The following is a 144179-nucleotide window of genomic DNA, read 5'->3' as shown; positions in this document are numbered from 1 at the left end:
ATTATAGTTATTTTGCCATCATTGGCCCCTGAGCGAAAGGAACGAAAAAAACCAGAACGATGGGAAATAAAGGGTAGTCAGATTTAAATTATTAATATATAAAAGGGAACAAAGGTTCGAATAATAAAGAAAGACGGTCACAAAGAGATAATACGTATAATAATATGCTGCAAAAATGTACGTTCCAATATACTCCAAATAATAAAAAAGAATTAACTGCAATGAACAAGCCAAACAAATAGGACATGGAAAACCACAAATAAGGACTTAAGTTTCCCTTCAACAGCAGACGATTAAAGCTCGTAGCAATTTCGGCACGGTTAGCGTCAGGATCGTTAGCTTCAAGTGAGCCACTAGATTTAAATATAATTCTACTAGGGAATAGTGTACTAAAGACAGGAAGACAAGAAAGGATTGATACAATGAGACGTTGAACAGTGTATTAATATATATTGTTACACGAGACAAGATCACAATTTAACGAAAATATACGGAAAATTCCGGAAGAATTATGTACGACAAATATTAATTATGTGAACAATAGTAAGGATATGGAAAATATTTAGCTTTATATAAGTGTGCTTGCTTGCGCGCGCGTGTATGTGTGTGTGTGGGCGACTTGTCCGAGCAAGTAACTACTTTTCTCCCGGCGCAATTTTCCTGCACACAGTCCCTGATGCGTCAGCCAGAAATACGAGTATGCCTCCGCTCGAGGAAAATATGAGCTAGCTTGTTTATACATTCGGTTATAAACTGAACTATCCCAGGGCATAAAACAGACTAGGTTACCTCATACCCTGCTAGAGCAGATTATTACACGCGCGCACACACACACACACACACACACACACACACACACACACACACACACACACACACACACACACACACACACATACATACACAGAAATTAGTCTTATAATAGTTTTTTTCAGTTGAGAGATTTGGCTAAATTAGCTTAAATATCAATTTTTTTTTAATTCACGCAGATATTGAATTATTGATTATATTTCTAACGCAGATGATTAAAATTTAAAAAAAAAATACACGATTTTAATTGCTTAAATGCCATGACAAGCTAATCAAGTGCATATACTACAGTGATGCATAAATTAACAAAACTTACTGGGGTGTTCATTAAAGATTTCCCCTGACCCACTTCCCAAGGACTGGGATAAACGAAACTTAGCATAATTATTAGTCCTTCTCTACATAGCCACCACTAATGGTGACACATTTCTTTCATTGCTTTATGCAGCTGTAATGACCTCATCTGCAGAAGTCGGTAGGTTGTGCCTGGAACCAAGACTTTACCGCGGAATTAAGTTCACCTTCATCCGAAAAGTGCTTCCCCTTCAAAAAATACTTCATGGTTGAAAAGAGGTGGAAGTCACATGAGGCGAGATCGGGAGAGCCAGGAGGATGAGGAAAGATTTCATAGCCGCTGGAATGTGCTTTCATCTGGGCAACATGCGCATTCTGAACTGGGGCATTGTTTTGGAGGAAGCGGACTCCTTTGATCAGTATGCCATGCCTCTCTGCTTTGATGGCGTTCTGCAATTTCTGCCGTAGAGAAGCATAATTGTGGTGCCTTTGCTAGAAAATCCATCCTCACTACTCCGCGCTGGTCCCAAAACACTGTGAGCATCACCTTGCCTGCTGAGGGTTGAACACGAGCCTTCTTTGGAGGTGGTGAATTATAATGTTTCCATTACTTCGACTGGACTTTAGTCTCAGGGTCATAGTGATGGATCCACGTTTCATCCCGTGTGATAAGTTTGCAGAAAAGGTCCTCCCTCGTTTTCTTGCCAAAAGAGGTTGGGAGCAATTGACTCGTTCCTGCTTCTGAAAAGGTGTTAGCATCCGGAGAATCCATCGTGTAAACAACTTCCGCATGTGCAAATGGTTATGAATGATTTTTTTCCACGGACCCTACACTTATCTTCACTTCTTGGGCTAGTTTCTGAATAGTTATGTAGTGATCCTCCCAAAAGGTGACTTCCACTTTATGAATGGTGTCGTCATCAATGGCGGAATGTTGTCGCCCAGGAATAGGAACAGTTTCCACCGATGTCCGACCACATTTGAACTGGCAATGCCAGTGCTTAACTTCGTCGTATGATGGTGCATCATCACTAGAAACTTCTTTCATCTCATCTAAAGTCTCTTTTGGTGTACGACCTTTCAAGTATAATAACCTGATCACTGAACTACATTAGTCCACTTCAGCAGCCGTAAAAGACAAATAAATACTAGTGGAAAGCTACAATTTACAATGTGACATGTAGAGACATGTATGATTATACCTGTACAAGTTTCGATTCCTTCAATAACCGGAAGGAGGTCAGGAGAAATCTTTAATGAACACCTCTCGTATATCTCATCACTGGTTACAACATTAAACTGCTCTGATATATTCTCAAGATATAATGTATGATCTGTCAAATTCTGGAGAATAAAGCCTGCAGGATACGTTTGATACTACATTAAATAGTCAATCTTGGTGTATACTGCAATATCATATCCTATCAAAATTGCTGTGATCTCAGTATTAATCACTCGTACTCCATCCAGCGAGATTCCAGAGGCAAGTATACTGTCATTGACATTATGATTCAAGTAATGTTAAAGTTTTGTGTTGCTACACGACTTGATCTCGACTAATGCCATTACTTTTCCACTGATTCAATGAGTATATAACTGATAGATGACATCGCCCTGACGTTTGCTTTGGCTGTGATTGTTCGGAAGATCGGTCAACGTATACTGAGTTTGTTTATATGTGAGCGTGTGTGTCTGTGTGGGTGTTTGTGTATGTGTGTATGTAGTAAAAAGATTTGCATGAACATAACAGAGAACACTTTAACTCATCTCAATCGAGTTCAACAAAAGAACTCAACAAATTAGGTGTAATACGTGATTATAAAAGTGCTCTGTAATGAAAACATTAAACAGAAAGAAAATTTAGTACATCATTTGTTTGTATTAGAAATAAAAATTCTAGAGCAATTTACGTAATGGCAAGAATATTAAGACACATCAATGAACATCTAAAAGAAGTTTTTATGAAATAATGAAGTACTTAGACTTACTGGTTCATGAAATGGAGGATTTGGAGATTGAATTTACTTATGTTTAAAATTACTTATACCTAAAGTTGTATCAGTTTGTGATGGTACAGAACTAAATTGCATAATAAATATATATAATAAAAATTGTATAGCATATATACTTTTATCTGGTATAGTATATAGTAAATATATTTAAATTGTGTTGCTTAATTCTTTTACTTGGTTCATTCTTTTGACTGTGGCCATATTGGAGCACCACTTTAAAGTCGAAGAAATCGACCCCAAAACGACCTATTCTTTGTAAGCCTCGTACTTATTCAATCGCTTTCTTTGGTCGAACCGCTAAGTTACGGGGACATAAACATACCAGCATCGATTGTCAAGCGGTGGCTGGGGCACAAACACACACACACACACACAATATATATATATATAATTAAATCAAAGCAAAGTTACAAAATCCTCTTAGAGGGATGTCGGCATCCAAGTTCCCTGGTTTTATCCAGTGTATCAGAGAAAAACTAAAGATATTAGTTTCACATTACTGGATATGGGTATATTACCATTTTTGTATGAGAAAACGAAAACGGAGAAATTGATATATAGACATTAATTATTAGAACATATTCAATTCCGAACAATATCAGCTCCATTGCACCTACAGTTCTTTCCATGCCCAACCAATTCAATTTAAGAAATTAAATTAGATTAAACTAAAATAAGTTCCCATACTGAATATCGTTAATTGGGCGTTTCGTCAGGGGAAGAATTTGATATAAAGGCGTTACATTCCAATGAGCTGTTTGATTCTTGTTACACTCAGATATGTTCGTTTTAGCAACCGTTATTTCTATATACGTATATGCAAATTTGTTTATGCATTTGTTCGCGTGTGCATGTGATGTGTTGAGAAACGAAAGTATCCGTTAGTTTGCTTAAACAATATTTCAATACGATTGCTTTACCTATTAATTAAAGCGGTATTCCTAATTTACATTATAAATTATGATAAATCGAAATGTCAGTAAAGTATTTAATCACTTTAAAAATATGTTATAATTCACCCAATTATAATCTCTACTAATTACAGCTAAATAATAAATTATCATTATTATTTTTTTTTCTTAAACTGTAGTTACGCATATGTTACGTGCGTGCGTTTGTTAATGTGTTGGAAGTTACTGGACGATGAGGAATCAAAACTGCTTACTATTTAGCAAAGTTAAATATTCTTTTCTACACTAGGCACAAGGCCCGAAATTTAGGGGTAGAGATCCAGTCGATTACATCGACTCCAGTACGCAACTGGTACTTAATTTACCAACCCCGAAAGGATGAAAGGCAAAGACGACCTCGGCGGAATTTGAATTGAGAACGTAAAGACAGACGAAATACCGCTAAGCATATCGCCCGGTGTCCTAATGTTTCTGCCAGCTCGCCGCCTAACATATATGTACACAATATATTTATTTATAATAGTGAGAATAGATAGCAACGATTATAATTGAAGAAAGCATTAACGTTAACAAATCAAAATTAAGAAAAATTAAAACCATTCGTAAATTAATACGTAGTATCTTTAGTCTAAAATTACCTGTTACTTTATAAATAATAATCCCAGATTCCTGAGGTACGTACTTAAATTAACGTCCTAACAACCTTTATATAATACAGTTACTCGTAAATAAAACCTTATATTTATATTTACCATTTATTTTATGTTCTAATAAGATATCTACTAAGAATTATCTAATCTTTTTAGTTACAATTTGTAATACATTAATACTAAAATACCACCTAATTTATAGTCCTAGTATTCTTTACATCATATTCAGTTTAATGGTAGATTTTGAAAACATATTTACAGGTGTGAACACATAATAGCCCGCCCTCTTGTTAAGGAGTCTCCGTCTAGAATTTAGGATTTTTGAATAATTCTTCCACACAAAGAAACCAATAGGCATTTCCTATTTTGTAGGCACCGGCCTTGCTTATTATTTCCCACTCTAGAATAAACAATTTTTTTGTCCTATAAGTCCCAAATAAATTTATTAAGGCTATTAGATGACTTGTTTTTATTATTAAAGGTGTAATTGCGATTAGCGATGCGTTTTTTGATAAAGTTTTCAGTTGCACCGATGTAAAAGAAATTCTTACCTTCAGATTTCACTCTACATCTATATGCTACATTTCTTTGCTTACAATAATTATAAAACAAACAGTTATTTATAACTTTGCAACCACAATCTATGTTTTCCTTCCTATTCATATTACTGTTTTGATTTACACCATTTTGATTTACACCATTTTTCAGTATGGTGGTTATTTACTACTTTACTACTGTTCTTCAGGTTCGGATGGGATTTAATAGGAATTGTTTCCCCTTGTACATTAGAAGAATTAATTATGCATTCATTACTAACATTACTTCTTAGGTATTAATATTGTCGCATTTAATCTTATCCTTACTGTTACAAAATTTTATAATATCCTCTCGTTAAGGGAAGGATGGGCTTCCTTCAGTTTCGATCTACCAAACCCACTCACAAGGCTTTGGTTGGCCTGAGACTATAGTAAAGACACGTGCCCAAGATGCCACGCAGTGGAACTGAACCCGGAACGATGTGGTTGAGAGGAAAGCTTTTTACCACACAACCACGCATATTTTAAAATAGTAAACTATCTATAAATCGTAAATATATATATATACAAATTGTATCGTTAAGATATGTATGTATATACGTGTGTGAGTGTATGTGTAAAATAAATAAATAGTAAATACAATTTATTCTGTGTTTATATATATATATAACCTGATATATACATATTTATATACACACACAGATAGCTAGATATAAATATGTATATATCAAGTTATGTGAATATGTATACACACACACACACACACACACACATATATATATATATATATATATATATATATATATATATATATATATATGTGTGTGTGTGTTGTGTGTGTGTGTATATATGTGTGTGTGTGTTATATATATATATATATATATATATGATGGAGATGTACTTGTATGGCAAGTGTATTGATCTGAGACCGTGAGTTGAGACTTATACGATTGCAGCATGAAGACGCGGGTATCCATACCGCAATCCAAACACAAAAAGACTGTTAATTTCACTGAAAAATTTATTGTTTGTAATACTGTGTCAAAATTTTCGTCGCCCGAAACACAGATCTGGTATCTGACAATGTTGTGTGACAAAAATTTTGACACTTTTTACAAATAGAAAATGTTTAAGTGGAGTTAACAGCCTTTGTGTGTTTCTGAATGGCTAACATGTGTCTGCCTCGCTGCAAGGAAGATATATATATATATATATATATATATATATATATATATATATATATATATATATATATATATATATAATATATATCCAAAGTTCACTTATGCTATTTATTCCGGCTACCGCTTATTGTTCCCATCTTTCACAAGAAACGAACACATGTATTAACACTCCCCTTAAAATCTAAGAATATTGCAAATCATATCTATAATATCCTATGGGTGGGAATACAGCAACAAAGAGTTTAATGATATCTATTTAACTGCGCATATGAGTGTGTGTACACAGAACCACAACTGTGGCTACACAAGTAAATCTAGGTGTGTACTCAAGCATATAATTTTTTTCTTTATTGTATATTTTATTTCTCTTGTTCTTTTTATTTTTCTTTGATTTACTACTAAAAAGAATGTAGACAAGCGTCTGCAACATCGCAACTGAATCTGTCCCTAGCCATTCGTGCCCAACGGTTTAAAACTACCGTCACTAACAACATGTTGTATTAAAACCGAGCAAAACAGGGTCTATTTAACGAGATACCCCTTATAGCATCACCTGACGAGACTACTCTGTACCGAGGGATGCATCGCGTTCTATTTTACAGTATCTCACCCGCGAGAGATAGATGCAGGATGGGTCGAAACGATCATTATGTGTAATAATGTTTCTCGTATATTCCATTTTCTGTCTCTATCTCATTTATTATATATATATAAATTGAAAATAAAATCTACGTTAGATTTTATCTCAGGTAGCTAGCATGCAATCAACCGGTAAAGGTAAAATTAATCATTTTATAAATTGGTATATAAAAATATATATCAGAAGCGAATACGTACGATTACGAGTCCAACTGCTTGCTAGAAGGAGACGCTAATGTCTGAAAACTGCCTAACATATCACCATAAAAAAATAACACGCGTCGTACTCGTGCAAATAAACGAAACAGATTCATGAAACAGTTCAATTACATATCAATTGATTTCAAGATTAAGGGGCAATCCCTTTTTCTATCATCAGTGTAATACAACCAGGTCAATGCACATAAACACGAAGAAGCTCCGCACCGTAAATACGTTGTTCGTACTTATATACAGAGTAAAAATTCAAAAATCTGATATCGTTTATTTCGACTATGTGTTAATAACCGTATAATTCAGCATTGAAATAAAACCAAGAAGAAGTTCCAGACACCCAGCTGAGTACTTGACAGACACTGACTTTGCTGACGACATCGCTCTTATCAGTGATTCTCTCTCCAATGCCCAGTCTCTTTTACAATCTCTTGAACAAGCCTCAAACTGTGTAGGTCTTTACCTCAATGAGGCCAAAACTGAATACATAAACAAGTGCCTGTCCATCAGTGATTGCATTATCCACACTCTCAACAGTGCACCTTTAAATATGGTTTCTGATTATAAATATCTTGGGTCATACATATCATCATCTGGAAAAGACTTTCTAACTAGAAAGGGTATGGCATGGTCAGCCTGTAATGACATGCATAAGATCTGGTCATCAAATCTAAGTAGAGACTTCAAACTTGAAATATTCAAAGCCACAGTCGAACCAATCCTACTATATGGCTCAGAAACCTGGACGTTATCAAAGAAGCTTGAGAGGCGGTTGGATGGAACCTACACTCGCCTCCTTATGAGAGCTCAAAATCTCTCGTGGAGGCGCCATCCAACTAAAATGCAATATATGGGAATTACCACCTGTGTCATCTCTTGTGAAAGGTAGGAGAGTCCAGTTTGCTGGACATTGTTGTAGAGCTGAAAAAGAAGTAATTTCTACTCTTCTCCTCTGGAGGCCATCTACTCGCAACACCAGAGGGCGCACACTCTCCTACCCTGATGTAATCTCCAGGGATACAGGCATCCAGCAACAGGACCTCCGTAATGCTATGATGGACCGTGAATTCTGGCGCAACATAGTAAATTCCATTGTCTCGACCACGGTCGAACAATGATGATGATAATTCAGCATTGAATAATTTTGGTTTGGGTGAAATGATATATTAAAAATATGTATTTTCTTATTAAAAAAATTGAAAATAAAATCTATGTTAGATTTTATCAGGTAGCTAGCATGCAATCAACTGGTTACGGTAAAATTAATCATTTTATAAATTGATATATAAAATATATATATATCAGGAGCTAACACGTACGAATACGAGACCGACTGCTTGCTAGGAGACGCTAATGTGTGAAAACTACCTACAATTATATGTGTGTGTGTGTGTGTGTATGTATATATATATATGTATATATACACATATACGTGTATGTGTGTTACAATATACATAGCTTAAATTCTGCATTATTTAGAAGGAACTTTTGCCTTTTGCATAAGTGGAAACATGTAAGTAACTTATTTATTATTAAATATATAATATTAATTATTTACATGTTTTTAAGTTACGAAACAATTTGTTGTGATATTAGAATTTTCTTATTCCTTAAATCCTTAAAAATGTTTTAGCCCGAAGGCCGCGGCCATGCTGGGGCATAAAATTTCATCAAACTATTTCTGTCATTTATGAATCTACCTTTTGTACTACCTGCATGATTAATGAAATTAGAGTTGATTGTATAGGGATGGTGCACTTTTTGTCATCATGAATGCATCTAATAGAAAATTAGAATTATTTAAGAAACGATTTTATAAATTTTTCAAGAGACATGAACTTTCCGTATCTATTGAAAAAGATAGTAACTCAGTTAACTTTTTCTATGCTAATTTCAATCTAACCGGTTAGCACGAACCTTTTCATAAATTAAATACAAATTTAAGCTACATTACTTTCCTAAGTAATCATCCAAGATCAATTATAAACGCATTAGTCTCCAACATTGGGAAAAGACAAACATATCTGTCATCTAATGAAGACATATTCATGAAACACGTAGATTTTTATAACATGGCTCTAGCTAAGACTGGATATAAAGATAAAATACCATCGACCAAACGATATAAATAGATATGTTAGAATTAATTATAAGGGAAAAACTAAAACTGAAAAGTTTGGTAATTCAATGAAAGCTAAAACTAGTAGTGAAAATAAACGTAGAATTAATAATTCTTCTATTAATAAACTGCTGGGTGATAATGATAATATCCAAGATATTAATTCATCTCAACTTAATCTTAGATCCCCGAACGACCGAAGGAAAATAACCCATACTAATTCCCTTATTATCAATTCTTCTAATAAATATACACATAGACTTGTAAATGAATATTGTGACCGCAAAGTCAAAAATAATTGTAGATATAAACATTCATGTAAGAAAGATAACATAGTCTACCAATGTATAGTAGAATCCCAGGAAAAAAATATTATTATATAGGCTCTACCGAAAATAGGATTAAACTCAGCGTGTCTAACCATCTACAGAGTTTTAAGAATGGACAAAACATTAATTCCAGCGGATTAAGTAAGTTCATACGGGATTTAAAGGATACTAACATTGAATTTAAAATTAGATGGGACATCATTTGTTCTGCAAGTTCTTATAGAATCTCAAACAGGAGATGTGACTTTTGTACCGAAGAGTATTTTATAATTCTTACTTTAAAAAAATATTTACTTAACTCGCGAAAAGAAAAAAGTATTTCTTGTATTCCCTAAGTTTAATTTTAAAATGTTTAATTACATTATAGGATAACATAACTAAAAATATATAATATTAATAATAAATTGAAGTTAATACGCGCCCTTATATTTGAAGAATTTTTCTGAACTCTTGGGTGTCATTAACTCTGCTATCGTTATTCTCTTTCTCCTGTGTATTTACACGTAACTAAATAATAATAATTATAACACTTTTATTTCGCAATATTTTTGGCTCCATACCCTTACATTATTTACTATAATTTAACATTTATTACTATAATTACTTAATATCATTAACCATATATATTTAATAATCATTTGCCTATGTAACAAACTAAAATTAATATGTGTCCATTTATTGGATTTTTTTCGGAACCCTTTGGAGCTATTATATCAACTCAAGTAATTCTCTTCTTTCCATATATTTATATATAAATAAGTAACATTGACTATACAACTTATAATAAACGATATCGCAGCTTGCATTACCTTACATCAATAACTGTACTTTAACATATTCTTATAAACTAATTTGAAAATTATATAGTGTATATAAATGTATGATTATACGTACAATGTATGTACGTATGTGAAAGAAAGTTTATATCTGTGCACTTACGTACACAGCTATGAATACGCATGTGTATATATGTGTGGGTACGTATATACTTATGTATAGTTATGTTTACGCATGTATGTATGTGTGCATGTATGCATGCATGTATATATGAGTATGTATGTATGTATATGTGTGTATGTATGCATATATATGTATATATATATATATGTGTGTGTGTGTGTGTGTGTGTGTGTATGCGTGTCTTGTATGCATGTATGTATGTACGTACTATGTATGTATTATGTATGTATGGATTTGAATAACCGTTATGACTAGATACATTCCCCCTGGAGACACTATTGTGTATCTACACTAATTTAAAATCTCTTCAACCAATGAGTTCTGATTGATTCATTTTGGATCTGTATGTTTCTTTACATACGTAAATGACTATGAATGTATATGCATTTACACATTCTTTCATATATATATATATAATATATATATATATATATATATATATATATATATATATATATATATATATATATATATATATATATATATATATATAATATATATATATATCATAAGTAAAAAGGATTAATCAATCCAGGCAGATATCAATAGACCACTCGGTGTTAAACGAATTTGGTTAACTATAACAAACAATCAGATACCAGGAAATTCAGAGTTTAAGATAACAAGAATAAGAATGGAGAAAATCATATCTTTAATCGGTGATTACACTATACACTACCGATGTATGTATGTATGTATGTATGTATGTATGTATGTATGTATGTATGTATGTATGTATGTATGTATGTATGCATTATGTATGTACGTACGTACGTATGTATGTATGTATGTATGTATGTATGTATGTATGTATGTATGTATGTATGTATGTATGTATGTATGTATGTAAAGGGCGGAGGAACTCTTGAGAGTCAACGGCCATCCAATAAATGCCTTAAGGCTGTATCATGCGTAGGGACATAGAAATAATCGGACTGAATACCCGATCGCGCGGTTAAACCACTGGGAGTGAAGGACTCCTAGACTTTGTTAAGGCATCCCTCTAGGAGAAGGTGACTCAGGTAACTGGGATAACTCCGACGTAAAACCTGCGGCTTAGTGGTTACTGATGATGTTGACTTATTCTTCTTTTCGGATTATGGCTGCTGTTGCTTAGTGAGTGGGATTGACTCAGTGCACAGCCTTTCCTCACTTAAAAAAAAATCTTCTTGCACAGACATTGCACGATAACAACATTGGTTAAGCTTCGTGCAATGGCCATACTCGATAACGAGGGGGCAGCCACCATGTATGTATGTATTGTATAGTAAATACATATATTAGCCATGCAATTCAATTTTGTACTAGATTTAGATTAAGATGTAAATGGTGAGAAATGGTTATTTTTTTAAGAAGCGGGGTGGTACAGGAGGGGAAGAAGAATTCATTCTTATTTAAAATAATAATGCATGTACTTTAAACATAAGTAAATCTAGTCTGAAATCGAAGCTATATGTAATTTTAGAAAGAAAAATAAAACACAATGAATTAATTCATCGTTAGCAAAAGCGAAGTAATTAAGATTTAGTATCCGATACCGATACAATTTAAAATAGACCGAAAGATTTTTACAACGGCATCCTATCGATATTACCCTAGATATTCTGATACGAAAATAGAAACGCAAAAATAGCCTCATTGGGCTCCAAACATTCTATTGATATGAGTAACAACAATGATTAGCTCAGAGGAACAGTAACTGTTGCGTTTCGATTAAGCCCACTACCCACGGCTCGAACTTATTGACATATACAAACTAGCCAATGAAAGTATCACTGCAGAGTTGACCAAACTCCTAAAAGTGACAAGCAAATCCTCTACCCACCTCCTGTCACACCCAAGTCTAAAATAGTACTTAAAAATAATAACTTGTGATACTTGTCAGAATGCATTTTATGATAGTTTTGCTCCTTAACAACGGACCTTGAACTAAATAATAGTTTTTAAATTTTGGCACAAAACTAGCAATTTTTGTGGATGGAGATTAGTTGATTACATCGACCCAAGTATTCGACTAGTATTTATGTCATCAACTCCGAAATTATAAAAGGAAAAGTCGACCTCGATGGAATTCGAACTCAGTACATAAAGAGCAAGAAGAAGTACTACAAAGCATTTGCCCCAGTCACTAACGATTCTGCCAGTTCGCTGCCTTAAATAAAGATTGCAAATTTTAGTACAATGCTAGCAATTTTAGGGAAGTCGATTACGTCGATCCCATTGTTCAACAGGTACTTATTTTATAGACTCCGACATGGATTGAAGAGTAAAGTCTACTTCGGTAGAATTTTAACTCAACCATGAGGTAAATAATCCTTTTCTTTATAAGGACATATCCTGAAATTTGGAGGGGAGAAGGTAGCAAGTTGGTTACATTGACCTCGGTGCTTGACAAGTACTTATTTCGTCGACCCCGAAAGGACGAATGGCAAAAATCGATCTGTCAGAATTTGAACTCAATACGTACAGACCGACGAAATGCTGCTAAGCATTTAGTGGATGTTTGGCTTTTGTTTCTGGCAAGTCGAGCAACCACATAGCTCCCTATTAAACTCTACTGTGGTTCTCAAATGGTTATATCGAATAATATAGTACAGCTTACAACATGTTTGGGAGGAAAGAAAACAAAAAGGTGGAATCGTTAGAGCTGGAATGACGTTGAAAGTAGATCTACTCGATCGGGGCCGACTAGATCCAAAACAACAGCAACAACAACATCTGACATATACTAAAACAAACGGAATAGAAGTGTTGGGGAGTACAATGTGCCCGGTTTCTGACATTAAATTCTACAATAAATTCGTGCATGCTGAAATATTCAAGAAAAATTTGGCAAGGCGGAACAAAACTGCTTTCGGGATTGTAAAATGTTGAAATGTGTGTATGTGTGTATTTGTGTGTGTGTGTGTGTGTGTGTGTGTGTGTGTGTGTGTGTGTGTGTGTGTGTGTTGTGTGTGTGTTTGTGTGTGTGTGTGTGTGTGTGTGTGTGTGTGTGTGTGTGTGCGCGCGTGCGTGCGTGTGCGCGTGCGTGCGTGTGCGCGTGCGTGCGTGTGTGTGTGTGTGCGCGCGTGCGTGCGTGTGCGCGTGCGTGCGTGTGCGCGTGCGTGCGTGTGCGCGTGCGTGCGTGTGCGCGTGCGTGCGTGTGCGCGTGCGTGCGTGTGTGTGTGTGTGTAGAAAAGGGCTCATCAGATAGTCACATACTCTTCCTTTGCTTTTCGAGATCCCAGGCTTGATCTACTGACTACACCATTCTCTCAGAAGCCCTGTGCACAGCATGAATTTTATTAGCAGAGTCACAGTATATCTGGAACAAAACACATGTATTGAGTTTAAGTACCTAATCTTTAACGAACCATGGGTGGAGCTCAACGTAGTTACTCAGCTTGTCAGAAATAACAGTCAAAACTTCCTCAATTTACACCCTCCTAATTTTTTAGATAATGCATTCTTGACCGTGTTGTCTGGAAAAAATATAAGACGGTCACGACTGGAATGCCTTTCGTCTTAAGTCTGTTCGATTAGGGCTGATAAGGGATTAAACACCAATAACAAATATTAGGTTTTCCCAATTGGAGTTATTTCAAATCCTCTATATCTTTTCTGTCTGACAATACCCACTAACATTATTTAGTCAATAAGTTATTGTACACTCGTAATTGCCTGTATGTACACGTTTATCGAAATATCATTATACTTCATCAATAAAATGATGAATGAAATCCCAGTCGAAGTAATCGGCTATATACATTCCCTTGTCTTATGATCAATGAAACGAAATCAATATTAATTGTGTGTTTATTTTTTATATTTTTTATGGAAGGTGAACGTGATGGGATATGTACCAGAAGCATGCAGGAAAAGAGCGTAACAAATATATTGTTTCGATCCAATCTTTTACTGTTGCAATCTATAGCTTGGCTGACAATAATGAACTAATTTAACAATAGAATTTACTAATATGATAGCTTCTTTATAGTCCAAGCTTTTGAGATTGATTTGGGACTAGTTGAAGCATCGGATAATTGCGTTTATCTGCAGATTTACGTATCTATTTACTAACTGATACACAACACGAATACCGGATATGTAAATGCGTTTTTGTTACGCTTAAATTATTCAATTTATAGCGAGTTTTTATGTAATTTTGTGTAATTATATTTACTTATTAGCTTAATCACATACATCATTGAAGCTGAATTATTTTCAGCATTCCATGATATGAGTTTTTGAGACTTAGGTTATCCTAATTCTGTGACTTTAAAAGAATACTCTGTTCACTTACTCTTGATTCAACCACCATGCTTTCACTGTCGTTAACTTACGTTTTGTACCATAGCCAAAACCTTGTGTTTGCTTTTCTATCTACTTATGTCTAGAATATTAGTTTTACAAGCCTTGCAATCACCAAATGTTTACAATTGTTTCAACTTGCAAAATATATTTTTTAATGAAGACGATATGCTGTTTTGAATGAGTGACAAAACAATATCTCAGTTGAGCTTGTGCCTAAGAAAATATGTACATACATACACGCGTGCGCGCACACACATACACACATGCATAATTGTATATATTTCTTAACCTGCTTATTTAACCGTTTCCACCTGCCCTCTAATCACCCTTTTTCTTCTTCTCCCAGTTATTTTTACTCTTTCAGTCTCACCTTTTATTTTTCTTCTGTTCTCTTCCGTTAAAGGACTAGCGTCCGAAATGTCAAGACACTTTCCTTTAACCGTGAAGCTGATGCAATATTTACCACTATTTCTCCCTCTTGTTCTGTCTTGTTTTATGTTGTTTTGTGTCCATTGCTTTCATAATTCATACATACATATATACATAAATACATACATGCATGCATACATACATACATACATACATACATACATACATACATACATACATACATACATACGTACGTACGTATGTGGTGTGCGTGCACGCGTGTGCACGTAGGGCCTCTTTTAGTTAAGATCAATCGCGCATCTGCACATGTACATACAGGTTTAAGTAAGATTTCCAGACGAAGACTAGCAGTTGCTTGTGAATAAAAGTCATCCCACGATGTCTACCCAAGGGAAAGGCGGCCAATCAGCATCGATTCGGTTTGGCTCCAGTGTCATTGAAGGCATTACTGAGAGAACGTATGGTGTCTCAAGCGGTCATCTAAGAGTTCAACTAATCTACCATATGTTTATCAGTTTGAAGAGATGAAAAGCAAAGTTGGCCTCAGTGGAATTTAAGTCATAGCAGAGAGAGTTGAATCAAATGCCGCAAGACTTTTCATCTCCAGCAATTAGAGAAAACAAATGAGTGCAGTGTCGAAGGTATTTGGAGGTTGAATCCTTGTTTATCGTATACGTAGTTCAAGATATATTAGTGTTCTCTCCTTTTTTCTCTACTTGTTTCTTTCTGAGTTTCTTTCTGTGGAAGAGCGTAGGCTCGAAACGTTAAAGACTTTTTTCCATTCTCGAGCGTTATATTAATACATGAATCCTCCCTATATATATATATATATAGAGAGAGAGAGAGAGAGAGAGAGAGAAGGAAGGAAAGAAAGAAAGAAAGAGAGAGAGAGAGAGAGAGAGAGAGAAGGAAAGAAAGAAAGAAAGAAAGAAAGAAAGAAAGAAAGAAAGAAAGAAAGAAAGAAAGAAAGAAAGAAAGAAAGAAAGAAAGAAAGAAAGAGAAAGAGGAAGAGAGAGATCTATATATATTATACTTAATTTATGCACAATGTCGGTGGGCAAGTACTGCAGTATTTGTCCTAAGATAACATCTCCTATGGATCTGCTGTGTAAAAAGAAAAAATAACAAGTAGCAGGCTGGATTTTTAATTAGCTGGGCAGCATCAGTAAATTTTTACAGAGTGTACTGGTTGCATTTCATTGTGGTAATGAGAATAGAGAGTGTCATCCTCCACAAGGCTAAAGGGGCTCTCTTGATACAAGAGTAATTCTGTTCATTCAGGGTGTGTTAGCAAGAGAGGATTGTTAGAAGAGGAAGCCTTAACAGCGGTGAGTTGGTGAGAGGTTCGGGCATGTGATCAGGGGCAGAGTGATTGAAGAGTGACAACGCTTCGGGGAGTAATAAAACACCAAGTTACATGTTTGCTGGAGTGAGAGAAATCGATTGGTAATAGAGATGAGCGATTGTTAGGGTGTGGCGGATGCGAAAATGGTTTACACAATTTCGTGTGAACTGGTTATTTTATTTACTTTTTAATCAGAACTTGTCAATTTTCTGACAGCTATATTCGCCGTAAATTTCTTTCACTTTAGGAAATTTTTCCGTGTTTATTTTCCCTTTGTCGTATTTTCACCTCATGCATTTTGCTGTTAGGGATTTTTGTCGTGATGAAAAGCAACATCGACCAAAATATTCATGTTCGAATCTGCTAAAACGTAGTAAGAATGAATAGATATGTTATGGTTAGGATTCTCACTATTCTGCATGCACCACATAAATTATTATCTGTTTAACAGACATCAGCATTCATAAGTAAATAATTTTTTGACGATTTCTATAAAATAAGACCTAGTTCTCTTGTTGGTTGATCGGTCTATTTTTAACAAAGAAGACACACAATAATATTGATAAACCACAGTGTCTCAAAGTCCTCTTACACTGTTGAATAGCATCTATTATGAACACACTTCGTCTAAAGGGAGCAGGTGTTCTCTGTTGAGGAAAAACAACAGAAATCAGATATTCACGCTTGAATCTGCTAAAATATATTGAGAATGAACAGATACAACAAAGTTATCTTGTTCAAATTTATTTTTCAGTTCGTAGTCGGCTTTTTAGAAACAATGTGTCTTGTTTTTCAAATTAAAAAAGAAACTTGTAATTATTATAACGTGGAATTATAAACTAAAATATTGTTACCTCCGCCAAGTAAGGAGGTTATGTTTTCATTGGCGTTGGTTTGTCCGTCTATCCGTCTATGTGCAAAATAACTCAAAAAGTTGTGAACGGTATTTGATGAAACTTGCAAGAAAAGTTGGTAATGATACAAGGAACGGGATGATGAAATTTTGGTAGTGATCCGGGAATTTTTATGGATTCTTGAAGGATTTTTCATTTGTTATATTTACTTTAAATGAAGTATTACAATGTTACGTTCTTTGATTATCTCCCTTGAAAACACGTTCCTCGTTTCCCTTCAACTAATCGCGTGAAAGCGTTACAATTACGCTCCCTCTATCTCACGTCAGGGACAATTCTCTCGCCCTCTTTTTCTCTCTCTTTTCTTTCACCCTCTGTTTCTGTAATCACGTGAAAGCGTTACCGACGGGCTAAGTAACGTGATGACAAGCAGAATTATTATAAGATGTAAAAGTAGACATTTATAAATTTCTTAATGCAAATCCTGAGAACAACAGAAAGGAACTGATAGAAAAATTTAGGCTAGGGTTCGAATGTTGGCCAAGAATCTAGGAAGTTATTCGTTACAGCCCCATTAAATCTAGGGTTCCCAAACGGTTTGAAGTGGGGAAAAAAACTTATAAGAAATTCAGTAGATTCAGATGAACTCAGATGAATATAATAGTATTTTTTTTTAATCTGAAAGGGTCCAATAAGTTAACAGTGGGATCAATAAATTTTAAATAACTCACCTGGATTTAAAAAATTTTATTTACTGTAAATATGTTTTTCAGTTTTTAACTCCAATCTTTAGGTTTCTCTGAGCTAAACCCCCAACGAAAATCAAAATTGGAGACATATGGGCCATAACCACATTGACCCTTACATAAATCCAGTCTTGATAATGCAAAATAAACTCAAAGGAAAGAGCATCAGCGATATGATGATGAACACTAGTAAAAAAAAAAATAAGCAATTTTATTTTTCGTAATTTAGTGAAAAACGACAGTTTACATAAGAAGGTGGTAAGTGAATGGGGAGAAAAACGGGGACAAAATGGAAACAATAAATTCAAATCAAAACAAAGATACACATTTTTTTCAATCATACACTAATGTTCCCCTCCAAGAAAAATTATGACACCTCAAAACACAGAGAATTAAATACTGGAGTGATGTAATCGACAATTTCTCTCCCCGAACTTGCTGGCCTTGTGCCAAAATTTGAAACCAATACATCTGGTTTGGGTTATGGGATGCGAACAAACTATCCTCATGGAATTGATAAACGGCTCGCTTATAAATTGGGAGAACATTGTGGAATACGTTAGGTACTTAAAAAAGGTCGGAAGCGTACAACCACCGAAATGTCATGGCTATAATATCCAACCTGGAGACCTGGAGACACGTGAACGAATACGTCAATGCATAATAAAGGCAATTTCATTTCATATACGCTGGTCTTCTACAATAAAGGTATTAATATATAACTGTATCACATTAACATTTTTTATATATAAATTTATGGACTTGTCCCCAACCAAAGATTTTAATTTTCAAACCATTATTATTAAACTCATGGTGAACTAGCTAACGCCCTCTCTCGAAAATTGCTTGACTTGTGTTAATATCAGTAAGGCACAGGCATGGGTATTTGCTTCCCAACCATATGGTTCTGAGTTCAGTCCCACTGCGTGGCACCTTGAGCAAGTGCCTTCTACTATAACCTCAAACTGACCAAAGCTTTGTAAGTGGATTTGAGAGAGGGAAACTGAAAGAAGCCCGCCGTATGTGTGTGTGTGTGTGTGTGTGTCTGTGTGTCTGTGTGTGTGTGTGTGGTGTGTGTGTGTGTGTGTGTGTGTGTGTGTGTGTGTGTGTGTTCACCGCTTAACAACTAGTGTTGATGTGTTTACGTCCTGGAAACTTAACGGTTCGGCAAAACAGACCGATAGAATAAGAATTAGGTTTTTAAAAAAAAGAATAAAAGTACTACGGTTGATTCCTTCGGCTAAATGTTCTTGAAGTCGGTGCCCCAGCATGACCGCAGTTTAATGACTGAAATAAGTAAAAGATAAAAATTCACAAAATGTAACTATTTGGGACTTATTTTGGACAATTCTCACTGAATTTGTCTTCAAATTCGGGTGAAAACATTCCCACCCCCACCCCCCACGACCTAATGATCTACTAACTACAATTACAAAAATGAATAGAAATGACAGTTTATTAGAGAGAAATGTTACTCATTATGGATTCAAAAATTCAGTCAACCGCAATTCGACGGCGTTAATAAGGAAATATTGAAAATCAAAAAATCAATTTTTCTGTACTAACTGATCATGACTTTATCACGAAGCGATGAAGTCTCGGATGACAAGACAACAAATCCACTTTCTTATTCTAGAGCATCAAAATGCAAACTGACATCAACAATTTCTAAGTCTTTTTATTAAATAGTTTTATTTCGATATTATACCGCATTCAATAATATATTTTTTTACGTTTATAACAGTCATGGGTAACCTGCGGCTGGCTGGGGTTTCTGAATAGTACGCCTAACGAAAACTAACCTTGAATATTTTTATAAGAGTACGGCCCTCATGATAATGAGTCATGGGATTCATGAGGCACGCTTCTCGAAAAAAAGGTCTCCCATGACTGTTTTGTAAAATAGTAAAACCAACGAATGCAGGGGAATAACTCTTACATTCTTTAATGTGCCATTTCGTTTTCAGAAAAGTTGAAATTGCTGCAAATGAACAGCGAGAATTGAATTATAGAATAATCCAATCTGTGAACTTCAATCCAATGTACTCTTCCACAAAAAATGTACCTTTCTATAGAATTAGCCTTATGCTGATGTAAAAAATCTATATATAGGCGCAGGAGTGGCTGTGTGGTAAGTAGCTTGCTAACCAACCACATGGTTCCGGATTCAGTCCCACTGCGTGGCATCTTGGGCAAGTGTCCTCTGCTATAGCCCCGGGCCAACCAATGCCTTGTGAGTGGATTTGGTAGACGGAAACTGAAAGAAGCCTGTCGTATATATGTATATATATATATATGAGTGTGTGTGTTTGTGTGTCTGTTTGTCCCCCTAGCATTGCTTGACAACCGATGCTGGTGTGTTTACGTCCCCGTCATCTAGCGGTTCGGCAAAAAAGAGACCGATAGAATAAGTACTAGGCTTACAAAGAATAAGTCCCGGAGTCGAGTTGCTCGATTAAAGGCGGTGCTCCAGCATGGCCGCCGTCAAATGACTGAAACAAGTAAAAGAGAAAGAGAAAAGAAAGATATTTTCACAGAAGCATTTTAACACACATACATACATACATACATACATACATACATACATACATACATGCATACATGCATACATACATACATACATACATACATACATACATACATACATACATATTTTGTTTTGTACACCACCTGTCTTCGTCTTTTATTTTTTCGTAAATTCTTATATAGATATATATATATATATATATATATATATATATATATATATATATATATATATAAGTATGCTTGTGTGGATAGATAGATAGATAGATAGATAGATAGATAGATAGATAGATAGATAGATAGATAGATAGATAGATAGATAGATAGATAGATAGATAGATAGATAGATAGATAGATAGATAGATAGATAGATAGATAGATAGATAGATAGATAGATAGATAGATGAGCATTTTATCGACCGGACGAATGGATTTTATGAAACTTCGCTGGCTATAACGTGGTTCTTCGCATTGCTATAACTTTCGAGTGATACCGTCCTCCTAGAATACCAGTCCGTTGCAGTTTTGCCCGTTTACAGCTGTGTGGACTGGAGGAACGTGAAATGAAGTGTTGTGCTGAAGGACACAACGCACAAATGTTGTAAGGACAGAAAACACAATCTTGCAATCCTGACTGCAACACACTAACCACTAGGAAAAAGGCCTTCGCGCACACACACACTCACACATACATTCATACATATCCCTTTGCTATTTTACTTGTTTCAATCATTTGACTGCAGCCATGCTGGAGCACCACCTTAGAGGGTTTTAGTCTTTTGGTTGTCTCCACGTGTATACTCGACCGGTGGTCGGAAATAAGGTAAAGGATGACATTCTTCCACTGCTCTAGGGACCAATTCTGTAGGTTTTTACGCCACTCTAAACACTTTGCAACGTTTCTTTTTGAAAGTAGTGCTTTTCAGATTGCAGCCCTCTCGTGAAATCTGGCTATGAGCAGCTCCCGGCGAACAGTTTTTTGTGGAAACTGGGTTCTCGAGGTGGTCATTAAGCTCTGCAGTAATTTTGGGAGCTGTACTTTTGTGATCTTTTCTAACAAGCTGCGTAAGAGCCCGACGGTCTCTATCTGAAAGTTTTGGTTTCTTCCGCAGTTTTGTTTCGACGAGTAGGTTCTTCTCTCTTTCTTAAAGGCTGTCATTACTTTCGAGACAGTATGTATTGATACACCAAACATTTCAGCTGTTCGTTGTACTAACAGCTGCCGTACAAACACCATCAATTTGACTGCTTTGAAGTTCGATAGATCTGTCATTTTAATGAATTTTAATTACCGTTTTTCTGACGATATCTGAAAAGAAACAGCAATTTTAGCAAATCATATTAAGCAATACTAATAATAAATCAAAAAACATAAAAATAAAACAACAGAAATTGCGTTATGAACATGAACCAGGGGCAGTGATAGAAAATAAAAATACAAGATCTTATGGGAATTCCCCACATAGACTAACCATACTACTGAGGCAAGAAGACTAAACATGATTATGGAGGACAAAATAAACAAACTGTAAACTCATATATTTTGAAATTCCCTATGATAGCTAGCAGAGTCGATACCAAAAAAATTGTAAAGAAATTTAGAAATACCAAGAGAGAGCTGGGGAGACTGTGGAAGACCAAGACAACATTGGTGCACTTGGTACAACACCCAACGTACTACCTAAAAGACTGAAAAAAGTTCGAATCGAAACTCACTTAGTTGATTTGCAGAAAAGTACCATCCTATATTCTACAAAAGCTAAAGAAAGATTCTTAAGATTTAAGGGGACTTGTTATCACCAAACCTCAAGATAAAATGCTTGCTAACTAAATTAGCATACACTAGCGAAGTAGTAGTAGTAGTAGTAGTAGTAGTAGTAGTAGTAGTAGTAGTAGTAGTAGTAGTAGTAGTATTCCTTACTATAAGCGCAAAGCCTGCTACTCGGTGGGGAGAGGTGTTAGTCGATTACATCGATCCCTGTGCCCAACTGGTACCTATTTCATCGACCCTGAAAGAACGAAGGGCTAAGTCGACCTTGGTAAACCTCTGTGAGACACCTGCTAACCATTTCTAGTATTAGTGTTTCATGTATAATTCAGTTGAAATCACTTACCTCATAACGAATCAACGGGAGACCCTCTAGGTCAGTGGTTCTCGCCCGGGGTACATATGGACCCTGAGAGTCCATATAAGATTTTGCGGGGTCCACGCAACAAAAATATAAATTGGATATCTACAACAGTATTTTAAGGGCCCCTGAAAAAATTTAGCATTAAACTAGTATGTATTGCCAAAAACAGCCATGTTTCTTTCTCTAAAAGTTTACAAAGTTCGACCTACACAAGTTAACGTGAGAAAAACAAAATAGGAATTTTGAAAGAAGTTTCTATAAAGCTAGTTTTTAAACACTGAATGGTTATGGGGGTCCACCAGAATAAAATAGTAATCAAAGGGGTTCATAGATATAAAAAAAAATGTTTGAGGACCCCTGCTCTAGGCAAATCTTCAAAATAACACCCTACATGTTAAACAATAAAGGACACTTTGAATAATATGTTGATGAAATTTCAACCATGGGTAATTGACACACATCAAGAAGTATTCTCAAAGTTTCCTCTTCCCATGAGGATTCTAAAACACCCTAATGGGGGCCTTAACTCCCAAATTTTAGTCATTTCTTTTATGATCCAAAACTAAGTCAAAAGTACTGAATGGATCTTTACGAAATTTGGAAATTATATTCTCTGCATAAGGGCCATAACCCCCATGACAATTCATATATTTTTGCTATTGATGAAATTTTAACCATAGATATTAGATACAAATTAAGTAATATTTATAAAATTTTATCTTCTTACAAGTTAGAAAGACCCCTTCATGAGGACTTAACACCCACAAGTTTGTCATTTTATCTAAGCAAAGACGAATACAGTTGTGCTCTTGGAAGCTGTAGGGTCACCCGAGCATAGAAGATGAGCATTATTTGTAATTCAATGGTACAACAGTGTAAGAGTTTGCTTTGGCATACACTTACATTGTGATTTCTGCAATGTGGTGCATAAATTGTCAAGTAAATGAGAGGCATCTTTGCTTCCACTGATTCAGTTGCAAAGTGTTGAGTAAAGTTATTTGATTGCAGACTTCCTTTCAGTCTTTTTATTATCACTGGGTCACACATAGTCCCCACATGGTAACATTGATTTCAAGGCCTTCCCAGATGAGTGACTGGTTATTCAAAGACATTTATAGATTGTATATTTATTCTTCCCAGTTACATATCAGTATAGTGGTCATTTGCAAACTCCAGAGGTGACACTTTCTCCTTAGCCCTCACGTCACACAGTTGTTAATGTTTATTTCAGTTGGGTCATGCCCTTCCAATTGCTATAGATTCGTAATGCATCTTACGGCTGTGCCTGTCACCTGGATGGTGAGGAATACTACATTGGGAGTGGTAACGACTAGGGTACTGTAGCTGACTGCTTATTGTGATCATTCGTCTTTTGGTTTCCTGTAGCTTTGCTCTCTTTTACAAACCCAGTGAACATATACTTCCTATTTCAAAGAAATTCAAACAATAGATATAAGACCCAATTTTAAAAGATTCTCAACAATTCAACTTCTCTGGTTGACATTAAAATGCCCACCCCCAATAGGGGCCTTAACTCTCACATTTTAGAGCAGCTCTATGACTTCCATTTTTCAGGAGAAAAATCCTTTTAACAGGTTCTATAAGACTGGAATTTTGGAATATGCGCATACAAATCAGTAGTATGGGATACATGTGGCACGATTACAATTTTTTTAGGGTGTTTAAAGAGGGAAATAACCCGCATCTGCAATTTTGATGAAATTCGAAACATAGGTATTCCAGTTCATTACAGAAAATATAACAGAACATTCTAATTCTTCAATTGTATGTAACTCGGGCAACGCCGGGTAACTCTGCTAGTGTGTATATATATATATATATATATATATATAATATATATATATATATTATATATATAGTTAATCCAAACAAGAAAACACAAAAAGAAACACAAAAAAACACAACAACGCGAGGACGTGGAACAAATAAAGTATTATTGGACGCTCAGGAAAGAAGGGAAGAAGGAGGGTTTAACGTTTCGAGCGGAGCTCTTCGTCGAAAACATAGGAGAAGGAAAGATCCCGAGAAGGGAAGACAGAGGGAAAAAATCGCCAGCGGTACTCACGAGGTCACATATTGAAAGACCGGAAGTAGAAAGGTGGAAGAATAGGGTGCAGTGGGTAAATTGTCGCTATTTTATATTTTTTATATTTTTATTTCGCTCATGAACGTTATTTGCTTTTGATGTTGTCGACTACACAGTATAGTAGGGGGGCAGTTGGGCACCGTCTGTGAGAAACACAGCACCAAAACGCAATTCACTCTGCTAGAAATTTGGAAACGATATACTGCACTGCTTGGCATTCGCACCTGGAACTGCAATTGGAATATTTCAGAGTGCTTGGGTGTCAATCTGAGGACAGTGCAGAAGATTCGGAAAGAGTTGGATGAATCTAATGGTGAATATGAAGGTACGGCAGCTCGGAAAACTCATTTTGATCGTTCTGATAAAAAAAGAACTCATGAATTTGTTGGTGAGATCCAGGCCTTGATTGACAACGATCCCTCCAAGCTATTCAGGTCCATCGTCAGGGCCATGAGAGTGTCTGAGTTTCTTGTCAGGCAAGTAGTGCATGAAGACATTCGGTATTCCTCGTACAAGATGAGAAAGGGCCAATTTTTATCCCTTTCTCATCTTGTACTAATTATAGTAAAGATATTTAAATGGTCCCAATTTACCTGTTACACCATGTGTATATATATATATATATATATATGAGTGTGTGTGTGTGTGTGTGTGTATACGGTGAAGAAAGACCGCGCTACCAAGCTTTTGAACAAACTCAAGCATACCCTTCAAACCATACTTTGGTTTTTCTCAGACGAGACAAATTTCTGCCAGGATTAGATAGTGAACACATAGAACAACTGTTGGCTTGCCGTGTCCCGAAAACATGTACCGAGAAGGATAAAAATCAAACTTCCACTCAACATCATGTTGTTTGGAGTGATCAAAAGAGATAGCGTCGCTATGCCTCTATTAATATTCCCACGCGGCATCAGATTCAACACAGAGCCCAACACTATGTGTCTGGAGGAGGTAGTGTAGCTCTGCGTCAAGAGGGTGACTGCTGGAGGGTTCTATGTTTGACAACAGGACTCTGCACCATGTCACACAAGCAGGAGAACCCAGTCATGGCTGTCAGACAATTTCTGCGACCACATCACCTCTAGCATCTGCCATCTAACTCTCCAGACTGCAACCGCCTTCATTATTATATGTGAGAAACAGTTGAGCGAGAGACCAACAAAACTCCTTGTAACACCATAGATGAACTGAAAACAAATATTATAGCAACATTCACCAACTTAAACAAGGAGACCGCCCAGAGAAGTTACAGGAGATTCCGAAGTCATCTGGAGGCCGTGGTTGAAGCCAATGGCGATTTTATTAAATAAATTTACTCTTTAGTATTTCAAGATACTTTTATGTAATTTTGGTAAACATATATATATATATATGTATATATATGTAAATATATGTGTGTACATATGCATATATATATATCATTATCTTTTATTAATCTTTTAATACTTTTGATATATATTTAAAATAATATAAATTAATTAATTTTATGTATTGACTTAAGTTTTTCATTGTTTGATTTGCCTAATAGTGGTTTTATCTCTAATTTAATATAATATATATATATATATATATATATATATATATTATATATATATATATATATATATATATATATATATATATATATATATATATATATATACAGGATACGGTGAATAAATTTATACATACATACATACATATATATATTTATACAGGGTGTAACAGGTAAATTGGGACCAGTTAAATATTTTTGTTATAATTAGTATAACTTGGAAAAATCAGACACTGCAAATTTTATATTCATGGCAATTTAGTGTGGAGTATTTAGTACTTGATTCAGTTCAATGTGACCGCCATTTAATCTCTTTACCAGTTCAATCTGTTTATGAATTGATTTCCTTTCTCCTTTTACCGAATGCTCGCTTGATCGAAGCCTTCAGTGAATACACACAGTTCTGAGAAGTTGCGTTGGATATTGCTTCAGCTGCGCTCCATAACAAAAACTCACACGGATTCAAATCTTGCGAGCTAGAAGGACAGATATCTTCAGGGGCAAAGATGGGCAATTCCTTCTTCAAAAATTCTTGCACTCTTTTCGAAGAAAGGGCTGGTGCAGAGTCCTATACAAACATAACCCGACTTGCATAATAATGCTTCGTAATCCAAGGCAACAAAACTTCTAAGATTTTTAGATACTCTGCTGTATCGATTTTAAGAACCGCTTCAATAACACGAGGAGGCGTCAATTTCCCATCACATGCAACAGCTCTAAAGATCATAATGGAAGCTGGATTCTTGCTATTCATAACTGAAGGAACTTGGGAAGGATCGTACGCTTTCACTTGTGAATTTTGACGGTTTGCAACTTCGTCTATCATGACCTTCTTTTCATTCACGAAGATGCAGACGTCTTCGTCACAGTGTTTCAGATGACTAATAAGTTTGGGACTTCTTTCACCTCAAATGACTTTGGAGGATGTTACGGTGTTTCCTCACATACGATTTCATATGGAGGCCTTGTCTCACTGCCCCAGAAACGGTCATTTTACTGATTCCTCGATCTTGAGCCAACTTCACTATCGATTTTGATGGGTTCGACTCAGTCGATCTTTCAAGTCCTGCTAAGAAGTGAGGTGTGCGTTTTCTATCACTAAGAGGCCTGTGAGACTTTCTCTGAACATCCCGAGTTCTCTTCAAATTGAATTACAACACTAAAAACAGTAGATTTGGCATACTTTGTGGTTCTAACAATTTCCCCAGCACTTTTCATTCCAGTTCGACAATTCGGACGTGTTTTTTTCTCTCTTGTAAGTTCCGCTATTTGTTTGTCTAAACTGTGTTTTTTTTTTGGTGGGTGGAGTGGGGAATTTTGTATGTTATCGATTCTAAACCTGCTTATCGTGGTTTCGTTCAATCTCGATAGTGTGAATATGCATGGTCTAGGATCATATTGGAAGCAAATATACTTGCTAAATGATCTCAGGGCGAGATTTGGATGTCGTAGTCACCAGAGAAACCAGGCTGACCGGATCACGAGCTTTTTCGCCACTCTTCGATCTTCAAGCCAGCCTAGAGGAGGCAGAGGAATTGTGCTTTTATTCCGAAAAGGCCTGGATTTAGAAATCATGATAATCTTTGTGGGCCCAGAAGGCAAGCTGGTTGTCCTTAACGCGACACATAGCAGTGGCAACGCCTTCAGACTGGTTGCAGCTTATGCCCCAAACATCACGGGTCAATCCGACTACTTCAGACGCCTAGAGGCTTTCCTCGGGGTGTTATGCACGTTAGTGTTAGTAGGTAACTTTAACACAATCCTAGATGCACGTGTGGGTTGTGTTGGCTCAACTCCAAATAGAAAAGGAATACTTGCCTCACTAACCTGTTCAGTTGCTTTCAACTGGCTGACAGGTTTAGAATAGATCACCCGGATGCACATAGGTTTAGAATTGATCACCCAGATGCACATAGGTTTAGAATTGATCACCCAGATGCACATAGGTTTAGAATGGCTCATCCGGATGCACATAGGATGTGGACATGAACCAACAGCACCGAGTCTTCCAGATCCTATTAGATAGAGCATTCATTAGGTTAGGTGATAAATCTAGCGTTAGTTGTCCACAGTTTCAGATCGACAGCTATACGGATCACAAGTTTGTGATTTGTAAGCTTGATTTAGATAGATTTTGTAGATAGTGCTCGGATTAGAGAATTAGTGAAAACGGCGTTAACAGGAGCCATCATCAATAACAACTGGTGGTACGCCCTAAAAAGAGCCATTAAATTTGAGTCACGTAGATATAGCAACGTTTTAGCATTAGAAAAAATAGAATAGAAAGGGACTTAGCACACTAGAAAAGGCATTAAAATCTGGCAATACTTCTAACATGCTGGCAGCAATATTGGCCCTAGACCAACACCTCAATGCCAAGCACGAAGGTTGTATTGTCAGACCTAAGTTTCGTGCTATGAGACAAGAGGGAATCAACGCTGCGGGATGGGCCCACATAGTAGAGACCCAACGTGGTAATAAAGCCGCCATACAGTCTTTGGTCGACCAAAATGGAGGCACGGTTAACGAACCCGACAAAATATGTAAGGTCCTTCACCAGCACTTCGCTCAGCTGTTCGGGATGAGCGGTGGGCCGAATCGCGGGATAGACTTCTCGGATTTCCTGGTTGGTCTGCTGCGACTCTGAACGCAGCAGGCGGAGTGCTGTGAAGGGCCGATCACAGCTGCGGAGGTAGAAGAGGCCCTACCGGGCTGCACTGGGGGCAAGTCAACCGGGTCTAGATGGTCTGCCCTACGAGTTCTATTGTAATATGCCAGACTTGTTTGGGAGCCTACTGGCAAATATCTACGCCAACTGGCAACAGGATAGAAGCATTTCTAGGTCAGTGAGCCGGGGGATCGTGGTGCTGCTAAGAAAGGACCCAAACAAGGATGACGTTATAGATAACTTTAGATCCATCACTCAGCTTAATGCAGAGCTGAAGATTTTGGCCAAGGTGCTAGATAAGAGGTTGGCGCCTGTCGTCGACAAACTGGGTGGGAAGGCAAAACATGCGATATTCCATCCAGAACAATCCACGACAGCCTCCTCCTCTACGCTACACCATAGACAGGATGGTTAATAATCCTGACATTTAAATTGGTAGTTCGGATGAACGGTCATCTTTCAGAGAAGTTCAGCATCGTACGTCCACCAAGGATGTCCCCTATCCTCCCTTCTGTACGTTCTGGCCCTTGAGCCATTACTGCAGAAAGTGGAGGCCTTGAGAGGCGTCCTGCGTGATCTAGAGTGCGGGATGACAGTAACAGCCTATGCGGACGACACCACCGTATTCGTATCCTGTGACATACACCTGCATCTAGTAGGTGATGCCATTAGGGAGTACGAAGTGGTATCAGGGGCAAAAATAAACCATGATAAGTCGGTTGGCCTGCAGCTCGGAACCTGGACAGACAGGTTGATGCCACCTAACAACATCGTAAGGCGTTGGACAGATGGCCCGCTGAAATTGCTCGGGGTTTGGTTTGGTCCAGACCTCCAAACAGAGAGAAATTGGGATGAGATTACGATCAGAGTGGCCAATCTCACCCAGAAATGGGCCGAGAGGAAACTGTTCCTAAAAGGGAGGGCGGGGGTTTGATAGCATTCATTTAGTTAAATAGCTGGAAGTCTTGGAATATAAAGATACTACTGAAGGAAATCCTTTTAGAGATGTTGCAAATTTTGCCATTAAACTATTGATATTGCCAAACTCAAATGCAGAAGTTGGATGGTTGTTCAGTAGTATGGGTGTAATCAAATCAAAATTGCAAAACAAAATGCCTCTTCCTATGCTTAGATCAATACTGTCTAAAAAATATGGCCTGAAAAGATGTGGCAAATGTTGCAAAAACTTTGATATTCCAAACACATAATTAACAAGATTGGGACCTTGAATGTATACAGAAGTCAAGACCTAGGCACTGCAGCTGAAAGTGATTAAATCAGTGAAATTCAAGAAATTATTTCTCAATGCTGAATATAATTAAAGAAAGTAAATAGAAATTAAGCTTTTTGATGTAATTTGTCTTTAGCATTTTTTTGTCATATTTAGCATTTTTAGTATTTTTTTTTCGTATTTTTCTACTAAAATTTAGCATAAAATTCTGATTTTAAGTTGGCAACAGTGATATGTATGTATGTATGTATGTATGTATGTATGTATGTACGTATGTATGTATGTATGTATGTATGTATGTATGTATGTATGTATGTATGTATGGAATCGATGGACTGATGGACGGATGGAGGGAGGGATGGATAGATGTATCTATCAATCTATTTATCTATCTATCTGGATGGATGTAACTCTCTCTCTCTCTCTCTCCTCTCTCTCTCTCTCTATATATATATGTGTGTGTGTGTGTGTGTGTGTGTGTGTGGTGTGTGTGTGTGTGTGTGTGTGTATGAGAAAGAGAGGAAGGTAAATAAATAGGGACATACATGCATAATACGCACCCATACACACACACACACACACACATATAGGCTAGTAAAAAGCAAAAAGGCTATAATTTTGCATATAATTATTACATACATTTATCTATACACATGCGCGCGCGCACAGGCATATATATATATATATATATATATATACACACACATAGTTAAACATGTAAATCCTTCTAGACACGCCTACATACCAACAGAAACACACCTTACATGCTCACGTTTAATTGGATGGTAATAATTTAAAGCAGTGAGCTTTTTTAATTGATCACCGTTTCGAGTCCGGTTTTGCACACGACGGAAGTTAAATTCTGTCATGTGACTGAAACAATCCATATCTCGAAAAAACAGCGCCACGTTTTGAAGACAAGTATGGATTTAGAAATACCAGGAGGGGTGTTCTCGCACAACTTGTTTCATGTTTCTTGAGGAAAACTACCGCGCTTACTTGACAAAAATGAGAACTTTCTGCAAGTTCATACAGCGACAAGCCTACACTATCCTCTCTTATAAATATGGCACAACGTTGTTCTTCTTCGGCTTCGTCTTAATCGTCGTCTCAGCTTTCCATTTCGGAGAGGCAAGTCGTTATTATTTACACATGAATTGATTCGTATATATTGCTTTGTTTTTGAAATAACGTAAATTGATAATCCGTGTTTCTCTGATATTATAAACACTCCGGTGATTAATGATCTCAATCTGTAATTAATTGATTTAAAAAAGAAAAGAAAAATGTATCGATATTTTGTGTGTGTGTGTGTGTTCGTTGTCCGATTAAAACAAAACAAAAGATTTTTTTCCCCTTTAATCTAATGATAATCTTATCTATTCGGAGGGTGTATATTTTCTGGGTGACAATTTTTGAGATGGGAGAATCGTTAAAACGTCGAAAAAGAAAGAAAGGGGGCGGGTGAGAAAGGAAAAACCCTGAGTTACATGTTCTTTTCATTGCTAGTTCTCTTACAAGCGGGCTCAGTAAACTAGTATTCGGCGGACGTAAAAGAATGTAGATCGCACCCTCTATCTTTCTTTTTTTTTTATAGAATCCCCCATTTTCGAGTACGGAGATCCTGTCTACAAAAAAACCGGCATTTAAATTTTTTTATTTCCCCCGCCCCATACCCCACCCCAAATTCTTCAATTTTCCCTCGTTTCAGAAATTTTTTATTGAAATACGTAAAAAAAAATACGGAGATATAAAAAAAAGATTGGTGGGATCGTATGCAAATATACTAATACACTGCACATATATCTACAAATTGAAACTTGAAATTTCGAAAAATGTGTGTTAATATGTGTGTGTCACTATTTTTCTTTTCACATCATATTCCGATATAATTTACACACTTTGAAAGTATTTGTGAAAAAAAATTCATCGAAACACCCATTTTTCTGATAGTTATGAGAAAAACAAAGTTCATTCGTGTGAATTTTCCAAAGCTCCCCTTTCCCGCCCACAGAAAAAGTTTTTCACAACAAATTCAGATGTAATAGAAATGTACACCATCAGAAATCAGAAGCGTATTTGTTGAAAACTTCATTAAAAATCATCTCTATCCATTTCTCTGGAAGTTATGAGGTTGCAAAGTCGGATGGTGGGGAAGCACATGTTTGGGAATGCCAATAAACTAACGTGACAATCAAAGATTAGGGTCGATGTCATCGTCTATCCCCTCCCCTCAAAACATGGATTAGATTGGAGATAATTGCACTCAAAAAAATTTCTCACTTCGTGCGTGCAGATACATAGGTAGATTGATTGATTGATCGATCGATTGATCGATTGATTGTACATTCCTCTACTTTCATTGCTTTATACATTTCCTTTTTGTTTTGTTTTTTCCTCTATTTTCATATTGTTTGCTTTTGTAAATTAGATACTTTTCCTTTAAGTCATATATACACGAGAATCTCTCTCTCATATCTGTACACACACACCCTACACGCGGTCTTTCGGTATAAGTAGGTGACGTCATTCATCCTCTTTATCAGTCTAGCTTCTTTTATCTTTCATGAGGAAACGTTGCGTGGATGAATAACGTTGTCTTTATAATACCGAAAGATTGTCATGTATATGCGTGTGTTTGTGTGTGAGAGATGACAAAAGTCTACTGATTAATAATATGTATTGCTACAAACGACCCGTCTACTACCCATGACAAAACGTACCCCGATACAAGGATAGTACTTAAAAGATGTGATATTTATTTTTGTACCCTGCTAAACTTACCTTTGCTGCTCCCTCACCTCGTAGCCTCACCCCCTCCTCTCATCTACCTATTGCTTCGCATCCCCTATGCATAATCATGTCATCATTCACTGTCCTCTATCTCTCACCCCCACCACCACCATCGGTTGAGCTGATCGAACTATACACTTTTTCTTCACTTCAGTCTCCTGTGCAGAACATTTCTTTGCTTGTTGAAGTATGATGAAAGCAGATGTTAAAATATGTGTAAATATATGCATTTATGTGTGTGTAGACAGACAGATGATTTTATATCCTCAGGTGTGTGTTTGTGTGTATATATGAACATTTGCATGTGGATAGCCTCTTATCCTTCTAACACATCTATCCATCGCCTCTCTTATCACACTTTTCTCTTATTGCCCACCTGTCTTTATCACTGATGCCTCTTGTGACCCCATTGTTTATATCTAAATCACTTTTTCTCACTCTCACTTCACTAAGTTACCGATGTGACAAAGGGCAGCACTAAACCTCTGGCTTATCATACATTACTTCCAGTATAACCAGGTATACCACCGTGCCATCTCACTCTTCCTTCTCTTATCCTTATCACCCTAGCTTTCTCGCCTTTTGGGTTGAAATACTTGACCCTTTACCGTTCAGATTTCTCTATCAAATGTAATGCTTATTTGTTCACATTGATAAAAATTACCCATGCATTACCTTGTAGCTTTGAGATTTCAATGGTGTGGTTGTTTAATTTTGTAATAATATTGTATTGTAGGGTAGTGTGAGAGATGAGATATGGCCTGTTTGAACATGAAGCAGGTAGAATATTTTGGTCTGGTTATGGCCAGTTTAAATGCTAAAGGGTTAAAGGACCTCATCAGACCTTCTTATATGTCAGTCCCTCTACCTGTGCTCCCCACTGGCTATTTGGTTTCAACATCCACCATACACTCTCAGCAGATGTCTTCTTGCTATATGTCACTCACTCCTATCCTCTTAAGTGCTGGTACTGCAATAAAATGCTCACAGTCAGCTCTGCTAAGCATAGAGTTAAGAATACATTTTAGTTTATCAAACACATAATATATTTCTTTACTGCCCACAAGGGGACAAACGGATTAAGTCGATTACATCGACCCCAGTGCGAAACTGGTACTTTATTTATCGACCCCGAAAGGATGAAAGGCAAAGTTCGACCTCGGCGGAATTTGAACTCTGAGCGTAACGGCAGACGAAATACGGCTACGCATTTCGCCCGGCGTGCAAACGTTTCTGCCAGCTAGTCTTTCTATTGATGGTACAATACACTCTGTGGAGTGGTTGGCTTTAGGAAAAGAATTCCATGATAGAAACCAAACCAGAAATTAAACTTGCACTCTAGAGTTCCTTGACCCATATAGGGGTCAGAAATAGCCCATCTAACCCATGCCAACATGGAAATTACACTTCAAACAGCAGATCAAAACGTGTACATAATTACCTTCGCCAAGGAAGGAGGTTATGTTTCCATTGTCATTGGTTTGTCTGTCTGTGTGCAAAATAACTCAAAAAGTTGTGAACGGTATTTGATGAAACTTGCAGGAAAAGTTGGTAATGACACAAGTAGCAGATAATGAAATTTTGGTAGTGATTTGAAAATTTTTATAGATTCTTGAAGGATTTTTCATTTGTTATATTTACTATACATGAAGTATTACAATGTGACGTTCTTTGATTATCTCCTTTGAAAACACGTTCATTGTTTCCATGTAACCTATGGTGGCGTTGCTGTTTCCAAAGTTGTATTTTCATTTCTCTATTAGTAATTTTATTCGCGTTTCTATGGTCTCTTAAGGGTCGATTGATACTATACTGACCACAGAGTGTTGTAAAGTAGGTAGGTAGGTTTAGTTTCGTAAGTAGACAGATACCTTTTTATCTTTGCCAAGGAATCATCTGACCATCGTCCTTGGTGTATTTCAACGTGGATCTCCTTGATTCCCCTAACCATGAGATCTTAACAACTATGAACCACTCTGGGTTCGACTTACTAGTCCAAAAACCTACTACTGTCTATGGAAGCCTGCTAGATCATGTTTATATGAACTAGGATCAGTGTTCACAAGTCACTGTAACTAACTGTTACTTTACCATCCATAATGTTGTGTGTGTATCACTCAAGCTAGCTTGCTATTGTCATTGATGTATTATAACTGCTTCAGATGATTCCTGTTTTTAAAGGGTTTTTTTCTTTAAATCATATGGCTGTGTTTTTTTTTAATCCCACCAAGGAGGTTATGTTTTTGCCGGCATTAGTTTGGGAAATTGGGCAATTAGGCAATTTTCAGCATGCGTGTATATGGGTGGAAATGAGCAGCTTGGCAGAGTTCTGTGCTCTCCGAGTGCTTTTTTTAATCTATGTTGCCAGCCTCGTCTGGCCCTTGTGCCGGTGGCACATAAAAAGCACCATCCGACCGTGGCTGTTTGCCAGCCCCATCTGGCACCTGTGCCAGTGACACGTAAAAACCACCCACTACACTCACAATGTGGTTGGCATCCAGCCGTAGAAACATTGCCAGATCAAACTGGGCCTGGTGCAGCCTTCTGGCTTCCCAGACCCCAGTTGAACCGTCCAACCCATGCTAGCATGGAAAGTGGACGCTAAATGATGATGATGATGATTATGTACATACAAACGTGGAACAACATTCATTATGGGATTTAGCCTTGGGGAACTTTTTCAAGATTTTGCGTTAAAACCACCTGTTCCAAATAATGTCAACAGACTTTCAGCTACTAATGTTTCAGTTTTATTTGTTTCCTCAGTGGCAAACAACTTATCAGTCAACTGGAGTGAGCTAAAAACTTCTGTCAGTATATAGGAATGAGCAAACAAAACATTTGCTGATTTATGCAGAAGCATATCAGGCTGAATGAAGTTAAAGCAGTTTTTGCATTTGAACTGCTGAGTTTAAAATAATGATGTGTACAACATTTATGTGTTCATGTTTGCACACTTACACCCTATCATCCTTAATCTCAAATACATACTTTCAGCTATCCTGAGTGTCACTGAGAGTGAGAAAAGGAGTGTGATTTAGAGATGAGCACTAGAAGCATGAATTATAAAGGGTAGAGTGCTTAAGATGTAGTGCTTGTAGGATATGAAGATAGGTAAATGAAAGATGAATGTGTGATATAAGGGAAAATGATAGGAGTGTTAGGGAACATCCATTTCACCATACCTGAACAGGTAGATAGGTCTTCTCCTATCAATATGTTGCCAGTCAACATAGTCTTATGTTATCTCCTTCTAGCACACCTTGCATACTTCTCTTTTTTCTCTTAGAATCCTCACTCTTCCTCCTCTATGACTATTATCTTTTCATCACTCATAACCCCTCCCCCTTTCTCCACTCCCAGGGTAGACTTCTTTTTCATCATCCACTTCACTCTGCTCTCTTTTCTAGGACCACACATATATAAGTATATAAGATGCTGCACTGGACCACTCTCACTCCCAGTTACCCTGTACACTCTAGCTTCATCTGGTCATACACATCCAACAATACTACCTACTGGCCCATCTCCAGGGTCAATTTATTACTACACAATCCCTACTCTTTCCTTTATCTCACTACCTATCCTTACAACTCTAGGGCACCTTCCAGCCTTTCTTTCACTCCACTGCTCCTGTTGCATTCACCAGCCACTCCCTCTCTCCACAACCTCTTTATCCAGAAACTTTCTCCTCATTCACACTCTGTTCTTCCCCCTTACTTCTATTATACCCTTCAGCTTCTCTTTTCTTCATTGTTTTCACTTCATTCACCCACTGCTCCCTCACCTTCTGCTTAATTTTTCTTTCATTCTTCCTACAGCTTCTTCACCTTTTCAACACCCATTCCAGCATACTCTCACAACCTTTCCCACATCTCTTTTTCCTTCAATGACCCTCCAGATTCCTTAACACCTTGTTTATTTCTTCCTTTCTTTCTCTCATACTTTTTGCCATATTTGCTCCTAAAATGTAGACTAGCCTTGGATCCCCACCACTACCATTATACAACCCATCTGAACACCTTTCCACTTTGTCTGTCCCTTTCTCACTAACCCCTGATGCTAATCTTGTGTGTGTCTGGGAGACAGAGAGATAGGTTTTTTTTTCTGTTTTAATTTGCTTCTTGACTTCTTCATGTAATGAAGATTACTTTTCTTCTTTTTATCTATTGTTTGTAAAACATTATCATTTTGTTTACATTAAATCTTTTCCTATTGTTTAATGAATGCCTTATCAAGATAATCAACAAATATATGCATCATCATTTCTTTCTATTGCTAACATGGGATGACAAGTTGTCATGACTCAGTTCTTACTTAGAGTTATTACCTTCATAGATGGCGGATCAAACATATTTTCTCACTTTAATCTAAGGATTAGATTACTCATCTATTAAGAGGGTGTATATTTTCTAGATGACAGTTTCAAGCTGGGAGAATTGTTCGAGTGTTGAAAAAGAAAGAAAGAAAAAATAGCCTTAACTCTTTCGATATCAACCCGCCTGAAACCGCCTCTGGCTCTGTAGTACAAATGTCTTGTTTTCATAAGTTTTGAATTAAAATTTTCCACCAAACCTTAATCACAATTTATGTTCCTAATATTAGCTTAATGATAACTAAGTTATTTTACTAAATTCTTTGTTATATCCAAAATTAATTGAAAGAAACACAATATCTCAAAAGAAATAAGGTAACAAAAGGGTTAAGCTACTTGTTCCAATTCTTTTCATTCATAGTTCAGATCCTGCCAAAGTCCTCTTGTCTTGTCTCTGGGCTCAATAAACTAACATGGCAGCCTAAGATTAAGATTGATGCCAAAACTATTGGATTAGATTAGAAACAACATTCTCACACATTTCTCTCTCTGTGTATACAGGTAGATAGATTGATTGAGTTTCATTTTGCTTAGTTTCTATGACTGGAAGCTCTTTCTGTAACCAACCTCTTTACAGTGTGTACTGGATGCAGTTTATTTTCATACCAACATTAGAGGCGTTGTCATGACCTCAACAGCTCTAGACTTAATTGATTCAAGAGTTGAGAATTTTGTGCTTGGCACTTAACAAATTTTGGCCAATGAGTCATTTTGTAATGTCTGCTGATTAAATTGGAAACAGTATATATACTCATGTTTTGGTTTTACCAAATCATCATCATCATTTAGCATCCGCCTTCCATGCTAGCATGGGTTGGACGGTTCAACTGGGGTCTGGGAAGCCAGAAGGCTGCACCAGGCCCAGTCTGATCTGGCAATGTTTCTACGGCTGGATGCCCTTCCTAATGCCAACCACTCCGTGAGTGTAGTGGGTGCTTTTTACATGCCACCGGCACAGGTGCCAGACGAGGCTGGCAAATGGCCAGGCGAGGCTGGCAATGGCCACGATCGGATGGTGCTATTTACGTGCCACCAGCACGGATGCCAGTCAGGGCGGCACTGGCAATGGCCACGATCGGATGGTTCGCTTACGTGCCACCGGCACTGGTATCACAGCTGCAATTTCCATTGATGTTGATCGACTTTGATTTTGGTTCCAATTTCCACTTGCCTCAACAGGTCTTCACAAGTGGAGTTTTGTGTCCCAAGAAGGAAAGGTATGCATAAGTCGACTGGCTACATCCCAGGTAGAGGCCATGTGTTATGGTCTCACTTGTCCTGCCGGGTCTTCTCACACACAGCATACTTCCATAGGTCTCGGTCTCTAGTCATTTCCTTGATGAGACCTAAAGTTCAAAGGTCGTGCTTCACCACCTCGTCCCAAATGTGTATGTATATATATATATATATATATATATATATATATATATATATAAAACATTTACACACACTCACAAACACATAGTGATTGCTCCATCATCATAGATGATTACCATCTTTTTATGTTTCATTGTCATTGGTATTTATGGCTTTTCAGACCTCTCAGATGACTATTCAGTATTGCTGCAGATTTACATGGTTTGAAGCATAGGTGACCGCCAAAAGTTGTAGCTTTCAACTGGTTAGGTTTGCATACATTGTCACTCTTCCATCACCATAAGACTTTCTTCACAGGTCACCAGACTCAAGCGCTCTTTGGCTGAAGGCAATGAGCTCAGCCATTGCCCTGCTATCACCAATGCATCTTTCCTTCTGTTTATCACTGAGCACCCTGGGAACAAACTTTGCATAGATTTTGTACACGTTCAGATCTTCATGAATAATGCTGTATGCAGTTGTCATACCAACTCCAAATTGTATACTTATTGTCTTTCTTGACACATGATAACCTTCATACAGAAAATTTTGAATTTTCTCAACCAGCTCTGATATTCTGACACTCTCTCACCTCCTGTTGAACCTCTTATGCCAGTGCAAAACAGATGCTCAGCCTATACAAATTAACCCATGAACAATCTGGAGCATTTCATAAGTTTAGTATATTCTGCAAACAAGTTAGCTATGACAAGCAATGTTTACTAGAGCGTGTTTAATGTAGAATAAAACTAAGTTAGTATGTCAGCTTATTAGAAGTATAGTAATGATAATAATCTAGGACAGTCAACTAATTCTCCTAAAAAGAAAAAGCTCAAAACTTCTAGAATACACCTCATAAAATCTGCAGTTTCACCTGAGTATTGGTCATTGGCCTATCATTAAGTACAAATCAACAGAAACTCCGAAAGTAGTACTTGTGTTGTACAAGTATATATATATATACCTGCATGTACATATATGTGTTTGTGTGTGGGAGTATTTCTCAACTTCTGTCACTACTACCATTTTTAATGTTCAATGCCATGCTTGCACAGGTAATCAAGTCTTTTATCAATTCAAAATGAACAATTAAATTACACCATCTAGAAAATTACATATAATAGAAAAATTTAAATAACAATAAAATACCAATGATTAAGTAAATTGCAAAAAAAATAATAAAAACGTATATAATTGGTAAAAATCAGGTTAACCTGATGTGATTTTACTACTACTATTAATTTTTTTACTATAATCATTTCTTAAATATAGCCAATTCTACCAATTATATACGTTTTTATTATTTTTTTTGCAATTTACTTAATCATTGGTATTTTATTGTTATTTTAATTTTAATATTTCTATTATATGTAACTTTCTAGATGGTGTAATTTGTTCATTTTGAATTGATAAAAGGTGGTTTTTTTTTCTAATTTTTTATATACATATATACGCACATATATATATACACACACACATATATATATATACACACACACACATATATATATACACACATATATATGTATGTATATTTATGTGTATGTGTCTTTGTGCCTGTGTGAAGTTCTCCCCACCACCATCATTTGACAACTGATGTCGGTATGTTTACATCTCTGTAAATTAGTTGTTTGGCAAAAGAAACCGATAGAATAAAAAGATGGTGCTCCAGCATGACCACAGTCAAATGACTGAAACAAGTAAAAGAATTAAAGAACATATATATATATTACTCATGCTTGAAGATGCTGAAATTGAATCCAGAGAATTGAAGTTAATGAATGTCTCTGATCTATGAACCAAACCCGAATTATTAAGGGTAGATATTCATTAGCCTTTCCCCATTTCTAAGTGGATTTGAACTAAAAGCTTGTTATAGACTTGTAATTACATAAAGTAGGAGTTTTCAACCAAGGGTGCAGTATGCACACACTTGTGGTTATTGAAACCTAAGGCTTGAGATATCAAATTAATACCATTTTCTGAAAATAGATATGACACTATCCTTATGTTTTATGGTTTTGTTTTCATCATCATCATCATCATCCTTTAACGTCCGTTTTCCCTGCTAGCATGGGTTGGACAGTTTGACTGAGGTCTGGGAAGCCAGGAGGCTGCATTAGGCTCCAGTCTGATCTGGCAGTGTTTCTACAGCTGGATGCCCTTCCTAACGCCAACCACTCCGTGAGTGTAGTGGGTGTTTTTTACGTGCCAGGGGAGGCTGGCAACGGCCACGATCGGTTGGTGCTTTTTATGTGCCACTGACACAGAAGCCAGTCAAGGTGGCACTGGCATCGGCCACATACAGATGGTGTTTTTAGGTGCCAGGGTAGGCTGGCAACGGCCACGATTGGTTGGTGCTTTTTATGTGCCACCGGCATGGAAGCCAGTCAAGGCGGCGCTGGCATCGGTCACGTACGGATGGTGCATTGTTTTATGTAAAAGTAAAAGGTAGCTTTTAGTATATTCTGAAGTCATATTGTCACCTAATAAGACTGAAGTTGATTTCAGTAGTCTGAGAAAGGAAGTATTGGAAGATATTTGGCTATCATTAGGATGTCTGGAACCTTAAAAGACCCCTTCTGTAAAAGTTTGATGTGTATGTGTGTGTAGATAGATATAGGAGGATTACCACAGGGGTAGTTTTGTATATCTTGCCAACAGTATTGATGATATAAGGAAACAATAGCAGTAGTAATCGAAGTAGCTGTATTTTGCTCATTCTTCTTTGTCCATCATCTTAAATTACATTTTTTTACTTTCATATGTCCACTCTGTTTTGTTTTGTTTGCTTGAGGCCATACATTCTCCACAGCTTTCATGGGCACCACCAACATGGGAAGTTCTCAGTCTTATCAATAATGGTGCAAAACTGAGTATTACCATTTGGTTGATAATTGAAGAATTAGGGGCCTTCTGTGTCTGTCTCTCATCTGGTTGTACACTCGGTATTCGTATCCTTTTTTTATCTGTCGTTGTTTATTTACAATACATTTTTTCATTTAGTAAGTAATGGTATGCAATGCACACCTGACTTTGATATATATATATATATATAGTCATCATCATACGTCTTTTTTCCATGCCAGGTTCCAATCTGATTTAACATGGTTTCTACAGTTGCATGCCCTTCCTAATGTCATACATGTTTGTGTGTGTGTATGAATGAATGATGACTGTCCACTAATGACTGAGGAAGACCATCTCTGACCATTAAGAACACTCTTTACTCAGACAAATATTGTCTACTTTACACTTGTGGCTCCACTGGTGACTGATGGGCCCAGCTCTGCAGATATCATAGACCAAGCTTCTTCCATTCACTACACTGGCAGTATTTTTAGCAGCTCTCTTAAATTCTGCATAAAAAATGCTTGTTTTTTTTTTTTCTTCTTCTTTTAATTCTTTTGTTACCATATTTCTCTTGTTCCAAGTAATTTCAGAAACAAAGAATTTAGTAAAATAGTTATGTCATTATTAAACTTGTGTTTGGAACATAAATTAACATGAAATTTTAACAGTGGGTTTTAATTTAAAACACTTCAAACAAGAAGTTTGTAGCACAGTACTGGGGGGGCAGTTTCAGGCAGTTTGGCTTCAAAAGGATTAAACACTCTCTCCTCTACGTGTTTACTCCACTGTTGGTCATGACAAGCATTGCTTTCCCATATAACTTCCCATATTTCCTATGCTTTCAACAAGGACTTTGCACAATCCTTAAATAATAGTTTTGGTTTTTGCTGGGGGTGCTTTCCACAAACAAAATCACCATATAGCATCTGCCTAAGGATCCTATATGTTATTGTGTATGGAAGGCGGCGAGCTGGCAGAAACGTTAGCACGCCGGGTGAAATGTGTAGCCGTATTTCATCTGCCGCTATGTTGTGAATTCAAATTCCGCCGAGGTCGACTTTACCTTTCATCCTTTCGGGGTCAATAAATTAAGTACCAGTTACACACTGGGGGCGATGTAATCATCTTAATCCCTTTGTCTGTCTATGTTTAGCCCCTTGTGAGCAATAAAGAAATCATCATCATCATCATCATTTAGCATCTGCTTTCCATGCTAGCATGGGTTGGACGGTTCAACTGGGGTCTGGGAAGCCAGAAGGCTGCACCAGGCCCAGTCTGATCCGGCAATGTTTCTAAGGCTGGATGCCCTTCCTAACGCCAAATATATATGTTATTGTGTATGCATTTATGGATGTTTGTATTTCTGTACATGGTTGTGTATATGTATGTACATGTGTATTTTTCATTTTAAATATTCACCTACAGATGTTAAATAAAAGCAGCAAATGTTCAACTAATTGCTGTAGGGGGGCTTACAAAATATTACAACCATGCCATCTCTGACTAATTTACATAAAAGAATTCAGCTGTATCACACAATTCAACTTTCCATGTGTTGCCCTGAAGCTATGACTTTCTTATCTAAACATTATGAGTTTATCGATTAAACATTTTCTTTAAATGATCATCAGTTATTGTTTATTGACTGTATGTATTTTGTGTATAAAGCAACCTTGTTTGCTCTCCTTGTTAACCTTTCAAATGGCTTCTGTCACATCTTGTCATTCTTCTCTTTAATGGACTTCAGTTTGAAACTGTTCAGTAATATATGTGCATGTCAAATTCCGCTGAGGTCAACTTGGCCTTTCATCCTTTCGGGGTCGATAAATTAAGTACTAGTTGTATACTGGGGTAAATTTAATTGACTAGCTCCCCCCACCTTCCCTAAAAATTTCAGGCCTAGTGTAGAAAAGAATATGTGTGTGTGTTTCTCTATATTTTATTAACATTGCTTGACAACCGATGGTGGTGTGTTTACGTCCCCATAACTTAGCGGTTCGGCAAAAGAGACTGATAGAATAAGTACTAGGCTTACAAAGAATAAGTCCTGGGGTCAATTTGCTCGACTAAAGGTGGTGCTCCAGCATGGCCACAGTCAAATGACTGAAACAAGTAAAAGAGAATATATCTTCCTGATGTTCTTGAGTGCATTTCAAGTAAAAGGATTCGGTAGTTTCATACGTGCTACACATATACACACACACACACGCACACACATCGCATCACTATTTTCCTCTCATTCTGATCTAACAACCCTCCATGTTTGTTTTCATTTGGTCCCCCTTCTGTGTCTCCACTGTCATGTTTTTATTCCCAACGATCACAACATTGATTAAGCTTTGTGCAATGGCCATACTTGATAACGAGGGGGCAGCCACCATATTATGTATATGTATATATATATATTATGTATATGTATATATATATATATTATGTATATTTAATATATATATATATATTATGTATATATATATTATATATATATATATGTATATTATATTATGTATATGTATATATATATTATGTATAGTATATATATATATATGTATATATATATTATTATATATATATATTAGTATATGTATATATATATATATATATATATATGTTATATGTATATATATATATTATTGTATATGTATATATATATATATATGTTATATGTATATATATATATTATGTATATGTATATATATATTATGTATATTTATATATATATATTATGTATATGTATATATTATTATGTATATGTATATATATATTATGTATATGTATATATATATTATGTATATGTATATATATATTATGTATATGTATAATATATATTATGTATATGTATATTTATATATATTATGTATATGTATATATGTATATTTATATATATTATGTATATGTATATATGTATATTTATGTATATATGTATATTTATATATATTATGTATATGTATATATGTATATTTATGTATATATGTATATTTATATATATTATGTATATGTATATATGTATATTTATGTATATATGTATATTTATATATATTATGTATATGTATATATGTATATGTATATTTATATATATTATGTATATGTATATTTATATATATTATGTATATGTATATTTATATATATTATGTATATGTATATTTATATATATTATGTATATGTATATGTATATTTATATATATTATGTATATGTATATGTATATTTATATATATTATGTATATGTATATGTATATTTATATATATTATGTATATGTATATGTATATTTATATATATTATGTATATGTATATGTATATTTATATATATTATGTATATGTATATATGTATATTTATATATATTATGTATATGTATATATGTATATATGTATATTTATATATATTATGTATATGTATATTTATATATATTATGTATATATGTATATGTATATTTATATATATTATGTATATGTATATATGTATATGTATATTTATATATATTATGTATATGTATATATGTATATGTATATTTATATAAATTATGTATATATGTATATGTATATTTATATAAATTATGTATATGTATATATGTATATATATATATATATTATATATATATATATTATATATATGTATATATATATTATGTATATGTATATATATAATGCACACATGTGTATGTGAGTGCCTGCATGCATGCTATTATAAGAGGGAGGGTTTTAAATGTCGAGAATGCATTGCAAAAAAGCTATTCTAAATAAACCCAAAATCAGGATCTTATTTCTGTGAATGAAGAGGCTAATTTGTGCAGATATTTCATGGAGAGTGGATGTCTTCTCTTGCATCAAGCATAGAATGTGATACAGCAGTACAGATTTCTGACACAAGGATTCAGCAGAACATGGTCGTCTGTGTAATCAAAATCCTCAAGGTGCCTCCACTGATTTCTGGTCCTCTTGTCCATTGTTTTGGTCTTCATTATCCAATCAATCACTAACAAAAACAACCAAAGGGTAAATGCCAACCTTGGCAGACTTTAGACCCTAGACTTTACTATGAAATTGTTTGCTAATCTTCCATCATTGAGAACCCTGCAAAACATTCTCTCAAATGATTTCTATACAATGTCACTTACCTGTATAATATTCTAGGCCCTCATTATCACATAGTCTTAGGGAAAAAGTCTAACCTATAGACTGTTGAATTTTGATCCTCAAAGAAACTATCTCCTCTACAAATGACCCAATTGGCAAAATTTTGGTTGCTCTTGTAGACTGAATGCAGTGTTTCTTTAAGCCTCTCCAGAATGTCTCAGTTAAAAACTTTCCCCGATACTAACAGCAGCACTATCCTACCATAGTTTTAACATTTGCTGGTGTTTTTCTTTTCTGCACAGGTTAGCCATCTCTCCAGTTGATAGGGAATTCTTCCTTGTTCCATATCTGAAGGATCAGTTGTAGCATATGTGTTGAGGCCTCAAGGTTGACTTTGATGGTTTCTGCATAGTTGTCATCTGGTTTTTCTGCTTTCTTGTTCTCTAGAGACATAGGTGTCTGGATTTCAACCAAATTTGATGCTTTACAGTTTATAGACAGGTTCACTCAGTCACTTGTGTGTTTTGTATGGTTTACTGGTAATGGTCTGTTGAGCAGTTCTAAAAAGAATTCTGTTCTGTTACAGATCCATTTCAATAGTGAAGTTAACTTCATTGACACAAATAGAGCATTTGTTTCTTTTTAGTTAGGTATCAGCTTCTTCAGGATATCATAAAGTTTTTCAGTGTTGTCATTTGCAGTAGCAGTTTCATCTGCCAAATCTTCAATGCATTTGTTCTTGTCTGCTCAGATACTATCTTTGACTAATAATAAATGCTTTGTTTTTTTTTTCTCATGTTTTTTCAGCCTTAATCTTTCCCGTTGTTTGTGCAAATATCCATTCCATATATTGTCATTTCATCTCTCTGATCACATTGAGATCACAATGATTTTGAAGTTTTTTCCATTCAGGGTACAGGTTTTCCATGTCATGAACTGCTACATGGTTATTATGGTGGTGGCAGCAGGGACACTTGCATGTTTCTGTGATCCTGGGGAGATTCAATCATGCCAGGCAGGTCACTGTGTTGCAGCCAGATTAAAGAATATTCTCTGGGATCCTTGGTTGGCATGGTGTTAGCATCTGCTTTTTGTAAAAATCTACATCAGCTCCAGAATCATCAATAAAAAAAAATATAATAAAGCAAATCTCACAATTCTGGAGATCTGAAGCACTCTGCAAAGAAAGAATGAAATATTACAGCTTAAAATGTAATGATACTATACAACTAATACACTTCATGACACTCATGAGTAAAACTAATGTTGGGTTACTCTTTACTCTTTTACTTATTTCAGTCATTTTGACTGCAGCCATGCTGGAGCACCACCTTTATTCGAGCAAATCGACCCCGGGACTTATTCTTTGTAAGCCCAGTACTTATTCTATCGGTCTCTTTTTGCCGAACTGCTAAGTGATGGGGGTTGTGGAACATTAGAACATAATAGGGGCAAAATTGCACAAGTGACTGCATACTCTCTTCTCACCTAAGCAAATATGAAAAAAAAGTCTTCATAAAGACAATGATAATGGCTGTACCCTGTATTTTCTATTATTTGTTTTTCTCTTTTTGTGACAAGAGTGACCATATGTTATCCATGCAGATGGAGAGGTAAGCAGCGTGATGCACCTTACCCGCAAACCAATATCACAAGTGTCCAACATTTAATTCCAGTTTCTTTCTTTTCTTTCCAGACTGTGATGCAATGGAGCCAAAAGCAGTACATTACTATGTTTAGTTCATTCACAGACAATGTAGCTGGTCATTCATTTAAACACAGGTAAATATCACAAAATCAGCAATCTAACAATTTCTATTTCATTTAGCAATGGAGTTGGGACATATGCAACCTTCCAGGCTATGTTCAGTCCCATGGTGGAAACCTGGATTTCATATAAAAAATGCACATTATTGATTACATATTATATTTATTACCATCAATATTAGCATCATGTCATCATCTTATGTCTGTTTTCCATGCTCATATGAGTTGAACGATTCAACAGGTTCCAACTAGTCCAACGACTACATCTTGCTCCAGTGTTTCAGTTGTTGCTTGGTTTCAATGACTGGGTTCCGTACCCGATACCAACCACTTCACAATGTACTGGATGCTTTTTTGTGACTCTAGCATCAGGGTAGCCTTTTAAGTCACAAGATTAAAAAACCTCAACAACAAAGTGGGAGAATGGGAGAGAGGCTGGTGTCTTAAGGTGAGGTGTTGGCAGAATCGTTAGCACACTGCTTAGTGGCATTTTGTCCATCTTTACATTCTGAGATCAAATGCTGCTGAGGTCGACTTTACCTTTCATCTTTTGGAGTCGATAAAATAAGAACCAGTTGAACACTTGGGCTTATGTAATCAACTCATCCCTTTTCCCCAAAATTGCTGGCCCTGTGCCAAAATTTGAAACCAATATTTATAATTACAGGAGAGTATTGTAGTTCACTTGAAGCATTGTGTATTGTTTGTAAAGAATAAAATGTTTTGAATGACACAACAATGCAGTATAATACAAACAATGGACTATAAGAACTGTTGTAATTTAATCACCCATAGTCTGATATGATATTTCGGAATAAAAATTCCTTCTTCAGATAGCCTTAGGAATTGATGGAGTTGCTGCTATAATCGGTTTTCCAACAGCTCTTTTTTATGGAAGCGTCTCAGCAGTGGTCTCACGAAGCTCCTTCCAGAATTCCTCATAAGAAGTGCATGAGGTCAGCCACGTCTCATTCTCGTGTGTGCTGGCACATCCGTAGCACTGCTTCTAAGTTATGTGTTATATGTGCAGATTCCCTTTTTTTCCCCATTCTCCTTTTTTCTGTTTTTTTTTTGTTATAAACAATACATGAGCATGTTATCAAAAATGAACCTACACGCATCTGATGTAGCTAAATAATATATTAATTACCAACCTCCAGCCTGTTGTTAATTTCGGGCCCTAGTCTATGTATGAGTATAGCTTCCTTAACTCTTAAATTACCCAAATTTCTTTCATTGGCCTCAATTGTTACTGTTATGCTTTTGTCGGTGCTCCAGCATCTGTCTAGATGTTTTCTGAAGGAAGAGGCCCTCGTGTTCGGATGTTCTTTGATGCAGACATGTAATGGTCTTCTTGTGCTACCCACATAGAACTTGTTGTATTTGTTACATTGCATTCTATACACATTTACCCATTGGCATAAATCTGTGTCACAGATGGGACAGTTTGTTAGTGTGCATTGATTGTTGTCCCTTGTTCATTTCTTTGCAAGGTATCTTCTCAGAGAGGGGCCGGAGTGGGCTAGTTATATGTCTAGCCCTTCTCTTCTTATGGCTCTTCGGATGGATGTAGTTATCCTCTTGCTAAAATGGGGTATTTTAAGGAAGCATATGTTGCTGGGTTTTCTATGTGTTCTTATGTACTTAAGCCAATGGATCTAGGGTACCCGTTGGTTTTCAATATAGCTAGGAAGTGTGTAGTGTGGGTCACCTTGTCCTCCATCCTCCAACACTTGCCCTGGATGCATGCAAGTTCATTTCAGGCGTATCCTATTTTGGCACTGAGTGGAAGTGCTGAATTGTACTGGACAAACGTATCTCTACTGGCTACTTTCCTGTAGAACTCGCTGTGGATCTCCCCTTCTTCCATTATATTCAGTTGGAAGTCAAGTTGTGATAGTGATCCAGTGATGTCGGGATGTTCTATAGTGAACTTTATGTTCATGTCCATGTCAGCCTTTTCACAGGTGGATGTATGAGGATGTCATCAAACCATTCAGCCCATGCCAGCACGGACAACAGACATTAAATAATGATGATGATTGCAAGACTACAAACCCTGAGGGAAAGGTGGGGTGGATTTATGCTAGAACATCTGGAGTTAACTCTTTTGATACCAACTTGCACAAAATTGTCCGTGTTTCTCTTTTATAATGTTAATCCTTTCAAATGATCTTAATTAAGATCTACCATCAAAATTTCACGTAAATTTACATTCCAAACAATAGCTTAATAATGTCAAAGATATTTTATTTAATTCTTCATTATTTCCAAAATTTATTTAGACAGAAGCAATATATATCAACAGAACTATGGTAACAAAGTATGAGAGTATGGTTTAAGTATGAGAGAAGTTGGGGTGCTGGCCAGGTACTTACAGAAGAGCTGCATGGTCACTCACATTTAGTAAGGAAGAGACATAATGATCTGTAGCAGCTGCAAAGTGATAGATATTGGAGATGAGGTGTCCAGTAATTTATTGAACTAAATCAGGGGTCAGCAAACCAAGGTAAATTACCCTGAGTGGGATAAAAAGGAAATTCTTGTAGGTAGTGAGGGCTCATTAGACATAAGTAAAATTACATAAAGAACATGTTCTTTGTTACAACAGAAACTTTTCTTCTAACATTACTACATCTGTCCATTGTAATGGACATGTTTAGGAGATACCGTGCCATTTTGAATTACAATTTGATTGCTAAGGCATTGACTAAACAGATCTTATTTGTCAATAGTCTATACTCACCTTAACCTTTTTTTTTCAACATGTGTTTTTGCTTTCTTTAAATAGTTATTCACTTCAATCCTTTAAGAAAATTGGTTGGACCCTGAAGATTGTATCCAAATTACTCTGGCATCAAAATGCCCCAGTTTTAATATAATTGTAACAAAAATGAAACGCCATTTCTCCAAAACCTGAAGTGAAAAAGTTTCTAGAAAAATCCTTTTGTTTCATAATGAAGATATTAATTTATTTTATTGCATTTGTTTTATATTTTTTATATCTATAATTGTTTTCTCCATATAAATAGATTCAATAAACCTTTTGAATTCAAAGAATCTTGGTTTTTCTTCCTTTCAAATCAAGGGGGTAATGTGGCTGTAAATAAATATATTTTAGAGTAAATGGTTAGAAAAGTTCCCCGCCTGCTGAACTAATTGCACGACTGTTTACTTTTCGCTTTCTACATTCTGAGTTCAATTTCATCTAGGGATTTATGTTGGCTTTCAAGTCATTCTTGTTGTTGTTAAAATAATTGACTTCCCCCCAATAAATTTGTAATCTTGTGTGAAAATAACAAATGATTATTATTTGTACTTTGGATCCATCTAGATTGTGTTCACCAATGCCCATAGATGTTGTCTACACCTGGGTGAACGGATCTGATCCTGAACTGATTTCAAAATTGCAACATGTCAAAATAATGCTCCAGACTCAGTTGAATGAATCAAGGTAAATACTTGTTCTGTTTCCTTACGATGCTAATCTTGCTCCACTCTTACTCATTTTTATTACTAATATCTATCTACAGTGGCTCATCTGTATTCTCTGCATGTTCTTTTTTCTGAAAACATCGACTTCTCATTAGATAAACTATCTTTCTGGAACACTAGCAACTCAATCACATTATCTTCTATGACTTGTTCAAATCCTACATCTTTTGCAAGTGTCACAATATCTTTCCATTTTGATGTAGACTTTCTGCTTGAGGAAAACCTGTAATTTCAGATACAGTCTGGCCATATATTTTTCCAAGCACTATTCAAAGTTGAAGGTTTCACTTTATCTCATGACTCCACAGCATCCATTAGCTATTATGTTAAATTTTTTCAGAAATCTCTAACTAGGTTTATCATCCCTATCAATTGCTTTCATAAATTGTTTGAAAGTTCTCATATAATATACTTTGCAGTTAGCTATCATACTTTGATACAATGACTGGTGCAAAGAAGTTATATTCTTAGGGATATGTTCTATTCTCACATTATCAGAAAGGGCATCTAAATTTGCTGGATGGTTTGGTACATTGCCTAAAAGGTTTGCCACATTTTATAGACAATTCATTCATTATTGCACTTCTGACTTGAGAGAGAGTTTCACACACACACATATACTTATACACACACATTCACATACATGTTTATACACACACATGCACAGACATTGTTGATGTACAAGCTGATATATCTTGTAGCCAGTTGGATTCAGAAGTTGGTGGGTTGATTGTGGGAATGATTAGGTTGCATTAGTTTGAATGTTAATAACCGTTGGCAGAGATTGTGGTGCTGCAGTTATATTGATCTTGCTAATTGTTTTGTTGTGGCTGTCCAATCTCAAATCAATCCCCACAAACCTGAGATCAAAACGTTTTATTCAACTTTTAAAATACACTAGGATACCACATATGTTTTTATTCAAAATGGATTTGTTTATCTATGTCCTACTATATATTGCTGCTGCTGTTGGTGGTTGTATTGATGTTGATGATAGAAACACACACACACACACTTACATGATTTATACATAGTCTGTATATGCATATGTATGTGTCTATATACATATTAACATGCACATCGTTATATATTCATGCATTCATACATACACATATACACTGCACTTCATTTTATATTCTAATTTAGTCAAGCAAAAATGAAGACAGCCACCAGCTGGTACAGCCCCCTGTCCCTCCAGCTGTCCAGCTGTTACATCCTTGATGTCCCACTGGGTCAAGAGAGGGAGGGCCTAGAGTCTCTCTATGTTCGTCTGCAGCTATATAAGCGTTTATTGTCCCACATCCTTTTGAAGGATTAATTTTAAATTTGTCTCTACAAATTACTTATTTAGATAGTTTCCTTTAACACCTAGATTATTCCTCCTTTTGATGAGAATTCTTACACTGAAGTCAATACCATCCTGGTCATCTTAGATTCTCCAAAGTGCCTTGCTACTTTTATTTTATTCCTTTTGTTTTGTTTTTGTATTTCTTTTTCAGCTGATTTAACTGTCTTTTTCTTGAAGTTTAATAAGAAAGACTTCTCTATTGACGATGTCTTCTTCTTTTTCTCCTCCTTCCTTTTCCAAGGGTTGACACCTGCATATTCAGTGACTGTGTACCAGCAGACCTCATTGTCATCGATCCTCAGTTTCCAACTTCCCTACCTTTGGAAAATCTACGTCAGAAGTATTCTCTGTTTAATGAAGCCACTGATGTCACTACGATAAACAATACTGACAACAGCCGCATGGTGACAGTTGTGTCATATGATAATGAGGCTGCAGGTATTTATGTTCTTTGATGATTTTTTTTCATTTCAGAACTATGTTGGCAAGAGGATTAGCTTCCTTTCTTTGTTTCCATTTTCCCTTTCTTTACCATCAGCTTTATATTTTTCCATCCCAGATTCTCTTTTTCTGCTGAATCTGGAGGAAGAGGCAGAAACCATGACCCTTGCAGACCCTCCTAAGACTAATGAGATTGAGACTGTTAACAAATGTATTTAAACTGTTGCAGATCAACACCTGCTGGAAAGACATGAGGAAGAGATTCCAGACAGCTGATCTTCTGAGGAAGAAAGACTGAGAATAGTGTTTAGTATAGCATTGGTTGAGATGTGTAGGTGCAACAAGAATGATGAGCAGCAGAAAGGCACATGTGTTGGCACACTTGGGATGTGGAGATACAAGACTAGCCACTTCTGAGAGAATAGAGGTCATTTTAGTAACTATAGAAAAGACAGAGAGAAAACAGTATGCCTGTAGGCCAGAAGGTGAAGTGCCTTTTAGTGATGGAATGCTTATCAGTCAAGAGGCCCTTTTTCTGGACACAACCCAAGGTGTCAGTGTGTGTTGCATCAGCCCAATTCCAGATACAGGTGTAGTGCTCCACTGTAGACCATACTTGAGCCTTGTACAGTCTGCAGCTGTTGGCAACTGAATCATCTTCAATCCCTAAAGAGGGTTTGAATGTTGTATTTTTTCTTTCAAATGCATACATTTGTGCATTATTAGGGCAGTTGTGTTTGTACTTGTAAGCAACCCCTGAAATGTGTGGTAGGTGTGGAACCTGTTGTTAGCCAGAAAACCAAGGCAAAAAGAAAGTAGTGTCTTCCTCAGGTGTAGAACACACAATGGCTGTTTTAAGATTTGACTTTGTGATCATAGTGGTTCTCAAGTGGGGTCCACATGGCCCTTGATTCATGTCTCATTTTGTTCTTTAAATTATAAGCACACATTTGATTTTCAGTTTTATTTTTTCAAATATATTTCCAGTAATCAGAGCCCTAAAGAACAAGGATTCCATTTCCTGGAAGAATAATTCTGTGAATAAAGTTTATTATGTACGTATACTTCTTCACTGGAATTATGTTCTTGCTAATGTCTAATTATGCATCCTTGTGTGTGTATTTGCATGTGGATACGTTTATACGCAAGTAGACCACAATTCGCCAGAAACAGTTATTTTGCTCAGAATTTCTAAATGTGCATCTAGAAAACATATTTGAATTTTTACTTTTATATTTGGCTGATTGAAAGTTTATCATTAGCCCATGTGAGCTCCCTCATGCTAATCATTTGAGTGACATGTTTTGGGCTGTCTGTGTATGTAGCTGCAGCACTGTGGGAACAGTACTTCATTGTGCAGACCTTGTAAAAAGTTAGTAGTTTTTGTGGCCTGAAGATTAAAGCCAGTCCTTATGATGCAGTCTCCTGTCGAGGTCTGCTAAGATCTACCTTCAGTATGTGTGCTGGGCTTGTTAAGCTTTGTTTGGGATTTCACAGCTCATGTTTCTTATTTGATAAACCACTTTGGTGCTTTAATGGTACTGGACAGGGTTTTTTTTTGGGGTGGGTGGGATTTATTTTGTAGTGAGATAACACTAAGGAAGTATATTCTCCAGTTCTGGGATCTTCACCATTCCTATATTAATCAAAGTTTGTTTGGTAGTTCATATACATTATGTAAATTATAGTTGTTCAATTCAGTGATGTTCTTCTTTTTGTTGATCTTGTAATAGACATCTGATTGGACATTACCACAGGGGGTATTATTGAAGGATGTAATCATCATGTCTGGTATTCCTTTCAAACATGGTATGAAGAATGTGAAGAACTTTTTTCCAAGCGTTTATCAAGATGTATTTTCAAAGGTAGGCTTTTTCTTTTATGTATTTTTAGGGTTTTATTTTTGCTATTAATTAAGTATGCTTGTTTCTTGAAATACATGTAGCATTTAGTAGCATGTAAAAATTCATGTATCTTCTAGATTTGGTTGTTTGTACAAGGAGGTACCCAAAGTAACTAGAAATGTTCCCTGTGAGACGAGCCTGTTGTCGTTCAGGTTTTTGTGACCGGTAGCATCAACTAAAGTCACATTGCTATGTGGTGCATCTTTGGTTTGCAGTGCTTCTCCCATGTTCGTAGATTTTTGCGATCACTGAAACAAAGGAATAGTATACTTCTGTGAAATTCTGTTTTCACCTGGGGAATATGGCAGCCAAAACATTTGCCATGCCTCAGACTGCTTACAAGGACACTGCCATATGTAAAACAGAAGTTTACGAGTGGTTTCCACACTTTAGGAATGGTCACTTGTTGCTTGATGGCCCGCTTTATTCAGGCTGATGGAGATGTTAAAAGGCGTCACTTCGCAACAGTTCCAGCATTGCTTCAAATAGTGGAAAAAAAAACCTAGACCAATACATTGCTTCATAATATTGCAAACTTCTGGTTTCTTTTGGGTACCCTCTTGGCCAGTTTGAACTAAAAACAGGTAGAATATTTGGGGTTTAAATGCTAAAGAGTTAAAAACATAATGATGTTATTAGTATTTCCCTAATTCTTATTCTTTGCAGATTGTTTCTTTTGAAGACAAAGGAGTTGCTGTGTTACATGTTAAAACCAAAGCTGTCTTTGAAGAAGTATTACAGGTATGATATAGTCTCTTGGATACTTTGTGTTTTTAGGCTTTGACAGATATTTTTTGTACATTTAATATCATAGATTCATCATCATCATCATTTAATGTCTACTTTCCATGCTAGCATGAGTTGGACGATTTGACTGAGGTCTGGCGAGACTCCAATCTGATCTGGCAGAGTTTCTACAGCTGGATGCCCTTCCTAACGCCAACCACTCCGAGAGTGTAGTGGGTGCTTTTACGTGCCACCAGCACGAGGTCCAGTTTGGTAGTACTGGTAACGGCCACGCCCACATGGTGCTTTTTACATGCCACCTGCACAGGAGCCAGTCCAGCGGCACTGGCAACGACCTCGCTCGAATATTTCACATGCCACCAGCACAAGTGCTAGTAAGGCGACGCGTAGCAATATAAGTACCACTATACATGCATAAATACAAGCAAATATGCATACCTTTACAACACATTGAGCAAGCCCCTGTGTGGCTGCTTGACCTGCTAGAAATAGTATTCATGTCTCTTTTAACCTTTTTGATACCAACCTGCCTGACACTACCTCTGGTTTTTTTATACAGACCTCCTGTTTTATAATGATCTTAATTAAATCCTTCCATTAAACTTTCATGTTAATTTATGTTCCAAATATTGACAAAGTTATTTTACTAAATTCTTCATTATTTTCAAAATTAATTGAAACAAAGGCATTGTAGTCCAACAGAAATGAGGTAACAAAAGGGTCAAATCACATAAAGGGATATTTACCTACAATGGGCAAGGAATTTATGTAGTCTTAGATACATTGTCAGAATAAAAGATAGAATGGTCAGAGCTAGAATGTCTTGATCATAGACCTGCTCAATTATTGCTAACCTAAGGCTAAATTTAACAATGCCATCATCACAAACAAGGGAGTCTCTATGTGGTAATTTTTTTGCTTGAAATAGTAGTTAAATTTCCTCTTGAGAAGAGAAGGCCATATTGAACAGTATAGTCTAGATTTGCAGAGGATAGGATGGAGACATCCATGATCCTTTTTTAACCTTTTTTTTTTTTGTTTTTTTTTCTTTCTAGCTCAACTTGACTATCAGCGGGAAAATAATATCTTTTGCTGCTGCCAGTATTGTTTGGGATCTCAATGATGTAAGTTAACAATTAATTTTATTACATTTCATTTGTGAAAATATATCTAAAGTGTGGGAACAGCTGCTCTGAACATAAATTTTCACTTTATAAACCAAATTGAACCAAGTTTGGTGATTATTCATGCTGTTGGTGTTATAAACAACAACAATTAATACAAATGCAGCTTTCATCATATAGTGTCATTAAATACTACCTTAAAGTACTCCTTTAAACTCTTGAAGTAAAATCTCACTAAGTTAATTATGTATTTCATTTCCCTGGATTCAATGAAATAACTGGCAAGTGTTAAGATGGATTCATTCAACTAAGTTTGTCTGAAATAAATTTTTTGGTGCTGAGCTCATTTCAAAAATCGTTTTTGTTTTTATAAGTTAGCCATGCTATATACATTTTACAAATTAACTCTGTTTTGCTCTTCCACGCTGGTTTCAAAACTAGCTTTAATTTAATGTCGATTGTAATAGAAATTCTTTGCTATTTTCTTTAATTATAGTATTCTCGCACAGAAGATTTTTCCCCGAGCCGTTTTGAAGATAATGAGGTATATTTTTAATTCAGATATTAACTTGAGTGTTCTTTTCTTTTTGTGTATGTGTATATATGCATGTGTGTGTGAATCTAGTATAGCCAGGGTTTTCAGAGAAAGAAATTGATCATCTAAAATGTGCACTAGAAATCATCGTTTAGCGTCCGTTTTCCATGCTAGCATGGGTTGGACTACATTCTGTAAATGGAGCAGTAAAAGTATGAAAATTATCTTGAGTCCAAAATGTGACATTGTGTTTTTTGTTACCTACATTCCAATGATAGAGCTTTGTATCTTTGTCAGAAATGAGTTCCTTCCTGTAAGGAAGATTTCATGTAATTTAAAGTAGAAGAGAACATACATGCACACATATAAACGTGCGTGCATACATACTTTTCTTTTTCATATGTTATTCCATGGTGGCATGGACTAATTAATTTTTTGAGGCATTATTTTATTGCCAGAGGTGCTCATCGGTGCCAGCTCTTTTAGTTGCTTCTAATGACATGCAAAGACATGGGTCAGTGGTTAGAGCAGAGGTTTTCAACAAGGGTTCCGCCAGTACAGTCCAGGGGTTCCGCAAGAAGTTACAAAACTGCTAAAATCGGCGGTAATTTTTAATTCTCCTGTGCAGATATGTGTGCATAAGACTATTAAATTATTGCACAGGGGTTCCTCGAGCCAGTGGAATGTTTCCTTGGGGTTCCGCTCCAGCAAAACGTTTGAAAAGCACTGGGTTAGAGCATCAGACTCACAATTATGATGTAAAATAAATTTACATAGCAGAATCTCAGTAATACATATTTAGTGTGTGTGTGTGTGTGTACAATGGTATACACAATTAGTGTGTGTATTGTTAAGATATGCCGTTTATTTGTTGTAGGAACTACGATATTCATTGAGATCGATTGAAAAGTTTGCACCATGGGTTCGGAATGTCTTTATTGTTACTAATGGTCAGATACCATCTTGGTTAAATTTGGACAACCCTCGACTGCATATAGTTACTCATGAGGTTTGTATTGTTACTTGTTTCTATTATATTTACTAGGGTATGCGGGTATTTTGAAAATATCTTATAGAATTACAACCATGCACTGCATAGTTACAGGCTGCCCTTTGGCAAGGCATAGCACCCATTTAGCTACCCTGCCGGATATGTGATGAAGTCATGGGTCTGCAGCATGATGGATTAAGAGGTATCGGAAGAACGCAAATGAGTCAACAGTTCTTCTTACATTGATGCTGAGTGGAAGAATCCTAGATCAACGGTCAGGGTCACCAAACTCTATCAAGAGAGTAGCTGCAGTGCATCCATGTTTGTGTATCAGCTAATGAAAGATTCACTGTGACTCTAGCTCCTAATTCAAATTCATTATAATGGAATTGAATGGCAACAGAGAGTCGTGGGAATTCATGAAAGCAGAAAAAGAAAAATATTTTTTACAATAGCACATTTATTGTCTTTTAAAGTTGCCATTCTTGTTTAGGTCCAGATCAGACTTCATTTATTTGACCTATTGCCAAAAGTATTCTATCCATGATCATCATCATCATCTTCATTTAGCATCCGCTTTCCATGCTAGCATGGGTTGGACGGTTCAACTGGGGTCTGGGAAGCCAGAAGGCTGCACCAGGCCCAGTCTGATCTGGCAATGTTTCTACGGCTGGATGCTCTTCCTAACGCCAACCACTCCATGAATGTAGTATTTTAATTTCAGATATAGTGTATTTACAATACTCCATGTGTCTTTCCTTTTTAAAAATGCTTAGATGTGATTTGAGAAAGATTTGGCTGGGGTTTTTTCAGCCATTGAACATCTGTTTAGAGACTTCTTTGTTGACTTGTAACAGCTGCTGTGGTTTCACAAGTTAGTGAGATGTCATTATAACTGACAAAGTATTCATTTAGCCAAGATATTTGTCCTTCAAAAGATCCCTGTACATGTATGTATAAATGGCTTCTATGTAAAGTGAATATTTTATAGTTGTTTGTATCAGCCAACAGTGTATAAACTAAATATGACCTATGTTTATGCACCATGAGAAGAGATTACTTCAGAAATTTCGAAATTCCTCCTCCAAAGAAACACCTTGGCCAAAACAAAACAAAAAAGAAAATTGTTTTGCTGATTTACTGTAGACTTTTTACAAATATTTTCAGATTTTCTCCACTGAATGTTGGGGTTCTACCTTCCGAATGTTGACTAATAAAAGCTCTACTTTCTAATTGAAATGTGTTGCATATTTACCTGTTTTGTCTTTTCACTTTCTATTTACTTCTATTATGTTATATATTCTCTACAGGATATCTTTTTGAATAAAAGTTACCTTCCTACTTTTTCCTCTCCTGCAATAGAAGCCAATTTACACCGTATTCCAGGAATTTCAGATAAATTTATCTATCTCAATGATGATGTAATGTTTGGCAAAGAGGTCTGGCCTGATGATTTTTATTCTCATTCAACTGGACAAAAGGTAGGTTAACTAGTTTTATTCTAAACTATTTTGACTGTAATTAGAAAATAAAATATCAGGACCGACCTCAGTCCACTTATGCATACCTTTCCTTCTTGGGACACAAAACTCTACTTGTGAAGACCTGTTGAGGCAAGAGAAAATCAAAATCGATCGACATTAATGGAAATTGTAGCTGTGATACCAGTGCCGGTGGCACATAAGAGAACCATCCGAACGTGGCCGTTGCCAGCCCCACCTGGCACGTAAAAAGCACCCACTACACTCATGGAGTGGTTGGCGTTAGGAAGATCATCCAACCGTAGAAACATTGCCAGATCAGATTGGGCTTGGTGCAGCCTTCTGGCTTCCCAGACCCCAGTTGCACCGTCCAACCCATGCCAGCATGGAAAGCGGATGCTAAACGATGCTGCTGATGATGATGATCCTTTATAGTTTACCATAAGTCACTGCCCAGTTTAATATTTCTACCTGGCCCTTGGGTGCATTTAGTGAATTTTACTCTGTTGTAAGCATTTCAATCAGGATTCAACCTTTTAATTCTTTCTACCTCGTGTTTTTCTTTTCTCCTGCACCTATTGATTTGCCAATATACATGCTTAGGAACAACTATACCTGTCTAACGAGACTGAAAGTGGGGTAGGAAAATATGATAGAGGGATAGGAGCAAGTGTCTTGCTGAAGAAATGAATACATGGTTTCTTTACCTGAAAGGAGTGAGAGAGATGCAAGATCAAGGTACATGTTGTGCAGGAAAGCAAGTCTTTAGAGATAGGGAGGAGAGAAAAAGTGGGTGGGTAGGAAGTGCATTAGTGTGAAAATAGTGTGTCAAATAATTAGAAATGGAAACAGAAACAATTACAGGTTGACTAACTTTTGAACTGATGTATTGAAAGATCATTGCAATGAGATAACACTGATTATAAAATTTAAGACAAATGCCAGAACAGTTTATTGTTTGTACTTCCCAGTACACTCTGTAAAGTGGTTAGCATTAGGAAGGGCATCCAGCCATAGAAGCCATGCCAAAACAAACATGGAGCCTGAAGGTGGTGAGCTGGCGGAATCGTTAGCACGCCGGGTGAAATGCTTAGTGGTATTTCGTCTGCTGTTACGTTCTAAGTTCAAATTCCGCCGAGGTCGATTTGCCTTTCATCCTTTCAGGGTTGATAAATTAAGTACCAGTTACTCACTGGGGTCGATGTAATCAACTGAATCTGTTTGCCTGTCCTTGTTTGTCTCCTCTATGTTTAGCCCCTTGTGGGCAATAAAGAAATAAGACATGGAGCCTGGGCTGCTCTTCAGTTGACCAGCTCCCATCAAACCTTCCAACCTATGCCAGCATGGAAAACAGATATTAAATGATGATTATGACTTCAAATGTTTTTTTTGTTTTTTTTTACCTGATGGTTATTTCCATGTTTCCTTACAGGTTTATCTAACATGGCCAACACCTAATTGTGCTGAAAACTGTCCTGCAATGTGGATTAAAGATGGCTACTGTGATAAAAGCTGCAATAATTCTCGATGTGATTGGGATGGAGGAGACTGTGAAGGTAATGATAAAATAGATCATACAATTATTCATCAGCTTACCATTTATATACATATAACACACAAACACACACATTCATACAAACACATACACACATACATGTATTATGTGTTTTAGCTGTGTGTGCAACTGCATAAATAGAAGTATGCAGCTGTGAAACAAAAAAAGCATATGTTAAAATTCAAAAACGAGAGAAAACTTTTTGAATTTTGTGATAAGTAAAAGTAACTGGTTGAAAGTATAGAAAATTGATAAAAAAAAAGTCCAGAGAAATCAATAATGTATCCAGAAGATGGTACAATCCAAAAAGATGAAATAACTTAGGTCAAGAAGGTGGAAAGTCAGACACACTTACACATGCAGAGCAGTGAAGAAAGAAAATGGCAGACAGAAGTGAGATAGTGGAACAAAAGCAACCTTTTTTGAGGGAAGGATGGACACAAGTGAAAGAAGCAGCAGAAGTTGTTGTGGGTGGGGAACAAGCTGAAGAGAAGATAGTGGTCAAGCAGAAGTGACAGGGTGAAGGGAGAGAAAAGTGGGTGATTCAAAGGTGCTAACCACAGCAAGGAATACTGAAGTATAGAAGAATGTGTGAAAAAAGTAGTGTCAGTGTAGTGTAAACTCTATACATGCATTTGAACGTAGCAGGGACCAACTGGCCTTCGGCTGCTGTTTGTATCCTGTTGTGTCCACTGTTCTGATTGGTTGGTATTGGCACAATTTGTCTTCTACTCTGTTGTGCCAACTGACCGCGGGTAGCCAGTCAGAGACTTTAGATAGCATCACGTGAACAACCTTTTTTGAACCCTATTTTGAGCCTACTACTTTCTATAAAAACCCAGCTTTTTCTTCAATACACATCTTTTGGTTCCAGACCTCTTTAGGTCTAGCCACTTACTACACAAGATACAGCCAGTTCCAGTGACAACACCACAGCATCCACATTGAGACTTAACAATTTCATCCAATAGCATTACTGAAATTGCCTTCTTTGTCACCACCATCATGTTCCCAACGCCGTCAATATCATCTCCCTACATACACAGCTCAGCAAGCAACTTGCCCAGGTTCCAACGCTTCATTGTTCGTGAATTACTTCACCATGGATCAACAGCGAATATACAACCTGCATGAATTCCTGTATCAAATGATCCAGGCAGCAGCATCACAGCCACAACTTCACGTACAACATGTACCTACAACCAGTACATGTTGCAGAAGGGTATCAAGCTGTAGAAAACTATGGTCCAACATATTCTCAACTAACCCTTGCAAACATAGGAAGGTAAATGTTAAAATAATGTTGATGGTAATGAAGGCGCATGGCTCAATGGTTAGAGCGTCGAGCTTACGATCGTGAGGTTGTGAGTTCGATTCCCAGATCGGGCTGCGTGTTGTGTTCCTGAGCAAGATACTTTATTTCGCGTTGCTCCAGTTCACTCAGCTGTAGAAATGAGTTGCGACGTCACAGGTGCCAAGCTGTATCTGTAGTTGCCTTCCCCTTGGATAACACTGGTGGCATGGAGAGGGGAGGCCGGTATGCATGGGCGACTGCTGGTCTTCCATAAACAACCTTGCCCAGACTTGTGCCTGGGAAGGTAACTTTCTAGGTGCAATCCCACAGTCAGTCATGACCAAAGTGGGGTCTCAAATGGTGATAATGACAGTGATGTATGACAGGCTTTTAACACATTCACTCAAAAGGCTTTGATTGACTGAGGGCTATAGAAGGCGGCACTAGTTGCCACACAGTAGGACTGGACCCAAAACTTTGTGATTGGGAAGCAAACCACGCTGCCATGCTGACACCTATACATATAAATGTGTGTGTTCCTGTTTTGTTTTGTTTTTTTAGTCTTGCTTTAGTATCTTTCCTATTAGTGCAATATTTAGACTTTTAGTTTTTGGCATGCTCAATAATAAAGCCGGCCAACAAGTTTAACAATGGGAACACTTGTGTGTTAGAAAAAAAGCATTTATTATGTGTGTGAAACAACTTTTGGCAAACAAAATGTGTGTGTGTGTGTGCATGCGCACGCATACGTGCAATTGATAGTGCATTAGAATGGCTTCTTTTACCTCCTTTCAACAGGCCTTGCATTAAGCTTAAAGATTTTAGGTGAAGGCAATAAAGAGGTGGTTTTTCTTTTCTTTTTTTGTTTTGTTTTTTTTTTTTTACTTTCTTTTCTTGGTAATGAGCTTTATGCATGAGACTAAATCGTTAGAAAACATGTTTGCAAGCCAAATTATAACTATGTCCCAGAAATAAATCAGCATTTAACAGTACCGTTAAAATATTGCTTACCTTTTTATTGTTGCTTTTATATAATAATATATAAGTATGTGTGTGTCCACTACTTTGTTAAAATGCAAGTTGTATGTATATATATATATATATATATATATATATTATATATATATATATATATATTATATATATATATATATGTGTGTGTGTGTGTATATATAGCTTATTTTGTTTTTCATTTTCTTTATTAGGTCAACAGAACCAGCCATCACATGGCCACATGGCAAACCTCTGGCCTGGAGAATTAGATCTTCAAAATAATATAAATGACAGTATGTCAGTTAATTTATTACATTGTCTATCACTTATTCATATTTACACATTCATAGTAATTTTTCCCCACCTTTAGAGCTCAAGCTATCAGCAGAGTCAAGCTGTAGTCATTAATGAATGGCCAAAATGAAAAGCAAGCGTGAGAGAGAGTCGGGAGGAGATACAAGAGAGATAAGGGGAGAGAGAGAGAGAGCTCTTGTTTTGAAATACCATTATTACTTGTGATGTTATTATTATTATTATTATTACTTGTGTTATTTATAATCAATAAAGACCTAATTAAATCCTTTAATTTTGACTCTTTATATTCTAAGATCAAACCCTTGTAGGAGCTGACCTTGCGTTTCCCCAGTCATATGGTAGGGTTGACTCAGTTGCCTATATTTATCTTCTAAGTTAATAATTCTCGTTAATGTTATTGTTTATATTGTAATTAAATCTATAATTATTGATAGTTTTTTATTAAGTTACTTTCAGATTACATTCTGATTTTAAGTTCTCTTGTGACTTAATACCTGTCAATGATTATGACTGTCTTGATTGACTGTATCTGTCCCACTATTTTATGGCCATGTACCCAATGTTAGAAATTACTACTGTTGTTGTTTTTATGTTCTGAGTTCAAATTTACCTTTCCATTTGGGATCCATAAAACAAGGTAACAGTCAGGTATCAGGGTTGAGATAATTGATTAACCTACTCCCGCAAAATTTCAGGCTTTATGCCTATGTTAGAAACAATAGAGGGCAGTGGAGTGGGGGAGTCATTGGAGCATTGGGAAAAAAGGGTTTGCAGCATTTATTCTGGCTTTTTAGTCTAAATTCAAATCACTCCAAGCTCAATTTTGGGTTTGATAAAATAAAGTACCTATCAAATACTGGAGGTTGGGGGTAATTGACTACTCCCCCACCCACCTACCCACTCCTGCAAATTTCAGGCCTTTGGGCTATGTTAGAAATAATTATTATTTTCAAGCAGCAAGCTAATAGAATGGTTAGTACACGAGAGAAAATGCTTAAAAACATTTCTTCCAATTTTTTGCATCCCGAGTTCAAATTCTGCTGAGGTCGCCTTTGCTTTTCATCTTTCCAAGGTTGATAAAATAAGTACCACTTGATCACTGGGGTCCATGAAATCGACTGCTTCCATCCCTAAAAGTACTGGATTTGTGCCAGAATTTGAAACCATACAGCAAACAAAATAATTAGTGGCATTTCATCTGTCTAAACGTTCTAAGTTTAAATTCCTTTGCCTTTCATCCTTTCGGAGTCAATGTAATCAATTCCCTCAAAATTGCTGATAGTGTGCTGAAACAAGAAAGAATTATTATTGTGGCTGCAAGCTAACAGAATCGTTAGCATTCCAGACAAAATGCTCAGCAGCATTCCGCTGAGGCCAGCTTTACCTTTCATCCTCTTGGGGTTGATAAATTAAGTACCGGTTGAATACTGGGGTCGATGTAATTGACTATCCCCCTCCCTCTAAATTTTAGACCCTGTGCCTATAGTAGTAAGGATTATTATCATTGAGTTCCTTCATTAGGCCTCATGGAGGCAAAGTGGCTGTGTTCCTTTTGAGCGTGGGGCCTCACGGAGGCAATGACCAAGACCGTTGGCATTATGTCATGCTTGAGAAGAAGATCCATCAAGCCGAGCAAAATCGTAATCGTAGCATATACTGGTGTCTTGCAAATGGCACCTGTGCCGGTGGCATGTAAAAGCATCCATTACACTCTCATCCAGCCATAGAAAACCCTTCCAAATCAGACTGGAGCCTGGCGCAGCCTTCCAGCACACCAGCCAAATCAAACTGTCCAACCCATGTCAGCATGGATAACAGACGTTGAATGATGATGAATTGTTATTGTTGGTATTAAGGCAACAAGCTGGCAGAATCATTCGCATGTCAGGCAAAATGTTTAGCAGCATTTTGTCAGTCTTTATGTTCTGAGTTGAATTTCTGCCATGGTCGACTTTGCCTTTCATCCTTGTGAAGTCGAAATAAGTATCAGTTATGCACTGGGGTCAATGTAATCAACTAACCCCAACCCCCAAAATCTCAGTGCCTATAGTAGAAAGAATTATTATTATTATTATTATTATTATCATTATTATTATTATTATTATTATTGGTTTCAAATTTTTGACATAAGGCCAGTAGTTTGGTGGGAGGGATAAGTTGATTACATCAACCCCAGTGTTCAACCCACAAAAAGGATGAAAGGCAAAATTCCACTGAGCTTAACTTTGCCTTTCGTCTTTTTGAGGTCAATAAAATAAGTGCTGGTCAAGTACTGGGATCAATATAATTGACGAGCCCCCTTTCTAAAATTTCAGGTCTTGTACCTATATTTGAAAGGATTTTTATTAATGACAGATGAGCAGTAAATGGGGGAAAATCTTTAAAGTATTGGGTAACTACTTCACAGTAATTATTCCAGTTCTTTGTGCTCTGGATTCAAACCTTGCAGGAGTGAACGTTGCCTTTCATTCACCCAGAGATGATAGATAAAGTACTTGGATCAATATAGTCAACAGTTCCCTCTCCCAAGCTTAGTCCCTATGTTAGAAATCATTAATAGCAGAAGGGGAGCAGATCAGTAAATCATTAGACCCAGCACTGGATTAACCATTATGCAAAATAATCATGTGCTTAGGGCATCAAGGGAATGAGGGGACACCACAGAAATGATAAATGGTTTATGGCACAAAAGAAATCACTTTAAACTTGCTAAAATAATATCCAGAATGCCTTTGTCTCTGCTAAGTATTGATGCAGATGTGTTACCTAAGATTGATTTTGAGGATTTGATCAAAGACTGCAATTCAAAAAAGCAGGAGGAAACTTTTCAAATATAAATAAAGTGGAAGTATACAAAAATAAACTTTACTTTCCCTCTTACTGTTTTGTTTCGTTTTGAAAATTAAAAATTTATTTTATGGTTTGTTATTGTTTATATTTTGAATTACATAATCTTTTATGAGGGCACCAAAATCTTTTAAGTGCTTAGACCCTCGAGGGGTCTTAATCCGGCCCTGATTAGACCATACAAGAAATGCCTTGTGCATTTAATTACATTCTTTTATATTATAAATTCATGTCTCACTGAGGTCTGCTTTACTTTCATCTTCCCTGAGTCTATAAAATAGTGCTGACTATAACTATAACATTCTCTTTATAATTTAGGACTTTGTGGTTTGTTTTTTTTAACTAATAATTCTGTAAATTCAACTAAAGATTGTGCAGGATTTCATTCAATTTTTTTTTCTTTTACTGTATGTGTTTAATCTCTTCCAAAGTTGATAAAATAAGAGCCAGATTTTATGTATTCATTTTACTTTGATTTTAGTCTATTCAGCTTTTAAAATTTTTCAGTGAAACAATATCTTTGGTTGATTTTTAAATTAAATTTAATGGAAGGTGTGTGTAATACATATATATTTGTGTTTTTTAAATATGTATATATATGTTTATGTATGTATATTTATGTTTCTGTATGTATATTTGTGTGTATGTATGTATATTTGTGTATGTAAGTATATTTGTGTGCATGTAAGTATATTTGTGTGTATGTATGTATATTTATGTGTGTGTATGTATGTATATTATGTGTGTGTATGTATGTATATTTGTGTCTGTATGTAGATTTGTGTATCATGTATATTTGTGAGTGTATGTGTGTATATTTTTGTCTATATGTATGTATATTTGTGTGTATGTATGTATATTTATGTGTATATGTATGTATATCTGTGTGTATGTATATATATATGTGTGCGTATGTATATAAATATGTGTGTCTATGCATATATATATATATATTTATGTGTATGTATATATATGTCTATATTATGTGTGTATGTATATATATGTCTATATTATGTGTGTATGTGTATATATATATATATATATATATATATATATGTGTGTATGTGTGTATATATATATATATATATATTTGTGTGTGTATGTATATATATGTCTATATTATGTGTGTATGTGTATATATATATATATATATATATATATATATTATGTGTGTATGTGTGTATATATATATATATATATATATTTGTGTGTGTATGTATATATATATATATTTACATGTATATATATTTATATGCATGTATGTATATACAGTAGTTCCTTAGTTTTCGAACAACTATGATCATGAATAAATCATGCTTTATATATATATATATAAAGCACGATTTATTCGTCATCAGAGTTGTTCAAAAACTGAGGTACTACTGTATATTTATATGCATGTATGTATATATGTATTTATATGCATGTATCTATATATATATGTGTGTGTATATATATTTGTATGTGTACTTGTACATATATATATATGCACATATACTTGTTCTTGAGGAGACCTATTGAGTCAAGTACGTCAATATCAAAATAAAAATCAAATGGAAATTCCAGTTAAGATACCCGTGCCAGTGGCATGTAAAAAGCACCAACCAATTGTGGCCGTTTGCCAGCCTCCTCTGGCCCCTGTGCCGGTCACACATAAAAAGACCCACTACACTCACGGAGTGGTTGGCGTTAGGAAGGGCATCCAGCTGTAGAAATACTGCCAGATCAGACTGGAGCCTGGCGCAGCCTCCTGACTTCCCAGACTTCCATCAAACCATCCAACCCATGCTAGCATGGAAAAAGGACGTTAAACTTTTGATATATATATATATATTTGCATATGTATGTGTGTATGTATATGTATGTGTATATATTTATATATATATATATATATATATTCATGTGTGTTTATGTATGTATGTGTGTGAATGAATGTATCTGTGTGTGTGCATGTGTATGTATAAATATATATATAGGTCCATATATTTTCTTTTTCAGTGTATTGTAACACCGGATGTGCTAACAGTTGGTTAGCTGACCGTTACTGTGATCAAGTAAGAAATTTACTTTGAAATCTGTTTTTATATTTATCTCTAGAATGTTTATAGAATATTTAATAACATCAAGAAAGCCAATGCCTCTTTAACATTTTTTACCCACCCAAACCACTTCAAAATTATTAGGTATTTGTCTACTTATATTCTTCATTGTAGTTTTTGTTTCTGCTTATAATTTTAACTCGATTGATATTGAATTTATTTTGTATATACAGTATATTATATATAACAGCCATTGCAAGACCTATCGTCTCTTGTAGACTTCTTGTTTTTCTTGGCCTCCTTTTCCTAGTATGCTGGCTCCCTGCTCTACCTCTTCCCAAGGCCTGGTCTCCCTTGTTGAGAAATTGGGGTCTCACTGATGTGTTAGCTCAAAGGGAATGGCCCACATGAATTTGGATGTCAGGTTTTACTCCAAGCTTATCTGTAATCATTTAAAAAAAAATATTCCTATCTCCAATAGCAAGATGATTCCCCTTAATCCAATCCTCTTCGTGTGTTCACTGATATCCCTGTATCTGATCTCACTAACATATTACTCATGTTTAGCGAAAGCAAAATATTGGTTTGTATATTAAATGAAATTTAACTGTGGAACAAGTTATAAAGCCAGTGTTTGTAACCCATTACCCCTGGTCTAATTTATTCCCAATAAAACACTTAAGAAAATACTTCCTAATAAAACACTTAAAAAAATACTTCCCAATAAAGTACTTTGAAAAACATTAGATCTCTGTTAATCTATTATTTCACCTAACTACATACATTAATATAGTAAATTATTTGTTCACTGCTCTTTTTTTTTTCCTTGTTTTAGAGTTGTAATGTATACTCCTGTGGTTTCGATATTGGTGACTGTGGTCTTAAAAATTTCAATGAAATACACAAAATTGAACTTTTGCCTGCTCAGAGAGTTTACCGTGTTCCTCCAAGTGAGTACAATAATCTTTCAGATACAAGGAAATCATATTACAGTTTTTATTTTGAAGGTTACAGTTTGATTTCATGGAGGACTTTTAGGTTGAAGACCATGGACAATTTCCAAAAGTTTTTAGCATAGCAGTGTTACAGGGAAACATTTCTTGTTTGGGACAAGCTCTTCAAGCATAGAAGTACCAATAGCTGAACCTGCCCAAGATGCATGCAGGGGAACAAAACCACCCTGTATGCAAATGTTTAGTGTCTGCATTAGGCAACTTATGGACTTATATTGAGCAGCTTCTGTTTCATGTAAAATGAATCCAACTGTCTCCCAAGTGTATAATGAAGATTGGCTTACGCCTTTCTTTAGCAAAAAGAGGAAGCAGATCTTTCTCTGCTTAGTGAGTGGCAAAAGAGGCTGTGTGGTGGACCCATCCGAAAGGTTTAGTTTCTTCAAATATCATTTGAAGAGGAAGATAAGGGTAGAGATGGAAATGCTGCCTTTTAGTGTGTTTATCAAAAGGTGGACCAGAGTGGCAAGACTGGTGAGGTTGAATGGATCTATTCTGAGCATGCTTTTGTAAGATGGAAGGAAGAAACTGGAAGATAACACTTACCATACCTTGGAGATGTAAAGTGGTCCAGAACTTCTGTGTGAGGTTTACCTTGAATTACCTGAAGTGGACTACCCTGCTATTGAGGAAGTAATCAACTCACCCTCTTCCACACACTTTCAGGCCTTGTGCCTATAATAGAAAGGTTTATTATTTTTGTTATTGTTACTTGCATAAACTGTCTGTAACAAGTATACCCATTACATTAAAATGATTGCAGATGCTGCTATTTTAGCCAATTGAGGTTACTACCTTTACCTGGGGTTGCTTGGGGAGTAAGATCAACTATGACTAAGATTTATTTTATCAGCAAAGGGTGAAGATAGAAGGCAAAGTCAATCAACATTCATCTTGGATGAAGTTAAACACTATGTAACATTTTGTTTATTGCTTTACCATCTTTACTTACCTTCCATGTTTTCTAACATTTTTCTGTCTAGGTAAAAACCTTGTGTACTTCAACCTAACAAATGCAATAAACCTGTTTGGAGAAGTAACATCAGCTAAGATGGACAAAGAGGAGTTGGTGAGAAAAGCAGCCATTTCCCTGCACTTCAAAGTGATGACAATTATCCTGTATTTAAACCATTCAGAAACAACTATTTCTTGCAACATAACATTCCATAGTAAAGTCCTTAATGCTACCAATAGGGTAAGTTCAGCTTATTGTCATCATCATCATCATCATCATCTGCATTGCCATCACCTCCATCATCAAGGCGTCACCACCATCGTAATGATTTACACTGCCATTACAATGCCTATGCCATCACCACCACCGCCATCATTACTGTAATCTTCGATACTGTCACTATCCTTGTCATCACCTACCCCACCATCATCATCTTCATTACGAACATCTTCTACACCACCACTACCATCTTTGTGATCACATCATCGTCATCATCATTGTCCACCTACACCACCCCCATCATCATTGTGATCACTTTCACCCCCACCACCACCGTCAGCAGCATCACTGATCACTTACACCACCATCATCATGATCACTTATCGTCGCTATCATCATTTGGGTGGTAGCATTACAGAAACCTTTGAGTCTTGTGGTATATAGTTTGAAAGTGCTGCTTATGAACTCTACCCGTTTCTCAATTCTTGGATAGGTAGGTTCCTGTCGGATTGCACTGTGGCCACGTGTGTTGTCAGAAATCTTTCTATGCCTCATTTTGTCACCAGTGACTTGCCTCATGGTTCACTTTTGTCACTCACTAACTTGCCATCTTACCCAACAATGCCCATTCTAACACAGATGATACTGCCCTATATTCCTCCCTAACATTCTCCATCACCTATTTGCAACCTAGACGTCACATGATAAGCCGACACTGGTCTTGTAGAACAGAGATACAGCAATTTTGGAACAGAGATCTTGGAAGCTTCCTCCAATGGAGATATATAAATCTTGTCTCTTTCAATAGCAAATAAACACAAATGTTCATATCACAAAAATGCATCATTGTACAACACCCCTGCTTAATCGGTAACGGCACTCAACTCTAGCTCTCATAATTGTCCCAGTTGTTGGGTCCTACTACCACTGAGAATCTCTCCTGGTGAAAGCACGACCTTAACATAGCTAGGACCACATCCCAACAACTAGCTCTTCTCTTCAAGACCAGGAGATCATTCAGTTCCCTACAACTATTATTAGTGTTCTACAATGCTCAGGTGAGACCCCGAATGGTGTATTGCTCTCATATCTTGAATAATACTGATGCTGCACTCACAGACATCCTGGCCTGCATCTAGAAAAGATCCACCCAAATAATCAGTATAATGTCTCTTACAGACATGCTCCAGACTTTTACCTACAGGCATGCTATCTCCTGTTCTTGCCTTTTTATTTTACCTCGAGTATAATGGCTTATGCTCCTTGGAACTGCTAGGCTCATACCACCTCCACTCTGCAATTCCTGTCCCATTTGTTTCCCCTCCTCATATCACCTTTGATGTGTCCACAAGTTCAGCTCTCACACAAATCATTACACTCAGTCCTTTCTTCCCAGAACATTGGTCCTCTAGAATTCTCTACCTGCTCATGCCTTTCCCTCAGGTATCAACTTACAAAAGATTCAAGTGGAACATTAATAGCATCAGGGTCACAAGTACTGCCCTTTCAACTAAATCCTGAAAGAAAAAAATCCATATCAGCATCACTGCCACCACCACCATCATCATCATCATCATTGTCATCACCATCATAAATATTACCAACACTATCACTCTAATACTGCTATATTCTATGATGCTCATATATAAGAGGATGTTAAAAAGCTCCTGGTTTGGGGTAAAAGAAAATACAAGAGGATCAGTTAATTACAATTTTATTCAAGATATTCCCCTCTCAGATTCACATACTTATTGCAGTGGTCCTTCAGTTTTGCTAAGCCCTGTAAAAGAACTGAGAAGGATGGGCCTCCAACCAGGTCGTTTGCAATACCCTTAATGCCAAGAACTTTACAGCACCTCTTCATACAGTAAAACTGTCTAAAGGCAATTGTGAAGATCATTTAAACTAGAAATTTTTTGTTAGCTTTATCTTTCGGTAGGGTGGGTCCCTTGGTTTTGTATATGTTCAGTGAGATTGACTTTGCTTTACTTCCTTCTGAGTATTGGGGTGATTGAGTCAATTGTGTCCTCTCCATAAATGCATGGCTTGGTGACAATGTAAACAATAATTGGGACAAAATTCCTTGATATATTTCTTCCAGCGCTTTACATTTTGAGTTCAAATGCTGCTGTGGTCAATTTTGCTTTATATCCTTCTGGGGTCAATAAAATAAAGTACCAGTCAAGTACTGGAGTTGTATTAGATCAAACCATCCCCTCAAAATTATTGGTTTATGACTAAATTAGACACAATTGTTATGGCTATTTTGGTAATTTTACAAAATCCTCAGTGTCAGAGAAAGTGCTCTGTGATATTTAGTTACAACTCTTTACATTCTGAGTTCAATTCAGGATTAACTCTTTTGATACCAACCCACCTGTAACCACCTCTGGGTCTTTGGTTCAAACTTCCTGTTTTCAAGTGATCTAAATGAGAGGCTTCCATTATAATTTCATATGAATTTAAGTTCCAAATAACTGTTATTTTAATAAATTCTTCATTATTTTAAAAATTAATTGCTATAAAGACAGTATATTTGGACACAAATATGGTAACAAAAGGGGTGATAAAAATGAAATACCAGTTAAAAACTGGGATTGATACAACTTCCCTTGTGGCTATTAGAAGTCAGTGGTGCTGGCAGTGTTTTTGTTGAAAGCATCAAATTTGGCAAGATTGTTAGTATGCCTGGCAAAATGCTTAGTGGCATTTCATCCATCTCTATGTTCTGAGTTCAAATTCTGCCATGGTTGACTTTGCTATTCAGCCTTTCAGGATCGATGAAATAAGTACCAGTTGAGCACTGAGGTCGATATAATCGACTGTTCCCCTCCCTCAAAATTTCAGGACATCGGCCTATATTTCAAATGCATTGTTATTATTCCCACCCATGCTAGCATGGAACACAGACGTTAAATGATGATGATGATCATGATCATTATTATTATTATCAAAGGCAGTGAGCTGACAGACTTGTTAGCACACCAGGCAAAATGCTTGGCAGCATTTCATCCATTTTTATGATCATCATCATCAAATGCTGCCGAGGTCAACCTTGCCTTTCATCCTTTTGGGGCCACTGAAATAAGTACTAGTTACCACTGGAATTGATGTAATGTACTTATCCACTCCTCACAAAATTTCAGGTCTTGTGTCTATAGCAGAAAGGATTGTTATTATTGTTATTATTATTATTATTATTACTACTACTACTACTAAGGTGGAAAACTTGTCGAATTATTAGTTCATTGGATAAATTGGATAAATTTCTTCTAGCTCTTTATGTTTTGCATTCAAATTCTGTCAAGCTTGACTTGGCTTTTCATCCTTTCGAGGTCAATAAAATAAGTACGAGATTCAGTGAAATTGATTAGCTTCCACTTCTTGTTAAAATTGCTGGTTTTCTGCCAAAATTTGAAACCACCATGATCATCATCATAATTAAATCATTCAGTAAACCAGTGAGCTGACAGAATCATTAACACATGGGGCAAAATTCTTAGCAACATTTCATCCATCTTTACATTATAAGTTCAATTCTGCCATGGTTGACTTTGCCTTTCATCCTTTTGGGGGTTGATAAAAGAAGTACCAGTTGAGTACTGGGGTCAATGTAATTGATTTACCCTCTCTCCCGAAATTGCTGGCTCTGTGCCAAAATTTGAAATCATTATTAAATCATTTAATGTCAATTATCTTTTATATCTGTGTTAATTTCTTTCCATATCTTTGCATTTCCACAGATTTCTTTTAATTTAATTGTTAATACAAATCAAAGTAGAGCATTGAAAGCTGAGTTAGAAAAAGCTACTGCTACACAAGAGTCTATTCTTTCTATCAATGAAACGGAATCTATTATTATTAAGTTGAACCAAATGCCTGAGTCTTTACTGTGAGTATACATTGGTTTTTGTCTGCTTTTTTTCAATTTTTTGCCTCTATCATTTCACTTTGGTAACTCATCAGGTTATGGTCAACTCAGTGAAAATTTCAATGTTTTGGCTAATGTTATTTATCTCAATTCCAGTATAGGTGTTTCTCTTACATCAGATAAGAAAAGACTGTGCTAAATGTAATTATAGTTTCAGTGGACTTCAACCTGAAAATCTAGCCATGTCAGTACTCTCCAGCAAACCTAAATTCTATGTTGCCCTCTATGCACATCTTTACTATAGTTAACATTCAACTTCCTTGGCATAAATACTTATATATAACTCAGTGAATGCAACTGAAACAATAAATATATAAACATTTGCTAATTTTCAGACAACCGAACCCAAAGAGATCCTCTGTAGTTCTGGTTGAGAAAATACCAAACATCACTTTTGATGCTTTACCTAAAGATATTAAGGAACAACTGGATTTCCTGAAACAGCGGCTTGAAGAAGGTGATCAATTTATTCATTGTCTTTGTATGTATCCATCATCATCATCATCGTTTAACGTCCGTTCTCCATGCTAGCATGAGTTGGACGGTTCGACCGGGGATTTGGGAAGCCGAAGGCTGCACCAGGCTCCAGTCTTATCTGGCAGTGTTTTTACAGCTGGATGCCCTTCCTAATGCCAAAATGTATGTGTAATGCATATTATGGCTGTTACCTTTTAACCCTTTTTAACGTTTTAACTGGGCACATCCAGCCCAACCTTCTACCTGTTTTGTGTTCAAACCAGCCAGATGCTGCCTTTCACACCTACCCTACTGTGTTATTCTAAAAACAAATCTCATCATCAAAATCTCAAAGATATGAGATAATTCATGATTCATTCAAAACAATGTGAATGATTATGCATTAAATTTGCTTAAGTGTTGAAGTGAATATGAGTACATATGGAACTAACGTTAACTCCTCAGGATTTTTGAATGCTTGAATCCAAGATATGGATAGTACATTCTTTCACGTTCAATACTGATAAACTGTCCTGCTCAAAAGACACTATTCCTCCTCCAATCACAGTAACATCGTACCTTAGCTAATGCTGGTTGCCGGATTTATTTTTGCCCAGTAAAGAAGATTAGATTACTTAAAGTTTTGCAATAACTTTTATTCTAATTTAATGTCAGTTTGAATGAGATGCAGTTTGGTTTCGTGCCAGGGAAAAGCACCACTGATGCTATATTCCTGGTAAGACAGCTGCAGGAGAAATACCTAGCCAAAGATAAGCCCCTGTGCCTGGCTTTCGTTGACATGGAGAAAGCTTTTGACAGGGTCCCCCGATCCCTTATCTGGTGGAAACTAGGGATAGATGAATGGTTAGTGAGAGCCGTGCAAGCCATGTACAGGGACACTGTCAGTAAGGTGAGGGTTGGCAACGAGTACACTGAAGAATTCAGGGTAGAGGTAAGGGTCCACCAGGCTTCAGTCCTCAGCCCCCTCCTATTTATCATAGTCATCCAGCCAATAACAGAAGAATTCAAGACAGTATTCTCTAAAATTTCTCAAGATGTCTTTTTCTTGGTGTGTCATCTTAGGTGAACTTACTGAAAAAGGATATAAAATTCACATATACTTGCTCTGGAAGATTTGGCTAAACAGAAATCAGTCAATGCCTGACATACAAAATGAGAAAGATACCAAGCCACATACAGACACAAAAAAGATGGTTCTTGATGATATACACAATCGCTTAGTACGGAAATCTTCAACAAGCCTGCTGTTTAACACACCCAGATCAAATGAAGTGCAACAGAATGATAAACATGAGCCAATATTACACAAATCAAGAAATCTGATGTCTGCATTTCAATTCTCTTTCAAACGGGGTGTCTTTCCATGGGAGAAATCTGGTCCACTTGTAGAGTTGCAAGCTGTAAGTATATATAAGTGTATATTACAAATTTAAAACAGCTCTGGTAATGTAAAAATTATCAGTCACACATACTGTACATAGTGTATGTGTTTTGCTTATTTGCCAAATTTACTGCTGGATAACATCTGGGGAAAGCTCCCTACATGACACCTACATAAATGTTTCAGACCAGCTGAGACAACTTGCCTCGGAGCTTTCCCCAGGCGCTATCCCACAGCAAATTTGGTGCATAAGCAAAACACATACACTATGTATGTGTAACCAATAATGTTCACATTACTAGAATTGCTTTTAATTCATAATTTTATTTTATTTCACATATGCTGCACCACAGCACATCAGCAAATAGATTTCACTCTTTTTGCATTCTAAGTCCCAGACCAGTGATTCACTTCATCTCAAGATGATCCGAGTGCATGGTATTGACAAGTCACAATAATCGTGAAATATTGGTATCTACCATTCTCATTGGTTCCAAGTTCACTTTGCCTTTCATCCTTTCAGGGTTAATAAAATATGTACCTCTTGGACATTCGGGGGTGGGGGGGCAACGTAATCAATTTACTCCCTCCCCTGAAATTGCTGGCCTTGTCCTAGAAGTTTGAAACTATAGTTATTTTAGCGGAATTTAATTTGTTTTACTATTCTGAGTTCCAATTCTGCTAAGGTTGACTTTACCTTCCATCCTTTTGAGGTCAATAAATTAAGTACCAGTGAAACACTGGGGTTGATGTAATCCACCAAATTTCAGGCCCTGTGCCTTTAGTAAAAAGGATTATTATTATAATTATTGAGTGAAAGAGCAGAGTATGCCATCAAAGTGACACTGATGTACAAATATACAAAACCCAGTATACCACCCGTCTGATAAGGGTTCACCAGGTACACGCATCTCAACCACATGTGCACAAGATGGTGACCTCATATCAAGATACACTGCACATGACTTTACAAATGGGTCCCAATTATAATTTTCTTCAGGTAGAGTAGCCCATCCAGCTCAAAAGGTGTCTTGAATAAGGGTTGTTTAGGGATGATGAACAAAACACCCATGTTTCAAGGGATGAATTATTCAAACCCCAAAGAATTCCTCTCGAAACATAGCTATGATGCTCCCCCACTACTTCTGCTCATGATCAGAGATGCACATATCAGCCACTAAAGACCATGTTCAACTGGTTGCAATATAGCAACTGACAAGCAAATCTGTGGTATTGAGCAGAATATTAGCTCTAGCCCATCTTTTACACCAAAACGAAACAGTGTACGTGATAGCACTTCAAATCAGTTAAGATCAGAGGCCATGAGAACCACTGCCTGGTTGTTATTATTATTAGGGCCATGAGGCGAGCTGGCAAAATCGTTAGCTTGCCAGGTGAAATGCTTAGCAGTATTTCGTCCATCTTTACACTCTGAGTTCAAATTCCACCAAAGTCGACTTCGCCTTTCATCCTTTCAGGGTTGATAAATTAAGTACCAGTGAAACACTAGGATCATTGTAATCAACTAGCCCTCTCCCACAAAATTTCAGGCCTTGTGCCTTTAATAGAAAGAATCATTATTATTATTATTCTACTCTAGCGTTCTATAGAGGGCTAGTGGAAGGAAAGTGCAACAACGTTCTCGGGGACACTCTGGGTGTCAATGAAGATCTACTAACCGGTCTGTTTCAGAGAACTTTCAGGCCTGAGCCTATGGGTAACTTTCAGAAATCCCTTACCTGGCAGTGCTACCGAGGAGCACTGCCTGTTCAGGATAAACTTTACAGGCACGGAAGTGACATCAGCCGGGCCTACCCAAGGTATGCCCAGAATGATGAAACGGTTCTGCACACCCTAGTCCAGTGCCCGAGTATTGCTGACCTATGAATTTATGTTGAACACCTGCTGTCACGCGGGGGACAAATCCAGCTATCAGCTGAATCAATTGTGAAGATTGCCCCACCGGGATGGTCGGGAGGGGCAGGCAATTTTTATTTGTCTAGTGGCTGTAGTGAAAGAGGTAGTATGGTGGACCTGTTTGAAAGGGTTAAAGACAGACACTTTCCTCTTTGGCCAAGCCCTCATCAACTTTTACAAGTTTCACTTGAAAAGGAAGTTGAGGGTGGAGAGGTAAGTGTTGCCTTGTAGCAAGTTTGTTGAAAGGTAGGTGAATGTTAGAAGAATGGCTAGTGTAAAAAGGACCAATTTTGAGCGTGCACTTGTAAAAAAAAAAAGAAGGGTTCTTGCCCTGTTGTTCAGGCATCCGTGGGTTTTTCCACGAGGACCTTAAAGTGCCTCCCCTATTGAGAGTTTAATTTGTTTAATTTTTAACTGTTCTTCATAGTGTGTACATGCAAAAACCTACTATATTGTCCTGTTTTTGTCTTTTATGTTGTTGTATGTCTTTTAATGTTTTTGTATATGAGCCCTTGTGGCTAGTAAAAGAATTTATTATAATTATTATTATAATTATTATCATTATTATTATTATTTTCTTGCTTGATTTTTCTTTGATTTTTAGAAATTGGATGTCTTGAAAAACAAAGAACAATATTCTGTGCATTCTGTAAAGCAAAGAAGATTACTGGATACATTTGCTGACTCTATTCTCAATGTCAACCGTATATATAACAGAATGTTTGGTTACATAACTCGCAAAGTTCCTGCTCACATGCCTCATATGATTGACAAAAATATTATGGCAGAGCTTCAAAACCTGTAAGTATCCTGTTTTACTGAGTTTATAGAATATTAGAGAAAAATGGGATCTGGTTCTAGAGCAATCTATTGATTATTAAAGACAGCTTTGGCTCATGATTTCCTTATTAGTAATGTGTAAGCATATACATACACATATATGTATGTATATGGTAACAAAGTCCATCATATCTCTCCCGAAATTGAACCAATCCTATGACTGGTACCCGGCAGTTGCCAGGGCCGCTGGACTGACTCCTGTGCAGGTGGCAAGTAAAGAAACACCGTTTCGACCCTGTGCTTGAGGAGATCCATTGAGGCAAGTATACCAACATCAAAAATCAATGGAAACTGCAATTGTGATCCCTGTGCTGGTGGCACGTAAAAAGCACCATCCGAACGTGGCCGATGCCAGCGCCGCCTAGACTGGCTTCCGTGCTGGTGACACGTAAAAAACACCATCCGAACGTGGCTGATGCCAGCACCGCCTAGACTGGCTTCCGTGCTGGTGACACGTAAAAAACACCATCCGAACGTGGCCGATGCCAGCGCCGCCTTGACTGGCTTCCGTGCTGGTGGCACGTAAAAAGCACCAATCCGATCATGGCCATTGCCAGCCTCGTCTGGCACCTGTGCCAGTGGCATGTAAAAAGCACCCATTACACTCACGGAGTGGTTGGCGTTAGGAAGAGCATCCAGTTGTAGAAACACTGCCAGATCAGACTGGAGCCTGGTGCAGCCTTCTGGCTTCCCAGATCCCCGGTCGAACCGTCCAACCCATGCTAGCATGGAGAACGGACGTTAAACGATGATGATGATATATTATTCTTATTCTTTTCTCATGTATATTGTTATATCCTCTGTATGGTTTCTGCTATGACAAACTAAGGAGCCTTTATTATGAGTACTACTAGATTACTTGAATCCATATTTCGTGACTTACATATGTATATGTGTGTCTGTCTGTGTATAGGTGTCATTTTAATGAATTTTAATTACCTTTTTCTGATGATATATGAAAAGAAACAGCAATTTTAGCAAATCATATTAAACAACACTAATAATAAATCAAAAAGCATAAAAATAAACAAGCTTTGACAGTTTTATAGATATTTCAAAATTATGATGCTATGATGGTTGGTGTTTCCATTATTTTGTTGAACTCCTGTCTATATATGTATATAAGAACTGTTTGCATAATGAGATAAAAAACCAAGGCTGTGTAGATAGAATATTTATAGATAGGAGGTCTTACAGCTGTTTCCAGGATATTTATTAATTATATCCCTTCATCGGAGTCGGTGTGAGAGGATGGTATATATATATATATATATATATATATATATATATATACATATATGTATGCATATACATATGTATATATAGGTGCAGGCATAGCTGTGCGGTAAGAAGCTTGCTTCCCAACGACTTGGTTGTAGGTTCAGACTCATTGCACTCGGCCTTGTGAGTGGATTTAATAGACAAACTGAAAAAAGACCGTCATATATATATATATATATATATTTATATGTATCTGTATATAACTATGTGTGTGTATGTTTACTTGACAGTCGGCGAGCTGGCAGAACCGTTAGTACGCCGGGCGAAATGCGTAGCCGTATTTCGTCTGCCACTACGTTCTGAGTTCAAATTCCGCCGAGGTCGACTTTGCCTTTCATCCTTTCGGGGTCGATTAAATAAGTACCAGTTATGCACTGGGGTCGATATAATCGACCTAATCCGTCTGTCTGTCCTTGTTTGTCCTCTCTGTGTTTAGCCCCTTGTGGGTAGTAAAGAAATAGGTATTGTGTTTAAATCCCAGTGGACTAGTGGCTGAAGCAAAGGAGACCAATAGAATAAGGACAAGGCATAAGAAACTCTCCAAGATGGTGCTCCACCATGGCTGCAGTCAAATAACTGAAACAAATGAAACAATATACAAGGTGTGTCAGAGTAGGCAGTGTTTTAACACTTAATATTTGTATAACTATTTTAACATATCTATAATTTTTTTTCAGTTTTCCTGAACAGTGGGCTATCACGTCATCACATAAAGTGCGCAGCTCAAATGATATGCAGTTTGCATTTGCCTACTTCTACTATTTAATTGGTGTGAAAGAAAACATAACTGCCGAACAAATATTTGATGAAATGGACACAGATTCATCAGGGTAAATATTATTGTTTTAGTCAGTCCTGATAAAGCAGACCTATGATGATGATGTTGGCAGCTGAAACAGCTGCTGTTTAGTCTCAGTTCAGCCTTGGTTTAGCAGGTCTATGTTGCTATTGTTGTTGTTTTACTTCGAGTCAGCCTTGATTTGGCAAATCCCTGATCAAAAGTGTTCCTGCCGTGATCATCTTGTCTTTTTGTCCATAAGACTATGTTGTCCAATCAGCCCTGTCTTTTTATAAGGTGATAGGATACAATTTGAAGCAATTTGGTTGCTATTTCTAACAGATTGAGTTAAGGCTTAGAGTCTCACTCAATCTATTTTCATATTTAGTACACCTTAGATTGATGTAAGCCAGTCAGTTTCAAAACTGGTGTTGTTCATGGTCACAGATTTATTTTTATTGTTGAGTGAGAGAACAGCACATGCCATCAAGGTGATGCTGGGATACAAATATATGAAGCACAATGCACCCATCATGACTACCATCTGATAAGGGTACACCATGCACATGTATCACAACCATATATGCGTGACATGGTGTCTTCATATCAAGATAAACAGCACATGACCTTTCAGGTGAGGGTTCAGTTAGTATTTTCAGGTCAAATAGCCCTCCTAGCCAAAAGGTCCCTGAATAAGAATTAAGGATGGTGAATGAAACACCCATGTTTCTAACTTATTAGATAATTGTGAAATATCTTTTCTTCTATGTTAAACAGGTTTTCTTACACAGGTTTTCTTAATGGCAACATTTGAATCCAGTAGTGTAAAGGAGCAAAACATATATCCACCTGTTTCATATTCAAATACTGACAATGGCTGTACCTTACATTGTTTCTATCCTACTGTTAGATAGAGATAAATATATCCTCACCATGAAGACAATCATACATGCCAGTGGCTGGATACAAACTGGTGACCCCCTTGATGTTAAGTTACAAAACCCTGTTGTGTCAACTTTCTATATGTCTCCTTCTTTGACATGGCATGTTAGTTGTAAGCAACTGTCACCATGATGGTATCCTTCATTACTAGTTTTCTGTGAAAGTGTCTTGTTGGAAAAATATTACCTTGCTTGGCAATAGGGAGGGCGTCCAATCATAGAAAATCTGTCTGATGACCCATGCAAGAATGGAAAAATAGGCATTAAAACAATAATGATGATGATATCCTTCATCCATCACCAAATAAGAGGAATCCGTGAAGAATGATACAGTTATGTCATCATCATCAGCACCATTTAAAGTCCATTGTCCATGTTGGCATGGGCTGGACAGTTTGACCAAAACTGGAGAGCTGCACCAGATTCCAATCTGATTTGGCATGGTTTCTATGGCTGAATGCCCTTTCTAACACCAACCACTTTACAGAGTGTGCTGGATGTTCTTTTTATGTGGCACCACACGAGTGCCTTTCATGGCACTGGCACGAGTGCATTTTGTATGACACCACAGAGCAGTGAGCTTAGTTAACAAAGTTTTGTGCCCCGCATTATGACGATGTATTTCATCATCTCTGTGGGGCTGGTCCAAATATCATACCTTGCTGACTGACATTACTGACTGTGTCAGTTCACTATTTATTAGTAGTGGACCAGCACTCTTCTCACCTGAGGGTGTTTGCCACAACACAAAGGTAATAAGAATTTTAAAATTTGCCAGAAGCTTTAAGTTACAATTCTGTTCAAAACCATTGTTGATATTAACTGTTGTGAAAAAAGATTGTAGAAAAACATACATGTTATTTACCTTGGTGTAACTTTGATGGGAAAGCTATATACAGATGGATGTATTAATGGGATGTGGTTCTATAAAGGAATCATAAATTGTACTTTATCATCTGCCCTACACTGTGTCCTTGGTTAACACACTTAAACTCACCAATAAATTGGTATATCTAACTATGCTGTCATTCATAGGTCACCACTGTCATCAACAGGAGTGAATATGTACATGGTCGCTCAATCTGCTAAGAATAACACCTAAGTCTATTTTAACTCAAATCCTACTTTCACAAATAAGTAAAGGACACATTAGATAATGCAACCAATCTTATATAACACTTATAAAATCAGGATAGTCATAGCTGAAGTATTTTTGATTAAATATTTGTTAGGTTTAAGTTGATCTGTGTTTAAACAACCACAGGGCTTTCATCTAATTTATAAGCTCCAGCAGTTAAATTAGTTTGTATTACTGAGTTCAAATTCATATGTCAGCATAGCTTGGAGAGTGATGGATTCTATTGGACTGACTTTTACTTGCACAGCCGTGAAGATAAAGCATTTAAGTAGTGATCTTATAAACCCGCTAAGTTACCAGAGTCAGAGAGGCCTATATTTTTCTCTCTCTGAAGGACAAGTGTCTGAAACGTTGGACTTTTCACTCCTCACAGCCAACTAACTGTTGTACTTCATTTTCACAGACAAATTTTTACAGATTAACGTCTGTTGATATGGATCACCACCAATTTCTTTGGGCTCTGGATCTACTTTTTATTTATAATTTATATTTTTAGATGTTAGAAATTTATGAAAATTGTATCATTTTTAAAGTCAATTAAATGTAGTTTGAGGGTGATTTGGCTTTTATTTCTAGCAGGTCAAACATCCATATATAAGTTGGCTTATGGAGTTAGTTGTAATATACGCATCTGTATGCATCTGTATATATTATATATTCTTTTCTTTTTACCTTCAGTATTCTCTCGGATCGTGAAATCAGAACCTTAGCTACCAGATTGTTTGATCTTCCATTAGACTTAAATGTAAGTATTTGCTCATTTTACTTTCATTTTTTCATGGGTTAGGCATGCACATTACTGAGGCATTTGTTTTACAGCTGGATGCCGTTTCTGTCATTAACCCTTATCCGTCTTACAAATAAGGGATCTCTTATTTCACCACATCTGTGAAGGTGCAAAACAAGTGGGTGATTTGTTGACTGGAAAAGTTACAAGTTCACTTGTAGAGAGCAACTTGCATTGAATGCAAACAAACACACACACACACCACCACCACCACCATTTTACATTTACTTTCTATGCTGTCATGGGTTGGACATTTAGACAGAATCTGATAAGTTGGGCATCTCAGTTATGGGTTGGTAAGGATACCCTTTCTAACAACTACTTTGTAGAGTGTATTGGGTACATTCTTTTCATGGTATGAAATACATCGTTTTCTCTAAATGTGTCCACTTCAGGCACTGCCTACTGGAAAATTGGATCTCCCTGTTTGCTGGTTAGGCTTTTTCGGGTCTATAAGGGTAGTTTTATCTCCTGGTTCAGGGGAGACAGGCAGTCTTCATTAACGTTTTTGTATGTTAAGACTTAAATCTCAATTTCTGAGTGTTCCTTGCATCTGCAATGTAGAAAGTTTAAATCTTCTCTCTTTATATAGAGTCTGACTTTGGTCTTGTGGATACAAGACCTTTGGTAATTCTATGTTCAGAATTAAAATTTTTGTGTGTATATATATATATATATATATATATATATATTCACACACTCACACACATATATATCCACACACACAGAGGACAAAATTATTTTAAAATTGTCTTTATATCTTGATTACCAAAGTTTCTATTAATGGAGATGCCATACTACACTCACATTATTTATTCTTCTTGGCTGACAAACCTTGTCTCCACACACTCAGCCACCCTTCTCTCTATTTTCTCTCCTGCTATTCCAACAGTAGCAGTAATAACAGTGCTAACGAGGGAGCACTCTTGGAATAGTACCCATACCTTACTCAAGTTACACTCACCTGTTTCGAAGAAGAAAAGTATATGGGATAATGTAACCTTTGTTACACTGTGGATAGAAAGTCTATCTTGTATCCTAGTGTAATTTCATTCACATTCTAAGATTCAGTGTAAGAATCAATCCAGCACTTGACTAATACTTAATATTATCAGCCCTGGAAGACTGAACAACAAAGGTGACTTAGCCAGATTTTGAACTCACCATGTAAAGGGTTATAACTAAACTTGGCATCTTTTTGCAAAGCTCTAATGATTCTGACATTCCACTACCATAAACTAGATGGTCATAACTGAAATACCTCTGATCATTGGTCTACTTGATCAGAGGTGAACTAAGGGGCTGACCCTAGGGACCAAACAACAACAGTTATCTTGTGAACACCTTTCCTTTCATTTTGTCTATTGCTATTTCAACAGTATTTTCTTCTCTATATACATTACCACATTACACACTAACTTCAAAGTAGCAATTCTTTTTCAGCTGTTACCATCATCATCATCATCATGTAACATTACTGTTTCTAAATAATCCTTTCTGATTTCCATTGTTTGCTTAACTGTCACCTGCAAGTGAATATTACCAGGAAACTTGTACCATGCTTGATCCAGTGGGACATTAAGGGTGTGACTGCCAGTAAGAGAGAGAGAGAGAGAAAGGGCTGTGCCTGCACCTCGGCTGGTACTCATTTTCAACTGAGTTGGCTGAAGTGGCATGAAATGAAGTAAGGTAAAGGTTACCTTCTTGAGTTATGCCAATTCATAAGGGCTGGTTTCCTGGTTTCCATGGCATATAAATTCCCCTCTTGGACGGGACGCCAGTCCATCACAGAATTACTCATTTTTGCCGGCTGACTAGACTGGAGCAATGTGAAAGGAAGTGTTTTGTTCAAGAACATAATGCATCACCTGGCCCAGGAATTGAAACCACAATCTTATGATCATAAATCCAACACTCTAACCACTAAGCCACATGCTTCCACAACATGAAATGAAGTGCCTTGCCCAATGTCAACAATGCACTACCCTGTCCACAAATCAAACCCATGACCCTACTATCACAAACCAAATCAAAAGACTAGGCCACATGCCATTTACTCTTACTCTTTTATTTGTTTCAGTCATTTGACTGCAGCCATGCTGGAGCACCGCCTTTAATCGAGCAACTCGACCCCGGGACTTATTCTTTTGTAAGCCCAGTACTTATTCTATCGGTCTCTTTTGCCGAACCGCTAAGTAACGGGGACATAAGCACACCAGCATCGGTTGTCAAGCAATGCTAGGGGGACAAACACAAACGCACACATGCACATATATATATATATATATATATATATATACATATATACGACAGGCTTCTTTGAGTTTCCGTCTACCAAATCCACTCACAAGGCTTTGGTCAGCCCGAGGCTATAGTAGAAGACACTTTCCCAAGGTGCCACGCAGTGGGACTGAACCCGGAACCATGTGGTTGGTAAACAAGCTACTTACCACACAGCCACTCCTGTGCCGTTGTGTATAATAACTGCATTTAATGAATTGTTTATTTGTATTTCCTTGTATTTCTTATTTTCATTTATCAATATCATGTTTCTATTGCAGACATTACTGAAACTTGAAAATATTTTTATAAACTGCTCAAAATCATTTTCACCATCATCATCATCAGAATCATCACCATCTTCAGTGTTATCATCAATAAATAAAAGTAAAGCTGGAGATTCAACTGAAAAATACTATGAAATCAATATGGTAAGTAGTTATTTTAAATAATATTACATTTACACTGTTAAACTGCTGCATTGTTGCTATAGCAACGCTTCTGTGCTGGAGGCGCAATGGCCCAGTGGTTAGGGCAGCGGACTCGCGGTCATAGGATCGCGGTTTCGATTCCCAGACCGGGCGTTGTGAGTGTTTATTGAGCGTAAACACCTAAGCTCCACGAGGCTCCGACAGGGGATGGTGGTGATCCCTGCTGTACTCTTTCACCACAACTTTCTCTCACTCTTACTTCCTGTTTCTGTTGTACCTGTATTTCAAAGGGCCGGCCTTGTCACTCTCTGTGTCACACTTAATATCCCCGAGAACTACGTTAAGGGTACACGTGTCTGTGGAGTGCTCAGCCACTTACATGTTAATTTCAGGAGCAGGCTGTTCCGTTGATTCAGATCAACCGGAACCCTCGTCGTCGTAACCGACGGAGTGCTTCCTAAGACTTCTGTGCTGCTTCTACAAACTGCAATCCTGCTTCACTAATGCTGTAATTCTTTTTTTTTTAACTTTACTGTCATCCTTATATGATGCAAGTTCTTTTCATTTTGTTCTCCAACACCATTTAAACAAATTTTTTATATATTTATTTTTATTTTGTTCATTAAACCAGCTCTCGCAGATCTTGGTAAGACGTGAAGGTCAGATACCCAATTTGTGTGTTTTGTCGTTGTTGTTGTTGTTAAACCCCAGGTAAAATCATTAAGCAGACGTATGGTGAAAGATGTTCCTACCAAGTCTATCTAATATGTTCTTTTCTCTAGTGTGTCCTTCCTTCTTTTAAGGTGGTTGGCATGGTTTAAGAGAGATTTGGCTGCTATAACACATGCAAGCAATTTATTTCCATGTAGAAACATGTACATTTTACATGATTTTATTGCTTTGTTTTTGCTTTTCTTTTGTGTCCATGTATCCTAACATTAAAAATCTACTCACTACCATATTTCTTCATGTTTGGCTTAATCTGCTCTTCGTCTTTAACAGTACTTGAAATGCTTTACTCAATTTATATATTCTGTAGTTATCACAAGCTGCCAGCACATCTCTTGTAGTTTCACTTTCTTTTTCTCTCTTTCATCTCTCTTTTTCTTTTTCTTACTCTCTTTGTCTCTCTCTCTCTCTCATTTATTTGACATCTTTAATACTATGTTGATGGGTCCATCTCTCAATTTCCCCTCGTGTTCTTATGTCTTACAATTAAAATTTCTACCTTAATTCACATCAGCTTATATTTGGGAAATTTTTCAGCCCCAAGTGAACCGGGAGTTTTTTCTAACTTGTCCAGAAATCCAGCAGCTTATTCAGAAAAGTTTTAAACCCAAACCAAAATATAAGTAAGTATTTCAATAAAATAGATTCAAATTTATTTAAATTTATTTAAATTTCTTAAAAATAAAAACATTAAAAAATGTTTTCAGCAATATTGTGACATTAGATAAGTAAGAAGGCTTTTGTAAATTTGTATATTTACATACAAAATGCTAGAATCACTACATTTATAGTTGTTTGTCCTTCCCTTATACACTTTTTCTTTTCTTTTTTTATTTAAGTAACTGAAAACTCACCAAATTGATAATGTACCTAGTGATAAACCAAATACCTACCAGTCATAAATCTACTTAGATCTAAGGGTAAAATAACAAATACATCCCAGACACTTTCACTAATTCAGCTACAAAGAGTAAAGCCATCACCGTGCCGGTGGCACGTAAAATGCGCCATCCGCTCGTGGCCATTTGCCAGCCTCGTCTGGCACCTGTGCTGGTGGCATGTAAAAAGCACCCACTACACTCATGGAGTGGTTGGCGTTAGGAAGGGCATCCAGCCGTAGAAATATTGCCAGATCAGACTGGGCCTGGTGCAGCCTTCTGGCTTCTCAGACACCAGTTGCACCGTCCAACCCATGCTAGTATGGAAAGCAGATGCTAAACGATGATGATGATGATGATCACAATTTCTCATTTCCTTCTCTCTTGGACTGCAAACCGTTGTATGGAGCAAAATTGCCCTCATTCTGGTTCAATGAGGTGAACGAATATACATGCTGAATTGAACATAATAAGATATACTATAGGAATTTGTATCATTAAAAAAGTTTGTAAACCATTTGTAATGTTTATTTGTTTGTTTTTTCTTGCCCAGACATGTGACTAGTGGAGATGGAGAAATTGCTTTCAAGATGATAAAGACCAACATTTCATTAGTTGTTGCACAGCTCGATGACATACGCAAACATCCGAAGTTAGTCTCTTGTTTTTATTTTCCTATTTTTCTATTCATTTATTAATTATTTATCCATGCTGTTCGCTTTCCATGCTAGCATGGGTTGGACGATTTGACTGAGGTCTGGCGAACCAAATGGCTGCACCAGACTCCAATCTGATCTGGCAGAGTTTCTACAGAAGGGCATCCAGCGGTAGAAACTCTGCCAGATCAGATTGGTGTCTGGTGCAGCCATCTGGTTCGCCAGACCTCAGTCAAATCGTCCAACCCATGCTAGCATGGAAAGCGGACATTAAACGATGATGATGATGATGAGTCTGGATGGGGTTTGTATTTTTTTTTTTTTTTAGTAAATATCTATTGGAGTAAATACTTCCATTGGTGAGTGTTTTTTTTCTCCAGTTAATTTCTCAGTCATGAAGTAAGTATGGGATTTATTGTCAGCTAAACAAACTGAAATGAAGCAAACAGATATATTATACCTTCTTCAATGACAATAGTAAGTGATATGAATGGTAAGTTCTCTAACATTTTGACCTTTATGGCTACTGTTTCTCAATATTACTTAACATTCCTAAAATGAATTGCTTTCTGATAATGTCTTCATATCCGAGTATAGCATTTGTACTGATATTTTGTCTCCATACTCAATTCCTCGTCTCTGAAGAATCCTTGTATGATATTACAAGAAAATTACTTATTCTATTCTAATGTTTGTTTCTGTATTTTAATTGCAGAAAGTTCATCTGCCTAAATGATAATATCGACCATTCATTGGCAGAAGCCAAAATGGTAAGTACATTCAACTTCTGGGTTTCATAAACTGAAATGGCACTATTTTTTGTAGCCACTACTACTACTGATAATACTATGAAGTTCCTTCATCTGCTACTGTCCTTGCAACTATAAATTATCAACCATGCTAAATTTGATAAAATCCTTGACACTCATACTTTCAACCAAATTTTGGTATTGAAATTGTGCGCATAAATTATAAATATATATTTCCAACCACATGGATCCAGCTGTAGAAACTCTGCCTCAGTCAAACCGTCCAACCCATGCCAGCATGGAAAGCAGACATTAAACGATGATGATGATGATGATGGTGGTTCTGGGTTCAGTCCCACTGTGTGGAACCTTGGGCAGGTTCCCAACCAAGGCCATGTGAGTGGATTTGTAGATGGAAATTAAAAGAAGCCCTTTGTGTATATATATATATATATGTATATATATTTGTGTGTTTGTTTATGTCCTCATAATTTAGCAGTTTGGCAAATGAGACTGATAGAATAAGTACCAGGCTTTAAGTCCTGGGGTCAATTTCTTCAATTAGATGGCAATGCTCCAGCATAGCCATAGTCAAATGACTGAAACACAAAAGAATACCTAATAGGTTTCTTTCAGTTTCCATCAATGAAATCCACTTACAAGTTTTTGGTTAACCTAGGGCTATAGTTGGTGACACTTGCTCAAGGTGCCATGCAATGGGACTGAACCCAAACCATATGGTTGTGAAGTAAGCCGCTTAACCACATAGCCATGCTATATTCTTGTAGGATGGTTCTTTTGTTAATGTGTTGGTTATATCTGTCCATTTTTTTCCATGTATTTTAACCCTGTAGCATTTAGACCAGCCATATCCGACCCAAATATTGTACCAGTTTTATGTTCAAACTGTCCAGATCTGTCCTCTCACACATACCTTACAAAGTAATTCTAAAAATAAATTACACCATCGAAATCCCAAAACCATGAGATAATGCATGATTAATTCAAAACATTGTGAATAAAAATGCATTGCATTTGGCAGAGTAATCTAAATGCTAGATATTAGTCATCATCATCGTTTAGCATCCACTTTCCATGTTAGCACGGGTTGGATGATTTGACTGAGGACTGGCGAAACGGATGGCTGCACCAGGCTCCAATCTTGATCTGGCAGAGTTTCTACAGCTGGATGCCCTTCTTAATGCCAACCACTCCGAGAGTGTAGTGGGTGCTTGTACATGCCACCGGCATTAGGGCCAGTTAGGCGGTACTGGCAACGGCCACGTTCAAATGGTGTTTTTTTTTTACGTGCCACCTGCACAGGAGCCAGTCCAACGGCACTGGCAACAACTTCACTCGGATGATTTTTTATCACATGCCAGTACCACTGGTACAAGTGCCAGTAAGGCAATGCTGGTAGCGATGACGCTCGAATGGTACTTTTTATGTGCTACCAGCACTGAAGCCAGTTAGTCACTCTGGCAACGATCATGCTCAGATGCCAGAGCGGCTAACTGGCTTCCGTACCTAACTATTTGTTTCTTGAGTATATTATTACTTGTGTCTGAAAAATGTCTGCATTTGTAGACAAGGACTTTGTTTTATCCAAGCTGCCATGGTGTCTGTTGCAAAACAATTTATTTATCTGGTTGGAAAGGCCAGTCTCACAGGGTTTTGTCAATTGCAAGATTTGAACTCAGCACTCTTAAGTAGCAAAATACTCATTAGTTTTAATCTACTTCCATTGCCTAAACTAGAAGGTTGTATTCTCCATTTCCCTGTAGCTATCAACTGCTAAATGTCTCGGACTACAGTAATGTTAAATACCTCTGCCAAGGACTGACTGTAACCTTTTGATAAAGTATGTTATGGCCACATTTTGAAGAACATTCTAATTATTCATTTGGCTTTAGCTGAAGTTTTAGCAAATCATGTATTAATAGGAACAAGGCTATTATCACTTCCAGTGAAAGCTATTCTTGCAATTTAAAGTATAAATGGGCAAGTTGGAAGGACAAATGAGCAACCAGCTAATAGTTTGGTAGTTCGTATTGTCATTGTTCTGCCCAATAGTAAAGACACTTGATCTTAAATAGCTAAATTCACCCAGTTTTAAATATCACAGCTGATATAATTCATTGTTGTTGGCAGCAGCAGCTGGAACACTGTGGACTCAACTGATCCATTGGTTTTCAATGCGGAAATCAATTCCTTCTGCAGCATCTACCAACAATGAACTAATGTTCACTCCACTGACTGGTACAATTTGTCTCACATTCATTAATCCACTCAAAACTACAGAAACCTGATATAGACACTGCATCATTGGGATTCATAAAAACTTTCACTTTAATTCTGCCAATAACAGTGTTTTGTTTTGTTCATTTTCCATGATCTTAACTAACAAAATATGCTACCAATTTACTGATTTCTATTTGGTTTTTTTTTTTTTTCTTCTAGGTCAAAGCTATTTTAAATGATTTTTTTGAATCAATGTTTCCAATGCAATCACATTTTGAGCTCCCAAAAGAATACCGGAATCGTTTCCTTCATTTACATGAACTTCTTGAATGGTAAGCATTCAAATTGTCTAATAAACTTGGATCAACCAAATTCTTTTGCCCATGAATTGGAACATTTGCCACAGTGAATGATCAAAAGTAAAATAATTGTTTTAACAATTCTCTGGATATGCATTGTCAGTGTTGGGCCAGTGTTTCACTTTTCTAGAGTTAATTAAATATTTATCAGTATCATCATTTTTACATCTGCCTTCATGTGACTGCTTGGGTCCTTTCAAACCCTGTTTTTCTTCATTTGTTGCATTCCTTTGTCATCTTTGTAAAGGGCCAACATCTTGTGAATACGTTTTATTACCTCTACCCATACTTTCCTTAGTCTCTCTCTTCCACAGTTTCCTTCCATTTGAATCTCTTGCCACTTCTTTGCCTATCTGTTATCATCCCTAGACATTATATGTCTGTAATAATGCAGCCTTTGTACTTACACACCACAAGTGATAACTCTTATACCTAGTTTATCCAGTAGAGCATGCCTATTCATTTCTCTCCAATCTTTGCATATTTTTTGCATTTAGTACCCATATTTCATCACTGTACACCATTTCACTTCATACACAAGCAATACAGTCTACTCTTTACTCAAAGAAGAATCCTTCTGTTGCTAGCAAAGGTGATTGCTCCTAGACCATTTTCTGCCTTACCTATATTCTGGCTACTATACTTTCAGTTCATTAGCTTTTTAATATTGGTTTCAAATATTGGCACAAGGCCAGCAATTTTGAGGATTGTGTAAGTCGATAACATTGACCCGTCATAAATTGGTATTTATTTCATTGACCCAAGAGAATGAAAGGCAAAATCAACCTCAGCAGAATTTGAAATCAGAACATAAAGATATGAAATGACATTAAGCATTTTGTTTAGTAGTCTAATGATTCTGCCAGCTCACCACCTTACAGCTTTTTAATATTCACTACATTAAATATGTTAGCATTGTTCTAAATTTTAGTTTGTAGGTTCCTTTAGAGTTTGGCTGTCAAAGTAAAAGCAAAAAATACTCCTGAAATATTCTTAACTGTTTCTATTTTAGGCAGAAATATCGAAACTGGCTCCGGTTTTGGACATATTTAACTTTGATCATTTTGGTGATGTTAGCACTCCTATCCTTCTGTTCTGACCGAGTAAGCATCTATTTATATATTTATATTTGATTTCCTTTCAGAGGGTTAACTAAATGAAAATAACTATGTGCTTGTATTATTGTGATAATATTCCCATGTGATACACCAAGCTGTATAAAATTTTGGTTAAGTTGCAATTCAGATCATTCATTTTCTTGAAACAAGTTTTCTCATTAGATTTGAGTTTTAATTCATAATTTCTCAGTACATCATGGTTGAATGTATTTATCTATTTGAAAGTATAATTGGTTTAAATTGGACCTAGAGCTTTCAAATACATAAACACATTTCATCTTGGTGTTATAGAACTTTGCACTAAAATTCAAATCCAAATATAAAAACTGGCTTCAAGCAAATTAATGATCAGGATTTCAACATTTGCTAAAGTTATCGCCAGATTTGATGTATGGTAGAGTAAACATAAGTATAATCATGAATGCCTGGTTAAAACAAGTTTATTTTTCTACCATGTAGTTCAAGGTTTTATTCTACTGCATGAGAACTTGGACAAATGGCAATTATCAGAACCTTGTAAATGAAATACATTGAGGAAACTATATGGAACCTGTTGGAAGAACATTCTCTGTTCGTAGGTGGTAGAGTTAATTAGTTTCTTAATTTACTACTACCAAGCTGGTTGTCTCAATGCTTTTAGCTACAATGAAATGAATTAAAAGTATATTTTTTACTTATTTTTTTATTTTCTATTTATTTCAAGATTGAATCATGGCATAGGAGATTCCTGCATCGACGTTCAACATCTCGAAATGTCAGCAGACAGTCATCGAACAAGAAGAAAAGCAGCAAATCTTCCACAGCAAGACAAGAACCACAGAAGTATATAGTTTAACCCAAATATATCTCGCTCACCTCTTCATATTCTTCAATTGTTTACTGGTTGGTTGTAACAGTTGACCTTTATTATTCACAATCTCTTCTTCATATTCCAGAAGAAAAACCTTCTGGTTTTATCCTATGAAGCTTAACTGCAGTTAAAATAAATGTCTTCTTCGTATTCCAGCTGAAAATTTGGTTTTAACCCATGAAGCATGACTACAGTTAAATGAAGACTGAAGTGAATTTTTGCCAGGAACATGGTACATATGAATCCAAAAACCCTAGTTTACAGTGATGCAACAGTGTTACTAATACATATAGTGATATACTTACTGGTATTGGCAGAAATAACTTACATCATTTGTAACCAACATGGTTTAAAGCAGATAACAACCATATGGAGTAATCTGAGCAGCGAGGTGCAAAGAAAAGTATCATACGTTATGATTAGACTGTAAGACTCATTATAAAAAGTGTAATAAATTAATGGTATATAGGAACAAAAGCTCTGTGACATGCTCGGAGTTACGAAATCACTTACGGTATGAAAATGATATGGCAGTCTTTTGTTTCTTTTTTCAATTATTTCTCTAATCTCGTTCAGCTGGAAGAGATAATAGAATGCTGTACTTCAGTTTTTCAGTTTTTAGTTTCATTCGTCCTATATTCTAAGTCTAAATTTTGATGGAGCTGACATTACATTTTTTTTTTTTCGAAAGTTATTATTAGTACACCAAAGTTAGTCCAAATAGACTTTGATGTAATAAAAATTGCCAGGCATCTACTTAAAAGTAATTATTAGTTTTTAAGCAATTATTTAATTTTAGTCTAAATTAAAAACAATTCATAATAATTCTGACAGCTTAGTGCCATGAGTTATGTCCCTTGGACAAAGACTAACTTTGTTCAGCGTTTGCCAGGTTTCACGAGATTGTATACCTACCTCTCGTTTCAGTGATTATCAAGAAAGGGAGCAATCGCTTCAATAATATGCAAATGTTTAAATTTTCAAAGACGAAAAAACAAAAAAAAAACCACCCAAAAACACCTTTTTGTGCTTGTATGGAGAAGCAAGTTTAAAAAATACTATAAATATGACAAATCTCTTATGATAATATATGATAAAACAAATTTTTAAAGTATTTGTAAATACATCTACACTTTTCTGCTTGCGCATCATGGATTCAATACTCGTTATTTAAATTTCTTTATAAATTGATGAATTGATAATAATTTAAACTCTATCAATGTAAAAACCTTGAACAAAATATTCTTCCTTCAAATTACATATATGACCAATTTTTACAGATATTTAAAGATTAAATATTTTCTTATTACCATTATTTTCTATAAAAAGAAATAATCGTGTTGTCGTTTTTTTTCTTGTTACTCTTCATTAAATAATTTTTATGTGCATCCATTCAAAATCACTGAGATTTACAGACAAGTAATGAGACATGGCTGTATGATTAAGTATTTTACTTCCCAACCATGTGGTTTCAGGTTCAGTCCCTGTGTGACACTTTAGGCAAGTGTCTGTTACTATAATCGCTATGCCAACCAAAGCCTTGTTACTGGATTTGATAGATGGAAACCGAAAGAAGCCCATAGTTTGTGTGTGTGTGTATGCAGTTATGTCTCCTAAACAGATTTCATATTTTGACATGAGGTCAGCAATTTTATGGTAAAGTGGAACAGTTGATTACATTGACTTCAGTTTTCAACTATTTATTTTATCAACCTTGAAAGCTTAAAAGGAAAAGTCAACCATGACAGAATTTGAACTCAGAACATACAATTGGATGAAATGCCACTAAGCATTCTGCCTGGCATGCTAACAATTTTTGCCAATTGATTGCCTTAGTTATATCTCTTATATTGACACCACATAATAATTGTAAATGAGTATCACCACCATACAAGCAGTGTCAATCATTTCCAGACTTCTGTCAAAATATGTTTATCCATGGGGAAATATTACGTTACTTGGAAACAGGGTGAGAGTTGGTGACAAGAAGGGTAACCTGCCATAGAAAATCTGGCTCAACAAATTTCTATCTGGTCCATGCAAGTATTGATATTGTGAGAGCAGAGGCTAACATTTAAAATTTTATTAAATGACTTTTGCTAACACAACCTCAGCTCATTGGACAAAGTGTCTTCTACTATAACCCCTAAATAAACCAAGGCCTTCTGAGTGAATTTAGTAAACAGAAACTGTGCAGAAGCCCATTGTATTTATATGTCTCTCTCTCTCTCTCTTGTATTTTACTGCTTGTCAATTAGTGATTGTTTACAGCCTTGTAACTTATTGGTTCAGCAAAATAAGGACTAATAAAATGAATGCCAGACTTAAATAAGGATTGAGAGTAATTTCATTGACTTGGCCCTTCAAGCAGTGTCTTGGCATGGCAGCAAAAACCAGTAAAGTGTGTATGTATATATATGCATGTGTGTGTGTTGTGTATATATATATATATAGGGAGAGTTTACGAAAAAACAAAAGACGAAGACAAATGGTGTACAAAACAAACAGATGTATTAGTATAACGCTCAGGAATAGAAAAAGTCTTACGTTTCGAGCCTATGCTCTTCTACAGAAAGGAGAGAAAAATGTGTGTAGTGGCTAACGATCTATCATGGCAACTATATATATATATATAATGTACGCACACACACACATATATTATATATATATATATATATCTGGGCATATGGCCTAGTGGTTAGGCTGTTGCACTCACAATTGCTAGATCATAGATTTAGTTACCGGATGGGGTGGCATGTGTTCTTGAGCAAAACACTTCATTTTGCATTACTTCAGTCCACTCAGCTGTAAATGGATAACCTGCAACAGAATAGCCTTCTGATCAGGAGTACTGTTGACTTGCTTCCTTAGCCAACTGGATGGCGTAATTTGAGAGCTAAAACAATGCAAAGTGCATTGTGACCAGTGATATATAACTGCATCGGATACTCTGGACGATCACATGATTATGTGCTATACATATTCATGTACTTTTGGACATGGAAAGACAATACACTGCACAAGTTGTCACTTGAGAAGAAAATTTCATTATTGATAAAATGAGTGTAAGGTTACCAGTTGGCTAAGAATTATATCACCAAAACATGGGATGCATGTGTTTCTGTGTCATTACGTTCATCAGTTATGTATACCAAGCCATCATTCATGGCCACTAAGTGATGGTCAATCCTATTGTAACATTTGCTGATGTGTGAAAAGCAGTGTCAAACTGGATTAAATCAATTAATGCTGCAACAAGCAACATTGACTGAAATGAAGTTATATACAACCTTATTCAACATGTTTGTGTGGTTTTGGGCATGCAAAGACAATACGCTTGACCTGCTAGATAGCACATAGTTTCATCACACCCTACTGGTTGGTGTTAGGAAGGGCATCCAGCTGTAGAAACACTGCCAGATCTGACTGGCCAGGTGCAGCCTTCGGGCTCCCCAGACCCCAGTTGAACCGTCCAACCCATGCTAGCATGGAAAGCGGACGTTAAATGATGATGATGATGATATCACGTGACCGACCAGGCTATCAGATGTTGCTACACATCGCTGGTCACAATGTGCTTTGCATTGTTTTAGTCTTCAAGTGATGCCACTCCTCTGGCTAAGTGAGCAGGCCAACAGAAGAAAGAGTGAGAGAGAGAGAGTTGTGGCAAAGAGTACAGCAGGGATCGCCACCACCCCCTGCTGGAGCCTTGTGGAGCTTTAAGTGTTTTCGCTCAATAAAGACTCACAACACCCAGTGTGGGAATCAAAACCATGATCCTACGACCGCAAGTCTGCTGCCCTAACCACTCGGCCATTGCGCCTCCACACACACACACACACACACACACATATATATATATATATAAAATGTGTGTGTGTTTGTATGGGTCTGTGCAGGAGCCATTGCATAGCACCTTGGATAAATGTCTTCTATTAAAGCTTCATGCTGTGAATGCAATTAGTTGATGGAAACTAGGAGGAAGCCCATTGCATAGGAGATCATTATGTGTGTGTGTATTATGAATGTTTTGTCTGCATGTCATTAACACCACCTGGCAATAAAAGGAATTCTGTTTCTTTATATACTCCAGTAAGCAAAAGTCTATAGTTTCAGTTGAAACAGTCAAAGGAAAATACCTTACATGGAAAGCAGGTGATAGAACTGCTTGAGCAAGTTTCATTAAACTTATGCCAGCATGTGATAATGATGATTATCACGATGACAACAATAATATATGTGTATGTATGTATGTGTGTGTGTATATATATATATATATATCAATAATAATAATGGGTAAAATTAATTAATTAGTAATTAATAATTTTACCAAGCAGTGTTCAGTATGTTAAAAGGACCATTTACGGTAAACTTAAACATTACTTTAGCTAAATTCTTTGGCTGCTATTTCTAAAAGTTCGGTATGTGGCAAAGCAAATTTGTTTCACTGAACCCTAATTATATAAAGTATATATATAGCTGGTAGAATCACTAGTATGTCAGATGAAATACTTATTGGCATATCTTTCAGGTTCTTACATTCTGAGTCCTAATCACACTGTAGTCAACTTGTGTGCTCACTAGATGGTGTACAGGATTGAGGAAATTGTAATTCATTGAGTAAATTGTGTACCAGAGCCCTCTACCAGCTGGTAAGTTCACACAAATCTTACTTGCAGGTGCTGACAACAGTTCCACATTTGTTTCCCCACTCTTCCTCCTAAGTCCACAATTTCAGGGCCACCAAAATCAATGTTGGCACAAGGAAAGGAAGGACTGGCAAGATTACTAAAAATGCTATAGCAATGGTATGTAGACATGTGTGCATAAAGTAAGACTGAGGGAAGTCTTTGCTAAATTCCTCACTGGCAAGAAACAAAAGTTCAAGTTTGCTATGGTAGGTGACAGTGATGGGTGTGTAGTGTAGGCATACTTTTGGCAGAAATGTAAGAAGAGAAGGTAATTGAGGTAGTCAGTATGTGATAGGATAGTTGAAACTAATCTTAGATAAATCAACAGTTACCTTTGGACTGAATCTGAGACCACACAATTGAAAAGCCAGCTTCTGAACCACAGCCACACCTGTGACCACGATATTATACATCATCATCGTTTAACGTCCGTTTTCCATGTTAGCATGGGTTGGACGGTTCAACTGGGGTCTGGGAAGCCAGAAGGCTGCGCCAGGCCCAGTCTGATCAGGCAGTGTTTCCACAGCTGGATGCCCTTCCTAACGCCAACCACTTCGTGAGTGTAGTGGGTGCTTTTTACGTGCCACCTGCACAGGTGCCAGACGAGGCTGGCAAACAGCCACAATCGGATGGTGCTTTTTACGTGCCACCGGCACGGGGGCCAGACAAGGCGGCGCTGGCAACAGTCACGTTCGGATGGTTCTCTTACATGCCACTGGCACTGGTATCACAGCTACTAGGTATCACACACTCATGTACATGGATTTAAAAGTATGTAACCTAGTAAGAGTTTTGAGTATGTGATCATAATGTCAAAGGTTCAATTCTTGGACTGGCTGTTGCATTGGGCTTTTGAATATGACACTTTATTTCATGCTGCTTTTGTCTACTCAGCTGTAATGATTACCAACCAGGTGTTGCTGAGCCCTATGGGTCAAGGATGAGGGAACCAAGAGTGCCTAGGCTCATGATTACATAAGCTGAAACAATTAAGTAAAAGCATAACATATATTACCATGCCATATTTTCTTGAATGATGGCTAGCTGTACTTATATACATAATTCACTGCTTCTCCCTTGCCTAAGTAAATAAAATTATAATTCTTATGGAATGTCAGAGGAACCAATTTGAATTTATTTTAACCAGAAAATTACAGCTAATTGCAATAAAAAAAAAAGTAGAGAAAGAAAAATCATTTATGGTTGCAGGCCCATGACAAATTTCAAAATTGGGCCACCATGTTTTATACCTTAACCTATTTTTTCACTCTGAAATTAGCAAGGTGATTAGAATATTGGCAAAGCATTATTCAGGAAGAAGAAATTAATGTGTAAATAGTTTGGCATGATTTGTTGCATGTTAAGCCTTTTGATACCAACCTGTCTGCAGTTATCCCTTGTTCTATGAGACAAACTCACTGTTTCAATGTGATGAAACAAAGCCAATGTATTTCTATTGAAATTTAGTAATAAAACAGTTAAAGTTGCAAAAAAGATGGAATGCAATATGAGGCACAGGCTTGGCTGTGTAGTAAGAAGGTTCTGGGTTCAGTTCCACTGCATGGCACCTTGGTTGAGTGCCTTCTACTATAGCCTTGGGCAAAGCAAAGTCTTCTGAGTGGATTTGGTAGATGGAAACAAAAAAGCCTGTCATATATATATATGTGTGTGTATGTTTATGTTTGTCCCCTACCATCACTTGACAACTGGTCTTGGTTGGTTTACATCCTTGCAACTTAGTAGTTCAGTAAAAGAAATCGATAGAATAAGTGCCAGGCTTTAAAAAAACAGTCCTTGATTGATTCATTCAACTAAAAATTCTTCAAGGTGGTGTCCCAGCATGGTCTCAATCTAATGACTGAAATGAGTAAAAAATACTATGTGAGCTTACAAAGTATCTTGGCAAGTGAGGGCTTTTGGGTGGTGTATGCAGGAATGACAACAGTTGCTGGTATGAACTTGTAATCCATATAAAAGGTAAGCTTTTGATGAAAAAAAAAAACCCATGTTGTAGGTTGAGAATAGTGGAAGATAACTGCAAAAGATAAAGACCAAGTAGTAAGATATTAGAACTGGTTACGATTAGATCCCAGAATGATGGACCTAATAGAAATGGTGGTTCCTAAACTGTCTCATACAGCCACTATTTGGTAAGAAATCTTAGTAAAAGATGTTTTCCATTACTTCCCTTTAATATTTAGCAGAGCAGACAAAATAGACTATATCCATGTAACTCTTGTTTTTTGACCATCAAGTTGGACAAATTTAAAATTCAAACATCATCATCATCCTTTAATATCCATTTTCCCTGCTGGCATGGGTTGGAGAGTTTGACTAGAGTTGGTAAGCTGTAGAGCTGCACTAATATTGCAGTTTGTTTTCCCTTTTCAATTCTAACAGACTCTCCCCAATCCATGAGAACCTCTGGATTTGTAGACAAGCTTAAAAAAGGATGACAACAAGTAGTAATATTGTACTACTTGATAAACTCCCATCAGTATGGAAAATGAAAACAGTGGTCAGGGTCACTCATTGTAATGATGGTTTCAAACTTTGGCACAAGGCCAGCAATTTTAGGGAAGGAATAAGATGATTACATCACTTGACTGCAGAGTATTTGACCTTGGAGGAATTTGAACCCAGAATGTAGAGCTGGAATAAATGCCTCAATGACATGCTAACAATTCTACCACCTCATAACCTTATCATTTACTGTAATAATAGTATGTGGCTAGATTTTTAACAGTCAGGCAATGGCAATGTTTGAAACTTTATATCTTTAACCTAATTTAAATGAAAATCTGATATATTCAGGATGAATGAAGCATGTTCTTCTTATCACACATGGCTATCAAATAAGTTATGAAACATTAAACTGTGACTATAAATTATAGATAACTGATAAGAATTTTCTTATGCAAACTGCCTAGCAGGCATATATGTTTACACACACACACACACACCAGTTAGGATTAATATGACTGAGCAGGGTGAGAATTGCCCTGGGGATGCCATCTGCATGAAGGACACATGGTTAAGTGGTGTCTGACATAATGTTGGAAACATAAAAGTTGTTTTTGTTTTCTAAATCAATATGAAATAATGAAGTAAAATGTTAACTTTAATAATTGGTTGGAAACGCAATTACATAGTCCAACTTAAAAATTGAATGAGTGAGGAGTGAATCTGATCTTTGGTAAATGCAGTTACAACTCCAGATGTTTCAGTATTATTGAACCTTCTCAGTGAAATATAGTCTTAGCAGTGCCTTTACCAGATCTTATGTGACTGAGACTAAAGATTTTGAATGATTATATTTCTTGAGGGAACTCACTGTATGTCACCAACCCCTTCAATTTGGGGGGAATGTTGAAATTTTATAGTTGTCTCCCCTGCCATGACAAGAGTTAATAAAACAATTTTCTTTCCATGATTGGAAAATTTCATTAAGTATTTTAGTTACCACTTAATTAGAAATCATATGTTTCTTCCTGTCATCTCACAGCTACATTTTTCGTTTGAATGTTAAAATTCACTTCATAGCATGGCTATGTTCTTTGTACGATATAACTTTCGGAAATATGTAAAAGTATGAATTTATACTTTATCACTGGCATTGTGTGGGAACTATAATCTAAACATAAATTTCACTGGTTCAGTCTAACTGAAAGCAAGTCATGTGAGGTTGATTAAAACACTGCTTAAGCTGCAGTAATGTAATATAAATATTTTGTAGTACTGAATTTAAAACTATTTATTCATTTTCCCCTTTAAATACTTTATATGGACACTAGAAAGTGTCTAAACTTACAAGATTTATAAATACATTTACCCCTTAATCTGTCATTTGAACTAAAAATTTCTGTAGTAAAATCACAATGAAACTTTCAGTAAACTACATTTATAACATAGATTTGATTACCATGCAGAGATGTGAGTACCACATTTCCAGTTACCTTAAAATATATTGTGTATAGCCAGAAAGAAGCAAATTGATAAACATATATGTATAAAATGAGCTTTTACTAAGGGAAAGTTTTATTATTAAATTAGACAGTGGTAAAAAGAAACTGTAAGAAATGTTTTGGCCCTTAATTCTTTAAAGGGTAAGACACAAGCCAACTCCAGATCATGATTCCTGGATAGTGCAGGTACCTCAGAGCCTGGGTACCTTAGGTGTTGCAACCAGTCCAGCTTAAGATACCACTCAACTGTAATGCAAACTATGCCTTCTGAAATTCACTTTATTCCTCTTTGACTAATGTTATTTTGGAAGAGTCTTTATCATAAAAGATAGTGTTACACTGGAGTTGTCTTCATTGAGCCAGACACCTATATTTGGACAGTCTGTTATTAAAAACATTGTTATACTGAGACAGTCTTTATTATAAAAATTAGTGTTATACTAGAACTGTTTTCATTATAACGGACATATTTTCATATAACACCGTTTGCACATCAGGGTTGTTGCACTAAATGTGACGATTGTACGAAGGAAGTTTATCATTATTATCTTCATCATCATTCAATGTCCGTTTCCCATGGTGGCATGGGTTGGATGTTTGACTGGAACTCGTAAGCCAGAGAACTGCCCCTGGCCTCAGTCTGTTTTTGCTTTTACATTTCACTGCCATGAGTGCCTTCTACATGTCACCAGCACTGGCTCCGACAACAATTTCACTTAGCTTGACGTGAAACTTACTTGAAAAGAATTGTGGGGAGGTCTACACAAGAACATGCTCCCTTGCTAAATCAACTAAAGTGCACAGAACCAGGATAAATACTGCTATGTATTTTGTTCTACACTCTAACAATTCCGACAATCCCTGCCTATGTCAAGCGGATGTAAGATCAAAGGCATTCTAGTTTTAGCATTCCACCACATGATCTACACTATAGAATGTGTGGGATTTTAAAACAGCTTGGTATGATTTAAGGGAAATTTAGTTGCTATTTCTGCAGGTCGTGTGACTACAAATCGGTTTCCATGTCGATTTAGATCCCAACAGAGTAAACTTTACCTTTCGATATTTCTAGATTGATAAAGTACCAAACATAAAGAAGTAAAATCGAAAACGATCATTGATATGGTGATACTGGTGTGTCTTTTAGGACGGCACCAATTACCTAAAATAAGCTAGTGATTCTGCTCCCCAAGAAAATTTCAGTTTGAAATGATAATCAAATGAATGTTTAAAAACTTTAACGGTGAATTGTCACTTCCAAGGCGACGCTCGTCAACAAGAGAGCCGCTACGTTTTTTTCGGCCTGCCGGGAACAGTGGCCAAATCTTCCTCATATCACCTCCTACTGTCTTTTAAAAGAGGCAAGTTGGATGACCTAGTTCTGGATATACAAAATACTGGACAGTTACAGCTGGCGTAACCGGAATAGGTCTGATATGGCGCTAAACAACATCATTCACCGTTAGAGATCAAAAACAAACACACGCAAACTGATATTGCAACCGGCTGCCACACTCTATTTCACAAGGGAGAGCACTCTATATCTATACTTCACCATGGACGGAGAGAAGAAGAAAGTCTTGTTCGTTTGCTTAGGTTTGTAATGAAATATTGTGCAGTTGGTATTTTGCTTGTTATTAATTATTTTATACTCATTTATAATAGTCATATATAGACAGAGACATACACACTCCTTCAGACATGCACACTCACATATAGTGTCGTGTGTCTTAGTCAATCTTTCCTAAATTGGGCACCTTGTCATAAATACAATTAGTACGGAATATTGCGTACAAACGGCTCTCGACAAAGTGCCCCAGTGTGTCAAAAGTTTATTATAATAAATTTTTGACTGTTCACGTGAAATTTATTTTTAAATGCAGGCAAATTGGTTGTTAATAATAATAATAATAAAGAAGAAGAAAAAAAAAACGAACTAATCAACTAATTGTCTAAGATTGTTTACGATTTCTCATTTAGGCACCTAGCCAACAATTTTTGAGGGGGAGTCAGTCGATACCAATGACTTCAGTACTTATGCTTTATTTTATCTATTTCTTTACTACCCACAAGGGGCTAAACACAGAAGGGACAAACAAGGACAGACATAGGTATTAAGTCGATTACATCGACCCCAGTGCGTAACTGGTACTTAATTTATCGACCCCGAAAGGATGAAAGGCTAAGTTGATCTCAGAACGTAAAGAGTTGGAACAAATATTGCGAAGCATTTTGTTTTTCCGGTGCTCTATTGAATTTGGCAGCACGTCACCTCTTGTAAGATTATTAATAACGAAAATTTTAGAAAATAAAAATAAGAAATAAATGGAAATTTTACCGGTGAGTGTGTTAAATAATAAGGCACTAAAAGAGAACGACTCTCCCCAGACAACTAAATATAGTTTGCATTCATATAATACTTTTTTTTTTCCTTTGCTGTTTAAGAGGTTTAAAGCCATCACTAGACATGTCAATTTGCCCACACTCTTCAATCCTTACATGACTGAATACTTTTCGATTTATTTGGCGTACGCTATATGTAAACTTATAAATTTTCGGTACTACTTAAGAAGAGTGGTCCCGGTGCGCGCATCCGCTCTAGCTAGTCGTGACTAGTCGATCCTACAACGACTACCTAGCAAAGTAAATAAAACACAAAGTAAATAATAAGGCAATTTTTTCTAAACAAAGTAAATAAAATACAAAAACACAAAGGATCGACTAGTTACGACTAGCTAGAGCGGATGCACGAGTGCGCGCACCGGGACCACTCTTCTTAAGTAGTACCTAAATTTTCTCAATATTTGTTCTGTATTCTAACAACATCGTAATCTACATCTTCGCTAATGTGTATGTTTGTGTTTTATATATTTTAGCTTGCTATTAAAATATGTTATTAGTATACTCTTTTACTTGTTTCAGTCATTTTGACTGTGGCTATGCTGGAGCACCGCCTTTAGTCGAGCAAATCGACCCCGGGACTTATTCTTTGTAAGCCCAGTGCTTATTCTATCGGTCTCTTTTGCCGAACCGCTAAGTGACGGGGACGTAAACACACCAGCATCGGTTATCAAGCAATGCTAGGGGGACAAACACAGACACACAAACACACACATATACATATATATATACATATATACGACAGGCTTCTTTCAGTTTCCGTCTACCAAATCCACTCACAAGGCGTTGGTCGGCCTGGGGCTATAGCAGAAGACACTTGCCCAAGATGCCACGCAATGGGACTGAACCCAGAACCATGTGGTTGGTAAGCAAGCTACTTACCACACAGCCACTCCTGTGCCTATGTGTATGTGTATATTAAATTAAGTTCAGTACTCTGTTTAATCCAACATCTAATGATTCAGTGTGAATCATTTGGTATTAGAGTGATAGCATTAAATTGGCTGCAATTGGTCGTTACAGCTGCTGTACTTTCTGTGTTCTTTTGCAAGTCAAACTTTACAAAAAAAAAAAAAAATTAAAATTACTCAGCGATCGTCACTAACAATAAACACAGTTTAACTGCAAGCTATGAATTCCTGCCCTGCTTTAAAAAAATCGGAAGCAGCCGCTATTGTCAGCGATTGTTAATTAGTGAAGTGAAAACACACACATGGATCACCCGCAACTTGTGTTTGTTTTTTTATATTTACCATAATGAAAGTAGGTTTTGGCAAATATTTATTTATATGTAAGTAAAATTAAATGAATTTGTTGATTCAGCATACTTAATTACATAGATATTCTGCATTAAAATATAAATCCAAAACAGAAGAAAACATAATTATATGTAAAGAAAGGAAAAAAAAAACAGCTATCCAACACTAAGTACATCATCAATCAGTCGAACTTGATAAGTGTCATCAGAGATGCTTTGCCCCATCGTGAAACTGCAGGAGCTACTCAGAGTTTTTGCAAGCTCTTCTAAATCTGTTGCAATTCTGGAAACTCTTCCATGCTGTCAGCGGTATCTCAGAACCACAAACGTTTTACCCCTTAGCCTGTATGCTTCACCTGAGTGGGGCAGCAAGGACTAAAATAGTCTTTGTTCACTGAAGGGTTCCACTTGTAGTCTCTTACCAATCATAGCCAACTGGAACTTCTTTCAGCTGTCCTGCTCAACTCCTTGGTGGATTTCTTCAGATGTCTGGGATTCCAAGCCTATCATCTGTAGTGAATAGTTCACTAACCTTGCTAAAATGCTTTGGTAACTGACTTCCATAAGAAATGAAGCTGTGTGCCATCCCTTGACAAGGACTCATCAACAAAGTTCTGCTATTTGGATTCCTTTAGCTTATGGGAAATATCAAGTCTGTCCTCCCGGGATGATAGTTTTTGTGCTCCTGAAGAGCAGAAATATGTCTGGTCTGAGTAATGTTACTGTTGTCTCCTCTGGGAAAAAGTGTCTTAACTCTTTGTAGACCAGTCCACTTAGAGATTTCTGCAATGACTTTATCATGTCTCTACTTGTAGTGCCCTAAGATATTCAGTCAAAATGTATTTTGTTGGGAAAAGAGTTGCTCCACACTGCTTGCAAAATGAGTCTTCTTTGCCCCATTTTTAAGGCTATTTGGGATTAGCAAAAGATCAGTGACAGCATGAAGGAGGGAGGGCAATCTTCCCTGGTCAGTGCCCCAGAGTTGCTTCCAGGAACTTCTCTTCAACACTCATGCATTACCATCACCATCATTTAATGTGTGCTTCTCCATGCTCTCCCTGTCACCAACCCTTACCTTTTCCCAAGCAAAGTAATATTTCTTCATAATCAGATGTTTTTCATGGAAGATAAACATCACTTGTATGTTTACAATTGTTACATGCTGTCAAGAAAAAGGTACACACATGCACACACACACGCACACATACACACACATACACACAATGGGTTTCTTTTATCTTCCATCTACCAAACACATTCTCAAGATTTTGGTTGGCCTGGGGCTATAATAGAAGAAAATCTGGAATTTACTGCCTGCGGTGTAGTTCAGCTAGAGAAGGTAATTAAGCTGAAAATTAAATTATGCAAGAGATTGGTGCAGTGGAGAATGGGATATGCCTATGACCTACATAGGTCATGGCCATTCTCTGTCCTATTCTGACTAATTAATTTTAACAAAAAAGTGATAATTTTTTACATCAACGTCATCATCATTTATTGTAATGGGATGAATAGAAAACATTGTAAAGAAATTAATTAAATAATATATTAGGCAAGTGTGTTATGATACCTAGCATAATTGATTGAATACACTGAGTGAATGTAAACAACATAAAGTGCTTCAAAATGTTCATTGCTCTCATACTGACATGGGTTGAACAGTTTGACAAGACCAACTTAGTTGGAGGACTGTATTCTGCTCTAATGTATGCTTTAGCATGATTTCTACAATTGAACAACCTTCCATGCTGGGTACTCATACTTTTTTTTTTGTTTTTTCGTTGTTTTTTTTGTTGTTGTTTTATTGTGAAATCAGAATCAGTGAAGCTTTCCACCTTGGAATGAGTGAAACTACAGTGTAGATGAAAGCAACTTTATGCTAGGTGATGAACAGTTGAAGTATGAAAGAAGAGGCCAGAACAGGTTTCTTGCTGTAGAGGAGATGCATGGCTTCTTGCATTATACAAGAGTGGCTGGGGATATAATGGAAGTAGAATCCATTCAATAGATATAATATATTTTACTTGTTTCAGTCATTAGACTGCAGCCATGCTGGGGCACCACTTTGAAGAATTTTTAGTTGAATGAATCAACCCCTAACCCCAGGACTTTTTTTTTCAGCCTGGTACTTATTCTGTTGATTTCTTTTGCTGAGCTGCTAGATTACAGGGATGTAGACACACCAGAACCTGTTGTCAAGTAGTGGTGGGGGTCACACATAGACACAAAGACACACATATATATACATGTGATGGCTTCTTTCATTTTCTGTCTATCAGATATACTCATAAAATTTTGGGCAAGTGGAAGACACTTGCCCAAGAGGCCGCACAGTGGGACTGAACCTAGAAACATATGGTTGGGAAGCAAGCTTCTTACCACACAGCCATGCTTAATGCCTATATTTTATATCATATTGTATATCTAATATTTCTGTTAGTGTTGCAGTTAAGATCAACTCTCTGACTGAGCAAGACCTCTGTGACCAAAGGCTTTCTGGCTATGACTATTATTCTGTCTTATATTCCAAATATAGTGCATCTAGTACTACATTATCTAATGTGTTCTTCCTTTATTAAGATAGTAGAGTGTGGTTTGAGGAAGATTTAGTTTCTATTTCTTGAATCTCATATGACCTCATAGAGGCTCTTGCATAGGATAGATTATTCCTTAATTTATATCAGTCATGTTTTTTTAATATTAATTAACATTGAATTGCTTTTAGATTAATTATTATATTCTAATTGTTCACATTTAAAAGTACCTACAAATGTCATTAGTACTGTTCCCCTACTCCAATTGATTAAAAGCAATGAACATTTTGAAGCACTTTATGTTGTTTACATTCACTCAGTGTATTCAATCAACGATGTTAGGTATCATAACACACTTGCCTAATATATTATTTAATTAATTTCTTTACAATGTTTTCTTTTGTTTTCTATTCATCTCATTACAGTATTAAGCATTTTCAGCAGCATTTCAGTATTGACTGTCTTTACAAATCATATCAAGTCTACACTTGATTTAGGTAGTAATGCCTTTGCCTTGACAATCTCAATTAATAAATGAACACAATTAGTCTGTTATTCTGCATGAGAAGGTTTGTCGCATTGCTTCTTCAAAAAACATGCATGAGCAGCATGAATTACAAACTTACATGTTGTTGGAACTGACCTTAGCTTTTATTATTTTATGGGAATATATAACCACTTACATGGCTTAGTGCTTAAACTATTGGACTCATGATTGTAAGGATATGGGTTCAATTCCTTGATCAGACATATTCTTGGGTATTCATTTAATGTTGTTAAGCTTAATGTCAATTCTGCTCATGATCTATGCCGAAAGATTTCTTCCCCTTGAAAATTCCATCTTATATTTCTCATGCAGTGCATGTATTTAGAACTATATTATCCAATGTGTCCTTAATTCATTAACACAGTAGTGTATGATCTGAGGGAGACATGGTTGCATTTTATTTAACGTTGTTCCATTCCACTCAGTTGAAACAAGAGTTCTGTCCTTTGCAGAGTAGTGTCTTGCTGGTACATGATGTCAGTAGTCTTTAATGGCTGCAGTACACAGGAGGATGAGGAGGAGGAGGATTGATTGTGTGGCATAGAAAATAAGATAGAACAGCGACCAGATTCAGCCCCAGATTAAAGATATTACAGTATTTAATTTTATCTTTCTCAGTTCAAAATCCTTCTAAAGTTAGCTTTTCTTTTCATCCAATCACAATTGATAAAATACCAGTAAATTAATGAAATTAACTGACTTTTGTCTATTACATATCATGAAAAATATGCTAGTCCTATTAAGTATTGTAAGAGTATTTTCTAGTGTCTGTCCATATTGGTGACAATATCTAGATTTTTTTTCACCACAGGTTTCAAGGATCTTCATTTAGTCATAAGAATTTTGTATCGATAGGTCAAAGTAAAATACATTTATCTGCTGTCAAAAAGTAAGGCTTGGATGCTGAATTATGTCTTTATAGCATTAGCTGTTGTTACGTGAATAGTGCAGAGATGAAGAATTTTTTATAGCATATCAGACAACTCTACATTCATACAGGACAAAATACTGTTAGAATTTATATTTGAAATTGAGATCCAAACCAGAACGAGGGCAAAATATTGGTAAAACAAACAACTTAGTAAAATAACTCTAGAGAAAACTGAGCTTCCATACTGCCCAGCAAAAGTAAAGGCAGTATATTAGATTAGATGAACAATGTAGTAAGAAAGAATAAGAGATTATCAATAACAAGTGAGGTAAATTTAACTCCAAGAAAAGTGAGTCTGTTGTTTAGAGTGTTCTTTGTCATGATAATGATTAACATATAGTATTTTACAGTGTGTCCTGACAGATGAAGATGCTAGAGAGAAAAGTCTTTGAAATCATATAGATACACTTCATCTCTGTAAGAACAAAAATGGATCAAGAGTTTTACAATGGATGATTGCAGAAATGGTACAGATAGGTAGAATTTATTGTCAATAGAAATACCAGAAACTGAAGATAGTATGAACTAAAGTGATTAAAGATATAAGAATTTAAAAAGTTGTATGATTCTTTAGATGTTGAAAGTGTTACATTGGGTTTCTCAGTTATTCAAGTTACACACAATTTTTTTATTTGAATGACTGAGGTAGTTGATGTTTAGCCCCTGTTCAGTATTGATATAATAGATATATGGTCAAATGTATTCTAGATGTGATTTGCCTGTATTTTCCCCTGACATGGTGTATCTTTTTTGAGATAAAAGGATGTGATTGCAGATAAATTTGGTTTCTATTTGCTATATAGATCAATTGAAGCATATCCCTTGGTGTGAGACAAAAAGTTTAAAAAAGGCTCAAAAGAGAGAAATTATACAAAATTATTAGCTAATGTACAAAATTTTAAAATTGATAAAGTTTTAGTGAAATTTATATAAAGCTCAGCAAGATTAGATAGGAAACAATTAGTATTTTAGAAATATCAGAACAGCAGATGTTACATTTACTTTTAGAAATTAGAAAGAAGGTTATGCATGAGTTTGAGTTGACAAAACTTATGTGGAAGGCTGTTAGGATCTTTTCAGTTTGAACGGCAGTTTTTTCTAGTGGTGTCATGAAATTGTCACCCACAATTATGACACTAGTATCAATCTATTGCATTTCAATCTGTTTTAGGGTTAGGTTAGGGGGAAGGGTATCTTTTTTTCTTCATAAATGTAAATAAACCCAATCTGTTTCTTAAACGAGGGACATATTCATATGGCACAGAATGTTTTTTAATTCAATGGACATATTTGATTGGTTGAAATTGCAGAAATTGAAGAAAAAAACCCACAAATATCTTACAAACTATAGAATTTTCTCAATAAAGCTAAGAGAATGAGATGTTTTATAAACACATTCTACCAGTATACGAAGTTTAAAATTTTTTAGTTACCTAGAAATTATATTAAAAACTGCCGTTCAAACCGAAAAGATCTGGCAGTTAGACTGCATCTGTTTTGTGTGGTAGACTTAGCATTATCCAGTTTTACACCATCACCACCACCATGCCTCTTGGATGTCTTTAGCAGAATATAGTTTATTGCAAGCCTTTGAACCACATGATAAATCTGTATGTTGATGGACTGTTCTGTTGCAGCAATCCATGTATCATGGTTTCTTAATTGACAAAATCTTTATAGCAACACTTTTTGTTTCAACAAAACAACTACCACTACAAAAAGTATCCACAAAGTTTCGTAAGTGAACAGGTCACAGTTTCAAAGCAACAAAAATATTTTGACACAAATTAAATTTAAATGTTAAAGTGAATCTAACGGTTTTTTTTGTTTTTTTTTTTCTGTGTGTGTGTTCTTAAATGGCTTATAAACATCTTCCATGCTACAATTGTTTATCATTTTATTTTAGGTAATATTTGCCGTTCTCCAATGGCACATGCCATTTTCGAGCATCTACTGAAAGAAAAGAATCAACATAACATGGTTAGTTGTTATGAATTTTATTATTTCTGCATGAGATGGCAATAAATCAGTATAAATCTCTTACAATTTCATATTTCTCTCCACAACTTGCTCCTTGTTATTCAAATCCCAACAAATTCTATGTATTTCATTCTGTATATAGTTGTAGTATTTATTATTCGCCCACCTCTCTTCCCTGTGAACTGAATACTACTTTATGCTTATAGTTCTCAGATCATAATCTCTTTGCCTTTCTCTTTCTGCTTGACTAATTATAATACATTTATATTCTGCCTACAATGTTATGTTTTTTATCTTTTTATCTCTTTCATGTTTCAGTCATTAGACTGCAACCATGCTGGGGCACCAAAGTTCTAATTTGCTTATTAAAGTTATTTTTGCTTTCTGTATGTTTTTCTTACTTTTAATTAATTTCTTTGTCAAATCCCAAATGTGTAATTGTAAATTAATGTGTAAGCATAGCTGTGTAGTTAGGACGTTTGCTTTCCAACCATGTAATTTTGGGCTCAGTTCCACTGCATGTCATGTTTGTTAAGTGTTTTCTAATGCAGTTAAAGGCTACCCAAAGACTTATGAGTGGAGGCCAGTCATCTGTATATATATATATATATATATATATATATATATATATATATTATATATCTCTTTTACTTGCTTCAGTCATTTGACTGCGGCCATGCTGGAGCACCACCTTTAGACGAGCAAATCAACCCCGGGACTTATTCTTTGTAAGCCCAGTACTTATTCTATCGGCCTCTTTTTGCCGAACTGCTAAGTGACGGGGACGTAAACACATCAGCATCGGTTGTCAAGCAATGCTAGGGGGACAAACACAGACACACACACACATATATAAATATATATATATATATATATATATATATATATATATATATATACATATATACATATATACGACCGGCTTCTTTCAGTTTCCGTCTACCAAATCCACTCACAAGGCATTGGTCGGCCAGGGGCTATAGCAGAAGACACTTGCGTAAAATGCCATGCAGTGGGACTGAACCCGGAGCCATGTGGTTGGTAAGCAAGCTACTTACCACACAGCCACTCATATATATATATATATAATATATATGTACCAGTGAATGTATGTTTGTGTGTGTGTGTATTGTATGTATGGATGTGTGTGAGTGATTGTGTCTCATCTTTTTTTATAAAAAACCTGAAGTGCAATAACCTCTGCTTTGCCTCTAGAGTTATAGCTGATTGCACTGAAAAATGAATTCAGTACTGTGCAACACTTTATCCACTCAAAACAAATTCATGCACATGAAGGAGCCTGGTGCAGCCATCTGGTTCACCAGTCCTCAGTCAAATCGTCCAACCCATGCTAGCATGGAAAGCAGACGTTAAACGATGATGATGATCTTCTTCAGTTCTCAGAACATTTGCATTGACTTACTCCTGAGTTGTCTTCCACTATGTTTTTCTAGTAGTGGGACCATTACGGTATCAAAGTATCATCGTTCGTTTAGCATGGGTTGGACGGTTCAACTGGGGTCTGGGAAGCCAGAAGGCTTGCACCAGGCCCAGTCTGATCTGGCAATGTTTCTACGGCTAGATGCCCTTCCTAATGCCAACCACTCCGAGAGTGTAGTGGGTGCTTTTTATGTGCCACTGACACAAGTGCCAGACAAGGCTGGCAAACGGCCACGATTGTATGGTGCTTTTTACGTGCCACTGGCATGGAGGCCAGGCGAGGCTGGCAATGACCACGGTTGGATGGTGCTTTTTACGTGCCATCGGCACGGAGGCTAGTCGGGGTAGGAATTTTGCCTTCTCATTCATAAGTAAGCCTAGTGGTAGTCATTGTTTTACTTTCTATAAAACTTGATTCAGCGATGTAACACTTGTTTGTTCTACAAGTCACCCACTACAATCAGCAATGAGTTTTATAGCTTTAGCTCCTCATGGTTGTATCATTTTACAGCAAGGTAGATGTAGACATTTGATAGTTGAGTGGTGTACTATAAACTATCTTATCAGTTCATCATCCTCTCAGATATGAGTGAATATCTATGGGGTGGCTCAATCTGCTAGAAATAGCAGTCAAATTATCTACCTCAAATCGTATCCTACCGTCTAATATAAAGCATATTGAATACTGTAGTTCCTGATAATGCGAAGAGAAAAGATTGTTATAGATGTAACATGAAATTCAGTTAGTCAGAGCTGTTCCGTGGATAAACAGCAACATACCTGGTACAACATCCAGTAGATTTGGTAAAGGAATATTTAGTATTAAAGTTGGCAATATAATTTTCAAGTAAAGTATAAACTAAAAATGTGTCTGAAAATATTTCCAGGTCAGGCATAGCTGTGTGGTACAAAATTTCCTTCCCAACCACATGGTTCTGGATCCAGTCCCACTGTGTGGAACCTTAAGCATGTGTCTTCTGTTATATCCCCAGGCTGACCAAAGCCTTGTGAGTAAATTTGGTGGTTGGTAACTGAAAGAAGCCCCTCATATATATATATATACGAGCAAAATGCCCCCACATCCAATATATGGTGCTGAGTTGTCAAACATTTAAACCAAATTTTCTTAAAACAATTTGTCCGACCGTCCCATAGGCCTCCCCTTTGAGAAACACTGACTTAACCAAAATTTGAGACACCAGCAAAAGAAGAAATAAAGATAGACTTTTTTCTATTCTAAAGAATGCTTTATTGATTTTTGTAATTTTTTCAAGACTTATACACGCCAGGATACCGTCGGCATCTACATATCAAATTTCAGCGCAATCAAATGGAGGATGCCCAAGATCCTAAAAGACATATACACACAGACAAAACGGATTTTATATAATATATATGTGTATATATATATATATATATATATATTTATTTAAGTTCAGCAAAAATTTAGATTCAAATGAATATGGTACTTAATTTAGATGCACCAGAATTTTGTATGGTGTTATCCATAAAAATCCGTGGGGTGATTATAATCAAAATAAGCAACAAGAATGACTTCGGTAATTTGGTACGATCATTTCGTACTACATCATTTCATTAAATGTTGTAAGTATTACAACAGATTTAAGATGCTGAGTACTCATCAGCCAATTATAGAGGTTTTCCATTAATACAAAAATTTTCAAATCAAGTGGCAACATTATAGAGAAGGTAGATATATAGACAAAGATGTGAGTATATATATATATATTTCTTTATTTGATATTTAGCAGAAGCAACAGAGTGACTCAAGGGCTGGGTGTTTCGTGTGGTGGCACTTATCAAAACATATACTCATATTTTGAGTTCTATTTTTCCTGTTTGCATCACTTGTTGCTGTCTCTGCTTTGACATTGCATAGTAGTTGTAAATGTGTGTTACCGTCAAGCAAGTAGTGTTCTTTCATTTCCAATCTTTGCTGTAAACATGTCTGGTCATGGGGAGTATTACTTTACTTGGAAACAGGTGTGAGTTGGTGACAGGAAGGGCATCAAGCCGTAGAAAATCTGGTTCAACAAAATCCATCCGACCCATGCAAGCTTGGGAAAGTGGATGTTAAAACAATGATAATGTTGATGTCACTACTCTGTTTGTTATAGTGCCGGTGGCACGTAAAAAGCACCCACTACACTCACGGAGTGGTTGGCATTAGGAAGGGCATCCAGCTGTAGAAACACTGCCAGATCAGACTGGGCCTGGCGCAGCCTTCTGGCTTCCCAGACCCCAGTTGAACCGTCCAACCCATGCTAGCATGGAAAACAGACGTTAAACAATGATGATGATGATGATGCCTTTACTTTTTCCCCAATACTTCTTATTCCCCATTATTCGAAAAAAAAAAAAATAAACAAACATTATAACAGACAAAGGGGTGGCTGTGTAGTATGAAGCTTTCTTGCCAACCATATGGTTCCGAGTTCAGTCCCATTGCATGGCATCTTGAGTAAGTATCTTCTTCTATAACCTTGGGTTGACCAAAGCTATGTCAGTGGATTTGATAGGTAGAAACTGAAAGAACCCATCATATATGTGTGTGTGTATGTGTCTTTGTGTCTGTATTTGTCCCCTCCCACCACCACTTGACAACTGGTATTGGTTTGTTTGCATCCCCATAACTTAGTGATTCAGCAAAGAGACTGATCAAACAAGTAACAGGCTATGAGAAAAAGAAGTACTGGGGTCGATTCATTCAACCAAAAAAAAGTTCTTCAAGGCACTGCCACAGTATGGCCACAGTCTAAAGACTGAAGCAGATAAAAGATACAAGATTATTCAGAACAGAATATTGTATAACATGTACAACAAAACTCAAAGCTGTAGCAAATTTTTTTTACTGTTTTGTGAAACAACTATCATTGATTTGTTGGTTAGATGTTTGTATGAAAAAATATTGATAGAATTTTTTGCTTTTTACCAATTATACAGTGGGAAGTTGATAGTGCAGCCATTGGGGATTGGCACATTGGAAAACAGCCTGATGAAAGAGCCTTGAAAGTTTTGAAAGAAAACGCCATAAATTTTAGACATACTGTAAGACAAGTGAGTATATTGTATATATATATTATATTGTGTTGTTGCGTCTAATCTTAAAATTAATTCTGCTTTTGAATATTTTTGTTTTATTCATCTTCATAGTCATAGTTGTGGCTGTGAGGTTCAGTAGTTTTGCTTTGTAACTACATGGTTTCAGGTTCAATCTTATTGAGTGGCACACTGAGCAAGTGCCTTCTACCGAAGCATTATGAATAGATTTGGTAGAAGGAAACTGAAAGAAGCCCATCACACACACACATCTTTGTATATGTAGATATATATACACACACATATATACACACTCATACACTGCCCATACATACATATGTATGTATGTATAGGTAATATGTATATGTGTGTTGGATATGCTTGTCAAGCAAAAGTCAATCACTTTGAGCAAAATTACAGTTGACACTTCTCCTCTTAACAAACCTTCTGATCATTCTGCACTTTGAAGACATATGAAATGAGTGATCTCTTATTTGAAAAACAGGTAACATTTAGCAACAAGAAGGTCTTCCACCTATAAAACAATGCCTTGATAATATAAATGTCTAACCCATGCTTGCATGGAAATGTGGACAAAAAAAAAACTATTATTACCATCATTTCCCATTTTTACTTGTAACAGGTTAAACACTTTTTCTGTAGAACAGATTGGTACATGTGTTGATTTTGTATAATTTCCCATGTGGTCTCATGTTCTCAAATCTAACCTTAAATCTTCCTCTTGAATCTGCTTCTACATTATGTAATACATTGTCTCTTATTAATGTCAGGAATTTAAATGTGATGCTAGTGTTTTATTATGTTTCTGGGCAGCTCTCTTTATTCTACAGTCATTTACTTTATATAGTTGTTGGGAATGGATGTTGGATTATTTGGAGATGTTAATTGCAATCAAACGGTATGCTATCCAGAAAATCTTTTGCTTGTTCATTTAGTGTAATGGAACTAAAGCTAAGCACTTATTCTCAAGGTATATTTTCATGCTTGCAATATCATTACTTTATTTAAATTAGATAAAGACAATTGATTACTATATCATGGAAAGGAATTTCCAAGTCAGCCAAATCAATCCATAACCTGGTTTTGATTCCCAGTTGCTCACCCCATCTCATCTCTGTTATGCTACTAATGTCTTCAGAAAAACCATCTATATCACATTACTTGTTTCTCTTTCTCCAATTCATTTTCAAAATCACTATGGATGACTAACTCTGATTACGAAACATGAAGCAGCTGACACATAGTATTAATATAATGCTAAGCATTCAATTGCTTATACTTCACTGTCATTGCTAAATCTGCCCTTTTCATGAATTCTAATTCAGATATTGTAGAATAATTCATATTAGATTAATATAACCATTTCTCTTATAATCTCAAGGATATTTCATGAATTATTTTTATCCTAAACATATTCCATCTCACATGCTTTCTAAATATTATTGGCACAATTCCACTAATTTAGAGTGAGGAAGACTATATTATTGATAGTATGTCCAAAGGAATTATTCTAGTGTAACCAGAGTGACTTAGTGAAATTGGAGCTAAGAATGTTGTTGTAATGCCTAAATTTTGTACTCTACCATATCTACTACTTCACTGCCTTTGTCTTATATAGACATTAACCCTTTTATAGCTGTTTATCAGTTGATATACATTGTTTGTTTCGATAGATTTTGAAAATCATGAAGAATTTAATTAAATAATTTTATCATTATTAAGCTGATTGTTTGAGCATGAATTAATAGGAAAATATGATAGAAGGACTTTTTTTTTACAACTTAGATCACTGTTAAACAGGAAGTTTGTATCATAGAACCAGATGTGGTTTCAATTTCAAGTGAAGTGTTATCAAAAAGTTTAATAGCTTATTACAGTTGATGCTGCTTATAGTGGACTCTGAGATTTCCATCACTCAGTAACTGATATAGTTTTTTTGTTTTATTTTGGCACTGTTATCATATGCTTTCGTGATGTTTCTAATTATTGTTATAAAATTCACTTGATAGTAATTTGTATACCTGTTTCTTTCACCAAGTGCTATAGTAATATTTTTATATGCTTTGACAAAAATGAAATTAATGATCATTGTTGTAATTTTTGCTTTTAATTTTTAAAATGCAGATTACTAAAAGTGATTTCAAAACGTATGACTATATCTTTGGAATGGATGAACAAAATATGCAGTATGTATTTTTAAAGTTATAAATTCTTGAAACAAAATAAATGTATATGTATATATGTCAGTAGATATATCTGTTTATCTATGCATCTCTCTCCCTATCTCCTCTCCCTCTGTCTCACACAAACACATTTAAACACACACACACAGGGTGTTCATAAATTATCTTTACAATAGAAATTGAGCATCATCTAGATGTGTTGTATGCAACGAGTGGACCCACATGGAAGTGTTCTGATGTTTCTGACTAAAATTTGTTTGCCTGTTTTCCAATAAACTCTACTAAGTTATTGTTATTTTTCATTTTTTTCTGAATTTTTCAAATTGTAAAGGTAATTTATGAACCACTTTACAACCAACAAAATTGGTTCCTTTGCTGTCAATTGAAAAATATCTCCCATTAGGCAAACAGCAGTAATGTGATTCCGTTAGTATCATCAAAGAGAAATCTCTCTTTATAACATATATATACACACACACACACACATGTACAGGCATGGTTGTGTGGTAAGAAGCTTGCTTCCCAAACAAGTGGTTTCAGGTTCAGTCCCACTACATGGCACCTTGGGCAAGTGTCTTGTGCTGATCAAAGGCTTGTGAATGGATTTACTAGACGGAAACTGAAAGAAGCCCATTGTATATGTCTGTGTTAGTCCCTCACCTTGACAACTGGTATTGGTGTACTTACTTCCTCGTAACTTAATGGTTTGGCAAAAAGACTGATAGAATAAGCAAAATAAATCCTAGAGTCAACTTGTTCAACTAAAACCTTTCAAAGTAGTGCCCCAGCATGGCCACAGTCAAATGACTGAAACAACTAAAAGGTAAAATATAAAGGTATATACATACATGTATGTGTCAAATATCTGAATTGACCAAATTATAGCAGGTTGTATTTTGCTGGTATGTTTGTATTTTATTGTCCATCCATCCAAATTTCATACTCCAAATTTTCATGTTAATTTATGTTCCAAACACCAACTTAATGATAAAGTTATTTTACTAATTTCTTCATTATTTTTAAAGTTAATTAAAACAATGTCTGAGTGTTTCAACAAAAATATGGTAACTAAAGGATTAAGCTTTTGGAATAGATACTACCAGTTTGTCTGCATTAGAATCACTTCTTATTCAAGTGGACGATTTACTCTATGACTTAATACTATATAACACTCTCTCTCTCTTTCGGAGAGGCACTGAGCAGCTATACGCACACATACACACACGACAGTAACTTCCGCCTACCGAATTCAATCACAAAGCTCTGGTCGGCTCGGGGCTATAGTGGAAGACACCTACCCAAAGTCCACGCAGTGGGACTGAACCCGAAACCATGTAGCTCGGAAGCAAGCTCCCTAACCACACAGCCATGCCCACAACCAGATTTTTGTCCTTTGATAGCAACTGTTATTTCTTATTTGCTTACCCCTAGAAAATATGAAACACAGCTAATATTTCCTTCAGACTTTGCTTTTGTTACATTTAACTCAGACCCTAAAGAATTCCTCTTAACACATGGCTATGATACTCCTTTACTACTGCTGCTTATCATCAGAGATGCATAAATTGTCAGCCACTAAGGGTCATGCTCAAGTGGTTAAGGTCAAGCAACTGACAAGCAAATTGAGCAGAATATTTGCTATAATATTTCTGCTTCAGTAATTCATCATTGAATCTGTCTGAAGTGTAATGGAAAATAGGTCAGTTTCAAAACATTGATGTCCAGATCACAAAAGCAAAGTTTGAAAGGAATAGTAGCCATTTCCTTTGATTTCTTAATAGAAACAAATAGGAAATAACCCTTACTGACCAAAGACAAAAAAAAAATGTTTGTTACACAGTGTAATTTATCACCCTTACAAACATCTACAGTTCTGTATAAACTTGTACACATTTTACACGGTCACAACAGAAATACATATACACACACACATATAATGGATACACACGTATGTATGCATATATACATAGATACTTTTTCAATTGAACTTAATACTGCTCTTGTTCCTGTAATTCATTGAAAATCTTTATGTAAATTATTTTCATTTTACTTTCTTCAGAGATCTGTCCATGGTTTGTGGCAGCAACAAACAGAAAGCAAAAGTAGAACTTTTAGGAAAATGGGATCCACAGAAAGTCGTCATTATTCCAGATCCATATTTTGTAAGCTTTTCTGAATGCATTATTATTATTACTTTTATTATTATTATTATTATTATCATTATTATTATTTAAGACATTGCACAGTATCCAATATTGTGATGTTGGTTGAAGATACTGTCTGCCAAGAGTTTGTACTGTCTGTCAAGTCACAAGGACCTCAGAGTCAGTAACAGTACTTTACACAATATGCATGCAATTCCAAATAATGCCAATTTATGCAACACACCTAGATTGTAGGGTATTTCTAAAGTTTCCAAATGTTTCTTCAGGTTGAGTGGTATTGAACCCAAAGCTCCAATGATAACAGGGACAACCTCTATGTTTGATTCATGTAGCTACCATATCTTGGCGATCACAATTCTTAGGTCTCCATATTTATCAATTTTTTTCTTTCATATGTTGATGTCCTGGCACTGCCACATCAATTATTAGGTACCCTTATTTGTCCCTCCTAAAGGTTACTATATTCGGCCTTTGGTGCTCTAATACCTTGTCTGTCTGGAAGTCAAAGTCCCAGAGGATTTTTGCCTTCTCCTTTTCGTCCATTACCTTTTCCAATGTATGTTGATACCAAGCACCCATTACCTCATATCCATACTTTCTGCATAGTAACCAGTGAAGGCTTTGGGCAACCTTATCATGTCTATGTTTGTATTCTTTCTGTGCAAGACTTCAAGCTCTAACAATATGAATCATGCTTTTGACCCTCTTCCCACACATTCTGCTGGGATTTGTTGCACTTGTGTGGTATATATCCCATTTCACTGAGTTGATGTTGGTCAAAATGACTTACCGTGGGGGAAATAATCACAGAACTATGTGGTTGTGATGCAAAACTTTTTGACCACATAGACATTCCTGTTTTTAGGCAAATATGACAAAAATAATTTTGCAAACCACTAGCTAATGGTGATAAGTGAAAAAATGTTTCCAATTTAATGTAAAATCATCATTATCACTTAATATCCATTATCCATGTTGGAATGGGTTGGATGGTTCGACCAGAGTTGGTAAGCTGGAAAACTGCACCAGGCTCCAGTCTGATTTGGCATGGTTTCTACAGCTGGATGCCTTCCTAACGCCAGCCACTTTACATAATGTATTGGGTGTTTTTATGTGGCACCAGCATGAGTGCTTTTATATGTGGTACTGGCACAGGACTCTTGCAGGCCAGTCTTCTTCTTCAGTTAGCTTAACACTTCTATTGAGAAGTACGAGTCTTCTGGAGTACATCAAGGTGCTGGCATCTCAGTTTTTTGTCTGTTCTTATTTTAAAATATGGGGGGGGGGGTATGCTTTTAGTTCAGCTAGAAAAAAACTTATTGTCATGTTCTCTTGTATTTTTCAGGATACACAAGCTGAGTTTTACCCTGTATATGACCAGTGTTATCGTTGCTGTAAAGCATTTTTAGAATCTTTTAATTAACTCTAACGAAACTGTCTGAACTCTTCAAGGACTTTGCTAGCAGTCATACAAGCTTTAAATTTCTTACAAATCTGGACAAACAAGTTTTAGATTTCTTATAATTATGGACAAAATATCTTTAAATATCTTCCGAGTGGTTATTGCAAAAACTTAATGAATTAATTCTAAAAATGTTAAAATCTTTAAAATAATAAAGTCTCTATAACTTTTCATTATTGACTTCTTTTTAATTAAGTACAAGGCTGGTTTTGCATCAGTGATATAAGAATGACTCTTGTAGAGGTCATAAAACTGCTTTAACCAGGAATTGAAAACATAATTTACCTTTTCTGCATCTTTTATTTGTTTTAGTCTTTGGACTACTGCTGAGCCACTGTCTTGAAGTGTTTTAGTTAAATAAATTGACCCTAGTATTTATTTTTGAGCTGGGCACTTACTCTATCAGTTGCTTTTTGCTCCACTGCTATATTACTAGGATGTAAATAAACCAACACCAGTTATCAAGCTGTGTTGGGAGACAAACACAAAGTCACAATGTAATGGGGTTCTTTCAGTTCTCATCTACCAAATCCACTCACAAGGCTTTGATCTGCTCAGGACTCTAGTAGAAGCAAGTATATTATATTACTTGCCCAAAGTGCCATGCAATGGGATTGAATCAGGAACCATGTGGTTGCGAAGCAAACTTCTTACCATGCAACCATGCCTGTTTAACTCTTATTTTATTGTACCCGCATATCAGCTTAAATCAAAAATCCAAACCCCAAATTTACTAATAGCTTGTTCTTGCACATGGAATTGCTTCTACAAAATCTTTCTTCATATGAGCCTTAAATCTGTGAAACTGGAAACTTTAAAGCATTATATTACATTTTACATTTAGTTGGAGTCAGAGTCAGTATATTTTTACTGATTCTAGTGACCCAATAATCACTTCTAGTTCTAACTCCACAACACTGACTCAAACTGCAATCTTAGGTGGAACAAAGCATCAAGATATATTTTAGTTTTGTCATTTACACATAACTGAATGAGATTCTTGCAGTTAATATTTAATTTGAATTATTGAAGGTCTGTGACTGATAAGGAGGATATATGAAAGGTGGTTATTCTATAGATTTTCATGCCAACAGAAGAAAGGGGTACCAAAATTGCTGAGACTGGGTTTTGCAAATAGATTTACAAGAGTGGAAGGATTATTGAAATAAATTGATAGAGAGGAAGTTAGTCTGAAATCATCAAGTTAAGGGAAGCAGATACTTCTTATGGAACCAGAGAAAGAGGACCAGTATTAAATAAGTGGTTGAATATTGGGGACCTGCAATCTGATTGTTTATATAGACCTAGGTCAGACCTGATCCAGCATACCCAAGATCAATGTCATTCCAGCTATAATCATCCAAACCTTCTCTTAAGTATTACATATCTAGGAATATGTCTTTCCATTTTTGAAGGCACATGGCTCAGAATCATGAGGTAGTGAGTTCGATTCCCAGACCAGACTGTGTGTTGTGTTTTTGAGCAAGACACTTTATCTCACATTTTTCCAGTTCACTCAGCTATAGAAATGAGTTGGGTCATCACTAGTGCCAAGCTGTATTGGCCTTTGCCTTTCCCTTGGATAACACAGGTGGCGTAGTGAGGGGAGGCTGGTATGCATGGGTGACTGCTGGTCTTCCATAAACAACCTTGGCTGGACTTGTACCTTGGAGAGGAACTTTCTAGGTGCAATCCCATGGTCATTCATGACCAAAGGGGGTCTCCACCCTTTTACTTTATAATGTAATTTAAGGGTGATTTGCCTGCAATCTCATTGAAACTCCTTCATTGTTTCACCTGGAGTCTAGTTAGGTGCTAAGATATTCATACCTCAAAAATAACCTTCCGGGACTCTCTTTTAGTCATAAGAAACTCTCTTTGTTCTCTCTTTTTCAAAAAGATAAAGAATATAAAACAGATTGTTTAATGATAATTTATAACCAGCCAAGGCCTCATATTTTATGGAGAAGGTGAGGCTCAATTATATTGATATTAGTACATAAATGATACCGATTTTATCAAGATGGTCCTGGTGGAATTTGAATTCAGTATGTAATCAGACATGCCTAAATATTGCAAGGTGCAATCTATTGAACTTATTTAATAATATTCTTCTTTTAGTAATTAATATGGAGGAGAATGAAATTGATCATATTAACACTATTTCATAACTTGTACTCCTTGTCTTACTGAATCCACAAAATATGCAGAGCTAAAATCTAGCTCAACAGAATTTAAACTAAGAAACTTAGGGGATGTAACTAAATATCTGAAGGCATATTGCTCATCACTGAATTCTGTCGCCCACCTTCCTCATATATAGTTATAATAACTAATACAAGACCAGAAATTTGTGTGAAAAGGGAAAGCCAATTATATTGACCCCAGTACTTGACTGATACTTTATTTATCTGTCCCAGAAAGATGAAAGGTAATATAGTTGATCCTGGTAAGATCTGAACTTAGATTGTAAAAAACAATAACCGAATACTGCAAAACATTTTGTTTGAGGTGCTAACAGAGCGAGAGATTGGCAGAGTTGTTGATAACATTCATAATTACTACTACCACTACTTATTATTACAACCATTGGTGATGCTGCTACTACAACTACTACTACTAGATTATTCTGAGTATTGAAATTGGTGAACTGAATTATCATTTGTGAAATAAATGACAATATTATGTATAATAATTGCAAAGACAGGATTTTCAGAATTGGTAAAGCATTAGAGAACATTCTTTGCACTTATTTTTGAGCTTGAATCCTGATGAGTTAACTTTATTTTCCATTCTTCTAGTTTTGATAAAATAATTACCATTCAAAAACTAATAAATGTTATAGAGTGTTCCTTTGCACAAATTGTAGGAACTTGTGGTTCTGCTGAAAATCAGTCTTTTTGCTTTATCTAGTCAAGCTTGCTTGGACATTTTTTACCTGCACACACCATCCATCTCAGCCCTACATTAGCTGAAGGGGGCCTTTGGGGAGGCATTAAGTGTCCCTGGTGAGTTGATCTATTTATGTTGTGTTTGGACAAACTTCTTGAGTATGGCTTGCTTTGGCATCTATAGCAGCAGGTTACTTGCCTGCTCTTGTTTCGCTTGCCAGAAATGTCCCACAATGTGCAAGTGCCTGTCCCTTATAATGGTTGAAACAGACAGGTCATCTCCATACAGCTATTTTTTGGAGGGATAAGTTCTCCAAGATATGTTTAAAAATGCTCTTAACATTCAGGTGTAAGTTCCATCTAGTTTGGATTCCAGTGTTTTGGAAAGCATCCAGGCTGTTGATCCATACAAAAAGACTGATTTTACTGCTGCATGGAAAAAATACCGCATTAGGGTTTACTTCCAGATAACATCCAGTTTGTTTAGCCTGAAGGAGCTGGTTTCTAACAAAGATACAAAGCTCCATCTTAGCAATGTAGATAATGAAAGCAATGTCATACTTTAAACCTGAAAAACATCTTGCATAATTTTACTGTTCTGCTTCCCAATTGTATTTGTAATGTGTGAATCAGTTGGTTTATTTCTTTTTCTGATAATCCAAGCTTATCCAGACTAAAAGTTTGACATTTACTTACAAAACCATGTGCTCCAATTATTATTGGTATAAATGTAAATTTGTATTCTGGAGGTTTTGAAGCAGTTGTCCATAGTTATGTTTCTCTTAGATTTTCAAAGGGATAATCACATCAGTAGGACAGCTGACCTCTACTGTATTCCTTGTGCTGGTATTTGTGTTCTTATTCAATAACAGAAAGATTCTTTATATTTATTTCAGGATAGTCTTTTTTTCTGTATGGCATTGTATATTGTTTTTGTGACAATGTCATGTCACATAGGGAAGTAGTACCTTGATGACATTTTTGGACAGCCGCTAATCACATGACATAATCTACATTTACAGTTGCATCTTGGAACTCCAAGTGCTTCACTGTCTCTATTGTTGAGGTATTTAGTTGCAATCTCCTGTTCTTGGATTGCAAATGCATGGCCTTTGAAGTGTGATACGATATAGTGGTCACAAGTCCAAGAGAGACTTTGTTTCATGTCAATGTTACTATTTTCTTTAAGTCTGCAAGAAACATACCCATGCACGGTCTGTTTTTGGCATGCTGAATGTTTCACCTACAGGTCCTTTTGGGTATGCTAGTCCAGCTAATTTGGGGTTGTATGGGAGGTCATCAGGAAAAGAGTACTTCCTGAAGAGCTCACTTCCAACTCATAGGATATTGTTTTCTTCATAAACTTTTCAGCACAAAGTTGATGTATTTATTTTTGCTACAATTGTTTAGCAAGTGCTGTCAGAGATAGACTATGTAAAATTCAAAGGCTGTCTGTCCCTACCTCCTTTATCTCTTCTTATGTAGAGCCTGTTGATATCTGTTTTTGTGGGTATTTCCTGTTGATGTTAGAATGTTGCAGGTTTAATAGGCTACTAGATTATTTGATACCTGTTGGGTCACTGACAGTTCAGGTTATAAAACATTGAAGCTGATTTCAACATTGCATTGAAATGAAAGTTAATCTTATGATGATTCAGCTAAATATTTCAGTTAGTTCATGTCATCATAGGTCTTTTTCTAGCGGTGTCATATGAAATTGTCACCCATAATTATGACCCTAGTATCGATCTATTGCATTTCAATCTATTTCAGGGTTAGAGTTAGGGTGGGGTGAGGGTATCTTTTTTCCTTCAGTAATGTAAATAAACCCAATCTGTTTCTTAAACGAGGGACATATTCATACGGCACAGAATGCTTTTTAACTCAATAGACGTCACTGATTGGTTGACATTGCAGAAATTGAAGAAAAAACAACAACAAATATCTAACAAACTATAGAATTTTCTCAATAAAGCCAAGAGAAAAAGATGTTTTATAAACAAATTCTACTAGTATACGAAGTTTAAAATGTTTTAGTTACCTAGAAATTATGTTAAAAACTGCCGTTCAAACCGAAAATATCCCTGTTCTGTTGTAAATAATGAGAATACAGTACCACTAAGTATTTTATTTACTTGGACTGTAGGCTTCGAAACATCCCATGACGGGAGAAGATATCTCAAGAGCTGAGAAAAACAGGTAAAATTCCAGCGATTCAAATCCATCAACCAATTTGTTCCCGGAGCTTTACACTATTACACTCGTCTCAAGACACTGATCGGTGTGCTTGCAGAATAGCTATCACCACTTCACGGAGAAGAAAGAAGGCAAAGAATTGAGCAATTGTTTCCTTCTCTGAAAGCAGTTTTTTTTTCTTCTCCAAAATGATTTAACTTTTTACAACCTTCCTCCGATCCTACACCTTTTACCGCTAAATTTTTATTGCTGCACTTTATTGCTTCACATCACATGAGGCGAATGTAATAGTAAAATTATACTAATTTGCCTTGACAAAAGAAAAATTTCGTTATGTATTTGCTATACAAATAAAGGACTACAATAAGCGTTTCCATTTCGAAGAAACCTTACGCTTTTCGCCACGCAGAGAACAACGGGAAAATATCAGCGTCTAAATTCGGATATACCAATATAAAAAAAATGCGAGAATGACATCGCAAATATATCTTATATAATAATCTTTCAAATCCCAACCAGTGTCGAAATCTAAAAATGCGTAAATAGGACATGAAAAGTGATAGTTACCCCCCTTGACTATGTGCCGCGGATGTAAGGAAACCAGTTAAATATTGACAAGTTTACATCAATTCGGATTATCTCATAAATATTTCAGCAAATTGTTACAAAAGAAACCACTGAATATTAAATCTTTTTACATAATTATCGCTCTGTTAGCAGCTTTTATTACGAGATTTATCCGTTTATGAATGTAAGATTCGAAGCTAAATAATAATATCTCAACACTTTAATGCTATCGTGTCACTTCAGAAGGAATATGGCGAAAATTTCGGCGAACAGGTGACTAACAGCAGAGAAAATGGTCCATGAAAATAATTGCCCGATGCTTCAGTCGTCGACTAAGCAAATCTTTTTGTCCAAAATAAACTCGGATAACATGCCACAGACTTTATTAGCTTGTGTGTTTCTGGCAGGTGTTGTTTCGGCCGTCCTTATTGTATTTGTGTCTTCCTTCTTTGGCGAACTGTCATACAGTTTGTTTAACACTCGGAAGGAAATCAGAAAAACTAATAACGAAAATCTACACTTCGGTACATCGATGATATGGCGAGGCCGACAAAAGACTGCTATGAACCAAGGTAATGTTTCGATGTTTTATTTATTGGTTTGTTCGCATATCACAATGTTTTGTTTGTTCTAACATATCCACTCCCGTTTTTGCAAAAACAAAAACAATTCAAACTATTGTGTGTAATCTAATTTAAACTCAACTTCCTTGTAATTTAATATACAATAAACGGAAAGAGTTTTTCACTTGAATATTGTTATCGAAAATCAAATAAATAAAAACGCAATTTTACTGGCCTTTAACTAGTATTTAACGTGTTATATAAGATAAATTGAATTCATTCATATCTATGATTCTAGCTAGTTATACTATACTATGTGTGTGTATACGCACACACATAAGGAAACTGTGTCAGTAATTAGTATCAACAGATTAAAAGTAGAATAAATTCATTTGCCGTGAGGAAATGAAAAAACTACATCCTTCGATACACTGTAAATAGGTATATTGTACCACTGTGTGTGTGTGTTATATGAAATAATTATAAGGGCTGACGACAGGAGGGGATATCTGGCCATAAAACACTGGTTCAGAAAACCCGTCCAACCCATGCTAACCTGGAAAAAAATGTACTTTAACTGATCTCGATGTGTATATATAAACACATGAAATGTAAATAAATAATCATTACTGGAGTGTACTGTAGAATATAGGATGACAAATGTAAACAAATGACTGCAGAAGGTAATTTAACCTCGTGTGTCTTATAACAGCGATAATTTTACTTGTGTGTGTGTGTGTGTGTATATATATATATATATATATATATATATATATATATATATATATATATGGCGATCCTTCGGTATAGGTACCGGAAGTGGCTTTGTTTACATTTCTGAAGATACCAGAAACCCTTTTCTCCCACCCCTAACCCCCCATATATATAAAAAAAAAACACATTCTTGAAATGTATCTGGTACTTCTGGTACCTATACCGAAGTTACGCCGGATGGTTAGTTGAGAGAAGCTGCTGAACTTCAGATAACTCACAAATCAACCCTTTACCATCTTAAAAAGAAAGACACATTGGATAATATATTTTGGGGAAAAGAGGCGGGAATGTTCACGATTCAAACGGTGTTGTCGTATAAGGCCAATTTTGAACTAAACACCATGCAGATCTATATCAAAGAGATGAGAAATTATATACATTATTTACATTTGACGTATATTGGTCCTCATCTTGTTTGTTGCCACATTTCGTCTGATATACCCTCCAGCCTTCATCAGGTGTCCTAGGGAAATTTCGAACCTGGGTTCTCATTCCTAAGGTATTTTTGGATGTAATTATTATTCAGTAGTAGTTAAGAGCATGGGCTACTAATCCAAAGGTTCCGAGTTCGATCCCAAGCTGTGACCTGAATAATAATAATAATTATTATTATAATTATAATTACAGTGAAAAATACCTTAGGAATGAGAATCCAGGTTCCAAATTTCCCCAAGACACCTGATGAAGGCTGGAGGATATATCAGCCGAAACGTTGTGTTAACAACAAACAAGATGACAAATATCTGTCAAATGTAAATAATGTAAACACCATGCACACTTTCACATTTGAATATAATGCCTGTTTGTATGTGTCTTGATTTTATTTTACTATAATTTTTCCTTGTGTGAAAGAACTGGTTTGTGAACAATAAATAAATAGTACTAAAGCAAAACTGTATCACTAGTAGATAACAACAATGTGTTACCTGTTGAACATAGAAAAATTTTATATAATTTTGCTTTTCCATTTATAGACTGTATTTCTAAAGTGTATGTTGGCTGGTCTCTTTATTTATTTGAAAATTTTAATTTTTCCAAGCATAATCTCTGAAATGTGATATGAAGACAAGCTACACTTCATATTAATATTATCGTCCATCTCAAGGTGTGGCGAGCTGGCAGAATCACAAACATGCCAGGTAAAATGTTTCGTGGCATTTCATCTACTGAAATTAATTTTACTTTTCATCTTTTTGGACTCCATAAAATAAGTATCGGTTCAACTTTGAACTCTGGGGTTGATGTCAGCAACTTACCCCCTCTCCCGAAGTTGCTGGCCTTGTGCCAAAATTTGAAACCAATATCATCCACCTCAAGTTTGTAGAATTTCGTCTGATATACCCTCCAGCCTTCATCAGGTGTCCTAGGGAAATTTCGAACCTGGGTTCTCATTCCTAAGGTATTTTTGGATGTAATTATTATTCAGTAGTAGTTAAGAGCACAGGCTATTAATCCAAAGATTCCGAGTTCGATCCCAGGCTGTGACCTGAATAATAATAATAATTATAATTACAGCGAAAAAAACCTTTTTTATGGTATGAGATTGCTTTGTTGAGGTATGTTAGTCTTATACTTCTGGATTCACATGCAAGGTCATCTGCAAAAGAATGCTGCGTAAGATATTCAGCTGTGAGCATTTAGTTGATGTATTTAGTTCTGCTGCTGTTGAGCAGATGTCACCTGATGAACTATACCGTATAACACTTAAAATGCTATTGGCACTGATCTTAAACTTCTGAGATTGAATCTTGACATCACTGTTTCTGTCGAAGCTTGCAGCTAATGTCAGCATCGTGCAAGTTTTAATGTATACTAGCAAGCATACCTGGCGTTGCCTGGGGCTGTTTGTTAAGTATGCCTGTTTGGTTATTAGACCATTCATAGATGGACCTCTGAACTGAATGAAAGAAATCATAATGGCAGAGGTTCCTTCTGTTGTTTGATTTTTTTTTAGCACAATTGTGAACATGCATAGTCATACACCCACACCATTGTCATTGTTTTCCATTGGGACAGTAGGTCGATCTGTCAAAAACCGGCAGTAATTGAGTTTATTTTCCTTACCACATAACTGCTGACATGTGCTATTTAGCAGATGGAAAAGTTGAGCTTAAAGATATGAAGATATGACATAAAGGGAAATAGTATGTTTACCTGCTGTTTTGCTGGGTTGCACATACAATATTATCTGAACAAAAAATTTGATGTGTGGCCTGTGCAAAAAAGATGGGAAGTGTAGTATCTGTTGCCTACCTCACAATTGGGGGCACTTAACAGAGAGTATACTGTGAAGATCATGCTAATGAAATAAATAAGGTGACAAGGGTATGATTACCTGATATTTTCCTATTTGCCACAAAGAGCAACATCTGTTGTTGTCTTTCCCCTGTAATCTCCATAGCATGTGCAGCAATAGTTGCTGCAACATCTCTTGTAAGTCAATCTGTGCATTGTGCTGCAGACTCTGCAGCTTGTGAAACAGCAGTTGAGGAAGCATCTCTTGTAAGTCGATCTGCGTGTGGTGCTGCAATCTCTGGAGCTCGTGCAGCAGCAGTAGAGGAAACATTTCTTGATTATCATACTGAATGTTGCTCGTTGCTCTGGGCAGCTTGTTCCACAGCAATATATGCTAACTGGTCACAACGCTGCTCTTCACTTTCCCTTCTTCGCACTGAAGCCATCCTAAGTGCATTGAGAGAGTTCCTCCTGGTGGCATCATTGGCAGATTCATTTGCATGCATATGTTTACTTTTCTCTGCAGCATTTGTTTGCCGACCTATGTTGGATCTTTTGCATCGAGGCATGGTGGAAAATTATCAGTTTACGCAATAGAAAAAGTCCTAAGGAAAAAGCGGTGAATGTGTAGCACCCAAAAAATAGTAAAATGTAGTTGGCAAAAATGTTAATCAAACAGACCAAATTAAGGATTTTTAATTTTGGATAAGAGTTTTGAAGTAGCTAATTTAAGTTGGAATAACTAAATGATAAGGAGCGCTCACGTGAAAACAGGCAAATCGTAACTCGCAAATGAATACTGCTGGCAGTACTGTGCAAGCAGTCAATTCGGTTGAAAATTGTAGGAGTAGCAGTGGTTCACAACAGACACACACCGACAACTTGCCTTTTAATATATAAGATAAAGTAGATTTCTTCTATTGATCAGTTGAGTATCCCAATCATTCCACTTTTGAAGTTAAAAGTATGAGGATTGTAAATCACATCTTTGTGATTTTTTTAATGACAGCAACTAAGGCCACAGGTGTTTTTTGCCATCTGTAGTGAGTTTAGTAACCATGAACAGGGGGAATAGAATCAAATGCCTTTCTGTAATCAATCCCTACTGTCATGTCTCTATGATGTTTTCCTACTTCAGATAGCCAACTTTATTTATTTTCACTTTCCTGTTCATCAGTGAATACATTTTTAGACTTGCAATATTCCTGAAAAAAAAAAAAGGAAGAACTCTCTACATTGAACACAGTTAAAAGGCTTTGGATCATTAGGATTGCTTGATCAAATAGCTGAAAATTCCAGGGTTGGTTAAAGCCTTGTAAGTAAGTTTGGTTGATAGAAACTGAAAGAAGCCTCAAGTGTGTGTACGACTTTGTTTTGACATGGCATGATGGTTATAAAACAAGTGTTACTATGTACAAGTAATGTTGGTTGTTTCCAATCTTCCATGAAAACAAGGGTAAAATGTCCCCTTACTTGGAGACAGGAAGGGCATCTGGCCTTAAAAAGAAATCTGCTTTAGCAAACTCCATCACTCTTTCTGGTGTATGCAAGCAAGCACGAAGTTCCAACTTATGCAAGTTGAGAAAAGTGGATGTTAAAATGATGATGATGATGATGAACTGGTTCAGCTAGGTTGTGAACAGTTTGTACATAATGTCTAGGCTGGCTATGGGCTTATAGTTTTCATGGCCACACCCCCTTCTTTTGTTTTCAATTTGATTCCATAGTTACAATACTGTGTTGAAGAGTGTGTTCACAACCGGAACAGTAACATGCCAACACATCAAAACATGTACATGCTTGCTCACGCACACACACACACACACACACACATGTAATTATACATACTCTTTCTTTTACTTGTTTCAGTCATTTGACTGCGGCCATGCTGGAGCACCGCCTTTAGTCGAGCAACTCTACCCCAGGACTTATTCCTTGTAAGCCTTGTACTTAATCTGTCGGTCTCTCTTGCCGAACCGCTAAGTTACAGAGACGTAAACACACCAGCATCGGTTGTCAAGCGATGTTGGGAGGACAAACACATGCACACACATACATATATACGACAGGCTTCTTTTGAGTTTCCGTCTACCAAATCTACTCACAAGGCTTTGGTCGGCCCGAGGCTAAGGTAGAAGACACTTGCCCAAGGTGCCACGCAGTGGGACTGAACCTGGAACTATGTGGTTGGTAAGCAAGCTACTTACCACACAGCCACTCCTGCGCTTGTATCCATGTAAAACATTTACAAACATGTATGTGATATCCACTTAGGAGTTAGTGTTAACTGATTGCCACATAGTCAGTTTTGATTACAGAACCTACAAATGTTGAACCACAACAACCTACAGTGTTTCAACACTACTTCCTCTTCCTGGCAAAAAAATAGAATTTCATATTTTTCATCGATTGATAATACATGGAAGATCCTGTAAACATATACATCTCTATGATGAATAAATGTTAAAGTGTTTAATTAAAACAAGCTGTTTCATATATAACCTTGAATAAATATGGTTTTTTATTCACCTTGGCCTAAAACACATTTCCACTTTGGCAGCTTGCTTCTCCAAAAGTTGCTAACCTTTATATATATCATCATCATCATCATCATTTAGCGTCCGCTTTCCATGCTAGCATGGGTTGGACGGTTCAACTGGGGTCTGGGAAGCCAGAAGGCTGCACCAGGCCCAGTCTGATCTGGCAGTGTTTCTACGGCTGGATGCCCTTCCTAACGCCAACCACTCCGTGAGTGTAGTGGGTGCTTTTTACATGCCACCTGCACAGGTGCCAGACGGGGCTGGCAAACGGCCACGGACGGATGGTGCTTTTTACGTGTCACATATATATATATATATATATATATATTTTTTTTTTTTTTTTGTACTTGTTTCAGTCATCTGACTGCGGCCATGCTGGAGCACCGCCTTTAGAGTGGTGAAAGAGTACAGCAGGGATCACCACCTCCTGCCGGAGCCTCGTGGAGCTTTTAGGTGTTTTTCGCTCAATAAACACACACAACACCCGGTCTGGGAATCGAAACCGCGATCCTCCGACCGCAAGTCCGCTGCCCTAACCACTAGGCCATTGCGCCTCCTATAGATAGATATGTTCATGTGCACACACACACATATTTGTGTGTGAGTGTGTGTGTGCATGTAACAGTTGCATCAGTATCAATGATTTTAAAGTGAATATATTGATATATTAGTGTGAAACATCTGTATGTATGTGTGTGTGTGTGTGTATTATAGATGAGGGGGGTGCTGAAAAGTTCCTGGCTTTAAGAATATGGTGAAAGGCCTGGTTGGAAGCCCAACCTTCTGAGATCTTTTACAGAGCTTAGAAAAACCGAAGGGCCTCTGCAATAAGTGTGTGAATCTGAGAAGGGAATATATTGAATAGAAACATAGTTAACTGATCCTCCTGTATTTTCATTTACCCAAAGCCAGGAACATTTCAGCACTCCTTGTGTATACAGACAAACATATATTTATTATCATCATCATTTCAATGGCCAATTTCTCATGCTTGCATTTGTGTGTATTTATATATATATATATTGCTCTATAATCATAATGAATTTAGCCTTTCATTTTATTTTTAAAGTTAATAGTGTATTGATTTCATTGATGATATTCTTCTTTGTTTGGCCTTCATGTGTCACCATTGGAGATTAATGTGATAATGTAGAAAATCTAATGATGTGGCAAAATTAGTGCATCAGGTGGAATTCTTTGTGGCGTTTATTCTAACTCACTGCAGAGGTGGGGAGGGCAGCTTTTATACTAGATGTAAGGTGGTGTGGGGTAAAAGTATGAAGTGAATGGGGGCAAGTAGGTTTTTTTGTTGTAGAGGAACCACATGGCTATTCACATTTAGAAGAGAGAAGTTTTAGAGAGATAAATATAAATAGTGGTGATGAAGTGTCCAGGCTGTTCCTCTAGATTAAAGGTGAGTGAATGTGAGTGAAGACAGAGGAACTATGTGAGTGGGTGGGTGTTTACAGAGAATGTCTAGAGATGGAGATAAGGGAGAGGGGAAGATTTATTAGGGTTGAAGAGTATATATCTTCTGAACCTTCTATACATTCTTTTATGTATCCTATGTATATTTTGGTTTAACTCTTTGGCATTTAAACTAGTCATATCCAGACAAAATAGTCAGTCTCTTTTATGTTCAAATTGACCTGATCTCACATCTACGGTGTCATCCTGAAAATAAACAATCACATCATTGAAGTCATGTAACTATGAATTAACACATGATTAATTTTTAAAAAATGTGAATAAACAAACATTACATTTGACAAAATAATGTGAATGCTAAAAGGTTAAATTTTATTATAAATGTTTCCCAGTGATAGAATGGTCCTACTAATAGGACTTATATAGATTCATTTCTTTCATTTATCATAATTCCTTCAAGACCTGGTGTTTAAGCTGATTATCAATTTGCAGATATCAATGTAATTTTAAGCTTTATGGAAATGCAAAGTGGGTGGTATGATATGTGCATTATCTTCACCAGTAATTTAATATCACTTTTCTATGCTAGTATGGTCTCTCATACACAACATTTTCTCAAACTTTTGTCATCTCAGCTGCCAGTCCTGGAATCTTTAGCTGTGGCTTCATTATTCTTTGTTGACATTCTTAATAACCTGAAATTAAAACTAAGAACTTTTATTACTATATTCCTATTGAAATACCCCTGTCTTTATTTGTTACCCTTTCAAATAATGATTTTAATAAAATAGCTTTAAAGTATGAATTAACATGAAATTTTGATGGAAGATTTTAATTTAGATTTTAGATCAAAGGATATCATAAAACCAGGAGTAGTCTCAGGCAGATTACAATCAAAAGGGTTAAATAATTCTCTCCTCATTTTATAACTTGATCTATAGATGTAAATTTTGTCCATGTTTTCTGAACTTTTCTTAACTTTTCTTAACTTTGAAACTTTAATTTGTTGACATTACTTGACACTAAATACTAATTGTTAGAGGCTATAATAAAGTGAATGAGATAAACTACTAGATTATTTTGTACATTAAATGATAACGAGGGTTATCTTGTGAATATGTGATGCAGTCAGGTGGTTGATGGTATTAAGTAGGAGGTAGTTTAAGAAAATATATACCTGCATGGCTGTGTAGTAAGAAGTTAGCTTCCTAACCACATGGTGCCTGTTTCAGTCCCACTGTGTAGCACCTTGGGCAAGTGTCTTCTACTATAGCCTTAGGCTGATTAAAGCCTTGTTAGTGGGTCTGGTTGACGGAAACTGAAAAAAAGCTGTCATATATATATATATAATATATATATATATATATATATATATATATATATATATATATATATATCACGTGATCACGTGACCACTGGTCACAATGCTTTTGCATTGTTTTAGCCTTTGAATGACGCCACCCCGCTGGCTAAGCAAGCAGGCCAACAGAAGAAAGACTGAGAGAAAGTTGTGGTGAAAGAGTACAGCAGGGATCGCCACCCCCTGCCGGAGACTCGTAGAGCTTTAGGTGTTTTTGCTCAATAAACACACACAACGCCCGGCCTGGGAATCGAAACCGCTGCCCTAACCATTGGGCCATTGCACCTCCACACACACACACACACATATATATATATATATATATATGTTTTTATAGCATGTATGTGTGTGTCTTTATGCCTGTGTTTGTTCCTTGTCACCACTTGACAACCAATGGTGGATTGTTTATTTCCCTGTAACTTAATGGCTTGGCAAAAGGGACCAATAAAATAACCACCAGGCTTTAAAATAAGTACTGAGGTCAATCCATTCAATTAAAAATTCTTCAAGGCAGTGCCCCAGCATGGCCACAGTCTAATGACTGGAACAAGTAAATAAACAAAGAAGATAATCACTGATATTGTTAAGATATGATACATATTGTAGTTTACAAGCACACACGTGTTATACTCTGTTGTTTATGATTATTGATTAGAGACAACATGGCAATACACAAGCTGCATATAATATATTGCAATGTTTGTTAAATAGAATAACCGGAAATGTTGTTGTCATTGTGTGAAAAGTAATTTTCAAAATATTAACACTTTAGCATTTAAACAAGCTATATCCAGCCAAAACTTTCTTCCAGTTCTATGTCCAAACTGGCCAAAATCTGACTTCTTATGCCTACTCTAAAAATAAATAATCTCATCATTGAAATCTTAAAGCTATGAGATATGCATGATTAATTCAAAACAAAGTGTGTGTGGTAAGTAGCTTGCTTACCAACCACATGGTTCCGGGTTCAGTCCCACTGCGTGGCATCTTGGGCAAGTGTCTTCTGCTATAGCCCCGGGCCGACCAATGCCTTGTGAGTGGATTTGGTAGACGGAAACTGAAAGAAGCCCGTCGTATATATGTATATATATTATGTGCGTGAGTGTTTGTGTGTCTGTGTTTGTCCCCCTTAGTATTGCTTGACAACCGAAGCTGGTGTGTTTACGTCCCCGTCACTTAGCGGTTCGGCAAAAGAGACCGATAGAATAAGTACTGGGCTTACAAAGAATAAGTCCCGGGGTCGATTTGCTCGACTAAAGGCGGTGCTCCAGCATGGCCGCAGTCAAATGACTGAAACATGTATAAAGAGTGCATTACATTTGGCAAAATAATTTGAATGCTAAAGGGTTAACGTGCACAATGAACACCATTCCTCATATTCTGACAGATAATGGAAACACTTTTTTCAGCAAGAATGGAAATATCCTAACCTTTACTGCTGAAAACGAGAAGATTGCAATTTATTATTATTCAATCCCTTAACATTCAGATTACATTAACTTATGCACATTGTTTTGAATTGATCATGCATTATCTCATAGCTTCGAGATTTTGGTGATATGATTGTTTATTTTTTGAATGACATAGGGTAGGTGTGAGAAGTCAGACCCAACCAGTATGAACATAGAACAGGTAGAATTTTGGGGCCAGATATGGTCACTTTAAATGCTAAAAGGTTAGGTCAGGGTGAAACAAATATTTTTTAATTGGGCTTAGGTTATATGATCATGTGACTGACCAAACTATCAGATGCTGTTACATATTACTGGTCACAATGCACTTTGGATTGTCTTAGCCATCAAAGAGTGCATTGTAAAGCTGAAATCTACTTGAGTATTAGTTAAATAAGGTTTAGAACGGTGGTTCTCAACATTTTTTGATACCTATTTTATTCTAGTAGACATCCATAGCCATTCAGTGTTTAAAAAGATCTACAGAGTGGTTGGTGTCAGGAAGGGTATCCAGCCGTAAAATTTCTGCCATAACAGAGTAACCTAGGGTAGTTATCCTACCTGGCCAGCTCCTCTCAACCATCCTACCCATGCATGCATGCATGGAAGATGGGCATTAAACAATGATGATAATAAGATGTTCAAATAGTAATTTCATGTTTTGGCTCTGGTGTAGCTTTCCCCATTCTCTCCATATAAATGATTATTTTTCAATTGCTTGTAATTTTTTTTTATTTCCAATTTTCCTTTTTGAATTCAGATGTTTCACACATTATATATATATATATATATAGTTAATTCAAACATGAAAGCACAAAAAAACACAACGCGAGGACGTGGAACAATTATAGTATTATTGGACGCTCAGAAAAGAAGGAAAGAAGGAGGGTTTAACGTTTCGAGCGGAGCTCTTCGTTGGAAATGTAGGAGAAGGAAAGATCCAGAGAAGAGAAGACAGGGGAAAAAAAATCGCCAATGGTACACACGAGGTCACATACATATATATATATATATATATATATATATATATATATCATCATCATTTAGCATCTGCTTTCCATGTTGGCATGGGTTAAATGGCTTTACTGAAACCGGTAAGCTGGAGAGCTGCACCAGATTCCAATTTGATTTGGCATGGTTTCTATGACTGATTGCCCATTTTCATGCGAAATGATGATATAAAATTCAGAATTACATCTCTACACTTTGAATTTTTACTTATCTTAGCTTTTTATTCATTTATTATTTTTTTTCTTTATAAATTGTTACTTTTGTATATTAAACACATCCAATATATCATTCTGATTTCTTCATCAGTAATTAGCTTACGACTGAGCGTAACAAGGTTTCAAGACATTCAGTGGTGGTAATGTTAGGAAGATATTAATCTTTTATTTATAAAGTGTGTGCGTTGTTGCTTGGTCAAAGTTGATTGAGAAAATATACCATTAAAGTCATATCAATTATAACCGTCCTGTCTTGGGGAGGGGTTCTTTTTTTTCAGTCCTAATGCATCTCAGACTACACTATCCAATTTCAAGACAGCTGAGTAGTTGGTTATTTGACCCTATGTCAGTACTAACTGAAAAGATTAATGATTAAAGATGCTTGAATGATGACCAACCCTTCAATGGCTGCATTATCAAGTGTGTCCTTAACTTTTCAAGTCAGTAAGTTGTAAATTAGGGCAAAATTTAGATATTTTCTTCACTGGCATTGGTTAATTTATATGTATATATTTATATGAACTATACATATAATTTTGTTAAGGTTATTTCTAAAGATATTCTATAGAACTTATTACCAGCACTGACTCTTGCTACATTTCATATTGAGACGTTAGATGTAAACAGACGTGATCTAAGACAAAAGTGGGTAATGAGTGTATATGCCGTATTTCAGGGGTTGTTGCCCCTTCTTCAGTACTCATCTAACTCACTATTGCCTTTGAACACAGTGCTTATATAGCCACTGCATACAGCGGTGTTAAGTTATTGGCTATACCAATTTACATATTAGAGGCATTCCTGGGGCTGGTATATAAGCATTAAAGTTTTGTAGGTATGTGATACTTCATCATGCAAGCAATAAGGTATACTAAATGATTTCATTAGTCAGTACCATATTCTATTGCGCCAGCAGTGCTATTACATTATTTTTTTAAGGTTATTTCTACAAAATAATGTAAGAGCACTGCTGGCACAATAGAACTTGGTACTGACTAATGAAAACATTTAGTATACCTTATAGTATATTGTGTTTGCATAACAAAATACCACATACCTACTAATCATTAATGTATACATAATGTACTTACATATAATGGTCATTACTTGTAGTCTAAAAAATTTGCTGCTTATTAATTTCTCATTGACTCTGGTTAATTGTTGATGTATACAAATGTTGAACAACTGGCCTCAGAGCTGTATTTGGACTTTGCTACATTAATACTTCCTATATTAAAAAAGTGGTAATTTTTATCCTTCAGGAGACTCGGGTGTGCATTTCGTTTTTCTTTGTCTCTGAAAAAATTTTAATTTCTCTTAAGATTAACTGGCACTGTCGTTATCTTTGCATATTATGTATTATCCTAGTAGCCTTTATTGTAACATGAGTTATAGTTTAATTGCTGCTGTGATTTTTCTTTCTTTGTGATAAGCACATATGTTGTGAGAGGGAATGTTTTTCTATGTACTTGCATACACATGCATGTGCCACCGAGTACAGAAACAGCTGTAAAGAAAACATATCCAACTGGAAGGTTTGTCAAAATACCATGGGGATGTGAAATAGTAACAAGTGTTCATTTACTAACTGAATTATGGTGGTAACTAATTATTAGTTCATCAGAATAACTAGCTGTTGACCATCTGACATTATGAGAATAAGAGATCTTTATTCTATTGAAATGCAATGGTGAATAAAATTCAATCAAGATTATTATCGAGAGGTTTAATTGAAATATTTCCATAATTTTTAAACTTGTTTCAGTCTTTAGACTGTGGCACCTTCTTGAATAATTTTTAGTCAAATGAATTAACCCCAGTGTTTATTTTTTTTTTTTGAAGCCTGGTATTTATTTTATTGGTCTCATTCACTGAACCACTAAGTTACAGGAATGTGAACACACCATCACTGGTTATCAAGCAGTGGTGGGGATGAATGATGAATACAGACACACATACACACACACACACACAGTGAGCTTCCTTCAGTTTCTGTCTACCAGATTCACTTTAAAGATTTTGGTCAGCCTGAAGCTATAGCAGAAGACACTTGACCAAGGTGCAGTGAAACTGAACTCAGAACCATGTGACTAGGAAGCAAGCTTCTTACCAAACAGCCAAGCAATTTCTTAATTGTCATTGTGAGAAGGAAAATGTCTTTCCAAGCAAAGTATATCAAATTTTCAAGGAACATTCGATTGGTTTTTGACATAGAAATTAATTTGTAAGATTTTATTAAGCAGTGATTTTCTACTTTTTTGCTTTTTATCTATGTTCATTTCTCCGAGTTTCATTGCAATATTTTATCTGCCCTCTGTGTGTCTACTGGTTATATTTAGATACAATTTTTATCTAACCGTCTGTCAAGTTCTATAATTTTTAGTCCCTGTTATATATTTATAAGGTTTCACCACTCACTCCTAAATTATATATCAGGTTGAAGCTACTAAAATGAACAAACATTTTTTGATAGAAAACATTGCAAGTATATGTTGTCAAATATATATTGTTCTTTTTCTAAGCTTGACGTTTTTTTTTGTGTGTTAACAGAAGTTAAAAAAGAAGCCTTAACAGCCTTGAATCTTGCTATGGATATGTTTGCCCAAGGCAAAAATGAAAAAGCCCTGAAGCTCTTTCAGCATGCTATTGCTCTGGATCCTCTGCATGCCGATATCTTGAATGAATACGGAGAGTTCATAGAAAAACACGAGAAAGATATTGTTCTTGCCAATCACCTCTACAGCAAAGTAAGTCACTTATTTAACCCTTAAGCATTTAAACGGCCATATCTGGCTCAAATATTCTACCTCTTTTATATTCAAACCAGCCAGATCCAGCCTCTTACACTTGCCCTGTGGTACAATTCTCAAAGAAATACTATATCATAAAAATTTTGAAGTGACACGATAATGTCTGACTAGTTCAATTGATGTAAATAAATAATCATTACATATGACAGAGTAATCTGAATACTAAAGGGTTAAGGAGCATTTGCTACTTTTCTTTTATAACTTTTGTTCAATATTACTTTTTTAACATTTGATTGTTTACTTCGGATGATTGACCTTTGTGCCTAAAATATAAAAATTACTAAACTTTTTCTTGTCTGTAAAATCTTTCTGTTTTCACTATTTTACTATTTTACTTCTTTATGACAATGCTTCACATAAGCTACAATACTTTTATTTTTTCTATTGTTTTTAGGCTTTGATACTGAGACCTACTCACAGCAAAGCTGTAATAAACTGCAAGAGGACAATGCCAATTGTTGAAGAAATTGATCAGACTTGTTTCAATCGGATTGACAAAAAGCGAGATAGATTGTATAAAATTCCTTCCAACCATCCTGGGATAAGACGTGCCAAAAAAGAAACTTATTATCTTCATATTTATCATACAAATGCAATAGAAGGAAATACACTGACTCTAGAACAGACTCGGGCAATTATTGAAACACGGATGGCAATAGGAGGCAAGAGTCTGCATGAACAAAATGAAGTTATTGGTATTGATGCTGCCTTAGGGTTTATGAACAATAGTTTGTTAGCCAAGGCTG

At 36.2% G+C, this 144179-nt stretch overlaps 3 protein-coding genes across 4 annotated transcripts in view; all 3 read left to right on the top strand.

The window, feature by feature from the left end:
* Window positions 1–31313: 31313 nt before the first annotated feature.
* Window positions 31314–95776, top strand: LOC115214114 (N-acetylglucosamine-1-phosphotransferase subunits alpha/beta). 2 transcript variants are annotated; one of them, XM_029783174.2, is made up of 30 exons: window positions 31314–31617; window positions 47630–47715; window positions 51035–51154; window positions 52785–52981; window positions 53972–54039; window positions 54718–54849; window positions 55555–55629; window positions 56691–56759; window positions 57256–57303; window positions 58172–58303; window positions 59596–59766; window positions 61199–61322; window positions 63821–63901; window positions 68769–68824; window positions 69645–69759; window positions 70803–71014; window positions 74737–74885; window positions 75260–75381; window positions 76464–76801; window positions 79304–79500; window positions 81498–81650; window positions 84356–84422; window positions 87026–87175; window positions 88442–88527; window positions 89336–89434; window positions 90154–90208; window positions 92648–92760; window positions 93800–93890; window positions 94609–94727; window positions 94912–95776. In XM_029783174.2, the coding sequence occupies exons 1-30, from the start codon at window positions 31456–31458 to the stop codon at window positions 94913–94915; spliced, it is 3591 nt and encodes a 1196-aa protein (XP_029639034.1). In that variant the 5' UTR covers window positions 31314–31455; the 3' UTR covers window positions 94916–95776. The 2 variants fall into 2 exon arrangements, with proteins under 2 accessions (XP_029639034.1, XP_029639033.1); XM_029783173.2 differs by having other exon boundaries at window positions 94609–95776.
* An 8153-nt stretch (window positions 95777–103929) lies between these two features.
* LOC115213969 (low molecular weight phosphotyrosine protein phosphatase) lies at window positions 103930–123487 on the top strand. The gene is made up of 6 exons (XM_029782974.2): window positions 103930–105007; window positions 112988–113061; window positions 117466–117579; window positions 119707–119768; window positions 121825–121927; window positions 123276–123487. The coding sequence occupies exons 1-6, from the start codon at window positions 104968–104970 to the stop codon at window positions 123351–123353; spliced, it is 471 nt and encodes a 156-aa protein (XP_029638834.1). The 5' UTR covers window positions 103930–104967; the 3' UTR covers window positions 123354–123487.
* A 5298-nt stretch (window positions 123488–128785) lies between these two features.
* Window positions 128786–144179, top strand: part of LOC115214292 (protein adenylyltransferase FICD) — a 15948-nt gene continuing 554 nt past the window's right edge. Inside the window, exons 1-3 of the mRNA XM_029783445.2 lie at window positions 128786–129618; window positions 143174–143370; window positions 143828–144179. The exon at window positions 143828–144179 is cut by the window's right edge and continues 554 nt beyond it. Coding sequence (XP_029639305.1) covers window positions 129339–129618; window positions 143174–143370; window positions 143828–144179 — 829 coding nt within the window. The 5' untranslated portion in view covers window positions 128786–129338. The remainder of the gene's footprint in view (window positions 129619–143173; window positions 143371–143827) is intronic.

The sequence above is a fragment of the Octopus sinensis genome, linkage group LG7 (genome assembly GCF_006345805.1).
Source record: "Octopus sinensis linkage group LG7, ASM634580v1, whole genome shotgun sequence".
In the NCBI taxonomy this organism is placed as follows: Eukaryota; Metazoa; Mollusca; class Cephalopoda; order Octopoda; family Octopodidae; genus Octopus; species Octopus sinensis.
This window is presented reverse-complemented; position numbering and strand designations above follow the sequence as displayed.

Excerpts from the sequence above, each read along its gene's own strand:
- LOC115214114 (XM_029783173.2), top strand. The coding sequence starts at position 31,456 with ATGTTTCTTGAGGAAAACTACCGCGCTTACTTGACAAAAATGAGAACT. Across the intron at positions 51,155-52,784 it reads ACTCAGTTGAATGAATCAAG|GGTTGACACCTGCATATTCA; the intron begins GTAAATACTTGT and ends TCCTTTTCCAAG. Across the intron at positions 92,761-93,799 it reads TTACATGAACTTCTTGAATG|GCAGAAATATCGAAACTGGC; the intron begins GTAAGCATTCAA and ends TTTCTATTTTAG.
- LOC115213969 (XM_029782974.2), top strand. The coding sequence starts at position 104,968 with ATGGACGGAGAGAAGAAGAAAGTCTTGTTCGTTTGCTTAG. Across the intron at positions 113,062-117,465 it reads AAAAGAATCAACATAACATG|TGGGAAGTTGATAGTGCAGC; the intron begins GTTAGTTGTTAT and ends CCAATTATACAG. Across the intron at positions 121,928-123,275 it reads TTATTCCAGATCCATATTTT|GATACACAAGCTGAGTTTTA; the intron begins GTAAGCTTTTCT and ends TGTATTTTTCAG.